Raw genomic sequence first — 110863 nt, forward strand, 5'->3', positions numbered from 1 at the left:
TGTACATTTCCTACTATATCTAGAGTATTTTAATTGTAATGTGAGTGTGGTGACCATACATGGATTCATAGAAGATGGAATAGTTCACCTGCTTTAAACATCATATAAGAGCTGGAACAAGCTCATACATTAGATACTAGCAGACAGTGATTATTTTTACCTAGTTTCACTACTATAAAAAAAGTTAATATTAAAAGGGTTAGACTGTCTAATAAACAAATAACTAAATATTTCCTTGGAAAATGTGTACAGTACAGGAAGAAGAGTCGTTTTGATTGTAATAGCAAACATTTAACAAGTTAACATTTGAATAAATAGAGAAGTAATCAATGGGCTGTTTTAATCTTAATTATTTATAACTGTTACAAATCAGCCCTTTAAAATGCTCAGGGTCTCAACCTGGTTTCCGGAAAACAAAGCTGTGTCGAAGCCCTTCAACCTTTCACCTCGACCCTGTGGTGTCCTCAACTCTGGTTACAGCTTTTTGACCATGTCAGCATCTTCTTTTCTCCTGATTCACTCTGGTTACATGCACAATTAACCTTAAGCCCCCTTTCACGGTCTCTTCTTTTCCCGTTAACATCTATTACATCTCCCTCAAATTGCAGTTCACTCACCTCCTGACCCAAATCTGATCAGATATCTTAAGTAGGATATAGATTTTTTTTCCAAATGAGATATTAATTATGGATTTTCTCTCACTAGCTGATAACAATCACAAAATGAGGAGTAGGATTTGGCAAATGATGATACCAATCTGAATTCTTAATAATGTAGAGATCTTATATGATAATCTCCAGGTATTACAATTATTTAAGATAATAAGATGGTTTTTTGAGCTTGCAGTAATATCCATAAATTGGTATTCATTCCACACACGCAACAGAGTGTATTTCAGGTTTGAGGCAATGATTAAACGCTTAATTATAGTACAGTATAGATATTTTACTAACCACTCCCAGAGAATGATATGTACACACTCTTTGTACCAGAGCTCTCCCCTATATAGTATCTCCACTCCAGGATCTACAAATCCTCATCCTGCAGTAGAGTTAAAACTTAAATCTGTAGATGTTTCAAATAATACACAAGTCTTGGAGTGTGTTAAAACAGACCATTTTCCCTGACTCTTCTGTGGAGAAATTGGATTCGATTTGTGTGGTTTACTGCTCTAGTGTTGCCTAACTTCGTCACTGCAGTCAATTTATTCACAGTGACATTTTCACTGTATGCCACTGCAGTGAGTTGGAACAACCTCACCAAGCTGATGCTCCATCATCTTCAACGTGCAAAGAGTAACCACTCTCAGCTTAGATCTTTGAAGAGGTTCCTGTTTTTAAATCTTCACTGAAGACACACTTCTTCTCTCCGGCCTTCTAGTCAGAGCTGATTACGACACCTGACATTTCCCTGTGTTTTGTTTTTTATATTTCTGTTGTAAATTATTGTCTTTTCTTGTTATTGTAATAAAGTGTTTTTATTACATGTACAGCACTTTGGCTCGACCAAAAATCGTTTTAAAATGTGCTCTATAAATAAAACTTGATTTGATTGGATTTGATTTGATGCATTTCATGTTTTGTAATAGAAGAATTCCAACGAGGTTAAACTTGATGTCTGTGTTTCTCTGCTCCTCTGCAGGTGATCGAGTGTATAACCCAGGGCAGGGTGCTGCAGCGCCCCAGGACCTGTCTGAAGGAAGTGTACGACCTGATGCTGGGCTGCTGGCAGAGAGAGCCGCACATGAGACTCAACATCAAAGAAATCCACTGTCTGCTCCTCAATCTGGCCAAAGCTTCACCTGTATACCTGGATATACTTGGCTGAACCCAGGAGGAGAGAGGGTGTGTGTGTGTGTGTGTGTGTGTGTGTGTGTGTGTGTGTGTGTGTGTGTGTGTGTGTGTGTGTGTGTGTGTGTGTGTGTGTGTGTGTGTGTGTGTGTGTGTGTGTGTGTGTGTGTGTGTGTGTGTGTGTGTGTGTGTGTGTGTGTGTGTGTGTGTGTGTGTGTGTGTGTGTGTGTGTGTGTGTGTGTGCTAGGGTGGACACAGTCGAACCTGTGAATGAAATGAAGTGTAAGATGCTCGTGCAACTGCGCGTGTGACGTACCGCTGTGCAGGATGTGAAGCTATTATCAAACTCTTTAAAAAGGCAATCAAAAAAATTCCTCAACTCATCCCGAACCGCGTCTTTCCTCCCTGCCAATTTCCTCTCCTTTTTCGCATCTCTTCCTCCCTTCTTCCTTTCCGGAGAGACATTTGCTAAGAGTAATTTAACTTTGGACGAAAAAAAAGCTTCTTATACTTCTTTTCAAATGCTTTAAACTGACTGGGGCTAAATTGATGAAAACCTGATGATTAACAGGAATTTAAAATGTTGTGACTCTTCCCTTGCTGTCTGTCGGACAACGGGACTCGTGTGTTCATCTGGAAATTCAACGAGGGATTTCTGGAAGCTTCGATCCTATTTCTTGTAAATATGAAACTGTACTGGAGGAAATGGCTCTTTGCGATGTGGAGCCATGAAGACACTGTGTTTTCCCCTCTCACCCCGTCTGTCTATCCCTCAGAACTGTTCATGAGTATTAATGTCAGCATTCATCCAACATGGCCGGAGGAGATGACTGCACAGCTGATGATTAGCACAGTGCTACACGTACAGCAGATTTAAATGTAACATATACAAATGAGTCGGAAAAGTAGCTGGTTTTCTGCCTGTCAGATAAAATTACCCGATGACATGAAAAAAGAGGATATCTGGTTGTACAATTTCACTGAAGAAAAATAATAATTTAGGAATACAGTGCCTACTGAAGCTAAACTAAACTGCTGTTGTGTAAAAGGCAGTGCTGTTCCACTATGTTGTAATTGTGAAATGTAAAAAATCTACTGATCTATAATACCCACCTCATGCAACAGTCTTATTATAAGGATATATGCACTCATCTCTGCATACTGTTTTCTGTTACATATTGGACTGTAACACAGCACAGGGTAACATGATAACTCCTTTTCCTTTCCCCTAAAGTGACAGATGCTTCACTTGTGATGTCAAGCACCCGTGTCGAAGGTCAATTGATTCATTTGTCCGCAGCTGCCCAACAATCGTGAGGTCTTGGGGGGGGGGGGGGCCTAAGGGAGGCCGGGTTGTGAGGGGGCAGATCTCGGTCAGAAGTGTGGGCGGCGGCGCTGTAGAAGGTGTGGTTCATTTGGTCAACCCATATTAAATCATCAAAGCTCTCAGCACTCAGACATCCTTGAAAACCACATATGTGTAAGAGGGGAGGCACACAAACACACACACACACACACACACACACAGTGAAACACACTCAAAACGGGACGAGAAGGAAATTGAATTGTGCATGTTTTATTATTTGAGCGGTGCAGTGCTTTAGCCAGGCCCTGTCCACTGTAATGGTGTAATGTATATTTCATTACAGCCTAATGGGCTCCATTAGCACAGTCTCCTCACAGACATTCAAGACTTATTGTTTTATGGCTGAGAATAAGGGATGGAGAGGTGAAAGAGAAGAAAACATGGAAGGAAGAGAAAGAGGGGAGGAGTGGAGATGGGAAATAAGAGGAGGAGAGGTAATAATGCATACTGGGAAAGAATTGGAGAGAGTTCAGAGCGGAAGCAATGGAGTAGAAAGGAGAAGGCAATGGGAGGGAAAAGGTTTGAATGGGTCATAATGAGAAAGATCAAAGAGAAGATAGTGGAGTGAGAAAGGAGTGAGAGGAGGTGTGAATGTCCTCAGGGAGAAAGTGAAAGTGATCATCCATCATTACTGTGGCCTGCAGATGTTCGTAAAGCCACAACTTCACGCTCCCATCACATTCCTAGGGCTGGCCACAACCACACAGCCCACCAACAGCTTACAGTGAAAATGAACTCAATAATGCACCGCACATCCCGATTATGGAGAACCACTTCACTCGCTTACAGTACTGTAAGCAAGTGAAGTGTTTCTCCTGCTAATAGTAGTGAGCTTACTCGCACTCTGTACAGTATACAACATGCAACCACATACATGCAAGGAAACACATTTATTGTTTCTTTTTGCATTTTACTGGGGCATATTTGACTCTTTGCGGACATATTTAGAAGTCATGATCACTGCGGTTTCACTGAAAGCTTTTGGGATTTGCTGTAAAACATCAATCGGGAATTATAAGTCTTATTTGTTTATTAACAACAGCACTTGATGGTATTGATGTTTGTGAACTTGAAATTGTTGATTGATTTATAGTATTATTTATAAATTAAGAAGCATTTTGTACATTTCTTTCTATATCTAATGTTGCCTTTTGCAAAAACCAACTGAACTGGTTTAATTAATTATGTTTTAGCTAATGTGTAAGATAATCTTGATTGTTTATGTATTTTTATGTCGGGCTCCCTCTAAACATCTGTGTCCTCGTGTACACCATACACTACAGCAGGGATGGATATTCCCCCAGTCTGCCACTTTTGTAGATTTAGTTTGACACATTGCAAAATGATTGTCACCTGTCGGAGCATGAGTGCCAGGGGCAGTGTTGACAAGGCCAGCTAACAAGGTCCTCAAAATCCATCCCTGCTGTAAAGTCGTAGTGGAGTTTGCACTGAGCGAGCACACTAAAAAAACACACACAGTTTCTCTGCGCAATAACAGAAGGCAGGGTGTGTGAGAAACAAACAATGCCTCCGATGTCAAGGGAGACAAGACGTGGAAGCAACATCTCAGCTGGCTGCACTGTGTGTGTACCGACCTGCTGGGTTTCCTTTCTTTTTTTAATAATGAACTGTGTCAAGTTGGACAGTGGTGATATTGTTGACAGTTATAGAAAGAGGCTGTGTGAGAGGGATGTTTGTTACCATACAGACTAGTCAGCACAAATGTAACTCCGGCTGAAGATGGTGCCTCTGATCAAAGTAATTGGTCAAATTGAGACAGAATAACAAAAAGGAGGAAAAACAACAACTGCTGTATGAAAGGACACCTCAGAAAAGGAGGGACTGACAATCACAGACTTCTCTCTCTGGCTCTTCTTCAAGTGACCTACTGTAATAGAGTCCCGTCCTCTATGCTGCCTATAGCCCACTGTACGTGATAGTCTTAAACTTCGGTCTCTAGAAGTGCTACTTTTTCTTTGTTTTTGTAATATGAAATAACAGTGAGAGGAATGAACAAAAAATACATGTACAAATGTGAATAAGCTGCTGAAAGAATTAAGCGTCGCTCACTACTGTGCCCAAGACTGTGTCAGTATTTAGATTGTATTGTTTTATGTCTTAGAAGTGGAGGGCAGAGAGATACATGGGACTCAAAAATAAACAAAATGACATCCAACCTCCCCCGGAATGAAGATTGGTTGCTCTTTCTCGTGGTTGTGTGTGACTGTCTGTGAGTGATTGTTGGCGGGGTGAGTCAGGAGGGGTCCGAGGGCCTGGCTCAGACTCCAGCCAGATCCTAGTTCAAATGCAATGAGATTCAAGGGAGGAATCAAGAATTGATTTGTTGTTGCTGTTCACCAATTCATGATAAATGACTCCACCCGGTCGAGTAGGACTGAGGCATTATGGCAGCTCAGATTTATGGAAGCGCTCAATTGCTTTATTTATGACTTAAAATTCTGCCTTCTTCTCTACACAGCTCACTAAAGCCTGGGTTTCACAGAAGTATATCAGCAATATTAATGTTTACTTTCGCCTCACTACAACATAAGTATCGTGCTGAGTTTGGGCTAAACTGTGACTCACAGATTTCTCATACAGATACACATCACAACTTTGAGAGTGTTATGATCCGTATCACATTTAATCCCCTTTCTCCGTCACCACCCTCACATCACAGTCTGAGCTACAGTAATAGAGCTGAAATATCGGAAAGGTCATCTTTTAGATTACCTTTGTGCTCGGATGCTTCTGGAGACATACGCCCTGAAGAATGTAATACCACAAAAACTGCTTAACTGCTGCAAAAAAAGAAAAATTCAACTGTGATTTCACAATTTCTGGATCTGTGCTATTTGTCTCTGTGTTTAGGGTTTCGCCGCAGGTAGAAGAAAAAGGAGGGTTTTGAATGTTTTGTGGATGTTTGGATTGTAAGAAGTTAAAATACGACCGACGGTAAAACACTGTAATGTTTCTGTATGGAAGAGATGTTGAAATGTTACGTCTATACTGAAGAATGCTCCTCAATGCTCCATCTGTATTGAAAAACAAACAAGGTAATTCAAAGCTATAGATATTCCGATTGATGCAGCTAATGTCTGTCTTTGCAAGCAGGTTGTTGATGTTTATGAGGCAAACATTTAGATGTCACACACACTCACACACAGAGAAACACCCACCGGTGGAGCTTGTACAGTCATACAGTTGCGTGGTAGAAATGATCACAGTGAGTCATGATGGTAATGATATGATTTTTCTTTGAACGTGGACCAGTCTGTCGTGATACAATAATTAATAAAAAGTGTTATGTCACATAAAATGTCCTGCTAGTGAATATACTGAAGAGTTGTATGTTTGTGTTTGTCTATTGGAAAGGGAGAGAGACACACACACTCAGCAGAAAGAGAAGGTGAGAGTGAAAAAGAAAAAGAAAATGCTAAATTGAATTGAGTTGGAGAGTTTGAGTGATGTCGCATCTCCCCATTCTATTAATCCCAACCCAGTGTCTTTCAAGAAAGAAAAACAGCACTTGCTTGGTTTGCAGATTAGCAGCAGGCTGAGGGCTTTTGCAGGGAATTGTAAGAGCAAATTGGACAAGAGAGTATGACTAAATCCCTGATGCAATTAAGCAACAGTTGAATGATTATGTTCCACTGAGCTCTGTCTACAATTTATCTTTTAATAAAAACAGCATTGGAAAGGAAATGGGAAATGCACAAGCCGGCACAAAATTCACCTTTGAGTTAGAGAGAGAGAGTGTGTGTGTGTGTGTGTGTGTGTGTGTGTGTGCTAGCATTACTATACTAGTGGGGACCTACATCTGTTTACATAGTCACGTGTGGGGACTCGCCGCCCTTATGTGGACAAATTGGAGGTCCCCATGAGGGGAATCATTAATTTTAGGGTGAAGACTTGGTTAGATTTAGGATTAGGGTTATGTTAAGGGTTAGGGTTAGGCATGTGTTGGTTATGGTTAAGGTTAGGATAAGTCTCCAGGAAATGCATGTAAGTCAATGTAATGTCCCCTGAAGTGATATACATGGTGTGTGTGTGTGTGTGTGTGTGTGTGTGTGTGTGTGTGTGTGTGTGTGTGTGTGTGTGTGTGTGTGTGTGTGTGTGTGTGTGTGTGTGTGTGTGTGTGTGTGTGTGTGTGTGTGTGTGTGTGTGTGTGTGTGTGTGTGTGTGTGTGTGTGTGTGTGTGTGTGTGTGTGTGTGTGTGTGTGTGTGTGTGTGTGTGTGTGTGTGTGTGTGTGTGTGGTCAGAAAGTGAGTGGGAGTAGTGCTCTCCGTGGTGTACAGTGGAGAATCCCTGTACTCAGCACTTCAACCTCATAAATAACACTTTTAATCAACCGTCTCACTCACTCACACACACACACACACACACACACACACACACACACACACACACACACACACACACACACACACACACACACACACACACACACACACACACACACACACACACACACACACACACACACACAGTAGTAAGGATGAGAGAGTTTGTAAAAGTGTATCTACTGTGTCGACAAACCTAAAAGAAGTGGCACAAAAAGAACAACGTGTAACTAAAATGTCCAGAGTTTTAATCCAGATAAACATCTTTGTCACAGCACCTCCCCTGCTTTCTGCCTGAAGATGGTATTACTACACCCTCAATTAATAAATGTTTAACCTCAATAAGTAAGGTCTAAAACGCTTCATTGAGAAAGAAAAAAAAGGTACTGTAGGCAAGCTCAGGGAACTCAACAAGCATACAAGTATTTCCCTTTGGCAATTTTAATTACTTAAAGCAAATTAGTTTTAAGATAGTATTAAGTAATACTAATTAGCTTTTTGGCAGATTGTTTTGGCAGCCTGTAAAAGCTGAGGTTTGGGATTCAGAGGCCAGAGCTTCTCTGTGTTACGGCTTGACCCACAGATCCTTAAAGACACGTTTTTAAGAATATAGAAATGTTCTGTTTTACTGAAAAGTTGGAGCTTTTTATAAAATAATTATCCATCTTCTCCCTCATCAACGTTCTAAATCTATAAATATGCTAAACAATTATTATTTTAAAATGTGCAGAACACATGTCTTAAAAGCCTAACCAGGGACACAGTCTGCAAAACAGCTATGGCTAGAAGTCCTGTATACTCTGCCTTCGTTGCACATCCTTCAAATATAACAATGCCTACATGTATTGTCCCTGTCAAATACATTAATAAAAAGGTTTTCATAATAGACTTGTATAAGTTGTATATTGAAAAGACTTCAACATTTCTCGCTACGAAGTACGCTGGGCTCGGTAGAATTCCAAGTGCTGGACATTGGAACAGTCCTTCGGCGGCACTCGATGATGTAGTATGCTTGAAATAGTGGCTCTGGAGCAGCATTCCTCGACATTGAGAAACACCCAGTGAGTGAGGCTGCCATGTTGAAAATGATGGTATGACATTTGAAGAAAGACATGGACGAGTTTATTTTGAAGAAGCAGATAGGGAGTATTTTGTTGAACACAACACATGTTAAGTTCTGATTGAGTGTAACATACAAAGAAAGTCAAATACAATTCAGGTTTTGTTGGCCTTCAAGTCACACTTATTACTTAAAGCACTTATTAAACTGCAACCAGTGGCAGCCATAGTATTCCAAGTAGTCCATGATAAACAGTGTATGGATACATTAATCATTAGAATAAAACACACCATTGCTTGACCTTTTTATGAAAAAAAAGACGGGGAGTGAAATTAAGGATATGCTTTTGTTACGGAAATGTAAAAGTGAAAGAAAGAAAAGCTCTCGCTATCTGAAAATGTTACCTACAAATAATTAAGATGGAGTTTAAAGCCTGAAAAAGCCGCTTAAATTATTGGTGAAACATCTGAAAAGCTGATATGTCACCTGACCCAAGTGACTGAAACCCTACAAAAAACACCGTTGGCACTTATTTCAGCTTTGAATAATGGCTGCCAAACCGGGGCTTAGTGTGTAAAGCATGTTGTACATCAAAGCCTCAGTAATGCATCCTCTGTCTTAATACTATACTATTAGCAGGAGCCTCATCCTAGAAGATCTAAAAAGCAGCAAGGATGAGCAACAGTTGCTCGGAGACAATGTGTCATTAAAACAAAAACATAGTCTTAGAGAAAACACACAAAAGAACAATGTTCAGCGGAGACAAAGCCAGGGCGAGCTCAGGCTGCCTCATAATCACGGGGACCAATTAGAGATGTTTAAAGGAATGACAGGCCGTCATTAGAAGTTCATCCCTCACCGCTGCACCTGCGCGGTGACATCATACACACAGGAGAAGTGTGTGTGTGTCCTGCCAAGGTGTGCATCTGTTTGTGAGCAGGAGATTTGTAGTTCCTCCATGCTGCAATTAGAAATGTGAAGCGTAATGATTGTGTTTCACATGAGGCTTTGTTCCGTCTGAATACTATTTGTTGTGTTTAATATTCAAAAGAAAAAATATCTTGATTGTTTTCTAGTTAAAGTACAAATTTCAGCCACACATTTACATTTTTGTCAACATCATGATGAAACATTTCTAATGAACATTATCCGTTGACTCCATATTTGGACATGGTACTTTACAGTACTGTCCCCGGGATGTATGATGGTTAAGGTTGTTGATTTGTCCAATTGAACATACATATTTGAAATAATAAATGGGGATCCTGTCTTCTCTAGCAGAGATAACACAGCTTTGGATTTTGCGAAGAAAACAGACGCTGATGTGAGTGATGAAACAGACCTGGAAGAATACTCAAGAAAAAAAGCTCCTCCACACACACAGACTCACAAGCTGAAAACAATATGCAGTTGTGGCTGATATTTATTATCTTTCAAATTGAGTTTCTCATCAATTAAGATCCATTAAATCCTGTTAATGTAACTTTAGTAATGTCTTTCTCAACAAACACTTTTACTGGTTGTGAGTTATAATTTATTTCCCAGCAAATATCGTATACATCTGTTTTGTAACATTAGTTGACAATTGATTCGTCTGAAGCCATTTTGAGAATGTGAGAAGGCAATGTTTACTTAATGAGTACTGTGAACTAGATTAGTATCTGTGAATAATATTAGCATTTTTGAAGAACAGTATACAAACATCATTTTGAGGGAACAGGTTGGATTTCTGTTTGATTTCTGTTCCTCTGCTACAAACGTAAACGCATGAGGTGGCTAGAAAAGTACAAGAAGTAATGGAAAACTAAAAACTCCACAGAAGTGATTAGAACCAGACCACAGTGTAAGGGTGGCTGAACAAACAGAGATATGATTACAAACAACACCTCTGCAGACCCCTCGAGTGAATTCGTCTGAAAAAGGCACTCTCAATACACAAGCATGCTCTCTCCCGGAGGACACCATCAAAATGGAAAGCACAGAAAAACTGCACAACCCCGCGAACGAGGGCCATTCCTCATCTTCTGTCTCCTCCTGCTCCTGCTAGAGTTTCCTGTTCCAGAGAACAGGAACAGCCAGTGGCTTTATCAAGATGTATGAGCTAAATCATCATTGGAAATATAAGACACTTGTTGGGGCACAGGGGGAGATGGGGAGGGGGGAGAGAGCGGGAGAGATTGTGCCGGCTGGAGAAAATGAGGAAAAAGGAAGAGAGATGAGACAAGAGTGAAAAACAACAGAGAGCAAGACACACAGAGGGAGATATGAGCATGTTGGTAAGAACAGATGTCTAGACTTGATCCAGAAACCCTCTTCAGTGCTATCTTTTGTGTTGCTGCTGTTTTCCTCTCTACATGTGCTGACATCCCATTTGAAAGCTGTTATCAAGTAAACACTAAAAACAAGCAGAAGTGCAGCAGAGATAAAGGGCTGACTCGACTCACAGAAAAATAAGGTGAGTCCATCAGCCACAGCTGTTACATTACACAACCCCACCTCATGATGCACTCATTCTCCTCTCTTTACAATGATTCCTCAGGAAAACAACAATAACATACACATATTAGACCTGAGGCGGAGACAGAAACACACATCACGCTGTTTCGTTCAGGAGCATAAAGAGTGAGGGAAAGGCAGCTTTGATGACATGGTGTAATAGATACAAAAATATGTTTTTTCTAGGGTGACATAAGAAGACCACTAATAATCACTTGTCTGTGTATTCAGAGAATACAGATGAACCAGGAAGATGATGAGTTTAGCGTAGTTTAGAGCCATTACGTTAAGACTGAGATAACATTTGACACATCTCACCTCAGGTCTAGACACAGGACATGCAGGATGTAGGAGTCATGAGGCAGGAAAGGGTCGAAACCAGGACGGCCAAACTCCAAAAACAGTTCGAAGTTCAGGCGGGTACAGGTTCCAGGTAATGGGATCACAGGAATCAGAAACTTGGGAGAACATGGAAGCTACAATGAATGTTTACAAACTGGCAGGCAGTGAATGGAAAATGGCTGCTTGAATATCTGCAGGGCTGGTGAGGAAGTAAGGGTAGGTGTGTAGATGGGTGAAGCAGTCAGGTGAGTGAAAAGGAGGGGAAAGTCCGAGGGCCTGGGTGGAGGGGAAATGACAGAAGGGGCCTGGGAAAAGTGAATGTGGCTGGAGAGGAAAACAGAGAGACAGACGCTGACAAGAACGTTTTTTTTTTTAGCTGATCTGGAGTTTTCAGACACATTATTAGTTTGCGAAGCTGCTGTTGGATTGCACATTTTCATTTTACTGTATTTATTCCCAAGCCATCAAAGTTGTTACAAAGTGATGTATTTTGACTGCCCGGATCCAGACCTCTATAATCTCAAATGGTTGCGTTTTAGATAGATAGATAGATGTAGACTTTATATGGGAAATTGTCAGGCCACTAACAGAATGTGAAGCTAGAGAGGAGTTAGTCATTTATGATTTATCATAATTATAAAACTGTAGGATGCATAAAGCTGATAAGTTGTGTTCTTGCTGAACTTATTATGATAGTTGTGTTGACGCTATGTGTTTTCTTTTGTACAATAAACATGCAAAACCTATCAACTCATGTATGTCATTAATTTAGCAAACAACAGTGCAAAAATAAGCAAAATGATCTGAAGATGATTAGTATGCACATCTAAATACAAAACATGTATTAGCACTTTAAGCATTTTATTTATTGACTAAACTCAACGCTTGCTTTTTTCAAGCAGCAGTCTGTGATGCAGGGTGTGGTCACATGTGCAACAGAGGAACAATTTATGTTGTTATAATATACATTTTTGTTTACAAACCCAACACCGTATCTTTTTGTAAGGGCAGTGTCATCTAATTTCTGATTTCCTAATTTCAACCTTTGTTCTAACCCATCTGTTCAGTAGAGCTAAATATTGAATGGTGCTGATGTGAAAAATAACAACATTAATCCAAATTCAAACAGTGAAGTGCTTGATAAATGCCAGCCCCTATTATTTTGCTGCCTGTGCCACCTTTAATGAGCTTAGTGACTGTCCACTTAACAACATGACTCTCTGTAATGGCTGCGCGGACACATTTTATTGCAAATGTAATCTGCAACTGCCTGATTCTTTATATGATTGACACATTAATTAATTTAAGTCGCGCAAATTTAAATAAATCAGCTTAATTTGGCATTTCTAGAAATGCAATTACAACTGCTTGTTTATTTCGGTGAGACTGAGATGTCTGAAGGAAACAGAGAAGTAATAATATTGTGAGAAGAGATAAATGGTATAAAGTGAAATAATGGGGAAAAAAACGTGGAAATCAATGTTTTGCTTGTGGGTTACAATCAATGCAAAGAAAGATGGGTGCGGCCAAAAGTAACAAAAAAAGAAAAGATACATTTTATATAAGACAAATAGCATGAGAGCAATAATAATTAGAAGAAAAAAAACAAGACGGATTTTAAAACAGGTGCAGACAGTGCAACCAAGCATCTGGAGCCAGCAACAGAAACACTAAGGGAGAGAGAGAGAGAGAGAGAGAGAGAGAGAGAGAGAGAGAGAGAGAGAGAGAGAGAGAGAGAGAGAGAGAGAGAGAGAGAGAGAGAGAGAGAGAGAGAGAGAGAGAGAGGGGACGAAGGATGGGCTTTTGATGGACTCTCATCTGGAGTGTTTATGACGAGGCAGCGCCAGCAGCGTAATGAGTTGACTGATCAATCTCTCCTCCTTGCGTGCCGGATCAATAGCACTGTTTTGACATCCTACATTAAGCTCTAACTAATTGCCAGATTGCTAAATGCTTTTAAGAAGGAAGAAAAAGAAAAAAAAACATATCCAGGCCAATCAATAATGCAATCACACCAGTGGCTCTCCGGCCCGGGGAGGAGGGGGGCTGTTTGTTTGTGGGAGTGTGGTGAGTGTTAAGGGCCAAACTGTTACCTGCTTCATGAATTGAGGGACTTAAGGATGCATCTTATTGGTGTGAGTGTGTGTACGTGGTGTTGGGGTAGCTGGGAGTTGTGGTCAGGGGTTTAAACCTCGCCGGCCTCGGAACACGGTTTGCTGATTAGGCTCTCGTGGCTTAACCACCAAAACTCTAAAACAGCGTCCACGGACAGTGGAAATGAGCCTTAACAGCTTTGTTTAATAAAAGCTTTGTGTGTGAATATTGGACAATCATAAAAACTATGTAACACTGCCAAACAGCAAAGGGACCGGCTGGTGAACATACATAGCATGTAGCAGCGCAGAGACAGACACTTCTCTCAGGATTTGGTGGAAAACAAACAAGAGTGAATTCACCAAATGTCCAGAAACACAACTCCAACAGAATGATAGTGTCGCTTTGTATCTATTGAACAAGACTGAAGAGCTGGTTGTGGACTTTATATCAATGGTTTTCGGTGGAGAGGGTCAGTGCCAGTGTCCGTATCAGAGAGGCAAGGCAGAGGCTGGTTCACCTCTTATTATTTTCCATCAACCTCCTCTTTAACATCATCTTTATGGTTACTTTGTACCTTGCTGATTTTATGTGAACAAAAGATTGATTGGTTGATTGAATGAAAGCATGGTCCATGAGGACCAGTGCTTTTCTAGTCTTTGTGACCACTCAGAGTGCTTTGACAGCTTCTCTTTTAAACCAGCAATTACTTATTAACACAACACTGACACACAGTATGACAATGTGAGATAGATATATATCAGTAATTGCTGGTTTAAAAGTATTTTTTACAAATCCTTCATGACCTTGACAACAGAAGCTGACAAAAACAAACGTTTTCCAAATGAAACAACAAAGTATGCATGTTTTGAACTGCAGACATGGAGATTTTCTGATCCGATCGTAATGGCTTTGTTCAACACAGTCTCACTCCCTGAACGTCCAGGAGCGACGCTTGGTCAGGGTCCTATGGCGTGCAGTTGTGAGGCGCCGAGTCTCCTTCAGCTTCATAAACGGACGCAAAGAGCTATCAACTGATTGCAATGTATTCCCATCGGCGGCGGTATTTGACGCTCAGGGAAGCACCGCATCGGTCCATGTCGGCGGCAGTTAGAGGCAATGTGAGCGTCCATTCCTATTGGATAATGGAGGATTTTACACCCGGAAGTAAGTATTCTCTACTGTCGATTGATTTTACAGTGATATCTACACTACTCATCAACTCAAAAGCACCAGATTATCCTTGTTAATTACACAACATTGGTTTAAATTGTGTACAATGCTTGTGTATTTTTTGGAGTTTAGGATGGCAGAAGACACTACACTACCCAGAATCCTCAGCTATCGTTTGGAACTACACCATGTGCTTTGCTTCACAAACCCCGTGATTAGTCCTCAAGCTCTGTGATTGGATGTTGGAGTGGCAGTGTGCAAAGTTTACACGGAGCGTCAAACAGCACTTTGAAATGGAATGAATCCCATCGACAGCACACTAACAAAAACAAGAATCGAACGTGTCCTACCCCCCTATATAAAGCAGAATTCTTTTCTCTCTTGCTTTCCTCTCTCTCTTTTAAAGATAAGCACGAAAGGGGGTTGACAACCTTAAGAACAGTGGGTGAATAAGCATACAGTTCCTTCAAGGTCTCTGCATGTTTTTAGAGTATGTCAGGGTTGGGGAAAAACAGGACCCAAATGCAGAATGAGGAGGGAAGCAGGTTTCAAAATGGAACAAAAGGCGAGCTTTATTCACAAAAGCTGAAAAAACAAGAATCCATGAACAGGTACAAGGCACGAGGTAGCATCCAAACAAAAAGGGACTGTGACCAACATGAAGGGAGACATGAACGACAAATAATGAACCAACACTGAACACAGGAAGAGACAAGACTAAATACAGGGAGGGGTAATCACGAGACGAGAAACAGCCGGGCAGGGGAGGAGAAACACAAGGGCAACAGGTGAACACAATCAGACAATTAGACAGATCAGGGAAACTAACGACAGGGAGGACAGAACAGCAAAATAACCCCAAAACTAGACACACAAGAACTCAAACCCTGACAGAGTGTCTGTAAGCTAAAGAGCCAACATACCAACTGGTGGACATCGGACCACAATCTCCTCTTCTTCTCCAACTCCACAAAACAAGTGGGGGATAAAACCCTTTTTCATGCATTTTTCAGACAGGCAGTGCTCCTTCGGACTGGAGAGCCTCTCCTGCACAGTTGGTTCATGCATTTTTAACAAGGAGAAACACACCGGACAAAATGCCACGGATTTAAAGTGCAGGTGTAAGGGTGGCTGACCTGCTTTCTTACTATTTTCAGAATTCACACAAAAACCTTTCCCGCAGTCCGACTCAGGAGGCAGAGAAGAATCAAAATAGACGCCTGAGAGATGAGCATAGAGGAAAAAACAGTGAGAGGAAGGATGCACATGCACAACATTCGTTATACATAATCTAAACAGCAGATACCGGTTGGTAAAATGACAAGAGTGCCTGCAAGGATTTCTCCCAGATTTCAACATGTTGATTTGAATTTCATGGTGCTTATTATAGGAGCAGCTAATTATTTTGTTATGAAAGTGTGATTAGGCTTTAATTGCCAAGCAAAGAAAAAATCACTTATTTTTAATATCCCAAATATCATGAAGCAAATCCAAATGGAGAGTGGGTGTATTAAGAGCTGTAATCAATTGCATGATTAGCTGACTGATGGACTTATTCAGAGTCATTTTCCAAACAAAAAGGAATTCATCTCCTCCAATACGATTATTTTCTCTGTTAAATAATAAACTGAATATATTTAGGTCATATGCTTTAGGTCTAATAAGGCATCACATTTGAATCTGTTATCTTGGACTTATTTATTGATTCCCTATTATCTGACATTACATTACATTACATGTTTAAGCAATAGCTCACGACAGGCCGTGGTATATGCTCATTATATCACAGCTAAGGGGCGTGGTTCGGCCCGACGCAAAGATGCACAAGTTTCGGTAGGCTAGTGGCGTGTGTAGGCCACTGGATACTTTGTGATTAGGCACGTTCTATTTGATCGTTGTTTGATCGTGGAATCAAACACGCCTATTGACCAATCAGAGAGCTTGCTTAAACCTATGTGTTATAGAATACAGATTTGAAAACATCGTTGCTTGCTTTAAAAGTAGCACAATTCATTATGTCAAACCTTGGAAAGTAGGCTATCTAGATATCCCTGCCCTAATGCCAAAGGAACTGCACACTGAATATGTTTTGCCGTTTGATGTCTATGTCTGGACCGCTGTGTAAAAAGGAGGGTTTCTGCCCCGTTACTTCTCCGCTGCTTTCTTGTTCCAGTTTGAAAGCTTTTCAGCCCAACTGTATACTGTTTTTCTCAGGCGCGGAGGGATACCGACTTGTTGTGAAAAGTAATTTACAATTCTACCCGTGATATACTGAGCGTATATCACGGGTAGAACCAATCAGATTGCTTGATTTGACTTGTCCGTTTTATAATACTTGTTAGACGCTTTAATCCGAAGCCACTTACATACTCAATACTGTGGGCAATCCCCACAGGACATCCCCACAGACATAAAACGTTCCCGTGGACATCAGTGAGAAAATATCCAAACAATATCTCCATTATACATGATGTATGTGCTTGATATATACGTTTTCTGTTGCAAAGACACATTTGTTTACATTTGATATACCGAACAATGTGACTAAACTGAATATTTGATCAAATAATAGAGAAAGATAATATGTATTAGTTGCAGCCCCATTACTGTATCCTTTGACCACACGTTTCCACGAAAGAAAACCACCATGAGTGGCAAAGAAACAAACAATTCCTCTACCGTCGGTTTCAGTCAGTGTCCTCACACTCATTAGCATTCGGCTCTTTTTGACCAACCCTCATATTTTCTCTGTTCTCCTGTATTTCTTCTTCTCCTTTTCCTTGAAGTTTTCTCCATTTGTCTCCGCTTCCTCCTCCTCCTCCGGCTCCACCTCCTGTCCCTGACTCTTCATCTTCCCACTGCTTCCATATCTCTGCTATTAAAACAACTAAATTATTAAACCTATAGTGATAATCAATCAATAACACTCTTTCTTAGAGGGGTAGACCGCTTAATAATTGACTAATCCTGAGGGAACCTCTGCCCCTTGTGAGAATATAATGTGTGTGTGTGTGTGTGTGTGTGTGTGTGTGTGTGTGTGTGTGTGTGTGTGTGTGTGTGTGTGTGTGTGTGTGTGTGTGTGTGTGTGTGTGTGTGTGTGTGTGTGTGTGTGTGTGTGTGTGTGTGTGTGTGTGTGTGTGTGTGTGTGTGTGTGTGTGTGTGCACCTGCATGTGCTCATTGTTCCCTTTGATTGAGATGAGTGTCATTGGTGTAGACTGGCTCTGATGAGGATCACGAGGGATAATTAAACTCTTAACTCACATTCCTAGAGATGCAGGAAAGAGAGACAACATTGGATGTAATTAGAAAGACTAAGCCACAGGTGCAAAAGGCTAAACGAACATGTTGTGTCACACAACTTGAGTAGGATATTACTCATTTATGGAGATAGTTTGGCACGCCTACCTTTAAATCCTTATTCCTTTTGCTTCTCGCTAGCTTCCATATCTCAACCTACTATAATGAGATTAAAGGTTAGATTGCAACCACTTAGGTGCCTTTCAAGATGCATTAATCTATATCTTCTTATGAAAATAAAATATCTTGATGTGATGTGTTACTCTCATAGAATTGTCACCAAACCCTGCTTCTCCTCTCTGTGTTTTGGTGTCTTTCAGCTCAATGTTTGGGAGTTACAATCCACGAAGCGAGGCCTTATGCTTTCTGGGTTTTTTCCCTTTCCTCTCGTGTGTTATAAAGGTTTTTGTAAATGGTTTGCAAAGCTCCCTTCCACACATTATTGGATTATTGCCAACTCTCTTGGCCCCACAACACTATAGTGTATCGCAACATCAATGATGTCAGAAATGGGATAAGCTTGTTTCCACTGCCCCAAAAGTGGCTCAAATAATTATTGAATATATGTTTAAAGTAATTGTTTGCTTTTGGCCCCAATAATGAGATTGTCAATATGCAGATTATACAGAGGAAAGGGAATCAACCACATTTCAGATTAACAATTTTAGTTAACTTTGTAAGTGCAACATTCCTCATTTGACAAATTAACAATATTGAATGTCTTATTTGGCTTGTGTTTTTTGTTGTTATGCACACAAAATGCTCTGGCCTGTGAATGAACCTGGACCCGCCCTGCTTGTGTTACCTTCAGGGGAATGTATTGCGTTACGTGTTCAGTGGAGCTTGTTGTATTGTACACACTATGAGCTACAGAGGCTCCTGTGAGTGTTTGCTCTTAACATACCAAAGTGCTTCGGAGCTCTTTCAGTCAGGAATCCACCCCTCATCCCAACTGCCTTCTGCATCGATAACAACTCCCCTGTCAATTGCAGCAGTCGAGTACTGGCTGCCTTCTTTAATCCTTAAATTGCCTCCTAAATCTTGGAGGAAGTTCACACAACTGCTTTTTTTTCTCTGATGGGATTGGAAGCCACCTATTACCCTGACAGTCACTCAGTCAACCCTCCCGGGGTCAAGCAAGAGGTCACATACTCTAGCCTTGGGTGGGTTACACAATGTTTTCCTGTGTTCCCATTGTAAAAATAAAAACACTGCAGGAAACCACAATTCATCACCCCATCTACATCCACATTAAATCTAAAACTAAGGTACGTGTTCAGACTGTCGAGAGGTGTTTTTGATTGATTGGGCAGGTCAGGGATGCTCAGCTCTTTAACAACCTGTCCGTTAGCTGTCACATACCTCAACTCCCAGAAGTCTCCGCTGTGCTGCTGGGTGACCGTCTGTTTAAGATTCCTGCATCGTCCTTCTCTCCTTTCACACTCACTTCTGTTAATATCAAAATAAAACGAGACACGCATGTGCACATATGTATAAGGTCAGGTCACTCTTTTTCGCCGTTTGGGCACTTTGATGACACAATCTGTCTCCACACATCTCTATATTCACTCTCGTGCTCTCCACCACCTCTTTCCCCCTACACCACTTAATGTCCGCCATTCTCCACTTGGCCTTCCTGCACCTCGTCTTCCCTGAACTGCACCGTGAGTGATGGTCAGGGAGCTGTTATTCTTATCTATGCTAACTATTGTAACTGTGTAGCTGCTTTCATGAGCAATTTAAGAAGCCCTGCCTACTGTGAATCGTTTTCAAATCATTAGATTTTCATCATCAATCATAATTTGTATAATGTCTCAACACCTTACATTACATATGTCACTAAGTTCTTAAGTAGCTGCTTATCATTGTTAGCCATGGATGTGTACTTATCTACTTATTTGTCTTTATTTTGATTCCGGTATAACAAATGTGTGCTTTTCATCTATATCATAACATGTTAGTTTATTGTGTATTATTACATGCCGCTGTAGTTCTAATAAAGGATTTCTGATTATGATTCTTATTTTACAGTGCATTTGCCATGTCAGCCCGAGGGTCATCCTGTAGCAACGCAGCTCAAAGGCATCTATTCTCTTTTCGATATATGTGTTTTATGTCCAGGTTTTGCACCTGAATAGAGAATATGGTAAAAGCTGACTTTCATGTGTGCACTTTTACATTAACGGTGAGATATAAAAAAGGAGGGTTGCCCTGAAGGCAAAACAGAGACAACACAACCAATTGCCAACGTTTACTGAATCAGACTGCTTGTCAATGGTTGTAAAGTTATTTTTCAAAGAGTTTGTTTCAGTTTAAACATCTCAAGTGCATGACTCAGATATGACTGCACATATCTGCTGCAGACATAATATCCAGTAAAGTGAATGTAGTGTACAGGCTCAGGAAAGAAATGCTGCTCTTTAACAAAGTCGGAACCTTAACCAGTTTTTTGCCAAACCAATAAATTAGCTACTCAAATATTGCAGCAACATTGTGGTGTCTGAATTTGTTAATATTTTCTATATTTACAGTATTCTTTGTAATACTTCATATGATTTGTGAAATTGGTGGGACGCTTTCTTATTTGCTGGTGTTTTGTCTTTTGTTTATCTTTGGCTGCAGTGCATTGAGCTGTCGAGAAAGGAAAAAGACAGTGGGTATATGGCTGCACTCATACATCTATAGCAGACATACTTTAACGTGCATATTAATTACACTCCTGAGACAGCCTGTGTGCCAGTCTGTCTGTGTCAGTCTCTCTCTGGATCCATCATCCCCTCTCACCGGTTCTAGCACGTTCATTAGGACCCTGTTTACTGTCTGTACCCCATCAACTTACAATGCTTTATGCTTTTTGCTAAGTGTGTCTGTGTGTTTTATGCAAACATGTGCACAATGTGGAGAGTGTGTATGTCGCTGTGTTAACATGAGGGTTGTGGCTGTTATCCTTCCTGGCGTCCCCAGGTCGCCTTGGTCTGCGCTCTGACTGGACGCTGACTCAGGACTATCAGAGCTGTCTCTTTGTCCGGATTTCCTTCAGCATCTCTCCCTCTCTTTGACAGAAAGCTGACACAAGATTATAGAGCTGTCCCTTCTTCTGTTCCCTCTTTCTCAGCATCTTTTTCTTCCTGTCTTCTTCTACCCTTACTTCAATCTTAACTTTCATTCTTTATATGATTTTAATGTTTCCTCTTATCATCTTTTACTCTTTCCTCCTTTGTGTGTAAATAAAAGTATATTTCCTCTGTGATGTTCAATTAAAATCACCAAGGTCAAATTAAATGTGGGTAAGGTCTCATCCTGCATATTTTGTAGCACTTGACCAGTCTGCATCCGGCCCTTCACCGCTATTGAGAAATATACATTATATCCTTTTGCCACAAGTCTCTTATTGAAAGCAAAACAATACTAGATGAAACTGAATATTTTGTATATATTTCCAAACTGCACAGAACAGTGTGTTTTGTCTTTTTTCCCTCTAACTCTTTCCTAAAATTATAACCTGCTCTGGAGTTGTGACATATTTTCCCCATTTTCTGCAGAAAGATGTGTGTGTGTGTGTGTGTGTGTGTGTGTGTGTGTGTGTGTGTGTGTGTGTGTGTGTGTGTGTGTGTGTGTGTGTGTGTGTGTGTGTGTGTGTGTGTGTGTGTGTGTGTGTGTGTGTGTGTGTGTGTGTCTAGTATCTCCAGAGTTCTGTCTATGGGGCAATATATGCTTCCTGTTTCCTGCTTTGTTAGCCAATGTTAACCTGATACACACTGGAGAGATCTGCGGGGGCGTTGAGGGGGGAAGTCGAGGACAAGATGCAAACGCTTAGTTAGAAAGGAACTGGAAAGGGATGGGAGGTAAAGTGATGCTACATTTGGGTTAAAAAAGAGGTCCACTAATGCAGATGAAGTGATCAAATCAGTCGAATTGTGCCGATGAAACAGGCAAGGGCTGTTCAAATTGATATTGCACAGACAGTGTAACTGCTCAGATGTTGTGTCAGTGGGTCTTAGCATCTATCTCTCAGGAAACAATGCTGTTCGTTATTCAATACCTTTTAATTGGTTTCAAGTCTGCTTCATTTGCATATGCATGCTAAGAGGGCATCTTATTGGAGAAGAGGAGGGAATGGAAATGGGTTGAAAAGTAGAGAGAGGGAGAGAGAGAGTTGTATAAAGAAATGCTAAAAGGAGAAATGAATGAACAAACAAGTGAGTAACAGACGGGATGTGAGTAAGTGCTTCTAGAAAAATCAGTCTCTCTGGTTGCCACGGAAACGAGAGGTGCAAGTTGGCTCTGCTCCCTACGTAACCAATTATGTCTGTGTGTGTGTGTGTGTGTGTGTGTGTGTGTGTGTGTGTGTGTGTGTGTGTGTGTGTGTGTGTGTGTGTGTGTGTGTGTGTGTGTGTGTCTACTATCTAGGGCTATTCATATGCAAAAGAGAAAAAGTGGGTCTGTGTGAATGTTTGCGAGGCATTTGATTTTTAACTCGATGTGTTTGCATCTGTCATCCGTGTCAAGCTGTCTTCTTTATCGCCAGCTGCAATGTCTTTCCACACACACACACACACACACCTCTCAGTGTGTGTGCTGTGACATGCAGCCTGTACACACACGTCTTTGTCCGGCCGCTCTTTGTGGACTTGTACCTTTTCATGGCAGCCTTTCTGCCCCTCAGTGGGACCACCAGTGAGGGAGAGAAACAGCGGAGTCGGACACTGGCACTAATTGGCTTCGCTCCTGGAGGCCCGCAAAGCCACACTTAGACTACAGAAATGATCCGGTCAGTGTGAGGATGGGGGGGGGGGCGTGGGCATGGTGCCTGTATGGATGCGTGGGACAGGGGGAGAGAGATTTGTGATGAGGGGTCTCTGATGAACATGAGAAACCTGCAGGAGTGGTTCAAACTCCTCCACCCTGACCAGAGCAGTTAATTGGTTGGTTGGGGTTGGTGTTTTTGGTGGTGGTTGGAGGATATAGGGGAGAGAAGGCTTTTGTATGGTGCACTTCAGCTGCTCTGATTGACAGCAGGGACAGGAAGTGAGGGCGTGGGGCTTAGAGAGGAAAAGAGCTTTTCTCTCCCCGCTGCCTTCCTCAGATTAACATTCTCCTCCACCTCTCCAAATTCCTCTCGTCCTCCTCTCTGCTTTTTTCTTCCGCTCCTGCTTTCACTCTCTCTCTTCTCTCTGCCATGCCTTTCTTTCCCCCTCCTCTCAATCCCTCTGTCCATTTATATCTATTCAGCATCATACAATCCTCTTTTAAAGACATGCTTGTGCTGGCTTTTTGTTTGCCCCTTCTCGCCTTGTTAATTTCCTCAGAAGCAAAAGATTAGGTTACTCGGGGGCACTTAAGCAGCGGAGGTACATTGCTAAACAAATGCATACACAACTGTGCCACTGACAAGAAATGATGGAGTATCTACTTATGCTCTATTAGCCCAGGAATACATCAACTCAAACCAAAAGCAGGCAGTGCTGTAGACTGACATGTTTCAGGGGTTAATTGTAAAGACCATGTCGTAGTAATAAGAACAGAGTGTTACCTCTCCTAATAGCTAGTGTTAAAAATTATATATATATATTTCAAAGCTCTGAATAATGAACTGGAAGCTGCTGCACACTAGGAGGTTGATTGAGGACAAAAACATCAGATAACATCAGATCTTTAAAGCATCTTCTTTTAGATTCAACAATTCAAAAACGTTATCACTTTATCACCTGTAAAAATGCATTTGCATTAACAAGAATCATTAATCTGCAGATAATAATAGATATGAATCTAGATAGACATATAGAGCCATTATTTCCCCTTATCTGTGCAGAAAAGAATAGGTGGATCAATGGATATGACATGTAGAGTGTATTCAATTACATCTGTCCACAAACAATGCTGCCATGGCCATACGTATGAGTTCACTGTTCCTCTTGTTCACACTGGCTGTGAATGAAATATTAAGTGAAGTTCAGCCGAATCAGGCCCGAGTTCCAGAACAAAATGACTCTGGGTGCATCTGAGATTAGAGAGGGTGCAGTGGTAAAGTGCTATTTTTATAAGTGGGGAGTGGACCTAACACCCTCTAGGGGGGTCCTCACCTCCAGGGGGGTCTGGGGGTATGCTATATTTTTTAAATATTAAAGTTAAAAACATCAATCTGGGGCACTTTGGGAGCAAAATGAAGAGATCTATGGATACACCTCAACACCCATATGAAACAGAACTGTAAGCAGATTTACTATTTCTTTATAGATATTTTACAAATCACTCCCCTTTCAAGACCGAAATGTCTACATGCATAGCAGAAGATGGCATCTTTTTTACAGGAATATTCCAGCCGATCTCTTTTTTGAAACCATGAGCTGCAAAATGAGCGCCTTACCCCAATGTACAGGCGAGTTGGGTACTTTTTTAAATATACCTGGGTAGGCTCTGTTTTGCCGAGGTCCTCTGGCACTTGCGGGCCGCCGAGGGGTGGCGGTGTTTGGGGCAACGAAGACTGCCGCTCCGCCTCCGTGGGCGAGGCGGGCAAAGCCGGCGAGTCGGGCGGTAGGACGTTAGTGTCCACGACAGTGGCCGCGGGTAACGTAATGTCCCCATGATCTGAACTGTTATTACCTGCAGTAGATGCAGTGTTACTGCTGGCGATAAGGGCTGGTTGTTTTAACAATGTAAGCACTTTGCAAATGACGAACGCGCAGGGGCACAAGTCACGCGCATCTGACATAAAAACGTTACTTACCGTTTAAATTGACCAAATAAATGCAAATGAGGGTGCATAACGACTCAACTGAGGGTGCAATGCACCCTTATGCACCCCCGTAGAACCGGGCCTGAGTTTAATACTTTTTACCACAACAAAAGTTATTCCCCACTTAAAGGTGGGGTAGGTAAGTTTGAGAAACCGGCTCGAGATACACTTTTTGTTATATTCCATGGAATACTCTTAACATCCCAATAGCAATGAATATCTTAAGTGCTTTGACAAAGAATCCATAAAAAAAATATCATCTGTGGAAGCCGTAGTAGGGTACTGTAAAAAGCATGACCGAGCCGGCCCGGCTAAAATAACTGGATGGCCTACCTTCCTGTCAGCCTTCCATCTGTGCACAAACTTATCTCGTGCCCTCATTGGTCAAACTCATAAACCCAATACACATAGCCATCAGATTGCTAATACTGTACCTAAATGAACAATTTCCCCTGATTATCTAAAATCTGAATCAGAATACCTTTATTCGTAATGTGAAAGTATTTCAATTTCACAATTTCAAAGGACGTTTATACCAGTGCTACTGACATTTTTCTCACCAGGTTACTTTGTGGAAAGGGAAATTGCTTTCAGCTTTCACGGAGTGTACAAGTTTTGAAAATATGAGGGATTGTTTAAAAAAGATCCAGTTTAAACTAATTATCTAAAACAACGTAGGAGGCTGAAACTAAAGGTGAAACCAAAACTTTGAAAATAAGACCCAGATTTTTTGAAAAACATTTTCCCTGTTTATGTTTCTGGTTTCTTCTGCCAATCAAAGCGCTGTCTCCCCATAACTCAGTTAGGATACATTACAGTTCCTCTTCCAAGTTTGAGAGGAAGTCTGCAAGAGGACAGTTTAAGAAAAATAAAATACAGCTGACAGTTTACCACATTCACATTTTATTTCCCATGGCTTCCCATTTTCTGCATTACAATCAACCTAAAATGAGTCGCTATCACAGCCTGTTTACCTCAAAACAAAAATAACCAGACATAACATTCTACAGACAAACATAAATAAGCACAGCACACATAATTCAGAGGGACATTTTTCAGATCATATATCCTTTATACACACAGATGCCAGGAACAATGACCTGCCTAGCTATTTCTGTTGTTCATGAGTAAAATCTGAAAGGAAAGTAAGCCGAGAGAAAGAGAAAAACAAGGAAATGAAAGAGGTTGAAGTGACGGAGAGAGAGAACGTGATTGGGTAGAGTGAAGGAGGGTGAGAGCGGATAATCAAATAAGGAGAAACACACTGTAAGAGCATTAGCTGAGCTTAATAATGGAATAACTTAAAACTCCTACACACACACTCACTTGCACTCATACTCACACAAAAAGCCTCATATACATACAGGTTTCCATCTCATAAATTACAAAATATAACCAAGAGAAAATAGCCATGCACTCGCTGTACAACAGAAACATACCTTCTCTCCAAGAACAAATAAAAGACATAATCAAACAAACAAACTACATTTTTACTCTCAATACAAAGCACCATCTGTTTATATGCATGGGTCTCTCCTCTGCAAATCCACAAATATACATTGGAGGAAAGGATAAGAGGGAAACTAAATTCCAGTATAACTTTTAAAACAACAAAGTATGCGCCAGCTTTGTGCCGGGCTCTGAGAACTTCACACTAGTGAGAGGACTGAAGTTGAAGTTAGCTAACTGTGACATGTAAAGTGTTTGTTTCTCTTTGTTTTGCGTCTAGTGTTTATCCAAAGTGCAAAAGGATTTTCTGCTCCCGGCAGCTCATGCGTCTTGTTCGCTACTGCTTTGCCTAACATTATAATACTGTCTATTATTAAAAAAAATTAAAACACCAACAGTGCGTGTGTGTATTTTACATTCCATCTTCATGTTTTATTAAGCTGTGCATGAACGAGGACCTCAAACCAGACCTGTGTTAGTTAGTTATTGTGTGTTTTTTATATCTGCATTTATTTTATACTACAAGGTTTGTCTCGAAGATGTGAACATTCTACATTTAGCAATATAATAGCTTCCATTTTGGATAAAGCAGAGCAAACAGCACATGGGTGATGGGACCACGTGCACTGCAGCCAAAGAGGGAGGAGTTAAAGAGAGGATGAGTGAGGTCACGACTCAAGGTAGATCTGAGGATGAAAGAGGATAACCTGCAGCTAAGCTAAGATTGAGCCGTTTGGTCTCCCCATTAAGACAACCACTACCTTGGTTTGTCAGAAAAAAAGGAAAGGAAGTAGGACGCAAGCAAGAAAGGACACAAGGGAGTGTCACCAAAAAGGAGTAAAAAGTTAAAGTGCAGACTGAAGAAAGGTAAAGGAAATAAGAAGGCAGGTTGGTTGGATCTCTTATCACCAAACACAGGGTGATGTGAGTGAGGGGTTTAAAAACCTACAGCAGCTCTGTTACAATAGTACAGCCTCGTCAGGCAGCTTTAGTGTAAGGTCAGCTGTGAGACATGAGCGAGTGGACGCGGGTTCAAGTTAAGGACCTGTGGTGCTGTTTGCTGCTCCGGCTAGATATACGTGAATCTCAGAGGCTATATGGTGTCTGAGGTCAGGGGTTACGCTTCATGGAGGTTATAGTATGATGGTGAGAGGTGTGAACATTAATTGAGCGACAGAGTTGTCTCCAGTGGGCCGGCAACACGGATCCGACTGGGAGGAGCACCTCAATGTCGCCTACATAATATCAGTAGGTGTCTATGTAACAGGGTCAGGTGGTGAGCTAAGGTATTTATCGACCAGGCAAAGGGAGGGTCCTGACTACTTCACCTGTAAAATATTTAAGATCAGCTTAAAATCCAAGCAGTGACATGTTTATGCTAGTATTGCCAGGTGTAAAGGAGATAAACAGCTCAGCATTATTCCCTGTGATTGGTCTCAGAGTCTGACAGCTGCTCCGGGTGATCGGGGTTTTCTGGGAGTTCGGTGACGTGCTCGGTTTCAGGCTCTCCGTCCTCATCGCCGCTCTCTGCGCTGTAGTCTATCGCCTCCAGAAAGGACGGCTCGTCCTCCTCCATCACGTAGGTGGTGGAGCTGCTGCTGGATAACAAAATAAAAGTGTCATTAACTCGTTCTCTGCAAGTTAATGATGTGAACAAGCCTGTCACGGTCAAAGCTCCTCACCTACATCATGTCAGGGCTTTAGGAAAGCTACGGATATTAAACTATGCTAAATGTAGTTTTGCATATAATATTACAGTATATCATTATTATAAATGACTACAAAGCTCTTTTTTCAAATAAATAACCCTTATTTTCACATATTGTACTGTATAGAATATAACTGTCCTGTCACTGTCCTTCACTCTGAGCTGAACTTACTGGAGGAAACTAAAAGCTCTCAGATTTCACGGAGTGAAAGACCAATCTGAAATGAGTTTCATGGTCCTTGCAAATGTACTTCTGAGAAACCCACTTCTTGAAATCACTTCTCAAACATAGCACGAGGTGGGCATTCAAAATGTGGCATTAACAATATGCAAATAATTTGAATAAACTGGCATTGTACAACCTTTGTTTTAAATCAATGATGTGTTTAGTTTAAATGATAGAATCTTTATAATTTTCTATAGTTTAGAATTATAGTCTTTAGTTTATAAAATTATGTTTTTTTATCATTTTTTTATTTCGATGAGCTGAAACTAGAGATTTGTTGTTATTTATTTCTAGATAAATTACTTAAAAATAAAATCAATTAATGTTCTGACTTTCCACTAATCGAGTATTTTACATAACAGACACTATGTACATCAACTACAATATTATACATATTAAGATACATATTTTTTAATAGAAGCTGGACACAAAGGGTGCTGTGACTTATGAGGTGGTTTCTCTCCTCCTGTGGGTCTTAATGGATAAATGGTTGCTGGTTGGTTGAGGTTTTAGTGGCTTTTTAATGGTGTTAATGGGCTGAAATGTGATCCCAAGGAGACAGGCGATCAGGGGGGCTCAGACAATGATCTCCCACCAAGCTGAGCTGTGAGAGTGCATCATCAGAGAAACTGTGCGTCAGTAAATCTACAGTAAATGTGTGTTTGAGTGTGTGTGTGTAATGATGTGGATGGACAGAATATTGTCCAAACAGATAATGAGAGTTGTGAGTTTACCATTACAGGCCATTATAGAAATACCAAACCCAATTTCTTCTTGCTTTGTGTTACACGTTCTGTCACCACCAACTTTAGCCATCTCTCCATACAATCCATCATAAACATTAAAACCAAAATGACCTTTATTCGCCTGAGGATAAACTTCGACACGTACGTATGTACTGTAAGCAAACACTTACAGTACATACGTACGTCTCTCAATGCCTTCCTTTAAGTCAAACAAAAACACACCCAAACCCGTAGCCATCCATTTACTCACTCCGAGACACCCAGTTTATTTGCAGACGTCTCCCAAAGGCCACAATATCATTGTTGAGCTGACCTATTAAATGCTAAGTGGTACCATACCAAGCTCCGTACATAAAACCATAAACCTGGGTTGAGAGCAACAAATCCCAAGGGATATTCATAAAAAAAACACACACAAACACACTTTTGGAGTCCCTTAATGATCAGACACATGAATGATGGATGAATGAATGTATCAATATTAGAGTAGAGTAGGTTAGCAGGAGAGGGAGGGAGACACAGAGGGATGTGAGCATTAAGTGGTTTGGAGCTTAAAGCCATTCTTTCAAACCGACTGCCTTAACAAATCTGTGGAGGAGACAACGCTGACGTTACAAAATAAATTAAGATAACCTTGGTGGTCACGGCTTGGGTTTGGCCGAGTTTAATAATTTATCTGTGTGGTGATGAACTCAAGTACAATTTAATCTGTATGGACCTCATGCTACTGAAGGGGGAATTGTAATAGAGTTGACGAACAGTTAAGCTTTGTGGTCATTTATGAGGATGTTTCAGGGAAATGTTGCTCATAGTTTTGAGCTATTTCTTAAATTATGGATGAAGACTCTAGAAACCTTATTGTAACTAATATCTTACAACGGTCTGTGATCCCATTTTGATCATTATTTAAGAGCAGAAACATAATGTTCCTAATGTGTCTTTCTCTTGTGTTCTGGGCCATCTTAGGCTCTCTCTGATGATGGCACCAAAATGGCAAGAGCAGTGTTTGGCTAAGGGGATGATTATGATGTTAATACTTTCTATTTTTGCAATTGTTATAAACTAAAACATATAGTTGATAAAGTGCCGCAAGCTAACTTAATCTATATACTAGGTTATAATATATATAATAAATCTCTTAATTGTACAGCTTAGAAATGTATAAAGTAGTGGATAACTTCAATGGCATGTTCTCAGAGCCCAAAAGTACAGATTTCTTCATGAACCACTGGATGACCAAGAATGAGAACATATTGTATTTGACTAATTAGCATTTGTCTATTAGTTAAACATATTTTAATGCTGCTGTCCCTGAAGGCATCGGCACATAAGTGATGAGGAGTTGCTCGGCCACTGTTCACTTTAATATATTGCTTTCCTACTTTGTGCTTATATATTCCAGCCATGAGCAACTATACAGGAAGGCAGTGTACTCGTTTGAATGTGCATTTAAGCCACATGGTACCACCCTGGGTACTGTGGCCTTGAATAGCCTCAGCGTGTAGGTGTTAATGGTTTGAAAAGACAGTGTGATGTTTTACGCTCTTTTAGAGAAAAAAAGACTTTGCTGACAATTATTCATACCCATTCCCCTCTCAATCCAGAGTTTTCATTATACTCCTCACACATGATCATTGATAGAATGTCAATGATGCTCACAGGAACTGTGCATAATGCGAGCCTTCATGTGTTTCTTGAGTAGTGCTTCAGAGGATTTGCGGAGTGACAGTCCCACCGCTGAGTATCAGCGCCAAGAGGGGGGACGTGTCTGGCAGTGAGGAGGGGGATTTGTGCAGATAAAAAGGAAAACAGTCTGGAGCCACTTTACTGTTTTCCAGGTGGAATTTATGGCAACAGAAGACACTTCCCAACTCAGATATCTTGGGGATGCTGAGAAACAATAAAAGTAACTAAATCATTGGTTTGTGATTTCTGTAGTGCTAGCTTCTTGTTTCCATGAGACCACAGACTATATTCCTAAATGGTGTGTGTGTGTGTGTGTGTGTGTGTGTGTGTGTGTGTGTGTGTGTGTGTGTGTGTGTGTGTGTGTGTGTGTGTGTGTGTGTGTGTGTGTGTGTGTGTGTGTGTGTGTGCGTGCGTGTGTGACTTTACTAACCTGACCACTTTAGTGTGCGGCCCGATGATATCGCTCTCTAAATCCAGCAGGTGTTGGTGATTGCGGAGCCCCGTAAGCCTCTTCAGCCTCAGCAGGGCCACGCAGAACTGAGCTCCCATCTCCTCCAGCTCCCTGGTGCCGATCTGAAGACCCTGAACACAACACGAGTACATGTACATCAGAGAAATATACAGACTAGGTGAATACTGATATGTTCACCAGGTCTAACTATGGCACAGAGAAAGCCACAATCCTCAAACTTGCAAGCAAAGTTCATGAACTTTTCCAACTTAGACCTAAAAAAATATATTTTAAAGGTCCAACAGGAATATAATTTAAATGGCTGCTGGGGTTTTTACAGCTGCTCGGGTGCCTGGGGATGGAGCCGTTGTCCATCTTCAAACGGCCCAATTCTCAATGCTGGAAAGCAGTTGCTGAGCAAACTTTTCATGTTGAAACATGATAGTATATTTCATTTGCAGGAAGCACACATTCAAAAGACTATGCACTCACACCTGCAACCCTAACAAAGTCTTCTCAGTGCTGTACAATCATTCAAGTAAATGAATACTCACTGAGGGACACACATACAGAGCTTAACCCCGACTCAACCAACAAAACGTTCGTGTTTCCATTTCCCCAGAGCGGAGCTAGGGACATCTAAACTTGGCCTGGCCACAGAGATATGCAGCCCCAAACCAGGAGACATTAGTTCCTGCACATCTGGACAAACACTTCTACACAAGTGGGGGGGCTAATCAGTGCCAAAATGGTTTCCCTATACTGCCTCTGAATATGAAAGATGTTGACATTGGCCAAATTCAGTGAAAAGGAAATCATCTGCGGTGAAGAGACAGTGAGAGAGAAGAAAGAGAAGTGAAGAGGTCAGCGGAAAGCTGGAGAAAAGACAGAGAGGAGGCAATACAAAGTGAGAAAACAGGACTGCAGCTCCACCTGCTGGACATTTGGAGACTTACAGAGGCACCTCCCTCTCACTTAAGCAGAGGTGGAAGAAGTACTAAGATTGAGTACTTAAGTAAACGTAGAAGCACCAGAGTCTAGTAATACTCTGTTACAAGTTGTGATGCCCCTGTGGGTCCATCAGTAGAGAGGGTGTGGCTGTTCCGTCTGTGCTGACATCCACACATCATACTTTACTGGTTTTGACTTGATTTGATTTGTTTGTCCTAAAGAAACACATTTTGTTAACCGTCAACATGGTGTGTCTCCTTTTTGTTGTGGCCTTTTGAGCCAGGTCATAACACAAGTAAAAGTCATGCAATCAAAATGTTATTCAAGTGAAAGTACACAAGTATTGTCATCAAAATATACTTAGTAATATAGTGTTATCAAAGCTAGTAAAGGTGCAGCTAATTGTTGCTAGTTTTGTATACTTCAGGGTAGCTTGTGAATGTTAATCCAGGGGTAACTAAAGTCTTATTTAAGTGTTGTTTATATTTTACATAATTAAAAATTGTAGTGCAGTAGAAGTACAAAGAAGCAAAATATTGAATTACTTAAGTGTCTTTCTGTATTTTAAAATAAAAGCTTACCTTATATTTTCCCTGATCACAGCCACAGAGCGTGCTCTCCATGGTGTAGCTGCGTTGCACTCCTATCTCTCTCCACACAACAACGCGGGCGGTTGACTCTTTGGATCGCTCCACAACAAAACTACAGCTCCCCATGCTGAAGGCCGGGGCGATCTGGGACAGGATCTTAGGAAGAGCCTGAAAAACACATCAAATTGTTGAGGTTTGTGGGCATAAGAGCATCAAGGGGCAGATGATAAAGTCATTTTATTGTAGGGACCCACAACAGTTTTTTAAGCAAAGAATGGCTTAAGTACAGAGCAGCGGCTTAAGAAAGCTTATGCTGCTGTTATCCAAAAACGCTTGCTGTGGCCGGTAGCCTAAAGCCACATTGTCCACCAGAAAAATCTGTAATGAAATGGCATTTCTATTAGCATTATGCTGAGCGAAAAACTTTTTTTTTGCTATCCAGCATAAAAAGACAAACTGATCTTGACCTGCCCAGCTGGTGAACAGAAATAACAAATAAGTTCTACCCCACTGCAGAGCAACATTCAAGGTGAACTACTGAAGTAAATCACATCTGGACATGTAAATCATATAAGAGCTGGCATCGAAACACAAAATAAATAGATAGAATTCAAAATGGTTCTACAATCTTTTGCTAATTGGGGGGAAAAAGATTTCAATGCAAACTTAACAGTAAGGGGTTTGACATGTGCTGATCCATCCATCCATCTTCTCCCGCTTATCCGTGGTCGGGTCGCGGGGGTAGCAGTTCCAGCAGAGAGCCCCAAACTTTCTTTTCCCTGGCGACATCAACCAGCTCTGACTGGGGGATCCCAAGGCGCTCCCAGGCCAGCAAAGAGATATAATCCCTCCACCTGGTCCTAGGTCTACCCCTTGGTCTCTTCCCAGCTGGACGTGCCTGGAACACCTCCCTAGGGAGGCGCCCAGGTGGCATCCTAACTAGGTGCCCGAACCACCTCAACTGGCTTCTTTCGACGCGAAGGAGGAGCGGCTCAACTCCGAGTCCCTCCCTGATGACCGAACTTCTCACCTTATCTCTAAGGGAGACACCAGCCACCCGGCGGAGGAAACCCATCTCGGCCGCTTGTATCCGCGATCTCGTTCTTTCGGTCATGACCCATCCTTCATGACCATAGGTGAGGGTAGGAACGAAAATGGCCCGGTAGACAGAGAGCTTTGCCTTCTGGCTCAGCTCCCTTTTCGTCACAACGGTGCGGTAAAGCGACTGCAGTACCGCTCCCGCTGCTCCGATTCTCCGGCCCATCTCACGCTCCATTGATCCCTCACTCGAGAACAAGACCCCGAGATACTTGAACGCCTTCACTTGGGGTAAGGACTCATTCCCTACTTGGAGTGGACAGTCCATCGGTTTCCTGCTGAGAACCATGGCCTCAGATTTGGAGGTGCTGATCCTCATCCCAGCCGCTTCACACTCGGTTGTGAACCGATCCAGTGAGTGCTGAAGGTCGCAGACCGATGAAGCCATCAGAACCACATCATCTGCAAAAAGCAGTGGTGCAATCCTTAGTCCACCGAACTGCAGACCCCCCCCCCCACGACTACGCCTCGAAATCCGATCCATGTATATTACAAACAGGATTGGTGACAAAGCGCAGCCCTGGCGGAGGCCAACCCTCACCGGAAATGGGTCCGACTTACTGCCGAGGACCCGGACACAGCTCTTGCTTTGGGAGTACAGAGATTGGATGGCCCTGAGTAGAGACCCCCTCACCCCATACTCCCGCAGCACCTCCCACAGTAACTCCCTGGGAACCCGGTCATACGCCTTCTCCAAGTCTACAAAACACATGTAGACCGGATAAGCGTACTCCCAGGCCCCCTCCAGGATCCTTGCGAGAGTAAAAAGCTGATCCGTCGTTTCACGACCAGGACGGAATCCGCATTGTTCCTCCTCAATCTGAGGTTCGACAATTGGCCTGACCCTCCTTTCGAGTACCTTGGAGTAAACTTTCCCGGGGAGGCTGAGTAGTGTGATGCCTCTGTAATTGGCACACACCCTCTGATCCCCCTTTTTGAAAAGGGGGACCACCACCCCGGTCTGCCACTCCTTCGGTACCGTTTCCGACTTCCACGCAACGTTGATGAGACGTGTCAACCATGACAGTCCCTCAACACCCAGAGCCTTCAGCATTTCCGGGCGGATCTCATCCACCCCCGGGGCTTTGCCACTGTGGAGTTGTTTGACGACCTCAGTGACCTCCCCCCGGGAGATTGGCGTTGATCCCCCGTCATACTCCAGCTCTGCCTCTAACATAGAGGGCGGAGTTGTCGGGTTCAGGAGTTCCTCAAAGTGTTCCTTCCAACGTCCCAACACTCCATCAGTTGAGGTCAACAACGTCCCATCCTTACTGTACACAGCTTGGATGGTCCCCTGCTTCCCCCTCCTGAGGTGTCGGACAGTTTTCCAGAACAACTTTGGTGCCGCCCGAAAGTCCTTCTCCATGTCTTCTCCGAACTTCTCCCACACCCGCTGCTTTGCCTCGGCCACGGATGAGGCTGCTGCCCTTCGGGCCTGTCGGTACCTTGCAACTGCTTCGGGAGTCCCCCGGGATAACAAATCCCTGAAGGCCTCCTTCTTCAGTCGGACGGCTTCCCTGACCACCGGTGTCCACCAGGAGGTTCGAGGGTTACCGCCCCTTGAGGCACCTAAGACCTTGAGACCACAGCTCCCCACCGCGGCTTCGGCAATAGAGGCTTTGAACACCGACCACTCTGGTTCAATGTCCCCAACCTCCACAGGAATGCCCGAAAAGCTCCATGTGCTGATGTAAATATCAAATACTCCAACAGCATCTCTTTTCTGTAAACTTAGTGTAGGTTATCTCTTTGTGCTGAGTTTGATTTAATTATTATTCAGTGATGTGAGAACAGTAATCTGAACAGGAGGTGTGTGTGTGTGTGTGTGTGTGTGTTTACCCTGTATCCAAGGTCCTCCTGTAAGTCACTGGACGTGGCGCTGATATTGGACTGCCAGACGGTCTCCTTCACACTGCAGCCGTACATGAACACATTCTTCTTCCTCGAATGGCCGTGGTAGTCGCAATAGACCTGTACACACACACGTACACACACACACACACACACACACACACACACACACACACACACACACACACACACACACACACACACACACACACACACACACACACACACACACACACACACACACACACACACACACACACACACACACACACACACACACACACACACACACACACACACACACACACACAGGAAAGGATTATGATCAAGATGTATATGGCAGTGATCCAAATGGGCTTCCTTTCCTCTTCCTCTATTTGTATTGTTTCAAATAAACTATACAAATAATGGGTTGAATACACATCCTTAGAGATAGTTACAATAGCGTAATTTAATTCACTGTATCTTCTTTAAATACACTGTGATATTGTGTTATACTGGCTGTAAATGTCAATAGTACTGCAGTGTTACTGCTCATACATCTCAAAATACATTTTTTCTCAGGTTTATTTCCAGAGGAAGGACAGCAACCTCACCTTGCTTTGTGTTATAAAGTCATCGCCCTTTTTACAGTAAACAAATCTCTCATAAAAGATATATATATATATATGTATATCTAACATTGCTGACACACAGCGTAGTGCAGAGGGCAATGAAGGCTGTTGTGTATGGTATATGCTTTAATGCCTGAATGTGTTGATTTGATCATGTGTAGCCTAGTGGAAATGCAGCAAAACGGAGTGTGCAGCTACAACAGGAGAAGTGGCACGCGCTTTAGGAAGACGTGGTTCTTTATTCCCGAGGAAAGATGATCCAGCAAAGCACAAATGCCCCCAAAGAGAAGAAAGCCAAGTTAATTGGACGTCATACCAGTGGTGCTCTTTGTATGTGTGCAAGGTACTGCAGCAGGCTCTTAGTGTGGTAGATGGTGGGGTGGAGCTCAAGGTTGGGATTCTGCCACTGGCGATTCAAATCCTCTCCACTCAGAGAACAACGATGACTACAGCAGAAGAGGGGAAGGATGAGAGTGAAGGAGAGCAGAGCCACAGCTGGAGAATCCTTCAGTACGAGGCTTTGTGTGTGTTAATGAAAATAAAGCTGTGGTCAATGTGCACCGTATCTTCAGTGTGTCTACTTGAAAGCTGTTAATGTGTGTGCATTTCTGTTTTTACTCACTTTCCATTCACTACTCCATCAGGGTTAAGCATGGGGACTATTTTAAAGATGTATGACTCTCTCAGACTGCCTGCTAGTGGGCTGCTGCCCATCAGGAACTCCAGTGTGCCCTTCATTACCCAGCTGGCGTTGGTCTCCCCAGGGTGCACTCTGGCCGACAGGAAGATCAACGGACGATTCCCTGAGGAGCAAGATAAAGGGAGAAAGAGGGGGAAAGATAGAGAACGAATGAGAGTGCAGTAATGAGAGAAAATAAACTGATTGTTCAATTCAAAGTTTTTACAGCTGAGGAACAGCATCAGTAAACTACAGGGGACAAAAAAGAGTTTGGTAAGCATTGGCATGCTCTGATACCCCAGGGCTTTTCTAATGTATTAATAAGAAGCCTTTGTTTTAAATAAATAAGCGTTAGAAAATAAAATGTGTGTAAATTATTAGAGAATATTTTAGAGGAAATCTTGGCAAAACTATCTATGAGCCAGGCATTATGCATCACCAAAACGACCAGATTATATTTGTCAGGCTGGCAATACAACAGCCATTTAATGTTAAGATACTTTGGCGTATTACAAAAGGTTTCAAGCTGCCAGCTGTTACCAGGACATCTGACAAAAATACATTTTAAACACCTATATCAGTTTCCATACTGATGTGATCAAAAAGATGCTGTATATAAATCCTTTCCCATGATAACTCAATGATTTTGAAGTTTTTTTTCGCCAGGATAATCCATTCAGTATTAATACTGAGAATGGAAGTCCTAGCACAAACAGTTTAAATATATCATACAGTAGTCATAGTCTGCACAGTCTGCTGATCAAGTTTACCGATTTATTAAAAATCCTGAAGCTGCAAATCTCCTGCTCGGGTATGGATGTGATGGTGAGCAAATAAAAACGACGCATTCAGTGATTAACTTACTGAATTGACAGATGTGATCATTAGAGTTGGACTCTGGCATGGCAGTGATGGTGAGAAGGGGGCAGCTGTTTCCTCCCAAAGTTTCACACAGGACGTCCTGTCTCAGGTAGATATGAGGGGTTCTATAAGCCTCCAGTTTGGACAGGTGCATCTGAGGACACAAGGACAAGTTATATTTTGCACACTAACATTATGTACAACTTTCATTTGAGCCCCCATCCCTCGTGGGTTCTTAACAAGTTAGTGTGTATTATTGTTGTTGCACTGGCTGTTTGATTAAGTGATTCAGATTGAGCTTTACTATTGTGTTTTGTATTATAAGTCACTCTGTATAAAAAGGCAGGGAAATGCAATAATCAAAACAAAACTATTCAAATAATGAGTTTTTTGTACTAGTTTGAGAGCACAGTAGTTATTTGAGCTGAGATTTTAATAAATTATAAGTGATACAGCAAGGGAAACACCACAGAGGACTCCTTTAAGAGGCGAGAGCATCTGTGGTCATACTGTGGTTTATGAAGTGATTGATTACATTTGACTTTTTTGTAGGGGTAAAACTACAAGCTAACTATGTGTTTAGGAGGGGAAGTACAGTTGTAAATGGTCTTGGATTTGTATAAATAATAATGCTCTCTAGTTTACAAACAGTGTTATCATAGAACTACCTTAAGAGTGGAGTATGTATAAGGGTAATGGTAGGCGAAGTAGCAGACGTCATCCTTATGGCTGAAGCTTGTGCTGAAGGTCATCGTATAATAAGACTTTCCTTTCTGACCACCAGCTGCAATGGAACTCCTGGCAAAGTGATTCCTGCAGAAGGAAGAACATTTTATGAGTAAAGGTTGCATAATATCACACTCAATCTTCTGCTCAGTTTAAAATGTTGGAGTTTTATCTCTGTACATTGCATACATTCTTTATACAGTATTCTTTATATTCTATGTTTATTGTTGCATCGTTATAAAGAGGACAAACGCACCTATGATAGTGTCTCAGAACTAAACCCCAAAAGCCCTAAAACTGAACATTATAGCCATCATTTAGAGAATGTTAATGTATAGCAGTACATTGTAATGACTTGCATAGTACAAGTGTATCTCATAAAATGGCTTCTAAGTGCATGTAGAATTATACATGCAGTACTTTCTAAATATGCGGTGCAATTTGTGAAAAAAGGGTGTAAAGCGTCTATCACAATTAATTTTCTACCTAAAGGATTCTTTTCAAAGATGTTGCAGTACTGAGTACACTAATAACTCATAATAACGGTGTCGGTGCAATAAACTAGTCGAGAGTGCTTTATAGCTGCTGTTTATAAAACATATACATATACAAGGTACTTCTAAACTGCAGCACAGCGGCCGCATTTTGGAAAATTGGTAAGTTGTATTAAACTACTAAAAAAGTGGTTTCTGCCTTTCCACTCTCCCCATAGAGTGCACCTACTTGTAGTAACAGATGTCTGTTCCTGTTCTGACCCAGCGAGGCTTGCCGCTGATCGCCTCCTGCACAGAGTACATCAGCACCTGCATGCCTGCACACACACACACACACAGTCAATCAGACACACACACACACACACAGTCAATCAGACACACACACACACACACACACACACACACACACACACACACACACACACACACACACACACACACACACACACACACACACACACACACACACACACACACACACACACACACACACACACACACACACACACACACACACACACAGTCAATCTCACACACACACACACACACACACACACACACACAACTTTTAGTTATAGGTGAACGTGTACTGTGTCCTTTTTAAGCATTGATATGGGTGCTAGGTCAATTCAATACAGTCTCATTTAATCTAATATTCAGAAAAGAAAATATTCTGCCAGTCAAATGGAGGATAACATACTAAAACAATGTTTTACATGTTGTTGTGTATCTCACCATAGTTGAACTGGCTGTTGGACTTCTCAGAGTTGATAATGTTGAAGCGGTAGGTGGCTCCGACACGCATGCCACTCACCTCAAAGTAGAACCACTGGTGGTAGTGATTACTGTTGATGTCTGAATTCAGCACAAGGTCATACTCATATCTGGAAAAACACACAGTAAAATATAGTCAACGTTGGTTGTCCAAAGCTTGATGATATTGAAAGGTGACTTAATTAAAACTGCATTGTGAACTTCTACTACTTCCTATTTAACTGATTCAATAAATAAATAAATACTTACTTCCTAACTTGAACTGCCTTCCTGAGGTTGCCAGACTCAAACTGAGAGTTGAACTTCAGTGATTCACCATCATCTTCAATCACAGGACAACTGAACACAACAAAATGTGGGTTATAGATTGAGATAATCTCCTTTGAAAATGTCACAGTATTCAACAGAATCAGACAAATGACAAAAGGGTAGCTTAGAAATATGTCTTGGTCGGTTTAGACTGCAAAGCATGCAATACTTTACGTTACCAGACTCTGTAAGAGGGACTCACCTGGGAATGTCTAGGTCATAAACTACTTTATCCACAATATCATTAGGATGGATTAACCTTTCGATGTCCTGGAATATTTTAGACCTGCAGGATTACACCAAAAAACAGATTCATGGTTGATACAATGGAACCACACATAGGTTATTCATAACAAAATACTGTTTATTAATAAGGATGAATGCAATAAGCTGTACAAAAATGCCTTTACCCACAACCATGGCCTTAAAGACAAAGCAAAGCTAGAAGTGTAAACTGTAGCTCACATTCAGTGTCTACTACAGTAAATATTATAAAGAGAAAATATTTGTTTTTTTTATTAATCTGTGTGGCACGGAAAACACAATAGTACACTGTAGTTTCAGTTTTCTACTGATTGCATGGTTTCTAATTTAACACTCAAGTTTTGTATTACCTGTATCCCCTTTTTAGTTTATTTGCTAAATCATTTCTGCATATCACATTTTTTAGAATAGGGCCTCACCTCTGAACACCATAAACTCTCTCCTGAAGGGGTTCCCTAAATGTTGGGGGTATATGTCCGAAGTAGTCTGGGTAAGCCACTTCTGCGTACTGGGGTACGGAGTGTGTTCCCTTCACCATCTCCACATAGAGGTCGGGGTCGTGCAGCGGGAGCAGCAGCGCAGTGTCTGGCACCTCCAAAACAGCTCCTTCCCCCCCCTCATCCTCGGCACCCTCTGAGCCACACTCTGAACCCAGGTTACTGCCGCTGCCTCCTCCCACACAACGGGTAGCAATACCTCCCAAAAGCAGAGGAGACTGAATGTGTCTCGTGGCATTGACTGGGGATCCATCTTGTTTGAGTCCCCTTCCTCCTTCTCCTGAGTTCAGGGCCCCCTCCTGTTCTAGAGAGACACACTCAAAAACATGTGCTAGGTCTTGTTCCATCATCTGCCCTTGAGATGGAGGCCTGGCGAGGGAGGGCAATGTTGTACGTGTGTGGGGGGAAGGAATGTGGGCCTCTTGGTCCTTGGTGAGGTGGATGGTGTCCAGTTCTAGAGGTGTGAGAGGGGGAGCAGGAGTGGGAGCTGATGGAGCCGGCAGGGGGGGCTGTCCTTTTGCTGGGTTGCAATCCTCCTGAGAGCTCAATGAGTGGGCGTGCTTTGGGGACAGGGCTTGAGCTGTGGGCACTATGATTGGCCGAGAGGATCGATTCGAGGCTGACGATGAGGAGAAAGATGATGTGGTAGAGGCACTCTTTGAGGATTCAAAGTTATAACCCTGCAGGAATAAGATGTGGCGATGAGTAATAAAATGTGGTAGAGACCTCACACTCAACCCGTAAAATTGAAGATCTACCAATAACAATACAAACAATGACCAATACTTAGCGTAAGGGTAAAATGGATTCATCTCATTGTAATAACATCAATCATAGTAACATAAAGGACAAAAAAAACATGAAAATAAAACAGTTTCTCAAGCTAACAATCATATGATTAAAAAAAGGAAAATAAAAACTAAATAAGGTCATATAAATTGATCTCGTGAACATATATTTCTATGTAAACTTAATGTATGTTTCATAATAATTCATTCTGACGCACAATAGTATGAGCAAATGAGATCAAACTTAAGAAAAAATATACAGACACAACCGAGAGTATTGTGAAACTCATTGTAGAATGTTGTCAAATACTTGCATATCAATACACCAATAATTCATGTGGTATAACTGGATGTTTTGGTCATATTTTCATAATAAAAACCTTTGTCAACATAGTCACAAAGGACTGACCTGGAAGTCTTCAGAAAGCTCCAAGAAGAACCTCTCATAGACCCTCAACTCCTCGAAGGGACGGCCAGGGTTCTTTTTGGGATGCAGCTTGTTGAGGTCCGTCTCTATGTCATCATTCTGATGACAAGACACAAAGGGAGAAAACACACACATCAATGTTATACTTTTGAATGTGTGTTGTCTGGATGACAGATGGGGGATACATTGAGTTTTATTCTGTATTTGGGCTAATGCTCAAGTCTGTTGTTATCTTATGAATATGAGAAGGATCAGAGAACACAGAACCTTGACACCTATGTTTAATTTTAGGGGGATGTTATAGTGCTCTGAAATGTTCAGTGCCTCGCTGGAATGCCAACTCACTCATAAAAGGACATGAACAATGTTTTCATTTCATCCATAGTTGTCAATACCACATATCAGATATGGGAGGCATGTGATATGAGAGTGTTAGGCACTGTCTGGATTATGACTGCCCCCTGCTGGAGGTGTGTCAGAAAAAACTGACAATCTGTTGAAGTTAAGTATTTTATCATTGATACAAACTCCCCCGATACACTTATAGATTCCCATTGTTTAGCCAATGAGGGCTAATAATACTTTTTAAAAAAAACAATAATTCTTACTAAAGTTAAATCATGCAAAAATGTTAAGGCTAAAACGTTAACGATGTATTTGACTTAGGCCTCATCTCTGCAGTGTCTCTTTAACACTCCTTGCATACAGAGAACATTCATTTAACAATTTGAACTCTAAGTGCTACACATAATGTAGGTATGTGAAATATTGTGTGTGCATGCGAGTGCTGAATATTACCGCAGTGTTTTGATCCTTCTCGTCTTCTTCATTCTCAGTATCGTTCTCTGTGTCTGCGTCTGTCTCCTCGTTATCACTTTCATCCACCACATCATCCACTGGCGCGCGCGCGCGCACACACACACACACACACACACACACACACACACACACACACACACACACACACACACACACACACACACACACACACACACACACACACACACACACACACACACACACACACACACACACACACACACACACACACACACACACACACACACACACACACACACACACACACACACACACACACACACACACACACACACACACACACACACACACACACACACACACACACACACACACACACACACACACACAATGAGGTAAACTAAGGTTTACATTTCTTTGCCAAAGTCAGGAGTTCATTATTTTACAGACAGGAAACTAAACGGATTTCGGGCACCGAGCTGGATTACTAGAACAGAGAAAATGTGAACTACAAAATGTGAGCAGCCATGATTCAGAGATGGGTGAGAGATTTAAAAGACAGAGGAATTTTGATAACATGAAAGGCAAGTAGCTTGTTCTGTGACACTGTTCTCCATAGTTGGACAACTGACATCATAGACATGTTTTTGACAATAGGAGTTAACACAACTATGTGGTATATGTTCCTGTTAGATTTTTACTGACATTTGTGGACATCATCAAGGAGATTCACCTAAGTATAGCGCTACATGAAAAGTTATATTTCGATTGAACATGTTTTAAGAATACATTAACGGGAAGAGACAATAGGCTAAAGTTTTTCATCAGACAACCTGTGGACGCAACACGGAAGCGTATTAGTTGAGGACAGTACAAGTAAGCAAGCAAGCAAAAAAGCAATGTGCACTAGGCATCTTTATTACATGTTTATTACTAACACATGTCATGTGTTAGTTTAATGAAGTTATGAGGGATGTAAATGAGTAAGCAGCAGTGAGTGAGTCTATGTTTTCTGAGGATGGAGATGTTTCTTACGCACGTCTTACCCTTCTTTAAGGGCCTGTCGCAGAGCTGAAGAATCTTTCTTCCTGTAAGGCATATTGTGTGCAGCAGTATTTCTCATTAACCAATCATGCGGTCGAGGGATGTAATCATTATTTCTGTGTGTGTATGTGTTTATTTATTATGTAGAACTGAATCTAGCAGAGCTAACCGCGCTAAATAAGTTTAAGTGTCTGTCTGTTTGGCATAAAAAAACAATGAAAGGCGTGCGCAAACACTATGCTGGGGTGCTCTCTAGTGAACTGTGTGTGTGTGTGTGTGTGTGTGTGTGTGTGTGTGTGTGTGTGTGTGTGTGTGTGTGTGTGTGTGTGTGTGTGTGTGTGTGTGTGTGTGTGTGTGTGTGTGTGTGTGTGTGTGTGTGTGTGTGTGTGTGTGTGTGTGTGTGTGTGTGTGTGTGTGTGTGTGTGTGTGTGTGTGTGTGTGTGTGTGTGTGTGTGTGTGTGTGTGTGTGTGTGAGAGAGATTCTCACCCCCAGGTGGCTGGCTGTAGAGCTGCGCCACAGGACCTGCAGCAGGTATATGTGGCAGCTGGTAGTGGAAGGCCGATTTGATGGTGGGCAGAGGCAGACGGTTCTTAGGAAAACACTTCCTCATGATGAGACTTGAAGTGTTGACGAGTGGATCCAGAGTCCGCACCGGGAGACACTCCTTTAAAATACAACCACACAGAAAGTAGAGCAGTGTAAGTGTGTGTATGCAGAACATATGTGCTGAATGCTGTTATTGTTTGCCATGCGTATGTCAGCCTTCTCACTCACAGTGGATGAATTGTAGAGGATCCGCATGCCATCAGCGTCTATGAATGCTTTCCTGCCGAGCTTGATGTTGGTAATGTTCCTGAGGCAGACCAGCAGCCCTTTGCGAATCAGCATGTGGCGATGGCGTGTGTCATTGCGATGCCAATCCTGGTACAGAGCGAGCAAGATATGCACATGTCCGCCATCCACTGCACGGCGAGCATTCGTTTCTGCAAGGAAACATGGAAGAGGGACATGAGAAAGCAGTGAGGATTTTAACTTTACGACTGTGGAATGGGATGAAGAGAAGCATGGGAGGTGTAAAACGTTTTGTTTTTTTGGTTACTTAAGATCCATATTGGATGATCACAAAGTGCGTTTGCGTCAGTGAGAAAAGAATATCGGTCAAGGACAGGCAAAGCATTCGTGAAAATTGTGTGTGAGTGTCGGAAGAAGAAAGCTCACTAAACTACTGTAGAGTCAAAAGACAATGTTACAAAGCAAATTACTCACTGGATTTGAGCAGCGCTCCCAGTGCGTCCAGAGCTACCCTGTTGGTTTAGAAACAAGACAAATGTGTTACATGGTATGCTTAAAAGCTCATTGAAGGGAGAAAAGTGGTTGTGACGGTTTGTTTTACACACAGCATTCATGATGGCTCATTAAAGCAATCGATGGCTTACTTAAGCAGGCTGGTGTTCTTCTTGCTGTATGGCGACACAATTTTGAACATGATTTCCACCACTCCATTCTTGCCCAAAGAAATAGCATTCACCGCTTTAAAAGAACAATACATTAATAAATATCAGACAAAATTAGAAATTGAGAGAGAGGACGCGGGGAAAATCTACAACTGTCGAGTTTAAAAGTACTTACAGTTGGTGGAGTAAACCCTGAGAACCTGCAGGCAGGGCAGAAGCAGTTTGGTATTCTGTAGGTTCTGTTTCGTTAAGTTGACCGTGACGTTCAGCGCGCCGCTCAGACGCGCCTTTACTCCGAATTTTCTGTCTGAAGACATGTTCATGCAGAGAATACATCAGTCATTTTCAATGTTTTTGGATGGTTCAACCACTATTTTATTGATCTACAGGTGGCAGTTACGTGCAAGAAAAGTATCAATGTTCCTGCAAAGAAGAACACGGCCGGTTCAGTAAGCAATGCATCTCAAATATTTTATGAGGAAGTAAATGCTCCTTAATACACAATGTGTTTCCTTTAGCAGGAACAGCGTAAACATTGCTTTCATTTGTTTAAAAGAATGTTAACAGGGCACCTTTAATAGCACAGACCAGACTGACATAAGGGACATATAACGCAGTTAAATGATGAGAACAGAGACAAAAGCAAACGTTGATGTGTTTGAAACTGTGACATTGATCCTACCTTTTGGTCCAACCTTGGCAAGCAGTGAGTGAAGCTGTAGCATGAGTTCTTCACTGGGAGGCAACTCTTTACTGGCACCGATCAGAATCTGGAACAATATTCCTGTTCCTCCTTTAGACACAAATACTCCTACCCTGCGACCTCTGCCTATAGACAGAAAACAGACAGCATTAGATGTGATAAAACATAATTCATCATGGAAATATGCAGTGGAAATCCTGGTAAGCACAAACCTTAAAACATTATGCATCCCAGCTGAAGTCACTATCACCATTTATAAGAGTGTTAAACTGAGTTGTTTATGCTTTTTAGAACAGATGTACTACTAGTCAGAGTCATAAAGGAATATTGGAAAGGACAGTTAAATTGCCCGCTAACTTATTATCCAGCAAGGAAGTTAATGTTGTTATTAGCTCTAAAAATCAGGGCATGAACTGCTCATCAATTTTGGGTTTGGAAAAAAAGGGAAAGCTCTACATACCCACAGTCAGCAGCTCACTGAGTATGTACAAGATGTTCAGAGTGGTTGGGACGTCCCTGGTGTTCTGCCAGAGCCACATACATTACACACGTTAAAAAAACATTCAGATCTATACATAGTGAATATTACTGTGGGCCTTTGATGTGTCATCTGTAGTGTAGTTTCCTAGAGCTGTTTATACAAAACCAGGGATGCTTCTTATGTCTGCCTGAAAACACTGAGCTAATTCTGGCCAATCTCATATTGGAGATGTCTAATAGGTTTAAGAAGGACATCTTCCTATTGCTGATTTGTTTTCTCACAAGAGTTGTATGATAAGATTGATATAATTCTCGTTTTATCTTACTGTACATTAAATATCAAGCTAATTTAGTTTAGTCAATTGATCAATCTATCAATCTGTGCAAACAGAAACAAAAACAACTGAGTAAGCTTAGTGTTGTCATATTCTGAGCAGCAATCTCCTGCTGTGTTGATGAGTGAGCTTACCTCCAGTGACGCCAGGATGACCTCCATGCCACTGGAGCCTTTGGACATCACCTCTTTTCCGCTCTTCTCTGCAACACACAACACAACAAAAAGGATCAGAGATGTGAAGATAAACAGCTGTGCTTGGTCCTGTACAAACAATGTGAGGGCTGTTTTTCGACCTACAGCAGCTTGTCCTGTAAATGTTGGCTGGGCCATAAAGGCAAGTCCCAACGTCACAGTGGATTATCCTGGAACGTGTGAAGACCTCTGCCCTGGTTTACTGCTTCATTGCACAATAAATAGATCATTTTTCTTTAACTGTTACCTTGTGTCAAATAGTTCCTTTTGCACACAAGCTTTACCTTTACCTTTACCTATCCCCCTGAAAAACATGGGGAAATAAATGATTGTGCTGTAATTCCTACTTCAACCCTTTCAATCACGCCGCACAGCTGCCCTGTCAGTCCTGTTTTGAAACAACTCTCCAAACAAAAACACATGACTGAGAGTCAACAACAGATTAAGGGCCACTTTTCCTTCAACCTGAAAGTGGCCCTTAGTTCCTTTTATAGGACTGTTTTGAAACCAGTATTAACGTATTAAAGAGGATTACATTTACATAAAATAACATACAATAAAGAATCTGTGTAATATTTAAATACTGGATTTTATTAACTAGAATACACAGGTATCTTGTTTATTTGACACACGCATTTTCCACCTTTTACAGTCTAATGCTATAACACGTGTTGAAGAGAATATACAATAAATCAAATCAACATGGGTATGGAATGAATAATTATTACTAATTAACATACACAAAATACAGTTAAATCTGAAAAATACTCAGCAAAGAAACAAAAAAACTCAACCGTCTTTCTTCACATTGTTCCAACAAACACCAACTGGGGTTGGGTCAAAATGAAGCCTGTTGATGATCCTACACACGTGAGGGTTTCATGTATCTGGAATTACCCACAGCATGATGTCAATCATGCAGCTTCTATGATCTCACACACACACACACACACACACACACACACACACACACACACACACACACACACACACACACACACACACACACACACACACACACACACACACACACACACACACACACACACACACACACACACACACACACACACACACACACACACACACACACACACACACACCTCTTAAAACATTTGTCATGCCAGACTTTTTAAAGCTCTCCAAAACCAACTGGCCTTTCAACACTAATCCTCAAAAATCTAAAACAAACATACACACAAGGGATTGCACATAGATCACTGAAAAATAATAAATAATTATAAATTATGATCGGTTACAATCTATTTACTGCAATCTATCTATTTTAATTCCGATGATCTGAGTAGAGCAGATTGACAGCTAACTGATCCGCACAAAAACCTACATATGATATTTTTCATTTCGAGTGATCGTGTATATATAAGTAATATATGACTGCTTGAAGTAGTGCACATTAACTGTACACATTCGATGGTTATTGTTATCTCACCTGGCCTGAAGAAGGTGAAATATTTGCAATGTAAAATGCCCAAAAAATATATACATTTTATCAAAAACACCAGAATTATATATTTCATTCTTAATCTTACCTGGTGGCTCTGGGGAAACTGCAGATTGATAATATCTCCTGCCGTAGCGGTACTCCATTTCAAAGCTCTTAAAATTGACTAAAGCTTTGGGTAAAAAGAAAAGTCCTTTTTCCAAAATCCCAGGTGAACAGGCTCAAAAGACTAAGGTTGCACAGGTCTACTGTGAATCTAACTGTCAATGTTTGATGGGCTATATGAAGTGAAAAAGCCCTTTGGAACATATTTTGTACTTCAATATCCCTGTAAGGCTAGAAGAAAACTGTTCTACTCTCAATCCTTCAGCTTTTTGCCAACCTATGGTGCCAAGACAAAGCAAAGGGTCAGGACACCATGAACTCAGTAAGCAGAAACCTCCCCTTGCAAGAACCAGAAACTAGACCTCCAGCTGCTCCTATAGAAATGCGACAGCTGTATAGGAAACCTCTCCTCACACGTCCTTTCCTCTTTCCTCCCCCCTTTCTCCTAATCAGCTCTGTGAGGAAAGAGAAAGCTGCCATGCTATCAAATAAAAACAAGCACTGAATTTCTGACAGCAAAAAATGGTTACCTTTTATACTAGACACATTTCCTTAGACACATACAAGATTTCCTATGGTCTGTGAAGCTTCTTGTTTAAAATAGTTATATTTCATTGATTTTTCATCCGATTCATACTTTCCTTCTCGCTATCATCCTTGTTTACTATCTTTGTATCTCTAGACTGTCTACTAAGCTCCAACAATTATGAATATGAGACAAGAGTACAGCAAAGCCGGTCTTGGGGTGTTTAGTTACAGTGAACCGGGCCAGACCCCGTCTTTCCCCCTCATCAACGTCTCGCTCATACACATTTCAAGTTGAGGCTGCAGGCGGGGTGTGACAGACAGCCAACAGTAGAAGGACAGCTGATATATCAGGAATAACAGGGTCACACACAGAAGCCTTTCCACTGAGCCCAGCCGTTGGGACGGATTAATGTTTAACTTTAAAGTGGGAGGACGGGACGAATTATGGTGAGAGGAGATGAAGAGTAAAGAAGTATGAAAATGTCAGCATGCTTAAAACTTCAAGGAGTTGATTCAGCACACATTTTCAGATTCACACCGAAGGTTCTACTTTACCTAAATTCTTATGACTAACTTGCCCTAGCTTAAGAAACTCGTAGTGGCAAGAAAGTGCCACTGATTAAAAACTAATACAAATTATAGAGTTTTTATTTAACTATTCAAATAAACATAATGTAAATAGTTCACATCTGTAGTACTGTGGTAAACAATTCTTAATATTTAATTAAAAACTGTATTTCAAGTTTTCATTATTGATTAATCGGTCAATAAAATTGGTGCTTTTTTCTATTAACTGATACAATGTTTGGTTAAAAATGTGTCCCAAAGTAGTACAAAATGCCTATCGAATTTCCAAAAGCCCAAGATAAACAACAGTATGAAGTACAAAGATATTAAATGTACCAAAATGTTTAGTTTATTTATTTTTTTCCGAGCGTGTAAAACCAAAGAAAATACAAATGAAACAAAAGATGATACAGACATGATACAGTACTATACAAGTGAATGCAATAACAAAACGAAATATTTAATTAATAATTGAATAATCTGTAGTATCATTGTCTGATATCAATAAACAACAAAGCTTTAGCTAATTACACATCCGAAAAAGGGTCGGAAGAAGTTTACACTTATTTAATCCGACCCCTTCTCCCTTTTTTTGTTTGTTTACATCTTAATATATGTTAACATACAATATAAATGTATACTTATAATCTTGAATAATTTATATAATCATTCATATAATATATACAGGCAAGTTAGGAGAATGGTCTCTATATATTTTTATATATATATATATCTATATATATACATACATATGTACATACACAAATGCATACAAACTCAAATTCATAAATTGAATACAAAACAAGAATATAAACAGTTATGGTTTAGCAGTTTCATCCCTGTACCTTGTGAGAATTGTGTCTTTATACCTCTTTTTGAATAGTTTGATGTTTGGACATCCCTTTAGCTCCTCACTCAAATTGTTCCAGATCTTCACCCCACCAACAGAAACACAAAAACTTCTCTTTGTTGTGCGCACCCTAACATTAGTGAATATAAATGGACCACGTAAATAATAATTCCCTTGTCTTTCATTGAACAATATCTGAATATTCCCAGGTAATTGAACGTTTTTTGCCTTAAACATGATTTGTGCAATTTGGAATTCAACAAGATCTGACAGTTTTAATAATTTTAACTCTAAGAATAATGGGTTTGTATGATCCCTATAGCCGACATTTTTAATAAGTCTTATTGCTCTTTCTTGTAGAATAAATAGGGATTGTGTTGTAGTTTTATAATTACTGCCCCAAACATCTGCACAGTCATTTAAATAAGGTAACACCAATGAACAGTAAAGAATGTAGAGGGATTTTTGATCAATAATCTGTTTTGCCTTGTTTAATATTGCAATACTTCTTGAGACTTTGGAATGAATATGTTTTATATGTGGTTTCCAGCTCAGTTTCTCATCAATTGTGATTCCAAGGAATTTATGTTCTTTAACTCTCTCAATGAAAATCCCATCTATCTTAATGGATGCTAGTGTATTGCTATTTCCAAATATGATTAATGTTGTTTTATTCAAGTTCAATGATAACTTATTACTGTAAAATCATAATCTAAAACTGAGGGATAAAAACAAATCCTTCTGACATTTTAAAAGTTGCCACAGAAAATGTTTGGCATCTTTGCTTGATAAATAACATATACAGTAGTTTACAAGTAACACAACTACTTTTGGCATTAATCAGCTAAGTGTTAAAGCACAGGAGCAATGATGCATGCATCAGAGATTTCTATTCTTCCTAGGCTTTGGACTGTCAGAGAGGCCCTGCTAACAGAGACAAACTCATGTTTCAGTCGTGTTCGACACAGCGGTGCGGCTCAATGCTTCTTCTGCTGTCAGATCTTCTTCTCTGCTCTCCTTTCAAGGAGTAATCAGAGAACCAGATCTGAAGACACTGTATCAATTGATCCACACTTTGACTACCCCCAACTCATCACAGCAGCTGCACTGAACACAGTTTAATTTTAGTTAAACTCAACCTGACTAGCTGAAGCTTAGCAGCAATTTAAAGAGAACCAAGGTAACACATCAAAGTTTACAGGTGGAAAGGAGTTCTACTGTATGAGCTTAAATCTGCATAAAGAAATGTGTGGCTCCACAGGTAAAATATGATAGATGGCCTCAAATGAGTACCATAAGTCAACATTAGCTCCTCGCATCATCCACCGGAACCTCTGACTCAAACTGCCGCCGTTAAAGTAACATTGTTGTAGTGTAGGCACCAGGTTGTGAAAAGGAGGAAGAGTGTGTGGAATAAATGTGACGGCCCCTCTGCTCTGTGTGCTGGGATGTTGCTTTGCTTTCTGTCGCCAGGGCTGCAGACCAGGTGGAGGGTAATCAGCGTCATGGGACACACCGAGCCAGTCCTCTGGGACTGATCTCATCTCACACACTTCTGTGTTGTGGTTTAGATATTTATTTTCCCTCTTTTTAACGGCACAACAGCCATGCAGCAAATTATTAGTAATCCACTCCCTACACTTTTACTCAATATTTGTTGGGCATGTTTTGAATATGTTGTGGTCAATAAATTACTTTATTTTTATTAGTTATTCTACCTATGTGTTCCCTGTTTTTGTCCCAATTTAAGAGCAGGGTGCTAATCTGGAGGGGAGATGCTCCTGTATGTGTAACCCTTCATTCTATTCAATATTGTATATTTGCTTATGTAATAGTTAACACAGTGGTTTATTTGATTACAATTAGAGTTATCGTTTTTGTAAAAACATATTACAATGCCGACATAAATTACTGCCAACAAAACGATTTATGTCTAATACATCGGCACAAACAAAGAGGTGGCAGCACTGTTCGTGTTATCACACTTAGCTTGAGATAAGACCAATACTCACATACCACATGTCTCTGAACAAACGCATAAATACAGGGAAATTACTAGATTTAGTCTTTCTTTTGTTACAATTTTAGAACAGTGCATTGCATGTTGTGTGTGTGTGTGTTTGCTCTCACCCTGTGTCTGTATGAGATGATATATCTTTGCAGTGACCTGTCTTGCTGTTTCGACATCTCTCACCATGGTCTCTCCATTCATCCTCTCCAGTTGGGCCAGGAGCATCAGGACCCTGGAGTTACTGGGAAAGCTGGAAACATGCACGCACACAAACAAACAGCTTTACTTTTTGGAGAAATATATGTAACAGGAACATGTTATACATTAATCCATTCCATTATAAGATTTTAATGAAAGGAAAATGAAGAAAAAAGTATGTATTTATTTATATATTGCATATTCAAGCCCATCTGGAAAGGTCTGAGGTCAGTATAAAAGCGTAGTGTGTCATATGGATGCATTTACAAAGTGGGTGCTTAATACATAAGCATTTGCTAAGAGAGAAATCTGTAACTATTTCCTGCTTCATGTCTGAGATTAAAAAGGGATTAGAATGATGGATCAGTTTTAGTTTATCCAGCATGGAGTTAACCCGGAGAACAGACATAGCAGCCCCTCATATGGGCACATGCCCTTTTATGCTTAAAGTGAGTGAAATATGTCTAAACCAGAATAATAACCAACATAAATAGCCTTCTCTGTACTAAAGGGCAGTGCTAAATAGAAAACACCCACATAGGCAATGTATGTTATTGTATATTATCTCTTTTTAATTCATTTCAAAGAAGTTGACCATTGAGGCAGTTTCTTAGCGCTTCACTATTTCTGGGAAAGTGACCATCCACTGGTTATAATCTTAGCTCAGTGGCGCTCAGATGGAAACACAAGGTTAGAGGTCAGTTGTTAGTACAGCAACGGCAAACATGGGAGAGAGAATCAAAACTCTGTGATTGAACCCTGTGGAGCGAAGTTTCTCATATCCTTATAAAGACAGAGAGAGAAACTGTGTGTGTGTGTGTGTGTGTGTGTGTGTGTGTGTGTGTGTGTGTGTGTGTGTGTGTGTGTGTGTGTGTGGTGTGTGTGTGTGTGTGTGTGTGTGTGTGTGTGTGTGTGTGTGTGTGTGTGTGTGTGTGTGTGTGTGTGTGTGTGTGTGTGTGTGTGTGTGTGTGTGTGTGTGTGTGTGTGTGTGTGTGTGTGTGTGTGTGTGTGTGTGTGTGTGTGTGTGTGTGTGTGTACAAACTGGATAACTAAGTCACATCAGTGAACACAATATAAAGCTAGCAAAGATCAGGAGAAACACTGAGAGGTTTATTGCAAGGTTTTTTTGCTGCATTAATGATGAGTGTTGTTATTTAAAGTCATCATGACAACTCAAATGGAAAGGCAATTAGTTAACTGCTGTCTTGCACAATAACAGTTTATTTTGGAGGCACACAGTGCAACAGGAAAATAAACAGCATCAACAAACACTTGTGGAGAGGGACAGTTACAAAGCAAAATAGTTCCAGAAAGAATAAATGTAAGCACTCAGTGAGTGACAGAGAGAGTGAGAAAGAGGTAGAGAAAGAGAATGTGTGAACAGATGGTTGCAGATTTCACCCAGAAACACTAACATACTACATTTCACAGCCTGCATTTGTTAAGGTGCACAATTAATTTGGTTGTCCTCAAATAGCCAAGCAACTCACCCTTTATCTGTGGACATTTTGGGTTTGTTCATTTTATCGACTTCAACATGTCATGTCGTCTGCAAGAAAAAAGAAAATTAAGACATGCTGTACAATTTAACACATTTGCATAATTAACCTGTGTGCCAGAACAGGTCCCACTTAACTCCTTTCTGTAACCCCAGGCTCTAGTCAGCCTCATCTAGCAAAGACAAGATAATGATCAACCTAAACTGCCCATAGCTGTGAATGTGTCTGTCCATATGTGTTAACCCTGGAACAAGCTACAGCTGCAGAGATGGCTATACCATGACAGACTTTACTATCTGATACACAGAAGGTCCTGGCTGATTTAATACAAAAACAAAGAGGCTGCCTTACATGCTGCAGATCTCAAATGTCTCGAGACAAAAGACCAGTAGTCGACAAGGTAATTTGAATAGGAGGTCTGAAAAAAAGCTATGCTACGCTTTTAGTTGCATTAAAAAAATTGGGGTTTTTTTCTGAATGAAAAAAATCAGCATGGTGCAACAGATGTTGAGATATCATTCAACATCACTAGTGTTAGAAAAATATACAGTTGTTTTACAGAGGTCAAACAAACCTATTTAAAAAGGTGCTAAGATGTATATTAATCAATACAATACATATAACTCTATAGGCCTAATCAGGTTTGTTTAAAATGTGCAGTCAGACAGCATAAGTCCACCACCCTTTCTTACAACGGGAACAACCAGTTGACGTCCCGATGATCTTATGGGCTGAGGAGCAGCAAGATCAGACCATAAAGAGACTAGGGATAATCAATTTGAAGCTTTCTCCAAAGCAATTGTAAAACTGATTTTTTTTTTTATGCCAGTTTATATAAGCCAGATGGTAACTCTCGTCACAAAATAGAATCAAATATCTCTTTAGAAAACATGATAAGCTATCGTTATACCACCAGCCCACAGGGACATTTTGGCATAGATGCTCTAATGGTCTCTGATTGGTCACTGTCATTAGGCTACTGTCAGCTAGTAAACAGATGGGCAAGGCTGTTTTACAAGATGCTAAATTAGATCGGCTAGATGAGGCTGCTAGTGTCCGCTGCACCTGCTGCACTAGTCAGTCATTAACGGCCGCCTGTCTACGACAGCAGGCTAGCTAACGGAGGAATATGCTAACAATAAAGCGTGCACAGGCGATATTAGCGAAAGCACTAGGCCTACATATAACTGTCAAGAAAGACGCGTTTACGAACCTGCATGTAAAGGAACTGCTGTCCCATTCAGGGTGAACCAATTCCAAGATAAGGGGGCCCGCTGCCGTGTGTTTGTGTTGCCTGAAACGCCCTGATGATGTTGTGATGAGACCATAGGGATGAGACCAGCCCACACCAGCGACGGCTCCAACTGCCAGGGCTGTCGGCTAACAACGCGAGAGTTCGTTTCTCTGCTTGGTTTTCAGATAAAGCGCATGTATAAGACAAACACATCACAACTTTCACAAAAATCTAACATTGATATTATATAGTTGTATATCTCTACTGGCAGTGTTTCAATCTATAAATTCTTAAGGGGGCTTGAATAGCATTATAACAGATAAGGACTACATTCCCCAGGTTGACAGCGGCTGATGACGTTTAATGTATGCGCCGCTCTGTACAGTCGCTGAAGAGATCTTTTTTAGCTACATGGTTAATACACAACAATAAGGTACGTTCTCGTTTACAATAACTGTCTATATAATATCAGTGCACTTGTTTTGTATACATAATACAACGGAATAACGTGCTAAACTGATGATATCCCAGCACCGTTCATAAGAAACATCCACTGTGGGGAACATTAGCTTGCTAGCACACGGTATTTCAAGATACTTTCCGTCGTTATTGTACTCATTAAAGTGTTGTATATAATGTTGACAAATAAGAGGACAGATCGTTACTCTCTTGTATATTTGTTGTAGCTAGCGTTATGTTGCTCTTAACCAGATGCCTCCAATGTAACAATAACGAAAATGAATCAATATCTTCTGTGACCTGTAATTACTCTACCTACAAATGATATAAGGTCAAACAATGTGCAGTGTCATAGTAGCCCCTACCCTAGCTCAGTTAGTACACCTTAATTAAAATGTTATTTTGCTTATATTTGATGGTGGTTGTAAAAACATTATTATGTAAATAAAAATCAGTCAGAGTAATGGGCGTTTTTGAACTCCCTACTTAGCCATCATAGTACTTCCTAACATGTTATTGGTTTAAATTGCTTATACTTTTCACTGCACTCAAGCGTACCATTTACACTTAATTAGGCTGTAATTTAAGATCGTCCTGTCAGTTCTCAGAGCCTAATGTTACTATAATATACTGCCTGTTCAGCTTTATAGGAGCAGAAGCATGAACATAAAGAGTCATTTAAGTCTGTTCTCATATTTATTTATGTCATTACAGGCGAAACATTTGATGTTGGGTTTAATATGTGAATATGTTTAAAGGGGGACCAGCCAAGTGTTTGCCATCTAACCTTTAAAATATCCAGTAGAGAACGTGAATGAATGTAGTAAACGACTATATAGATGCACATGTGTGTTTTTTAGATTATGTTGGAATGTATGGAAAGCAACAATGCTATGTTAAGGCTCTGAAATGGCTCTTCATTTCAGTGTGGCACTTGATTTGAGCCAATCATCCATTGAACTCTTTGTTCTATATCTCTTTTCTTCTCTTAAGTAGTCACCATGGTGATGAAGTCAGCAATTGAGGATGATGATGCCGGCTGGGGGCTCGGCATCCCAGAAAAGATGAAGAACAATGCCAACTGGGTGGATATTACACATGAATTCAAGGGCGCATGTAAAGGTACAAGTTCCGCTGGTAATTGTTTGTGTGTTTTGTATGCAGTTGTGAAAGGAACTGACTTGTCCACCCGTTTTATTTATGCAGAGTTGAACCTTGGAGAGTTGCTTCATGACAAACTGTGAGTAGGACCAATTGTTTTTTTGCCTGTCACAAAAAGTTGGCTCAGAAAACACTTTAGACATACCACTGCATGCTTGCCCTCCCAATTAAATGTAACAGATTTTTAGAAGGAGTTTTCATGTCCTGAAGTCTGAATACTGTTTCAGAGACTTCATAGCATTGACAAAATAAATGGCAATAGAGAGAGACGTGTCACACACAAACAGTGATAACAACAAAACATGGAATTCAGTACATTTCTTAAAAGGAAGAGTTTGAATTTCCCATTTTATTTATGCTCCAGCTATTGAATCTGTAGGATTTGTTGAACCTTTGTGCACATACAAAACAGACACTAAATGTATTGTCTATGGTGACAGGTTTGGCCTTTTTGAGGCCATGTCAGCCATAGAGATGATGGATCCTAAGATGGACGCAGGAATGATTGGAAACCAGGTCAACAGGAAAGTGCTCAACTTCGAACAAGCTATCAAGGTACGGTACCGCTGACCTCTCACGGCTGTGTAATTACAATAGGAATTAAGACATAAAGCGAGATTAAATGTACAACTCTGTTTGCATTTTCTACTTTTAATATTTATATTTGTTTTAAATAAACAATATCATTAACCACCTAGGTCAAAGTCATTTGTATTGCTCTCTTGTATGTGTTCTAGGAAGGAGCCATTAAGGTGAAAGACCTTAGTCTTCCTGAACTCATCGGGATCATAGACACATCTTTCTGCTGTTTGGTGAGTTTCTCTTTTTCTAAACATTGGGGGGTTTTCTGTGAATGTAAAAGCTTTTAATTGTTCTGACTCTTGAAGAACAAATGTTGTATTTAGAGTAACTCCCCTCCACAGACCCACAAACAAAAAGTGGGTTACGGGTTAATGTTTTATTCAATGGCACCGATGAAGTCATTCTTACTCGTAACATTTCTTTATGAAATGTTGTTGAATTTCGAGAGGTGTAGTGCACAAAAGAAATCTGTGGATTCGATATAATGTCAAATATATATTTGTCATTCTACATGAAAATACTCAAATGAAAATATAATGAATTAATGACCACCAAATCTCGTAGTTTATAGCAAACTTTTATCTTTTGAACTGATAAACAATGAACTGATTAAAAAGTCAGGAAAATGTTATGACATTATATCCATTTAAGCCCATTGTATTGTAGATCAGCACTACTGCAGGAAACCCTGTACTCATGTGTGCATGTTTGTGTGTATTCCTAGATCACATGGCTGGAGGGCCACTCACTGGCGCAGACTGTGTTCACCTGTCTGTACGTCCATAACCCCGACCTGATCGAGGAGCCCGCCCTCAAAGCCTTTGCCCTGGGCATCCTGAAGGTGTGTGACATCGCCCGAGAGAAGGTCAACAAGGCTGCTGTGTTCGAGGAAGTAAGCAACTTTCTGACTTCTTGCCATTTTACCAGAATGTGGAAATGTTTGAGTTATTGGCTTTTACAAGTTAATCTTTCTTTTAATACGTTTCTGCTTTGCCTTCTATTGTATATTTGTAATATATTGAACAGTGTTAAAGTTGCAATTGATTGATGAGTCAGTGTCGTATTAATAAGTAACAATACTAATTGACTTTGTATCTATTTTGTAGGAGGATTTCCAGGCCATGACCTATGGTTTCAAGATGGCCAATAATGTCACAGACCTGCGGGTGACCGGTAAGAGTAAAGTGTTGTAGTAGATCATTAAGTCCACAGCTCCACTTATAATGATCTCATTGCAACATTGAACTGTTGGTGAGTTAAAAAGTAATCCCTCTCTTGTTTGTTTTCTTCCCAGGTATGCTGAAAGATGTGGAGGATGAGTTACAGAGGAAAATTAAGGTATTTGTTTTCAGCCAGTTTAATCCAAACTCATTCCCATTTAAATATTGCTGAGAAGAATGCTAGAGTATTATAGTATTAAGAGTAATATATTGGTTTCTCTCTTTCTGCTTTAGAGCACACGCACCCGTCAGGGTGAGCAGCGGGACCCTGAGGTTGAGCGAGAGGTACGTTTTTTTTTAAATGTTACATTACATCATCTGAAAACTCAAAACGTGTTGTTTCAAACCCATGTGGTTGCAGTTTCCACATAAATTGCATATGACTACAAGTTGAAATTCAGAATATGTCTCTGCTCTTGATTAGTTTAGCCTAGTATTCCAACATTTCAGACACAAAGTAAACCTATAACCCTCCCTCTTAATCTATGCCTGTTATATTTCCTTTTCTTTATTCTGTCCATCAGAGTGTATCAGGGTGGGTACTAGATTTTTTCTGGGTGGTCAAAATATAACTAAATACCAGCCTTTGTCATTCGTTGTGCCTTGTAAAGCTTCAAAGACAAGCTAGAAATATGTTCATTAATAGTGTTGCATTATACGCCTGAGCCTGTTTGAATGTTCTCTCTTTTTTTTCCAGCATCAACAGTATTTGGCCCTTTTCAATAGAATCAAGTTTACACGCCTTCTACTGACTGCACTCATCACCTTTACCAAGAAAGAGGTAATACACACACACAATGTATAAGTTAATGCCTATCACGTGGTTTATAAAATGTTGTTCTGCGTAGTAGCATTGAAGAGGATTGTAATAACTTGTATGTTTAGTTGGTAATTTTCTTCTTTTGTAAAGTGAGTTTTTGCTTACCGTTGTGTCTTTATCAGACCAGTTCGGTAGGCGAGGCCCAGAAGCTTGTGGTCCAGGCAGCTGACCTCTTATCAGCCATTCATTCCAGTATTCAGCACGGCATCCAGTCCCAGAATGACACTACCAAAGGAGGTAACACACACACACACACACACACACACACACACACACACACACACACACACACACACACACACACACACACACACACACACACACACACACACACACACACACACACGTGTATCTTCTCTACCTTAACCCATCTCCACACAGAGCTACAACACATTTGTTAAACATTTCTACTTCTACTCAAAATAGCTGAGGCAGCCTCTAAGGGAAAATCTTTTCTTAATGTGTTTTCCCTTTGTTCTGTTTTGCTTGTGTCTACATCAGACCACCCCATCATGATGGGTTTTGAGCCCCTGGTCAACCAGAGACTGCTCCCGCCTACCTTTCCTCGCTACGCCAAGATCATCAAGAGGGAGGACATGGTGGCGTACTTCAGCAAACTCATAGACCGTATCAAGACCGTGTGTGACGTGATCAGCACCACCAACCTGCACGGCATACTGGTGAAGCCTTTTTTGTGTTTGTTTTATTGCTTATGTAGTTTGAAATTAAATGCTATCTGGTTTTTTCAGTGTTCATCATTCTATATATGTACATGCTTTGAAGGACAATATATTTGATCTAAGCATTCATTCAAAATGTACCAAAATATTGTTTGTCTTTTATTTTCAGGACTTCTTCTGTGAGTTCAGTGAGCAGTCTCCCTGTGTGCTCTCCAGGTCTCTACTCCAGGTGACTGAATAATTACTTTTTGTCTTTTTCCGACAGAGAGATGTATTGACACTTGCCCACAGTTTTTGTAGTTTGTATACTTGTACACAATTAATAGAACCTTAAGATACTAATATACAACCATAAAGTACAAACATATCAGTCTATGAGAACTAACATGATTGTTTTTCTAAATCCAGACAACGTTCCTGATTGATAATAAGAAAGTATTTGGGACGCACCTGATGCAGGATATGATTAAAGATGCTCTGAGATACTTCGTCAGCCCTCCTGTCCTCTCCTACAAGTAAGTCTGTCATTGGTAGAGTGATTAGACACTTGACATGCGAGTCGTTTAATGTCATTTATTTTCAAGCTTTATTTTGCCCCAGGATGATCTGTCTCAAGCTTATTTGTCTTATTGTCTCTCTCCAGGTGTTGTCTGTTTAACAACCACCAGGCAAAGGATTACATCGACTCCTTTGTAACGCACTGCTCCAGGGTATGTTACCTTTACTGTTCAAAGCAGTACTATAAGAGGCTTCTACTTCTGAATACATTTGTTTCAGTCGTCCAATCAAAGGGAATGATTTAGGAGGAGAGGTGTACAATTGTTCACAGTTTAATGGCCGCTGCTGTAAAGAAAAGGACACAGGTCATTTATGCTATGATATAACTTCTAGCTATTTTGGAAGTTGGTTGTAACACTGAAGGATAGGCTAATTTATCACCAGCCCCATGATATAAATAAGCAGGATGTGAAGCTGTGTGTTTATTCATTTGTTGTTGTTTTGTCAATTTTCCCTGCAGCCGTTCTGCAGTCTGATCCAGATCCACGGCCACAACCGCGCCCGACAGAGAGATAAGCTGGGCCACATTCTGGAGGAGTTCGCTACTCTGCAGGACGAGGTGAAGGGCCGCTGTTTTCTCTTTAGTATTCGCCTTCATTCCTTTATTTTAACGATACTTTAACAAGACACCGCCATAGAGTGCCACAGTGACACGTCCTAAAACCCGAAAGTAAGTTAGCATTTTACTACTTCCGGTTCCTTCGACTAAAAAGCAATGCAATCTCTCCATAGGATTTTGGAAAATAGCTGTAAATAAGAGACAGATCACGTTTTGTTCTACAACATTAAATACAACAGCAGTGACCCCACTGGTGATTTTTGAAGAGTTTACGTGTCTGAAAAACGATGGTTGTTAACAAGTGGCTGAATAGGACTATAGAAGTTGTCAAGGCCGTTGTACGTCATTACACGAACACGTAAACACTCCCGTTAAGTTTGTTTTTCCCAGTGTTCTGCTTGAAAGCAAGTACCTGCCTCCTGCAAACTGTTAAAACAAACGCTTCAACTTGTACACTTTTGAATCTGTAGTTTTGAATATGGATCTTAAGTTGGCGTGATGTTGAAGCAGCGACCCTGCTGTAGTTCGTTTATAGCATAACGTTAGCATTTTGCTTCTGGCGACTAGATTTATGATTAGAAAATTATAAAAGTTGGGTAGACATGTGGATATTATCCGGCTGAACAAAACGTGATCCGTCTCTTAAATGTGTGTCAACCACAGACCTTATTTTGAGCTATATTCCAAAATCCTATGGAGAAATTGCATTGCGTTTTTGACGAAGGAACCGGAAGGAGTTTACTTCTGGGTTTTAGGACGCGTCACTGTGGCACTCTATTGCATCTGTGCCACACAAGTCAGGCATTGACACTGTACCTACGCTGATGTTGTAAGTTATAACCCTACTAATCCATTCTTCTTTCTTCAGGCAGAGAAAGTGGATGCAGCGCTGCACGGCTTGCTGATGAAGCTGGAGCCCCAGCGGCAGCATCTAGCCTGTCTGGGTACCTGGATCCTCTACCACAATCTGAGAATCATGGTCCAATACCTGCTCAGCGGCTTTGAACTGGAGCTTTACAGCATGCATGAGTACTACTACATCTACTGGTGAGAGAATACTTTATTAGCTGTTACCTCTAGAATCTCTCTACAGCATGCACAGGTGCACTTTGAACCCCTGAGGTTTAATAAGTGTGTGTTTCCATCTGTAGGTACCTGTCGGAGTTCCTTTACGCGTGGCTGATGTCCACTCTGAGCAGAGCGGACTCCTCTCAGATGGCTGAGGAGAGGCTTTTGGAGGAGCAGGTGAAGGGACGCAGCAGCAAAAAGATCAAGAAGAAGAAAAAAGGTAAGCTCTACTGTCGCCTGAAGTTTGTTCTCAGAGTATGATTAAGATAGATAGATAAATACGCTATTGATCCAAATTTTGGAAATATTTTTTTGACAGAAGGAGCATCAGTGTGTTCATACATAAAATAAAAAATAATTAAATAGTGGAGCAGAGAATTTACAAATAAATAAATAAAATGAAAAATATTATATCAAATATAAACAGTATAACAATTCTTAAATATAACTATTAACTATATTAACCAAACATATTTGCACATTTTAAATGAACACGTGTGATTTTCCTGTAGTGAAGGTGCTTGTCTTATAATGAATTTAAGTCTTGTTTTCCTCTGCAGTTCGCCCTCTGAGCAAAGAGATCACCATGAGCCAAGCGTACCAGAACATGTGTGCTGGCATGTATAAGGTAGGACATCGGCACTGAATTTTGACCCCTCAACTCCTTTCTTCACACCCTGCAGTAACATCCAACCTCTGTGCCTCTCCTCAGACCATGGTAGCTCTGGATATGGACGGGAAGGTTCAAAAGCCTCAGTTCGAGCTGGACAGTGAGCAGGTTCGCTACGAGCATCGCTTCGCCCCCTTCAACAGCGTGGTCACCCCCCCACCTGTGCACTACATCCAGTTTAAGGTACTTGGTTGGTGTTGATGCACTTCATCCAGCAGGCTCTCATTTTCTGTCCCCCTTACTTCAAACACATTTGTATTGTTCTTTCTCCTTAACACTTCTTTTGGTGTGTGCCCTTTTCTTCTTAATATTCGCATAACCCTTCCTTTTTTTCCCCTTGATTTACTTTTGATTCCCTTTGTCGGTCTTGCACTTCCGTCTTTATCTGCGCACTCTCTCTGACTTTTCCCTTCTTGTGTTTTTCAGGAGATGTCTGATCTTAAGAAGTACAATCCTCCGCCTGGCTCCACGGACCTTTACATGGCCGCCAGCAAACACTTCCAGCAGGCCAAGCTCATCCTAGAAAATGTGCCCAGCCCAGACCCTGAGGTCAGTAAAACAATAAAACTTCTGAGAGGAAAACCAGTTGTTAGATTCCCCACATTCTTAAACATAAAAGTCATTCTTAAAATGTATACCTGAAAATATGTTCTACTCGAGATACATTTTGGTAAAACAGTTAGTATTACAGCCTTTAAACATTTATTTATAAACATAGCAGCCTCATTTTTAAGGGTCACAAAACTCCAGTTTTTTTTACTTTTCTCAACTATCAATAACCACTAATTGATTGACTACAGGTGATCCGAATACTGAAGGTGGCCAAACCCAACATTGTAGTTACGAAGCTCCTGGCTGGGGGGCACAAGAAGGACGCCAAGGTAACAAACTATTCACATTCCCTGGTGTTTAATTTTTGGTTCTTTGGATTTAAATTGTGTTTACTCTAGGTGCATTGTGATAGGTTGATCTTAATGGTGGTCAATGTTGTATATTGTGAAAACGTTGTTCCTTTTTGCTTCCCCAGGTGCTCCCAGAATTTGACTTCTCTGCCCACAAGTACTTTCCTGTGGTCAAGATCATCTGATTCCGCACTGCGGGATGAATATGAAGAGCGTCACCTTAAAGATCATCAGCCACAAAGACTGAACCCTCGTGTGTGTGTGTGTGTGTGTGTGTGTGTGTGTGTGTGTGTGTGTGTGTGTGTGTGTGTGTGTGTGTGTGTGTGTGTGTGTGTGTGTGTGTGTGTGTGTGTGTGTGTGTGTGTGTTGTGTGTGTGTGTGTGTGTGTGTGTGTGTGTGTGTGTGTGTGTGTGTGTGTGTGTGTGTGTGTGTGTGTGTGTGTGTGTGTGTGTGTGTGTGTGTGTGTGTGTGTGTGTGTGTGTGTGTGTGTGTGTGTGTGTGTGTGTGTGTGTGTGTGTGTGTGTGTGTGCGCGAGCGAGCAGAAAAAAAGAGCCCTGCTCCAGTCCATGTCTGAACAATGTGTGTGTGAGAGAGATACACCCTACTGTGATGGAGTGTTCGATACACCCGATTCTTTTTTTTCACACGAATGAGATGAAACCAGAACTGAGAGAAATCACAACTGGACTGAAATGACTGCATCATCTTTTTCTATGCTGCCTCCATAACAGTTTTGTGAAGTTCACTTCATTGGATCGCATGAACCCTTCCTATGTATTTATGTGCTTATCCGAATGAAATGGTTGAGTGTGAAAGGACTACAGTATCCTGTTTTCTTTCGTACCACGCTCGCTACATTCATCTTAGAAAATCCAACATAACTTTCTAATTCAGACATTACATTTATTATATTAATTTAAGGGAACATTAACAAACACAAACATTTGAAGACCCTGCCAAAAATATATGGTCCATAAATATCTGAAAATAGATTCCATGAATAAAAAAGTAATAATGATTTGCTTATCTCTCTTTGGCAACAGCTTTTTTTCTCTAGGAGAACCACTAGCCTCATCATTTAGTTGTGAAAACTGTAGTGTTCACTGATGCATTTTTGGTATTACTGCCATGTACACAGGTTAAGTATACATGTGATTGAACTTTTTTATGTTCATATTACAAATATGGTTACAATAAATCCCTCCTTAAAACCATGTCTCGGTAGTGGTTGATCGATCATCAATAAGTATTGGATGTAAAACAATGTTTTTGTATAGCAACCTCAAAAGACACTTCCACATAAATTAGATTTCACCAGTGGTCTGACCAGGAGTGCTGATGTGCGACAGGTTTGGACACTCCGTTACAAAGTGTTTCAAATAATCTGCCGCAGGGTAAAAACCAAAATAACAACTTCCCCACACTAAGCCTCGACGCCTCCTTAGCAAAAAACACAATATGTAAAATGAATGATATTTACGCACTAGCCCACGCATGAACTCTAACACAGTTATCAAGTTATTAAATGGCTTCAACCTTACTAAAAATACGTGTTACTTGGTTTGGGCGTTGCAAGGAAGACTTGTTTTAACAGCTTTTTAATTTAAAACATAACATAATAAAACTGATATTTACGTGTCTGCAAAGCTGCCCTTGGATTTAAATCATATTTGCAAAATGTGCCTCTGAACCTTGAAAAGTGCATGTTATCAATTAACAACAGGAGGGGTCACAAACATAAGACCAGCTGTTAAATAAAGCTCTTCTGACCTTAGCTGGCATGTGGGTATATAGTAATGCTGCCCATTATGGGCACAAGCAATTTTCACCCATTTATTAATTATATATTTTAAATTTGAGTGTTTCCTATCCCCTAAACCTCCAGGGATGTACACAGTTTAATACTGGCAACTTATTATTATGGGAAATACGAAAACGTCTTTTAAAACTACAACTTCTAGCGCGTAAAACAAGCTACTCACAAGCGGGAAATGTGCTTTTACACGCGCATAAAATGACCCTCGCGCCCAGATTAAACCCCCGCGAATATGGAAAGCCATTTGCGCCATTATTCACGCGTTTATTCGCGCGTAGTTTCGAGCGTAGTTTCACGCGAATTAACGGGGAGGTCCGTTTATTCGGGCGAAACTACGCGCGAATAAACGGGGATGTCCGTTTGAGTTCAAAGTTTCAGTAACCAATCAGTGAAGAGCAAAGCCAGACCAAAGCAATCTGTAGATGAAAAGTTCCTGACATTGTGAGGCTGTAAATTGTACGTTATTCCAGATTCAGGGGATTATGTATTAATTTGCCTTTCAATATAATAAATATATCAATCAATATAACCGAACCTCAGATTGAGGAGGAACAATGCGGATTTCGTCCTGGTCGTGGAACGACGGATCAGCTTTTTACTCTCGCAAGGATCCTGGAGGGGGCCTGGGAGTACGCTTATCCGGTCTACATGTGTTTTGTAGACTTGGAGAAGGCGTATGACCGGGTTCCCAGGGAGTTACTGTGGGAGGTGCTGCGGGAGTATGGGGTGAGGGGGTCTCTACTCAGGGCCATCCAATCTCTGTACTCCCAAAGCGAGAGCTGTGTCCGGGTCCTCAGCAGTAAGTCGGACCCATTTCCGGTGAGGGTTGGCCTCCGCCAGAGCTGCGCTTTGTCACCAATCCTGTTTGTAATATACATGGATCGGATTTCGAGGCGTAGTCGTGGGGGGGGGGGGGTCTGCAGTTCGGTGGACTAAGGATTGCACCACTGCTTTTGCAGATGATGTGGTTCTGATGGCTTCATCGGTCTGCGACCTTCAGCACTCACTGGATCGGTTCGCAACCGAGTGTGAAGCGGCTGGGATGAGGATCAGCACCTCCAAATCTGAGGCCATGGTTCTCAGCAGGAAACCGATGGACTGTCCACTCCAAGTAGGGAATGAGTCCTTACCCCAAGTGAAGGAGTTCAAGTATCTCGGGGTCTTGTTCTCGAGTGAGGGAACAATGGAGCGTGAGATGGGCCGGAGAATCGGAGCAGCGGGAGCGGTATTGCAGTCGCTTTACCGCACCGTTGTGACGAAAAGGGAGCTGAGCCAGAAGGCAAAGCTCTCTGTCTACCGGGCCATTTTCGTTCCTACCCTCACCTATGGTCATGAAGGATGGGTCATGACCGAAAGAACGAGATCGCGGATACAAGCGGCCGAGATGGGTTTCCTCTGCCGGGTGGCTGGTGTCTCCCTTAGAGATAAGGTGAGAAGTTCGGTCATCAGGGAGGGACTCGGAGTTGAGCCGCTCCTCCTTCGCGTCGAAAGAAGCCAGTTGAGGTGGTTCGGGCACCTAGTTAGGATGCCACCTGGGCGCCTCCCTAGGGAGGTGTTCCAGGCACGTCCAGCTGGGAAGAGACCAAGGGGTAGACCTAGGACCAGGTGGAGGGATTATATCTCTTCGCTGGCCTGGGAGCGCCTTGGGATCCCCCAGTCAGAGCTGGTTGATGTCGCCAGGGAAAAGAAAGTTTGGGGCTCTCTGCTGGAACTGCTACCCCCGCGACCCGACCACGGATAAGCGGGAGAAGATGGATGGATGGATCAATATAACCTGCCTTCATTGTCTTTTAAAATAAAATCGCCTTACCTTACCTTATCTTACTGAAGTGAAGGGTATTTATGTCTCCTTAAATCACCTTTTAAATATACTTCTTATAACATGGCATGGTGTAACATATCAAAATGTTCAGTCTCTGGTCTTGCTAGAAATGCAATGTCACTTAATATATTAACATATTACTTACTGAGTTACTGAGTGGAACGAGTGGTGTCATAAATGTTGTATTTAATATGTTAATATATTGTTTAATGTTACACTTCACACAAGTCACGATTGTTTGCAGTTAATGTCGTTGCCATGTGTAACGTTAATTTATATAATGTGCAGCTCTTCAAACAGTGTGCTGCCTTAACACTAGAACCGCCAGAGGTCGCTGTATACCTATATCCGCCAACGGGTAAAGTTTACCCGCTATTGATTTCCAAGGTACAATGTACCATACAGAACAGTGAGTTTTGATCGCACAGGGATGACATGTATACCAATAGAATCTGTGGACTCTCAGTTTTTCATATTATATGTGACCCGCTCTATCGAAATCAGTCGGAAGTCGCAACGGCTCATTTCAGAATAAACGTGGATTTACGTAAAAAACTATTTGTTCAGGGTTCGGGTGTTTTGTTTGATTTTAAACAAACAAAGTCTTGGCTTTCAGAATATGAAACTTTTATTTCCAAAATCACACGATAAATACATTTTTGAAGCTTGTAAAGGGACGAAGACAGGCACCTCTCACTCTCACTCTGCTCTTCCAGCAGCGCCGCCCCCCCTCCCTCCGGCTGAAATTATGAACGTAAGAGTATAGTAATCATAGATAACACGGCAGGGTCCGTTACAGTTTGTTTTCATCTGATTTAAATTAAACAAAGTCTTGGCTTTCAGAATATTAAACTTGTTTCGGCAAATTCAGATGATAAATATAACTTTGAAGCTTGTAACGGCATAATTACAAGTGGAGAACGGAGTAATTTAACATCACAGCAGGCATAACAACAGCCGGTGTTTCTCGTGAGGGTTTTCTCTGGGAAACAAACACAATAGGCCTACACACAAACGCAAAAATACACAAACACACACGTATACACACACACACTCGCAAGCTTCCCCTCCAAATGAAAATATCTTCCCTCCGTAGTATTTTGATCATTTTGATCGCGAAATCAATAGCGCGAGGAGCGCTGCATTTCTATGAGGTAAATATTACCCGCTGGCGGAAATAGGTATAAATATCCATTTTTTTGGCGATTTTTAACAACACAGGGTGTTACATAACACACTTTCAGGAAAAGTCGCGGACTGGGAGACGTTAATATTTTATTGAAAAAAAGTTACATACAATAAAAAAACTGCTGCGGGTAAAATTTACCCGTTGGCGGTTCTAGTGTTAAAAGCATTTTATAATGTTATAATTTGTTTGCAGTTCAAAAAGTCACTACTAGCAGTACTAATGGTATTGTTATTTTTAAGTTCGCCGTTCTTAGCCTCACTTCCGGTTTACGGTATCGCCACTTCCGGTTTAGCGTTAGAGAAACGGCATGGTCTGAGAGAAGAAGAAGAAGACCACAGACGACAGACACATGGCAGCAACGTTCCCTCTGCTTCATTCATTTCTCCTGTTCAACCGGTTAGTAGTGTGTACACAGATTGTCATATTTCGATCTAAGAAGTGTCTTTGAAACTGTTTTATGTGTAGTTTAATGTCATTCTGTGAGCTACGCGTGTGGCTAATGGCGTCCGCTAGCTTCTTTAACACAGGCTGTTGCTAGTGATGGTGAGATGAAGCCTTATGAAGCTTTCCAGCCAATTGGTTCGCAAAAGGGTTCATCTCATGAGGCTTCATCATGGGCTTCATTTGAACACAAACCCCCCTGTTGGTCAAAGTGTGTAAAACAGGCAGATTGGACATCTCAACTGTGTGCTCTATCTCATACCCAGTTCCCAATGAGTAAAGCCTTAGAATAACTCTAAACAACGAACATTAAATCATATCTTCATGTCAACAATATTGTTTTTATTACAGTTGAATGATTGTGATTGAAAAGCCTAAGGAAGCTGGTAAACATTGCAAAGAGGGATTTGTATTCCTTAATAATATTCATAAACTTAACCATGTTAATCCTGAGAAAGGCTAAACCATATCAAAGAATACATTTATTAACTACATTATCTCATTTAGCTGTAGCTTTTATAAACAACAAAAAATACATATTGTTCAGTCATTGAACCAGGGACCCTGCGGTCATGAGTCAACTGCTTTCCAGCTGAGCCACAGCACACACACTAAAGCTCCCTGAAAACACTGGAACATATTTATTCCTGTATTTATTTCTGTATTTATTCATGTTTATATTCCTACATTTATTTATGCTTGTATCTATTTATACGTTATGACATGTTCCGACCTCTATATAAGTGAGGGTCTGAGGCGCGGGTACAGGAGGGGTAATATGGTTCTTATTATACATCCATGGGTATTATGAGCGTTGTGGTTCAACGGTTCAACCGATCTGAATCGCTTCGTGAAGCAGTCACGTGGTATCGACAGGCAGCGAGGCTTTGTTTGTCACTGACCGTCACTAGCACAAAACGATACAAGCCTCGATACATGCTTCACAAAAATCTTCGGGGATTACTCGACACACGCTCCGAAGCCTCGGCGCAATACGTAACATCACTAGCTGTTGCTCCCTGAATAATGTAGCTCTACTATGTTACTATGTGTATGAGTCCCGTGCACTAGCCTGGCTTACATTTCAAGTTTATTCTGTTTGTATAAATTGTGAAATGCTGGTCTGAGGTCATAATTGTTCATATTATTTAAATGTTAAAGCGCTAATGCTATGCTAATATTGTGCCTGTACAACAGCCATGTTAAAGTGAGTACAGTCGGGTTGTGTGTGTTATCCGTTATCACTGTATTATATACTAGGCTTGTTTGAGACAAGCGAGACCTGTGCAGTTGCGATCAACGTCTTGCTAGTGCGTTGCATGATGGTTAGTCATTTTGTCCGACTTGCTCTGGGGGCTCGCCTACATGAGACGTTGAAATCTCGCGGGACAAAGACGCATGCAACCTTGAGAGCGAGGCGCGGCGAGGCGGCGCAGTTCCTCTCCACGGGCTGCGGAAGCGAAATGTTTGATGGGAAACGACTCGCTGGTATCTCGAGCTGAGCGCTCATTGGTGGTTTTTACCCCGTGCTGCTGATGAAACTCTCCAATTGGCTCGGCAAAAGTTTGTTGCTGTTGTTTTGTGTCAGTTTTACGTCGCCACATCCATTCCCATTTTTCATCATTGTTCCACAATGTTTATCACCATGAAATTTAATATCTATATATTTTATACTATACTTGCACTGCTTACCGTTTTCATACTTTATATATCTTAGCATATTCATACACACTGTTCATACTGCTCACAGGCTGATATCTAGTGTATTCATACCCCTCACTGTTTATTCATTCAATTCATTCTATATTTTATTCTGTCTATTGTGTACATTACTTTTCACTTTACTGCTTGTTGCACCTGGTTAGAAGCTAATTGCATTTCGTTGTCTCAGTACCTGTAATATGTGCAATAACAATAAAGTTGAATCTAATCTTGAGCAGGAACAAATGTATTTACTTAGTACATATCTGACTAACGATTAAACACGTGTGCATTCTTTATAAATGCAAACCGAGTCAAGCCGACTCCGGAGGTGGTGGTATGCACCTTAAAGTTGTTTGCAATCCGCCAAAAAACCGAGAGAAGACGAAGCCGACTCCGAGCTGTCCGACTTCAGGCGATCTTTTTGAGACCTCCCCCGGCTGCGATCGGCTATTCTCGTCTACTTTCGAGGCGAGCCGCAACGCGTCTCAAACAAGCCTACTGTAAATGAAAAAGGCTTTAATCCTTCATGAAAGTCATAATATGGCATGTGGATGTATGTCCATTTTTGATTATAAAACGAAATATGTCAGACAGTTATTTTGATTGGCTAAATGTATTTTTTAGGGCTGTCAAGTAAAAAAAATTAACGGCACGAATTATTTTAACGCGATTAACGCATGTGTATTTTTTGTCCTCGGCCGCCCCGTAGTTTCAGAGCGCATCGAGTTTAAAATACCATCTACAAGCTGATGCTGACAGCCCCGCTCCTGCCGTCCGCTTGCGGCAGACCACACTTCCACGCTCACCGGCACCAACTGGCCATCGGGAGGACCGGGAGGGTGTGTGTATGTGTGGCGCAAGCGAGTGAGAGAGAGACCTTACGTGTATTGTTGTTGTTAGCATCTGGTGCTAGCTAGCTGCGCTAACGGATATAAGGAGCTGTTTAAATGAAAACAGAGGAGCGACATTTCGCCGACAACTGCGCCGAGCACTTGACTTTATGCAGGAAGCCAGACAGTGGGACATTGTACGAAAAGTCAGCACACTCAGCACGGACAGTGCGCGCAACATGATCACAGCGTCCAGGCAGCTCCCGTTCGAGCATATGCCTTGAGTTGCACAACGAACACGAACACACACACACACACACTATTGTATGAGAGACAGAGAGGTTCCAGGTTGAATTGATGCGAATATTTTTAATGTTCAGAGGTTGTTGTGTTTAATATTCATGAGAATATTTGTCATTGTTCAAATGATAATAAACATTTGCATAAAGCATATTTGTCCACTCATATGTTGATAAGAGTATTACAAACTTGAAAAATATTCCTCTAAGGTACATTTAGAACAGATAAAAAAGCTGGTTGGCAAGAAGGAAGTCATATTCATTCAACCACACAACACAACGCAGAGAGACATGTGGCGTCAAACCAGAGAATGATTAGATAAATAGAGAAAACGGATATAATTTGTAAGTGAATTTATTAATAAATTCTGGCTAGGACAACCACACAAACGGCAGCAACTTTGCCTCTGCTTCATTCTTTTCTCCTGTTCAACAGGCTTATTATCTGATTACCAGCTCTGCACAGCGGACTTGTAACACTAGCAGCAGTGGAGATGGAGCATCAGAACCTGGAGAATACAGCAACAACAACAAGGATCCATTTGAAGATAGGTAAATGTAAATAATACAGTAATAGTGTACTTTCATTGTGTGGGTTTAGTTAAATAGGTTGTAAGAGAGAGAGACTCCTGTCCCACCTCCCCATTTTATTTTGAGTTGTGCATTGTTATTTGTGCTTGAGAAACATTCCACTTGAACTTTATATTTGAATGAACTTAGGCAACTTTCACAGCTGCCTGGGCCTAGCAGCAAGAACCTCCATCTGTGCCTGCACCCAGGTCAAGATCTACCGTGGCTCAAGGGCCTTCACCAAGGACCAGAGGTCCAGCATCACTACAGCAGCCTCCATCTCCACCTGTGCCTGCCACAAGATTAAGATACACCTCAGTACAAAAGGCCTCCACCACAGCCATCACGATCAACCCAGCCAGCAAAGAAGTCTCGCCTAGCACACCCAGAGTTCGTACGGGTGCTGGAAATCCTTGAAAATGCTTGACATTTTACGAGGTGTTTTCAAGGTTTGAAAAGTGCTTGAATTTTGGGAATGGTGCTTGAATTTGGGATAAAGTGCTTGAAATTGTAAATGCTTTACTTCGCTTTTTAGATTAAAAGAAAATAAAGAGGTCGGAGGGAGCTTAATTGCTTCGCTTTTACATAAAACAGCTCCGCTCCGGCCTTCCTGCGCTATGCGCGTGACCTGCAAGTGTTTGTGTTACGTGTGACCTGGGCATTCTGATGAGTGATAGATGACTGTATGCCAGGAGGTTGCAGTTTCAACGAGGGTTGGCTAGCAGAAGACAAATGGCTAAGACGAGGGTCAAGCCCACGAGTAGCTTCCTACCCTAAAAAACATAATTTCAGTTGTTCACGATGGGAGAGTCTGCGCTGACGAGCCACATGAAAGGTATGCCGTAGTAGAGCATTTTGGATTAGGCTAACGTTGCATGTTACATTTGTTTAAGCTAGCGTTAGCAAGCTGAATAGCGAACTTGATGAGGGATAATAATAATAATCGCAGGGGACAATCATTTCAGAGGAGCGTACCTATGTTAATATATGCGTTAGTCAACATCCTGTGGTGGATGAAGCACTCACTGTTGTAATTCAACCCAGTCTCACGGCATTTTGTGTTATAGTCACGAAATATAATCTATTGATTCGACACAGAACGATTTTGAAAGCAATGTATTTCTACTAGTAGTATGTTTCGTGCCTAAACCAAATGTGACTTGCTCTATCAAAATCAGTCACATTGACCCGAAGACACATTTTCGTTTGTATTACTGGTCTGGGAGGTCTCGCGAGTGTGTTTGTGTGTATTGTGTTTGTGTACCGGGGAAACACTCACAAGAAACACCGGCTGTTGTTATGCTTCTAGCATTTACATGTAGAAAACCTAAAGCTTTACGAGAGCAGAAGTCAGGGAAACTCAGATCATTGTGACAAAGATTGACATCAGGACACAGGTCAGAACTAGGGCTACAATAGAAGGTCCAGGATGAACATGCACATTGCCCGATATCATCAGTAGTAATACAATCAGAGCAAGGCCAAGAGCTAGCAGTGAGTCACAATGCCTAGTTTGTTTTGTGCGCACATTGACAGTGGAATGTAGCGTAATTATCTTGTGTAGAGACCTCATAATCACACATGATAGTAGTGGCGGTTCGCATTTGTTATGTGCAGGAGGGGGTAGGGAGGCGGCGAATAATGCAAGGAAAAAGCAGTACAGTTTGGGATTAGCCATTGTTAGTCCAGTGAAGGTAGGAAGCAGCACTCACCCAGAGGTCAACAGTCCTTGGTTGTTTATAGCATAAAGAACATCTGATTTAATGTGAGGTAGGGAACTAATCATTTGAGTATAAGTATGTGTATATAAATATGTAATTTACAACAGCTGTAAGATGCTTGAAAATGCACCTTGAAAATGCTTGAATTTGACTTTGGAAAAGGTGTAAGAACCCTGACACCTCCCTCCCTCCCGCCGACACAGCCACCAGCAGCCACCAGCAGCCCATGCACCATCACCCCCACCTACACAGCAGCCAGACCCACTGTCTTGGAAGATAGACAAAGACCATGGCACTGCTCCCCCTGTCTTTACATTTATAATGAATAGTTGGTTGAGAAAGTTCTGATATTGTCAGGGTTCGTACGGTCATTAAAAACCTGGAAAAGTCATGAAATGCAATATTTTTCCCAAAATTTTGGAAAAGTCATGGAAATATAACTAAAGTTGCATCAAATATAATTTATATGTTATCTAATCGCCAAAATAGTAATACTATAATGATAATAAATACTGTATCGTATAATGAAACGTAAAATGGCAACTGTGGCAATATTTCGCTGGTGAGTGTCAAGCCCTTGGGTATATTTGCAGTTTCCCCGCTTGAAAGGGATGGTACAGTCCATAGGAGGTTTTAACTGGGTTTCACTCGTACAATGACCACAACTTTGTTTCTTTTGAGTTCTTCTTTACTTTCGTTTTTGTTGTTGCAGTACAGCTTATGTAGTAAGGTTGTAAGCTAAAAAACCTTAAAAAATAATTACTGTAAATACAATGCACATCAAATAATAAATGCAAAAATACATGCTTTACATATACTTAACACTTGTGAATATTGTTTTTACTTTCTTAGTGTATTTTTATGAATTATGTTTTTAAACAGTTTTTAACTTATGCAGTCTCATTAAAAATGCAAATATAATGGACTGAATTTTTAGCAGCATGCAAACCGTTTTTATCAATCTACATCTCTCAATAAACAAATGACATTCGTTTTTAAATCAACAATCATGTTGCTTTAGCTTGAGGACATCAAACAAACAAATGACACTGAACTAGAACGCACGTTCTAACGTGCGCCACGAACGGCAAGTATGACTCTTAACTAAACACACAGTTAGTCTCTCACCGGCCGCTTCTCCAGCTTTTTATGGCTGCACTAGTGCTGCTTCTTTGACGTTTCTTCTGCTGGTTCGTTGCTGCTGCTGGACGCACACTTTTTAGTTTGTCCCTCTCCAGCTTTGATTACTGCCCCCCATTGCTTTTAAAAGGTGCAGCGAAGCTGATTAGCAATTAGGTAATGATTTCAGACAGCTGTCACTCTGTCAATCAGCCCAACTTTTGAACACCTTGATATCCTGTGAGGATTTTCCAAGTTGACTTCACACCTCCCACTCAACTTTCCAGTGGAGACACCTGGGAGGTCGCATTTTACAAAGGTAAACTTGGGTCAGACGCTTTGTTCTGCTCTTCAGCGGGAAGCAAGACGACCAGTCGCCTGACGTCTCTGTGAAGAACTGTCGCTGGGATCTCCTCTTTGAGTTTTTTCGATCTTTGGTGATTTGCTTTTGCTGTGGTAGGCCTTGTGACAGGAACAGGGTAGCTTGAGAAGGTTCTGACATTGACATCCCTCACAATTCCTTTGCTGTCCGAATTGACACTGACCACTATTGCAATCCTGAACTGACCCATCAGGGCGTTTTGGTCTGCAATCCAGACGATGTTTCTGACTGAGACATTTCTCTTGGCTGTATGCCACTTGTTCCTTACGAATAGGTTAGGGCCAGCGAGTTGACTCCAATGCCTCCAGAACTTGTTCACTTGCACTTGCATTTTAAATAAAAAATGCTTATTTGTGCTTGCATTTCTTTAAGCCTTTTGTAGGGATAGTCACTGAAGTCAAATGTTCTGACATCTCCACTCTGCGATGCTCGTCCAAGCAGGAGACAGTTAGGAGTGATGAACTGAACGCTGTCTTCTCGGCTCTGTGTTCTGGCGTCAATTGGTCTTTCATTCGTAAGATTGGCTGCCATGTAGAGAGTTGTTTGGAATTCACTCCAACTTAGCCCCGACTCTCCTCCCAGACTCTGCAGTGCTCTCTTGATGATGCGCACAGCAGCTTCTGCAGCACCGTTCCGGTGTGGAGAATCGGCTGGATGAATTATCCATGTCCATTCTGTGCCATTCTTGGCAGCTCCCTCTTCTAGTATAGCTTTGTCAAGATTGGCAAGGAATCTGTACTGTTCTTCTAGGACTGGCTTAGCCACTACGAAGTTAGTACCTGGATCTGACCAGATCTTCTTTGGATGACCTCGTAGTGCTGTAAACCTCTGGTAGGCGAACAGGAAACTTTCAGTGGATTGAGAGTTCACCAGCACTGTGTGAATAGCTCTGGAAGCCATGCAACAAAACACAACTCCCCAAACCTTCAGTGACACTCTTTTCTTGACATCATCCTTGACTTGGAACGGTCCGAAGAGGTCTACTGTTGTGTATTCAAAGGGGGCAGCTGGTTCTGTCCTCTCTGGAGGTAGATCACCCATTATTTGCTGGCATCCGTTTGCTTTAGTTTTTCTGCAGGGCATGCAGTTTTTGACCACTTTCTGAGCAATCCTCCGACCCTTCAAGACCCATGCTCTCCTCCTCATCTTGAGCAAGGTTCCGGCCACTCCATCGTGGTTCTCCTCGTGGGCTTCTCGTGCTAACAGCGTTGATACCCAGGCTTCATACGACAAGATAGGGACAGCAACTTTATCTTCATTGAAGATCTGCACGCGACCCCCACAGACCAACAACCCAGTCTCTTGGTCTCTGTACACCACCAGCCTGTCTGTGGTTGTACTTGGGAAGGATGCACCTTGCTGTGCCGCAAGAAAAATTTCTCTTAGGGCGTCTTCTCTCTCTTTCACTTAGATGACTTGCGAAGACAACACTGCCTCCCACTTTGGACTGTTTGCAGTTTCCCTCTAATGAACTTCTTCGCTGTTCTCCAAATCCAAGCTGTCTTGACGAGTCGACTTAGGTTGCTGAACCGCTTGACGTTCACAAGGTTTTGGACAGCTGATCCTGCTGGTGGTCTTTTTGGGTGTGTTTGGGTTTGTTGCTGATCTAGCTTTAGCTCTGATGGGTTTTGTGTGTTGGCATCCTTTGGATCTGATGGCACTTGTGCCTTGGCTCTGGTTAGTGCTACAACACTTTTGCAATCTGTTGACACTGTCTCTGGCAGCGGTCACCAAATCTTTGGCAGATTTCATTGGCCATTCATCCACTGGTAACTTCAAGAACATTGGTCCTTTCTGCCATTCTGAACTTTCATCCAGGTCTTGAGGGCTGGCCCCTCTGGTTATGATGTCAGCAATATTAAGAGGACCAGGAACCCACCACCAATCTTGGATCGCTGTTGTGTTCTGGATCTCTCCGATTCTGTTTGCGAAGAAGGTCTGATAACCATAGCTCTCTCTCTGGATTGCACCGAGGACTGTTTGGCTATCAATCACATGGAACCACTTTCCAACTTGGATCTTGCTGTGCTGCTCGAAGTATTTTTTGAGACGTGACGCAAACACTGCTCCGCACATTTCTGCCTTGACAGCATCACCTTTGTGGTCTAAAGGAGTTAGTTTTGCCTTGGACTCCTCCAGAGTGACAAATGAGCCTTGGTCGGTGTTCCACCGGAGGTACATCACAGCACCGTAGGCATGCTCGCTTCCATCGGAGAATGTTATTGCCCAAGGTTTTCCAATGAAGCTTGGAGGCGTTATGGCACTGGTGAATGTAACCTTGTCACCAATATTGACTCTGGTGATTGCGTACTCCTCCAACTCTTTGTCCTCAGAATCCCGCCAGAGGAACCTGTGGAGGTGCATCTCTCTATCTTCCAACCATACAGAATTGTACATTTTCCTGATGTCCCCTAAGGCAGCGTTGGTTCCCCCTCTGAACCTCAGGAGGGCAGCACGTATCTGGTTAAGGACGTCTGGCCCTTTCATCAGCAAGTCGTTCATGCTGGTGCCTCTGAACCTTTGACTGCTGTTCCAGATGAGTCTTACTGGGGTTGTTGTAGAGTGTGGGTTTGGTGCAATAAGGTGACTCACGAACCATACTGGTCCTTTCCAGGTCATGATCTGCTCTCTAGTCAACTTGATTGCAGCTCCTCTGTCGATCATGTCATGCACTTGAGCTTTGTAGGCAGACTGCCACTCTGGTGCTTTGGCTAGCTGCTTCTCTGTTCTTAGGAATGTTGCTTCAACTGCACCTCCGTTGTTCAGCAGTGAGGCTGGATCCTCTAGCCAGGGATACTTTGCATGCCAATGTGGTTCTCTGCTGTGATGGTCGCTCATGACATAGGTGAGTCCATCCTTTACCACCTCAAGCTCCCTTTCCTCGGCAAGGGTCATTTCTTTACCACCGGGCTGGCCGTTTCCGCACCGGCAGCCTCCACATCTGGGCTTGTATGCTGCGCCAATGCTGTCCCATTGCCACCATTTCAGGAAACTCTCTTTGCTGGTCCAAACAGTTGATCCCTGTATTTCAGCTGCTTCTTTGCTTGAGGGGTTTTGTTCTGGAATGGGGTTAGTGAGCTCTTCATATTTCACAGCTGCTGCTCTCATTGATCTCGCAAAGTGCGTCTTTGACATGTGGGCTGACACTTCAACCTCCTCAAACAGTCTGGGGTGGGTTCCTCCAACTGTTTTCCCGAGTGGTCCGTCCCACAGTACGAGGTCTCCCACGACTCTGATCCTCTGAGGAGCTAACTGGCCTTCTCTGTGGCTAATGAGAAGCTCGACTTCTTTGGGCCTCACAAGCTCATCAAGAGGTACGTCTGGGAAGAATGGCTGCAGTTGCTTAGGTGTCACACTTTTGTGGACGTCTGCAATGTTGTCAAGCCCATAGCAAACCAATTGATGTGCCATCAGTGTGCCCTTGGGGGTGGATACACGGATTTTGAGGAGATAGCGCTTTGTAGGGCTGAACGCTATACCGTGTCATGGCGATAACCGCGGTATGCGCATGCGCGGTATTCACACCGCAGGGACGTGCGGTTTTATTCATTTAAAAAAAAAAATGCTAACGCTTTTTAGCACAGAATTCAAAATAAAGATACCCTTATTACTTATCGAAACTGCACATACAATATATCCGATTAAAGCTGAGACTCCACAGATTATTTAAGTATAGTATCTAAGCGATCCGATCTCGCAACAGGGGAAGTAAACACAGACATCACAACACGTACCTTTTACGGAGCTTCTAGGGGAGATCGTCTCACCGTAGCTGTCAATCTGATCAAAAGACGTGTTCAATGGCATTAAAACGAGAAAGAAAAAACGCGGCTGAATCGGTTGATCCATAGGTTGATAATGTATCTGTGGCTTTGAAGCAATTGTTTATAATCCATAATTCCATTTTTATGTAAAAATCAGAGCACAACAGTTAGCTGCTAATGGTAGCCACCAGAGTATATGCAGCTTCCGGTTTTGGCTACGCGTCACTCACTCCTTATTTGGTCATGTGTGTGTATGTTAGACTGCCGCATAGCCAAGACCGGAAGCAGCAGCCACTCTGGTGGCTACCATTAGCAGCTAACTTTTGCTCTGCGATATTTACATAAAAATGGAATTATGGATTATAAATTAAATCATTTTTTTTAATACAAGACGTTAAAAACCTATGGATTAACCGATTCAGCCGCGTTTTTTCTTTCTCGTTTTAATGCCATTGAACACGTCTTTTGATCAGATTGACAGCTACGTTGAGACATCTCCCCTAGAAGCTACGTAAAGGTACGTGTTGTGATGTCTGTGTTTGCTTCCCCTGTCCGAGTTCAGATCACTCAGTGATGATACTATATACCTAAATAATCTGTGGAACCTCAGCTTTAATCGGATATCTTGTAAGTGCAGCTACGATAAGTAATAATAAGGGTACTTTTATCTTGAGTTCTGTGCCAAAGTGCGTTAGCATTTTTCACTCAGGGGTCATTTAGATGCTTCTTATGAGACTTGTGTTTTGTTTTGGTAAAAATGGTTTGTATCGTCAGTTAGCTGAGATTATTCCCGTTAATCATCAATAGGTTCTTAAATATTACGATCCCCTGAGACACTGTCGTGAAAAAAAAAGTAAAGTACCCGCCGGGACTTTGGGGTTTAACAGGTTAAAAAAAACGCAATATATACCGCAGGGGGGGGGGGGGGGGGGTTTCAATACCGTTTTTTTCAATACCGTGCAGCCCTAGCGCTTTGTCCTTACTTGAATCTTCATTCCGCTAACTCCATGTACAACGAGCATGATATCTTCACTCTTGAGATCCAGGCGGCTCGCCGCTCTGTGAGTGATGTAATTTGTGTCAGATGCTAAGTCGATGTGTGTTCCGACTTTCTGTCCGGCGTTAGCTGTGACGACGAGTAGCATCATGATCACTGGAAGCTCTTGCATTCCACTCTTTTCAAGTAGACTTTGTTGGTCATTTGAGGTTTTGAAGACTCTGGAGGCAACATTTGAGAAAACCTCCCTACACTGCTTTGCTAGGTCTGGTGGGAGATTTTTGATGAAATCTTCTTGACCCTCTGTGTACTTCTTTTTGCCTTTATCCTTTTCAGATTTGTCACCAGACCTCTTTGACACAGATTTGGGACAGAGGTAGTAGTGATGCTCAGCCTCTCCATCTCTGCAGTCCTCGTTTCTGCATAGAAAGCCAGGTTTGCAGGATGACTGGTCGTCGTGAACCTCAAAGCATCTTATACACGCACCCAACTTCTTTACTGAAGCCTTCCTTTCTGCTGCACTCAGAGCCCTGAACTGCTTGCAGAAGTAGAGCTTCCTCTTGTGTTTGACATCGCCGCAGACTACACAGCCTGGGTCATCAGCTGAATTTGTAGACTTGGTTCTGGCACTTTTCTGCTCAATTCTGGTGTTTTTCCAACTCGGCTTACTTGGTTTACTTGGCTCCTCATCTCGTAGCTGCTCGAGCTCCGCGTAGATAGTCTCTTGCTGCTTGAGAAACTCCAAGAGATAATCAAACCTTTTATCTGGCCTCACACCATTTTTTGGATCGGCTACATATACAAGCCACTCTTTTTTGAGGGACTCAGGGAGTTTACTCTATCGATTTTGTTATGAGAGGATTCTTTATGGCGCCTGTGTCTCCGAGGTCACTCAGGTCCCAGAGTGCTTTCTCCACGGCTTGAATCAACTCGACAATTTTCCTTGGTTGGCTACTTCTGACAGATGGCATCTTCTGAAGGTCTTCCACTATTTCAATGGCAATAGCCGTTCGATTGCCATAGCGGTTCTCCAAGACACGGAGAATGTCATCTGCGGTGTTAAGTAGTGAGGTGAAAGTCTTTCTTGATCCTGTCATCGAGACTGTCTAGCAACTGTATCTTTTTCACTTCTTTGGAGCCTGTTGGTTCTCCCTGTTTTTGGAGCGACTCCCAGTCTCTTCTCCACCTGTGAAAATCACGCTTGTAGCCAGAGAATCTGGGGAGAGCTGTAGGTTTTAGCCTAACGGTTGGGGTAAAGATTGGATGACTGGCAGTACTTGTTGATCCTGACCTTGTGTCTTCCTGTCATCTCGCCATGATGAACTCAGCCTTTCTGGAAACCAGACTGGTTGCTTCCCGTTCGATGTCTCTCAACCGATTGCGGAACTCCTAATGGTTTTCCACTGGAACCCACACCTAAAGAATATATCTAGGATTAAAAGACTAATGTCACAGCAGGATTTGGAAAAACTTGTCCATGCCTTTATCTTCAGTAGACTCGACTACTGCAATGGTGTCTTCACAGGTCTCACTAAAAAATCTATTAGAAAGCTGCAGCTGATTCAGAACGCCGCTGCTCGAGTCCTCACTAACACTAAGAAAGTGGATCATATCACTCTAGTTCTGAAGTCTTTACACTGGCTTCCTGTGTGTCAAAGAATAGATTTAAAAATATTGATGCTGGTTTATAAAGCACTGAATGGTTTAGGCCCAAAATACATTACTGACCTCCTGCTAAATTATGAACCATCCAGATCTCTCAGGTCTTCAGGGACTGGTCAGCTTTCTGTCCCCAGAGTCAGAACTAAACATGGTAAAGCAGCGTTCAGTTATTATGCTCCAAATATCTGGAACAAACTCCCAGAAACCTGCAGGTCCGCTGCAACTCTTACTACTTTTAAATCCAGGCTGAAGACTTTTCTTTTTGTCACTGCTTTGAATTGAACTATTCATATCTTAAACTGCACTGTAACTTTTATCCATGTATTTTTTCTTTTAATGTTTATTTTATTAGCTTTTCTTTTTTAATGACTTTCATTTTTTGTAAAGCACTTTGAATTGCCTTGTGTTGAAAAGTGCTATATAAATAAACTTGCCTTGCTGCCACTTGCAATGAGCTTCCTTTGCGATCCCCACCAGTGATTTCAGATGGCTGAGCATGAATTCGTAGGCCTCATGGTTGCCATCAGGACGCACTTGAGCGACACGCTCACACTCAGCTTCTGTTAGTTCTCCAGCTGTGCACAGTTCATCTCCAAACTTTTGCCAAAGCATGTCTCTAAATAGCTCTCCAACCTCCTTCAGCTTCAAGTCACATTCATTTGTGCTCCTTGCTATGTCGGCTTCTTGCTGTTCGGTTAGTTCGACTGACTCCTCCTCTTTCAGCTCTGCCTCCTTTACTGCAATGAACTCTGCCATGACTTTGTCGGCTCCCATGGAGAGTTTATTGAAGCTATATTGGAGCTGGTCTTCTGACATGCCGTTGTGAGTTCTGATGATACTGATAGCTAGTCGTGTGAAGGACCGTTTTGCTGCAGTCCGCTCATTTTTGAGCTGCTCAACTGTTTTCCTGACTGTTTGATCAGCCATGTTGGATTTGGGTCCACTGACTGTTTGCAGGGTGGTATTTTATCTTTTTCCAGTTCACTGTTTTCACTGTTCCAGCTTACAGCCCAGGTTTTTTACTGTCAAGCCCTTGGGTATATTTGCAGTTTCCCCGCTTGAAAGGGAAGGTACAGTCCATAGGAGGTTTTAACTGGGTTTCACTCGTACAATGACCACAACTTTGTTTCTTTTGAGTTCTTCTTTACTTTCGTTTTTGTTGTTGCAGTACAGCTTATGTAGTAAGGTTGTAAGCTAAAAAACCTTAAATAAAAAATAATTACTGTAAATACAATGCACATCAAATAATAAATGCAAAAATACATGCTTTACATATACTTTTTAACACTTGTGAATATTGTTTTTACTTTTAGTGTATTTTTATGAATTATGTTTTTAAACAGTTTTTAACTTATGCAGTCTCATTAAAAATGCAAATATAATTTTTAGCAGCATGCAAACCGTTTTTATCAATCTACATCTCTCAATAAACAAATCACATTCGTTTTTAAATCAGCAATGTTGCTTTAGCTTGAGGACATCCAACAAACAAATGACACTGAACTAGAACGCACGTTCTAACGTGCGCCACGAACGGCAAGTTGTATGACTCTTAACTAAACACACAGTTCGTCTCTCACCGGCCGCTTCTCCAGCTTTTTATGGCTGCACTAGTGCTGCTTCTTTGACGTTTCTTCTGCTGGTTCGTTGCTGCTGCTGGACGCACGCTTTTTAGTTTGTCCCTCTCCAGCTTTGATTACTGCCCTTCTTTCAGGTGCATTGCTTTTAAAAGGTGCAGCGAAGCTGATTAGCAATTAGGTAATGATTTCAGACAGCTGTCACTCTGTCAATCAGCCCGACTGTTTAACCCCTTGATCTCCTGTGAGGATTTTCCAAGTTGACTTCACATGTTTACAATCACGCCCTCTAGTCTACAGGAGCTACTATTTGATATAAAGATGCCAGGGAAGTGCAGTTTCAACAAGGTATGGCTTCTAAAGGTTAAGTACCAATTGTGGTTATCAAAAGACATTGACCCAAGACGTGCTAAATGCAAACTGTGTTGTAACATATTCGATATTTCGAAGGCAGCGCATGCTAGCCACATGAAAGAGTCATTTTTTTTGGTCATGGGAAAAGTCATTTAAAATCATTGGTGAAAAAGTGTATGAACCCTGTATTGTAAATATTGAGATTTTACAGTTTCTTATGTTAACATAAATAGTTGGTTGAAAGTTGTAATGCTCAATTTGTATTTGTACACATCACATGAACCTCAGTATGGAATATGAAGTCATGACTCATGAATCAGTCCTGATGTAACTTTTCTGTGGTGAAAGTAGAGTGATAGAACTATTTTACTCCAAATTCTAATTTACACATTTTCATTTTAGACATGAACAACACATTTATATAGGCCTATAGTGTAATTCATATATCTCACTACTTTTGTGAACCAAAAACGTTGGTAAACCAAATCTGAAACACCAGAAACATCTGTGTTTTCACAAGAGTTTTTAAGTTTTCCAAAAATCTGATTTCTAAGCTAAGTATCTCATAAGACAGTGTTCTAAGGTGAGTGACATTGCATTTCTAGCAAGACCAGAGACTGAACATTTTTGATATGTTACACCATGCCATGTTATAAGAAGTACATTTAAAAGGTGATTTAAGGAGACATAAATACCCTTCACTTCAGTAAGATAAGGTAAGGTAAGGCGATTTTATTTGAAAAAACAATGAAGGCAGGTTATATTGATTGATATATTTATTATATTGAAAGGCAAATTAATACATAGTCCCCTGAATCTGGAATAATGTACAATTTACAGCCTCACAATGTCAGGAACTTTTCATCTACAGATTGCTTTGCTCTGGCTTTGCTCTTCACTTATTGGTTACTGAAACTTTGAACTCAAACGGACCTCCCCGTTAATTTGCGCGAATAATGGCGCAAATGGCTTTCCATACTTGCGGGGGTTTAATCTGCGCGCGAGGGTCATTTCATGAGCGTGTAAAAGCACATTTTCCACTCGTGAGTAGCTTGTTTTGCGCGCTAGAATATTGACCCAAATCTGACTCCATATGTACAAACAATCAATAAGGCATGAGACAATAATGTACAGATGTTTCAAATAACTCGCTTCATTATAATCTGTTTTTTTCCTAAATGATCCCAAATTCAATCAAGCGACAATCTAGACATCATTTCTCATAGATCGAAAATGTCCTGTTACACATTACTTGAAAAGCCGCTGCCTCATAATGACACAGATGTACTCAGCAGTCCAACTAGAATCTCAGCACTCTCCTTCATTTGCTACAGTTCTGGAAAACCTCATTTGCGTTCTCTGACAGACCTTTTGTTAAATAACATATTCCAGCCATTGACCCGTAGTCAGCACATTACAGTAATACACACCATGGCCCTTTAAGGGTCTGCACACCATCATCACATTTGTGTCATCATTCAAGTTACAGTCATTATGGAGTGAACATAATAAACACATTTAATCACATGGTCAAAGCCTAGTAATTCCCAGCGATGTTGAGATGTTCAATCTTTCCAAGTCAACTCTTGAAATGTCTTAAATAACGCTTAACCAACACCAGGAGTGGGGCGCCGGCAGGGATTTTGGGCCCCATGAAAATATATCACATTGGGCCCCACCACCAGACCCAGGCCACGCCAACCAAGCACAATGCTGTAACCATACCTACAGAACCCAACCGACTCATTTATGCTTTAAATAACTACCTGTAAAGGTAATGGATTTTTTGTCAAAGCACTTAAGATATTCATTGCTATCGGGATGTTAAGAGCATTCCATGCAATATAACAAAAAGTGTATCTTGAGCCGGTTTCTCAAACTTACCTATACTCCACCTTTAATGTCGGCAAAACATTACAATTATTATTTACAATGGACTACGCTTAGCTAACAGACTAATTTCCACCACTCATGGACCACACCCACCTTTTGTTTTGAAAAACTGGGTGACATACTGTGGCCCTTTAGTCCCTCTCTCTTGTCTTTCTCTCCTTTCTTTTCTTTCTTGAAAGCCTGACTTTGTTAGTCGTTGAGACATCGTACACACGCAAGTACTAGCATCCCTCCTCACCTGCTCTCACTAGTCTCTTTGCTAGAAAGGTCCGGTGCTGCACAGCGTTTGGAGGCAGGACCAAACCATTACATGTAAATAGAGGGGGGTGTTCGATGCTTTGGATAATTAACTTTTGGAAGAAAATGAGTTAAATGAATCAAAAGTTTAGTGAGTACATCATCAATATGACGTTATATTAATGTTAATTATTGATGATTGATGAAAGGTTACTTAAACATTTTTTCTTAATGTTCTAAAATGTTTTGGGGCCCCTGTCAGTCACGGGCCCTTAGACTCATCCTAACTTTTCACCCCCTTACGGCGCCCCTGAGCGGTAGTACTTAGGTACTTTCATATTACTTTTTCATACTGAAATCAATGTGAGCACAATCATCACAATAAAAACACCATGGGGTTACATGTATACAATGAATGATAGCAATTAGAAACCATAATTGTACATGTTTGGCTGACATTTGCATATTTCAGATTTGAACATGAAGTCTTAAATATGCTTACTCTGATACAGAAAACTTGCAAGCTATAACATGACAATTATAATTAAATAAATTGTACATAATCGTTTTAGAGATGAACAATTAAAAAAACATTCCAAAAAGCAAATGATTCTTTAAATCAATCAAAACTAAAGTCCAAGGTCTTTCCTATAAAGATGTTCCTCTGGTTTTGTTTGTGCTCACTGTGTTCGGAGAACCTGTCTGCTGCTGTGTTGCTGAGGTGTTTGATGTGCAAGCTCCTTCTCCAACTCTGGCCCTGTGGGGAAAAAAATATTTGTAAAAATAACAAATACTGTGTTAGTGTGTTTATAGTTTAATGATATACAGTGGGGCAAAAAAGTATTTAGTCAGCCACCAATTGTGCAAGTTCTCCCACTTAAAAAGATGAGAGGCCTGCAATTTTCATCCTAGGTACACTTCAACTATGAGAGACAGAATGGGGGGAAAGAATCCGGGAAATCACATTGTAGGATTTTTAATGAATTAATTGGTAAATTCCTCGGTAAAATAAGTATTTGGTCACCGACAAACAAACAAGATTTCTGGCTCTCACAGACCTGTAACTTCTTCTTTAAGAGCCTCCTCTGTCCTCCACTTGTTAACTGTATTAATGGCACCTATTTTAACTCGTTATCAGTATAAAAGACACCTGTCCACAACCTCAAACAGTCACACTCCAAACTCCACTATGGCCAAGACCAAAGAGCTGTCAAAGGACACCAGAAACAAAAATGTAGACCTGCACCAGGCTGGGAAGACTGAATCTGCAATAGGTAAGCAGCTTGGTGTGAAGAAATCAACTGTGGGAGCAATTATTAGACAATGGAAGACATACAAGACCACTGATAATCTCCCTCGATCTGGGGCTCCATGCAAAATCTCACCCCGTAGGGTCAAAATGATCACAAGAACGGTGAGCAAAAATCCCAGAACCACACGGGGGGACCTAGTCAATTACCTACAGAGAGCTCGGACCAAAGTAACAAAGGCTACCATCAGTAACACACTACACCGCCAGGGACTCAAATCCTGCAGTGCCAGACGTGTCCCCCTGCTTAAGCCAGTACATGTCCAGGCTTGTCTGAAGTTTGCTAGAGAGAATTTAGATGATCCAGAAAAGGATTGGGAGAATGACATATGGTCAGATGAAACCAAAATAGAACTTTTTGGTAAAAACTCAACTAGACGTGTTTGGAGGAGAAAGAATGCTGAGTTGTATCCAAAGAACACCATACTTACTGTAAAACATGGGGGTGGAAAAATCATGCTTTGGGGCTGTTTTTCTGCAAAGAGACCAGGACGACTGATCCGTAAAAAGGAAAGAATGAATGGTGCCATGTATCGTGAGATTTTGAGTGACAACCTCCTTCCATCAGCAAGGGCATTGAAGATGAAACGTGGCTGGGTCTTTCAGCATGACAATGATCCCAAACACACCGCCCGGGCAACGAAGGAGTGGCTTCGTAAGAAGCATTTCAAGGTCCTGGAGTGGCCTAGCCAGTCTCCAGATCTCAACCCCATAGAAAATCTTTGGAGGGAGTTGAAAGTCCGTGTTGCCCAGCAACAGCCCCAAAACATCACTGCTCTAGAGGAGATCTGCATGGAGGAATGGGCCAAAATACCAGCTCAGTGTGAAAACCTTGTGAAGACTTACAGAAAACGTTTGACCTCTGTCATTGCCAACAAAGGGTATATAACAAAGTATTGAGATGAACTTTTGTTATTGACCAAATACTTATTTTCCACCATAATTTGCAAATAAATTCTTTAAAAATCAGACAATGTGATTTTCTGGATTTTTTTTTTCTTTTCTCATTTTGTCTCTCATAGTTGAGGTATACCTAGGATGAAAATTACAGGCCTCTCTCATCTTTTTAAGTGGAAGAATTTGCACAATTGGTGGCTGACAAAATACTTTTTTGCCCCACTGTAGCTGTATATTTGGCAGGCCTATCAAAAGTAAATGCAACAGAGTACACAAAGCATTATGAATGTCCAACAGTAAACTCTGTATTAAAAATACAGACAGCTGAACTGGAAAGCAGAAACCAGATTTGTTTCATGAAACTGGAATATTCTCGGCAGGGAAAATAAACATACAGCATTAATATGTAGTGTTCCCATCAATCATCTGTTAGTTAAATCTCTGAAAATAAAGTTAGAACTCAACTAACCCTCTCACTAGTTTTAAAACATAACTATGTCACTCAGAAGTGAAAGTGACACGACCATGATGATCAGTTTCTCAATCTGCTCTTAGAGATCACTGAACTAATGTCTGAGCTAAAACTTCATATAAAGTCTGATATTGTCACTATGAGTCTGTGTTATTAATAATAATCTAGTGACTTTCATGAAGCAAGCCACCGTGTATGCCTCAGTTCATACCTTAGGTCTGGGCGAGCTCAGCCTGTTTGTCTGCTTCAAACTCGCCTTCGTTCTCATCGTCTCCGTTATAGTCAGCCAGCTCCTCCTCCATGTCTTTGTCTATCAGAAAGTACAATGTGCTTAGCAACATGAAACGTTGTATTTCTGCTCTCTCTTTACACACACAAACACAACTTTATGTCACATACCTATATTTTCAGCTAGTTTACTCCGCCGTTGTTTCTCCAAATCGACTCCGCCCACCACCTGCTCGTCTGCGTCATAATCTTCTGGCTCCTCAGGTTTCTGACTGAGAGGAGCGTCCTCTACCTTCACCCGGTTCATCAGCATGCCGTCCATCACAGGGTCTGCCTCTGGAGACGTGAGCAAATTGTTGGTTAATTTCCTTAAATGTCACCATCTCTCCACTGAGAATGCCGGGATAGAAATAAAAAAAACTAGTGCTTTTAGTGACCAAGGCCTTGTACCTTCAGTCTGAGTGTCCTCTCTATGGACGTCCATCACCTCCATCTCTTTGTCCTCTGTCAGGTTGTTCTTTACAGGCTCACTGGTCTCTGCCTCCGCCTCCTGAGGTAGGACAACTCCCTCTGGTGGTAGCAAAGTTTCCTGCTTGACTGCAGCCGCCGAGGGGATGGACTGGGAATATATTTTGGAGAGATCTTTTCCTGTAGGCAGGTCTACTGGGGTATTAGGACCTAGGAAATAAGCAAATAGTATGTGAGGATGTAGACTTGTAATCGAAAATCTACATCAGTCTATGTAAACAGATACAAAATGCATTGAATGTACAACATACACTTTCAGTACGTATTAGTGTCATTGCATGCTTTTGAGTTCCATTTCAGTTAACTTCACTGAAGTGTCATGACATCCATGTTTGTTACCTTTGTCCACGACGATCTCATTGGTCAGTAGTTCGGATGGGTCCTCTTCGTTGGGCTGAGAGAGAGTCGTGTTGCCCTCTAGAGTTTCTGTTTTAACGGCATCAGCCCCAGTCGTGACTCCTCCGTCTTCTTTTGAGGCTTCAGCCACTGCATGTTCCGACTGAGGAGTAAACACCATCATAAACCACATTCCTTTACGTAAACAGCTGCATGTCAAGTAATTAACAAATGTAGGAAGTGTCGAAATCAGTCAATGCTATTAGATGGGTTTTTTTTTTAAATAAAAAACTAGAGTTAGAAACCCTGGGAAACTTATTCCTTTTTGATTGTGTTACTAAACAAGGTGCAACATTAACTTAATGTCCACTCTTGCATGTAAAAGGAGTACAGAGTATGCTTTTTAACAGATATAGAAAAATAATATGCATGGGAGAATATGATATTTTAGCAGATCACGATAAAATAATTTGAGTTTACGCAGAGCGACCTTTTTATTAAGAGGATAAAAATCAAGCCTCACGCATTTATGACGATTGGTGTTCAAAGATTAGAATTAATGCAGAATCAGAAGTGGATTAGGTTTGATCCCAATCCCCAAACCTACAGTAAGAATTGTTGAAATTATTTCCAATGGTTAGTTTTAAACAGAAAAGCAAAGTACCTTTGAGGAAACACCTGAGGGGGTGATGAGCTTTTCCATTTTCTTCTGAACTTCAAGTTTAGCAGCAGCCACTCTCTCATCACACAGCTCCTTCTGGGACAGAACCTGAGACTGGCAATGGGTCCTGTACATGTGTACAAACACACACAAACAGACACCTTAAGCATGAATAACAGAAAGCTATTCACTCAACTGCAAGTCCTCCATAAAGCTAGGCTAATGATGAAATGTGGTTATTGTCAAGTATTAACATAAACAAAGATAATATTCGATCTAATATCAAACAGAACTGTATAACTATGAGGGATTAAAGTCATATGCGTCTCACATGTCATAAGTGAGTCTGTTGTTGAGGTTTTTGATGTTGCCTTGGCAACTTTGCAGCTCCTTCTGAACCTTCCCCAGGTCGTCGTTCAGCTGATTCACCTGACCTACAGTCCAAACACACAAGACATTAAGAGTCACGCAATAACTAAGTTGGATACATTTCCTATAGCGCTCATCTGGCAGCTAACACAATGTATTTTTTGAGAAGTTGAGGTTGGGAGGTTACCCTTGTGTTCCTGTATGCTTTTGGTACTGGAGGAAATGTTCTGCAGCAGTGTGCCCTAGAAGCAGAAACACAAACACCATTAATACTCACAGTTGCTTAACAGGAAATCCCTCTGACGCAATAGTTCATAGACACTAGTTTAATATGCAATTTCTCCCACTTGTATTGTACAGACATCATTTAAACATCAATTGGTGTTTGTGTGCACCTTCTCTTGGCTGCAGGTGTTCTGAGATCCTTCCAGTTGTCTCTTGTAGAGGCTTTCTATGTGGCTAATCTGCTCCGTCTGTCTCTGGATTTCCACCTGGAACTCAGTCTTCTTCAGCTCCACTACTCCTCTCTCTGCTGCCCCACGCTGCACCTGGCCCTCCAACTCATACAGCTTAGTCTGTACCGAACAGGCAAAGAGAGAGTTTAATGACAAAGGTAATGATTACTGTGTAAGAAAAGGACAGCAACATGTATCTTCAACACCGGAGAAATGTTGGGAATGTATAGTCTTGTTCCACAATGCACATGAGAAAGGAAAGTAAAGTGTGTTGCTTATGGTGAATTTGTTTAGGTAAAGGTTATGGCTTAAACGTTGAAAAAGGTAATTGCATAACAGAAGATTCTTCCACAACCCAAACTATGATATAGGGAAGACCAGACAAATGCTGTCTATCTAGCTTTCGCTGATGGAATTCATGATTGTGTTACAGACCTGCACCAATAAAGTCAGTTAATAATAACCACGTTTAATCATTATACAACATGTGAACTGTGTAAACACATTAAGTTCAGGGAAACGCCACAGGCTGACATTGCAAGATCTATTCTGAGAAAAAAAGGGTTTGTAATAATTTTCAACAAGAGACGCTTCAAATGATGTACAACTGATAATTGAATTTAGAGGTGATGTTTGCACTGTTCACTCTGGTAGTAAACCACAGACACACAGAGGATCTTACCTCTAGCTCCACGTTGCGGGAGCTTGACACCCAGTAGTTAAATCCCAGAACCAGGATACAGGCAATTAGAGCGCCGATCATTAGAGGGGGTGATCTTCCTCCACGACGTACATTTCCCAGCCCACCCATAGCTGTCTACACACTGGACACCGAAAAACACAACCAGGGTCAGCATACTTTCTGTTGATTCTAAAATGCATGTTTTTAGACTGTGGGTATAGTTTATGAGGATATCATGGCTAGGATCATTGAAGGACTCTTTTGGTTTTGCAGGTTGCTCAAGGACATGTTGTATAAAGCTCACTGTAGCATTGAGCTACTTCTGCTTGTGTCAGACCAAACTCGTATCCATCTGTGATATGAGCAAACACAGGAAGGAAGATGTTATCTGATCGTAAACCTCATAGTGTTTTTAGAAATTACACTAAAGACACTCTACACATGCATCTTGGTTCATTGTGGGCAAGTATAGACTACGTTTTAAAAAACCCATTAAGGAAACACCCACATGTACATTGTATTGCTTAAGTTCCTAACAATGCTGACTAAATCTAATTGACTGCAAAAAGCTGAGACAAAAGCATACATTGTATACTGTAACCTCATCTGCATTTTATCTACTCTTTGGCCTTTCTGGTTGGATACTAAATGCAACTCGTTGTGCAATGTGCAATGACATTACAATCAAATCTAATTAAAAAAGGACATTTCCAAGGACCCAAAGGTGCTGAAATACAACAGATTTTCAGCTTACCATTTTCCATGTTTGAAATATGTGTTACCTTACTAGTATACTATTGTCATGTCAATGCATAATGAAAACTAATATGCTCAATCATGCCCATTCATGTTTTTGTCCATCCCATAGACTGTGTATATATATTCTCCCATCATGCAAAGGCTCAAATTACAGTTGAGGGTTGAACAAATGTATGTTCCTAATGCACACTTCTCATATACTACAATACAAACAAACGCCATAATACAATAATAAAACAGTGGCTGTAGATCAAAACACCACAGAGAAATAACGTAAGAGTACACATTTTGATTTGCTTTATAAGAGGATTAAAGGGGATGACTTGTTAACCTAGAGAGCTAATGTTGTCGATATTAATGTCGAAGCATGACTTGCTATGTGGTCATACAGCAGCAGTTATGTTACATTACAGGGAGTCAACCCCAGCTGAAGAGGACAAACAGGCACTGGATTAAGATGATAACATCTGTTGTTTGCTATCAAATCAAAGCACAGGCCTGAAGGCAGGTTATGCATTAAATGCGTTATTCAGAAACCGGACAGAGCAGACTTGTGCAATATATTTAGATGCTAACGTTAGCCACACAGGTCCCTCGAATACTCGACCAGATAAATGCAGGTCAAGAATGGGCTAACGTTAAAGATGATAACAGCCACCGCACCGACGTGAAGATCCGTTCCGTGATGCCGTATACATTATAAGATGATAAATGACAACACTTTCGAAAAATAAGGTTAAGGAACAAACATAATTTGGCCAGTTTAACTAATCAAGTTTACTGTTTTGTTGCACAAAAAATGCTAGCGTCGATAGCAACGTAGCATTTCCCAGTTAGCTTAGTCGAAGCTAGCTAACTAAAGCTAACAGACAGAACATGCACTTAACTTACCCGGTAGACTCAAGAGGAAAACCAGGATGTAATGTTGAACCCAGTAAATGGAGTGTTATTAAGTGATAATTTGCTTAAAAATATATATGTCGGCGTTTCATCAGCTCAACCTACTAGCACTTGTATTTCCTATCCATTAGTGCCATGAAACAGCATAGTGTGTGTTGGCTGGGTCTGTGTGGGACAGTCGGGTGCTGCTTGTCGTAAGAAAAAAAACGGCGTTTCGGGTAGATCATAATGTTACTGTTAAAATAATAACTTTAACTCCATACATTTATTTATCATACACATTTACAAATGTAAACATGTTTTGTATTTATTTAAATAACAGTAGCCCATGGCATTTTTGATGCAGTATTTCCAGTGATTGTTCAATTTATAAACACTGTATTACAAAATGATATAATTTACAAGGAGGTTTAGAAGCCACCACGGGCACTCTTCATCACAGGTTGAGTGTTAATGCTTAACATTTCAGACGGAAATACAATCAACTAAAACAGAGAAAATCTTGAGGTGGTGAATCAAGTTAAAAGTCATTCAAAATCATGATGAAGATTGCATAAATGGGTACAATTATCACATTTTAATGCATTTTTGTAGTAAACACCCAATTATACAAAACATACATACCTTAACGGAAAATAATTGGCTGTTGACTACATTGTATACAACAATTAACGTTTTTCCATACACAAAATACTCAACAGAAAATAAATTAGGCTGTTGATATGATACTGTCCTCCCTTTAAATGCTTAAACCAGTTTTGAATTCATTGTGTTTTCACAGTTTTCTCAGTGGGCTATTTAATTCAGATATAACATGTATCCACTCTTATGGTGAAATATCCAGACATCAACAAATGTCCACATGTATCACATTTGATTATCCTTGGATACAGTAAGTGTGTAAATGTGGAATTTTTTTCTTTCATTCATCAATCTGAAATTATAAAATACGACTGCAGGAAAGACAATAGCACAATAATACATTCAAAAGGGTTTGGCTGAACAGGTGGTTAATCACAAACTTTTTCTTTATGTATACAATGATTCTAACCGAGTGTATGTCTATATCTCAGAAGCGACGACTTCCTCTTTACTTCCTGAGACAATCCTTTTTGTTTAGACTTCCCTTAAGAAGTCTTTAGTCCTTTTTTTCATGTCAAGCATATGAGCTTTTTTTGCTCTCCCGAGATGTCTTATTTCTTTCAAACATCGTCAAAGATGCCTGCCCGCGAAGGAGACAGAGACAAATAACGTCCTCCTGTGGATCTACAGTGACACAGAGAGACAGATTGAGTTAAAGAAGTCTGTTTGATTGTTAAAAGCTCAAATTAAACACTTCAATTTATTTTGCAAAAAGAACAAACCTTCTGTTTGGTGAACCTTCATCACTGTAATGACCTCGCAGTAAGCTTCTGTGCTGCTCATCCTCCTCCTCACCATCTCTTCTGAATGTGATAACTAAGAAAGACAGACCACTGTAAGCGTACTGTAAGCAGGCAGACCTATTGATGTAAGTGAGACTCCAGTGTTAAACTATTTATAATAAAAACAATAATACAAACAAGCATAACAAATTAGAACCAAGCCATCAGCAAGACGCTGTTGGAAAGTTGTATCTTCTTAGGTGGAGTAGCTGTGAGTAACACAGACACATTTTCTATTCCATTGTAATGCAATTTTTTTTGAATCCTTACCACTATTCTTGGTCTCTGTGACAGGACTGCTCTGGTCGTCATTTATCTCAGTGTAACCAGCTCTGCTCCGCCCAGCCCCCTCCTGGGCTCCATACCGATCCCTCCAGGCCTGAAGCAGGAAACAAAAACATAAATACCTCGACACAATTAGCACAAATCACTAGGACCAATAAGCCAACTGATTCGGAGGATTTTCTTTCGCTACTCGTAATGAAAAAAGTTTGTATAGAATAAACATTTCTTACCCATCTTCGATTTTCTCCATCCTCAGCTTTCTGTCTTTTTCTTCTTTCTTAAAAAACAAACAAATTGTCCATATCATAAAAACCATGTGCACTTGGTTTAATTATTATAACTCCAGAGTGATCAAATAATGTCTTTAGGATATACAACAACTTAATATGAATTGAGGTATAAGAAATTCAAAGTAAAACTAACAATTAAGTTGACTTGAAACACAGAAAGGAAGAAATTATAGATAGAGGCTTCACTAATGTGGCTCATTTGTATAACATAATGAAGTTAAACACAAAAGCCAAACAAACACTGCACCTTTGAGCAGATGTATCATAAATAGCGAGAGTTGTGATAAAAATACCTCTTCTGATGTGTTCCCTGCCTTCATCCACCAGGTCAGAGGTCAAGTTGTCGTCAGTGATGTACTGATGAAAGCCCAGGAGGTTCAAACAGCGAGAGCCCAGGCTACAAACACAGACACACAATTAAAAAAGACACTGTTCGTTGCGTTTGAACAACTGTTTTTAGTTGTAAGTGGTTAATGGCTTACCTGTAATAAGTAGCAAAGCAGAGCAGCAATACCAACATGGGATAGTAGATGTAGAACCCATCAGATATAAAATATAAAACACTCATAGAGCCCATGATCTGCCAGAGGGACAAAGAAAGAGGGACATTGCATCACTCCATTTATTTCAACCCAAAGAAATGTTGTTAGTCCTACAAATGTTTTCTATAAAGACACTTAAATGAGTCTGCATTATATGTCTTCGATACTATGAATCTGTTGGTATGAGCTTGTTTGTGTGAAACCCACAGAGGTGTAGGATGTCTGTATTCTGTCCTGGTGTGAGATAGCAGAGTCCATGTGAATCAGGCCCAAAAAGTTGAGGCACAAAGGTGGGGTCAGACGACAAAACAACCTGAGAAGAAACAAACAAAGAGAAGCAAGCCGATATCATAAAACAGTAGTTTAACAAATGGAGGTACTGACTGTGATCCTCTATTGAGATTGTGCTCTATACGTTTCAGTATGCCTCCTATAAAAGTGAAAGAAATGACTAATTATCTTATATTATGACGGGAACATACATGCCGCTGAACTGCAGGCTGTAAGCGTCAGTCTGGTGATGTGGCACCAGGTAATAGTAGTTGAAGACTCGTATCCTGAACACTGTTGAGTAGACACAGAAACACAGGAAGAGGATGCTGACAAAGCACGCCATCTGGTGGAGAGAAACAAAAAAAGGAGAGAGGCAAGGGTGTTACTTCAATATAATGTTCGATACATGAGATCATAAATATCCATATTGGAACTATGAACCACAAAATGACCTCCACAGGATATAAGGTAGCTTAATAAAGCTTATGTTTTACTGAATACATGCCTACCTCGATACAGATGTAGTTGTGATGTTTTTCAGCCATCTGAACAAAGACAGCGAAGAGGGAGAGGACAGGGTGCGTGCTGAAGAAGGTGCACTCAGACCAAACCACTGCTGCTGAGAGGAGGCACAGCAGCACTGCCAGCAGCCTGTAGAAACCCTGCCTGCACACACACTCCCAGTACCACTCTGAGAGGGACACACACATACACACGCTGGTGCATGAGTACATGCTGCAGGTATGGAAACAGTATTTCATACTTAATGTCTTTTCATGCATCATGCTTTTTAAGTATTAAGCAGACATGTAATGCAGAGTATGCCAAAGAGAGTTAAACAGCATTTATCAAGCAGTGAAACCCACCCACTAATTTAATCAAATTAGGAAAATTCTGGGATATATAAGGTCGTTATAAAGCCATTATTGAATTATTGAAGAAAACAAAATGTGCAAAAAAAGTAAAACTTCTGCACCGGTCTTACAGAATAAGGGCCATACAATATAAGAAAACAATTTTCTTAAAAAAAGACTTTGTGTTCGTATAACCAATAAAAAAGCCTTGAACCTTGATATGTTGTATCTTGTTGAAAAAGTAATACATTTTAACCTTTGATCATTGGAAAATAGAGTACACCTTTCTATTCAAGCAGGTAGTTAAGGGAATTTATCCGGCAGGCTGTGTCTACAATCATAAAAATTAGAAGGCCAGATTGACTGGAATGAAATAATAGTAGCATTCAGAATCCAAATGATCTATCCAATTTGATCAGTTGTAGAATTTTTTTTAAATTAAAACCCAAGACACTAGCAAGCTATTTACAGTCCCGTAGAGGACTTGGAATGTAGGGGCATAAATAAGGTCCCAAAAAATGCAAATTATCAATCTGAAGTACCTACATAATTCATCTAAATGAAGTGTTAAGAGTACTTTCGTTATGTATCTGAGGTTTAGGCGCTGACTGGACTCACCCACAGTAGGAGTGTAAATGAACCGTCGGACCCAGCCGTGGTTCTGTTCTGAGGGGAAGCTGTGGGTGAAGTGTCGGAGCGGGCTGCTCTGGCTTTTGGCTACATCTTCTAGATGGAAGGCCTGCTCTAACAAGATGGACCACTTAACCAGGGTCTGACCCTGTCTCTGCACTGCAGAGATTACCTGAAACACAAGAACACACAAGTAACAATATCATGTAATTGTTTGCATTGTTCGTTCAAAACCAAACTGAAATATTACAAATAATATTTACCTTTTTATGAAGCTTAAACAGGCCTCCTTTGGTGGGAAGTACATTCTGCTCACCCCGGGAACTTTCTGCATTTCTCACCAACTCTTCTTGGTACTCAGCCGGACACTGAAATGAGATCACACTTACAGTTTCATCCTACAAGACTATTTAACACCTGAACTTGCACTATTTTTGTTTTTATTGTTGTTTCTTATCTTTTTATGTATTTTGATGTCTTGTTATCACACCGTAGTAGTGTATATGTTATGCCAATAAACCTTTGAATCTTGAATAAAAACACAGCCCGGATGTAAAAACTGTAAATACAGCATTAAACTTTGGACTTACACATAAAAAGAAAACAAATTGGTATTTTACCTTTCCAATAATGGTGTCCACACACTTCCTGAGACCGTGGTTGAACCTGATAGCTTCATGGACACCTGCCACCTCCTGATAATAGTAAATGTTTTTGTTCATGATAAAGTTAAAGTATGAAAAAAAGTTCTGAGAAATTCCCTAAACACTTTCAGTTTCAGCACCTAGTGGAATACTCTAACAGATCAGCTTTGGAGATTAAATCTCACCTCCATTACATCTGCTAGGTTCTCCTCCGCCGAGGCTTTCTCAGTGGCCACCTTTGCTGCCTTGAAATAGGTTTTGGCCAGCAGGTAATCGTAAGAGGATAAGAGCCAATAAGAGCGCGGGATCTCCACGAGGCCGTAGCCCAGCAACAGCACCAGGAGGAAGAGGCCCCAAGTGTTGGCGGCTGTGATGCCGATGGTCTGGAGCTGTCTCCTGCACACAAAAAAAGGATCAAAGAACTAAACCACAGAACATCATCGGAATCAGGTTTATTACCAAGTAGGTTTACACATACAATGAATTTGTTTTGGTGAATAATACATAAACAAAGTGAGAGGAATTAAGTTGTAAAATGAAGGCAAATATAGAACTAACATACAAATAATTGTAACAACTATTTTATTATTATGAAATGTAAAACATTGTTTTAATATACAAAGAAATGTAATACAATAAGATAAGAACAAAATACTGGGAACAAATGATGCACATGAGCAGAATTAAAAAATGCTACCTGAATTGACACACGTTTAACTTACCATGAGAGTTGCCACTGTGGGTGAGCAGCGACGTAGATGAGCAGAGAGATGAAGATGAGGAGGTAGGTGCCATAATAGATAGCATTTTCAATGAGAGCTGTTTTAATCCTTCCAACTCTGGAGAAAGCTCCCGACCGCGCGTACGACTGCATGAAGGGCAACAGCAGCCTACACACACACACACACACACACACACACACACACACACACACACACACACACACACACACACACACACACACACACACACACACACACACACACACACACACACACACACACACACACACACACACACACACACACACACACACACACACACACACACACACACACACACACACACAATGTCAGTGTTTGAGTGTGTGTGTGTGTGCGTGCGTGCGTGCGTGTGTGTGTGTGTGTGTGTGTGTGTGTGTGTGTGTGTGCGTGTGTGCATGTATGCGTGTGTGTTTGTGTCTTACCAAGTAAGAAACTGGGATGTCCAGTATACAACTCTCCAGAACACTGGCAGGATGCCATCTGGGATATAACTCCACGGCTCCTCACAAACCTTTGGTATACTGTGAGAAAAATGTAAGAATACATGTGTACATACAGTGGCATTTCTTTACGAGAACACACTTTGAGCATAGCTGTCTACCACAGTCTCTTTTTTGAAAATGTTAAAATGTCCAGAATTTATTTAGCAAGTTACTGAAAAATCTAACTATTGTATGTACTGTTAATGAAAGATATATTGCTGCTGAATATTATAAGTGTACTTTCTGTAATGCTTTAGTATATACATACAAGAATTTCATTCAACTTCATTGTATTGGGGTGGAGGCAGACTTCTCAGACAAAAGGTCATAAAACTCAGACAAACGACACCAATACTATCTGCATGATACCATGGAGATAAGTGAGATGAAGGAAACAGCCCTTATCTACTAGTTGTTGATGCATTAAACTTGTTATCAACCCAGTTTGTTCATCCAGCTAGAAGCTTTTAAATCTAAAAAGACACTTTTATCACCAGACAGTCTAGTGCAGAGGGCATGACAACTGTATTATTACAAATAAATTGATGAATTAAGGTTACAAAAAGAATCAAACAGGAAACCCTTTTGAATGAAGCACTCACAATAAAACAAATACTAGCGGAGTATAGAAAACCCCACTGCCAGCTTTTCAGGTTACAAATGTCCAAAATCATGTGAAGCTTGGATATCGGTATCAAATGTAGTTGAAATGACTAAAACATAGTGGTTTTCATCTTACTTTTATGTATCTTATTATGTGTATCATGTTGGATAGCATTGGAGGAAAACATGACCTTGAAATGGTCTAAAACAGGGGTGTCAAACTCAATTTCATCGCGGGCCACATTAACATTATGGTTGCACTCAAAGGGCGAGTTGTAACTATATAAATATACAAATATAAATATATAATATATATAATGTATTATGTTACATTATTGTCTCTGAATTGGATTATTATCGGATAGGATAATAACTTAGTAATGAACTAGATCTGAAAGCAGAAGTCCGGGCAAATAATTGCAAGTCTCTTCAGTGCGCATGTCACAAAACGAGATGCATTGTGGGACATGTGCATGGGCAACCTGCTTCTGTAAAGTGGCATGTAACCGTATAATAAACATATTATATTCTTTGCAAGCTCTTGCGGGCCACATAAAATGAAGTCGCGGGCCGGATTGAGTTTGACACCCCTGGTCTAAAACATCAAACATTATCTTATTTACCTGACAGTTGGATTAACTGAGGATTTGTTTTTCGTCTGATTGCTTTGTCTTGCTTGAGTTACAGGAAAAGGTCGATTTCCATTGTCGAGTATACATTGCTTGTAGATGGTCTAAAAGAGGAGCAGAGATTACAGTCAGGCAAACACACTCCATGATGAAGTCTATTTATCGCTTTGAAATGGTGCAGGTAGGATGCTGGAGGCAAGACAAATATGCACACAGAGCTCAACAACTCAGACACAGATTATTCTAAAAACACAAACAGACTGACATCCCGTTTATCCTTTCTTTACTCTGAGAAGATCCAAAAAACGATCCAAAAATACCTTATGTTGCATTTAAACAGCTGAAATGGTTTCATACCGTGCTGACGTCCAGCGGCAGGATGAAGACGATGAGGAAGCAGAGGTACCAGGACAGCAGCGTGCCCAAAAGCACCATCCGCTGCTGCCTCCGCAGGTCTCCATAGCGCTGGAGGAGGTAGAGAGCCAAGAAGAAAACCACTACGACCACTACAGCCAGTGCAGCAGCACTCATGGTGAGGAATGAACACACAGCCGTCAAGGAGTCATGGTGACGCACTGTGGGGGGGACACACTGAGAGACAAATGGACAAAGAAAGACGGATGTACAAATATATAAAATACGTTTGGGTGTTAAAGTACCATACCAGTGGTTTTGCATGTGTATGTGCTACAAGATTCAAGGCTTTTATTTTCATTTGTACTTAGCTACAGTGTAGATATGTCAGTGAAAATCTTAGGTCACAGGCTCCTCCCACAGTGCAACACAATAAAACAGATAAAATAGTGGAAGTACACATCACAGGTACATCACATTAATGCTACTCATCTGCAAATAATGCTGTTGTGTTTTAGAAAAGTGGAAATGTTTTGTTACATGCTTTTCATTATCTGTATAATGTCAACATGCGTTACCAGGCTGTAATGTTATAAGAAAATAAAGTACAAGCTTTTCACTACAGCATTAAAAGAGTCAAGTGCAAAATAACAACAATGTCACTGTGACAGCAAGTGATGCAGACTTGATGTTCACTTTGATGAATTAAAAAGTGTTATTCATTTGAAAGAGTATCTGGCATAATCAGAAACATAAACCAAACTATAGTTTCTTTGAAATTGAAACATACAAATATTAATTCATCTATTATATTTAGGTAGACAACTTATAAATATGTAAACCTTGCAAATACACTTTAATTATTAATTACAATTAATTACTGGTTTGTATAAAACCAATAATTAGATGTTCAAACAAAGAAAGTAATCGTACAATATGGGCTATTTTGTAGTTTAAATAAAGGTGTGGTTAGAAATGTTCCTATACAAATATGTTCTTTATTATAGTCTATTTCGGGTACCAGTCGAACAGTACATCAATATCTTCCGTTTCTTTTTCCTGACAGCTCGCTGAAATGTAATATCATTTATTTTTACTACCATCACTTTTATGTATACCACCAACGCTGTGGATGGTTTCTATTCTGTCATGAGGGCACTGTGGTCATACTGATGGGACAACAAAGCAGTGCCTTGGTCTCGGTAGTGGTCTCGGATCGTCGGTTAATAATCTTTCTGTGGACAAACAGTCTGTGAATAAATGAACTACAAAAAGTGATCCATCTTACCTCTGTGTTTCTCTGCTCAGGCTGAAGCTTGTAACGCGGTTAACTGTCTGAATCTCCTGTCACATCGTGTTCCTTAGACGTGGAGTCCGAAATATGTACACAACCTTTGAAACTACATTACGTAAAAGCCACATGACGTGCGCGCATGCGCTCTCTCTCTGATGCTACAAGGAGTTCTGGGTAATGTAGGCGAGTCAACTCAACTTTATTTAAATAGCACCTTTCATACAATCGGGCAGCCCTAAGTAAATACATAGAAAATGTAGGTCCATGAAGAAAGACTCCACATACAGACATGTTTTGTATATGGTATACATTGTTATATTAATAGTCTGTTAAAAGAAATATGAAAAGTTGTACAAAAGCAACTGATTTATTTGTTTCGTATACATATTATGTCATACAGAAAAATCATTAATCAGCATTACAGTATATGCACTCTAAAACTTTAGTCATGACAAAAGGGTATTGAAGAAAATCTGATATTGAAAAATTATAATGGTGTGAAGATTGATAAAAGATAGTTAAAAACCCTGGTGATGAAGTGATCATCAAAAGCTGTGACATTAGGATGAATACTTTTGAGGACAAAATAACTTTTTTTGGCCTAGTTTTATTATGTTGTGATATTTTATTGCACACTACAAACTATTATTTCAGATTCTCATCTCATTGAGATATACACACATTGAAATATGACATTACACACACATGTATAAACATTACATTCTATGATGCACTCCCCACTGGCTTTTAGTTAAGATAATAACATCTGAATTGATATGCTTCCAGATGTAATTAGCAGCAAAAAGTGCATGAATCTTGATTATAAGTCTTGATAAATGTCTAGTCAAAAATGGAAATATGTTCCCAGACACTTCTTATCCAATACATGACTTATCTTAGCAGTTCTTCTTTTTCAGTTCTGCTTTTGTTGGATGCAGATGTAAATGTAAAAAAGTATTCAAAAAGTCTCAATGAATTGATACCAGTGTTTTCAACCTTCTAGCTTGTTTTAATTGTCCAAAATAGAGGCAACTTCAAAAGGCCAAACGTTGTTTCTGTTGTGGTGAAGAGCTTTACATTTTCCTCGTGGTCCAAATGTTCCAAATGAGAAAGAAAATCCTCTTCAGTCCATTTCAGTTATGGGAGAACATCCACACATATGGGTCGTCAGCATACAGTGGGCCCAGCAGGTTGAAGCACACAGCCCGGTGCTCCAGTAAAATGTCCATCTGGCTCATCAGGTCCAGGCAAAGATGCTCTATAATATTCAGACAAACAGACCAGCCTCCAACTGCTGTGGACACACCGAGCGCATCCATCCAAACGGACCCAAAAATGTTCATAGATTCTGGCAAGTCATCAAGGAGATTGTCCAACAGCTCCATTTGGTTCATTAATCGGTTTAAGTAAGCTCCATCGATCAGCAGTCCATTCGCAGTGTTGCTCTTTTACACTGGTCTGGTTCTGGTATCTGTTTCTCTGGCGCTGTCTTGTTCCTGCTGTACGAGGCTTATTGCCCGGATTCAAACAGTTACAAAGCAGATAAAACCTGGCTGCATTGGCAGGTGCTTAGTGAGGCCATCTGTCAGCCTACAAGCCTACACGCTCACCTTAACCCATTAACCCCTTCTCTTTCTCTCTCTCTTTCTCTCAGATTAAGTAGTGTGACTAATCATAGCCTATAATGGCCTTATTACATCCTTAGTTGTAGCATTGTGAACCAGGGGGAACAACATTTAGTCTCCATTTATTGAACTGTCTTTGTCAGTTTGAGCGCTGTTATTAATCTTTTTGGATCACACAGACAACAAGATACTTATGTTCACACATACTCGGAAAAATCTGTTTAACTCTCTGATCATCTCTCTCTGATCCAGCACTTTTTGTTATTGCCAGTGGCATTTCTACTGTTGAATTGCATTGAATATAATGGGTTTGTAAATGGTATGTTACAGTTTTCACCACTAGATGGAGGTAATAAATGAGTCCTTAAACTAATTCAGCATCCCACAGCGAACTACCTTTTAACAATCATTGAAAACTGGGTTTTCTTCGGAAGTTTTTCCTTGTACGATGTGAGGGTCTAAGGACAGAGGGTGTCGTATTGTCATACTGATATTCTGTACACACTGTGAAGACCACTGAGACAAATGTAACATTTGTGATATTGGGCTATATAAATAAACATTGATTGATTGATTGATTGATTGATTGATTGATTGATTGATTGATTGATTGATTGATTGAGAAAAGCAACACATTCTTGACAATATTTAATATTCAAGTTTCAAATGTTTTCATTGTCTTCCAAATTTTACAAAAATAGTTATAATAATACATCAGAATTGTAATTCATGCTATAAAGGAAAGTCAGGGGAGAACAATGATCATAGTTTTAGAGTTCAGACATTCAGAGCTCAGAAGACTGAAACATAATATGAGACTACCTCTTTCATAATACTTTCTTCTCTTTTTGCATTCTATTGTCATTAATTACTTTAATCTCTCATTATTTAAAGAAAGATGGGCTTCTTTGACCTTTTGTTTATAATACAACAAAGAAAGGTGTCATATTTAAATCTTTGAGAGCACCAAACACATCTTCAACAAAGACTGAGGTTTCTGTTCACTCCCCTTGGCACAACATGGCAAAGATTATTTGGAAACTCAAACCTTGTATCAAGAGCCTTGTGATCTCAGATTCAATGTTATTAGGACAGAGTAAAGTTAAATGGTGATAGCAATACAACAGAAAAGAACGTATTTGTATTAACCAGAGACATAGAGATCTAATACCTAATACTTTGCACATGTGAAAAATGAAAAACAGCTATATTACATTACCAACAGATTGGACTCCTAGCTTAGCTTTATTAGTCACATGATAACCAGGAATGTTAGATGGCTGATGTCACACTGGTGCATGCATTTTGTAGATGTCCCAACATGCAACAGTGCTGCTCTTTAAGCTAATTTGTGACTTTGTATACAGAAGTGTGGGTTTTCAGATTTTTTTTTTGGGGTAATAATTTTACGAGATGGTGACACACTATAACATGAAACATGTCTACAAAGTCTGCAAAGTCTACTATACCTTCTTATCCACAAAAACACTTGATGTGTTTGAACCCTTGAGATGATAAACCCTACGTTTTTGCCTTTTTAAACATGTTTAATTTGTCTCTGTTACATCAGAGGTGTTGAACATAGGGCATTCCTTGTTAGGGAGCAGGAAAAAAGTGTCTACCTGTGTGGTCAAAGCTTTGAGTGTCTAGACATCCTCTGTCCCTGAAACTGCCTTTACTCACTCTATTTCTCCTCAGAGTTCAGCACCTCAAGGTATTCTTCACCATGTGTTCAACCCCACCACCATAACTCCCCTCATGTTGTGGACGAGCAGCCACTGGGACAGCGTCCAGTTTGGCCTCATTCAACCAGTGAGAAACGGTGTGTGAACAGCCTCATCTCCCATCGTGCTCATTGAAAAACAGCTATGAGTGCGCTGAGACCCCTGGGTTTGAAGTCTGTAACATTTGATCCATGGGAAACCCTTGTGCACAAAGATGCCGGTGAACAATGTGGCCCCAGTTCTGTGTGTCCCTAGAGGGCCACTGTAGCCTGCGGATCTGATAACCTGTCCTGGATACATCACTCCCCTGAGAGGGGACCACTCCCATCTGAAACGACTGGCCTGGTACAGCAGCCCGGCAGCTACAGTTTCTCAATGGCGCTGAGATTGAGGGATTGATTGGCCTGTGTGTATTTGTGTATAAAACATGCATGTGTGTATGTGTGTGTGTATGAGAGAGGGAAAGCTTGTGTCGGCAAAAGTAAGCCTATAGGTTGCCAATGACATAATCTACAGTACAAAAGCAGTTTAGATGCTGAAATTAAAAAACTGTCAGACCCAATTTCCTCATCTTCTACCAAAATAAGAGTGCCTAAACATCTTCTCCAAATCTTTACATAAAATAGATGAAGGATGGCAGCAACATGCAAGGAGTATTTCCTCTTTTATCAAGGCTGAAACGTAAAACACATCAAATTAGTATAGTTTTCTTGCAGGTATGTTATTGGATCCCTTAAACATCAATCCCAACAGCACATGTGATACCATTGCAGGCTCATGGATCCTATGGTCAATAATGAGTGAACAGGTAATTGCATTTGGATGGAAAAACCGAAACCCATTTTGTTCCACATTCGTCCTGTAATATATTTAACAGAACTTAGACCAACCATCTAACTAAAGTACTCGAGGCGGTGCAGGCTTTTAAGCTGACAGAAATAAAGCAAGTACAAATCTAAAGAAACTTTAAAAACATGCTTTATTTTGTAACAGAAGCAAAAAAACCTTTGTATATTCTCTATGACCCTTGATTTACATATTTCTGTCCCCACACAAGTAGACAAGTATATTTATTAGGGCTGTCAGTCGATTAAAATATTTAATCGCGATTAATCGCATGATTGTCCATAGTTAATCGCAAATTAATCGCACATTTTTTATCTGTTCTAAATGTTCATTAGAGGGATATTTTTCAAGTTTTTAATACTCTTATCAACATATGAGTGGACAAATATGCTTTATGCAAATATTTGTGTATTATCATTTGATCAATGACAAATATTCTCATGAATATTAAACATAACAACCTCTGAACATTAAAAATATCCGCCTCAATTCAACCTGGGGGGTATACTACGAAGCAGGATTTTCGCTTAGCCGGTGTCAGCATAGATATATATAAACACTAGATGGCTCATGGGAGATTTTCCAGCGTAGCTGACCGGCCGCCATCTTGCTACAGTTAACAGTTACTCTGATTCGCGTTATGGTAGCTGTTGTAAGGTGAGTGATCTGCACAAAAATACTCTTAACTCACTGAAATCTTGACTGATTTACAAACGGTTTGGTTTATTATAAACATGATTAGCATGGCTATGATACAGGATGCTTGGACATGTTGAAATTGCAGCTTTTCTTTGTGTATGTGGTTGTATTGATTAGCTGGCGAATAACAAGAGGCTGTCAGTGAGACCTAGTATTACAAAGTTGACCCAGCAACTTTACACCAGTGGGAGAGGCAGAACTGCTCTTTCTTTTCAACACAACTTAAGTTACACATGATTTCTTCCAAGTGGTTTGGCTTGTTAAAAACATCTTGCATTATGATACAGGAATTTGCTGGCTTTGTGTTTACAGAAGTACCTGACTATGCCGGACTTTTGTGCAGCCTACGGATGCTCCAATCGCCGCTGTCTGCAAACAAGAACCCGTGGGATCACCACATATGTTTATGTTTGCTCAGTCTAATAAACCCATAACATGGTTGTGAAAGAATACCAAAGCTGAGGCTGGACGATGATTGATTGTTGGTGTGCCATGTGTCACCGTGTGTCTTATTGGTTTTGTGTTATACTGTATTTTATTGTGTGCAGCTGGTCCTTATCTCCAAGACACATTTAAAACAAATAACCTTGAAGTCCCATCTCTCCCCACCTGCTCCTGCTTCCTACATCCCCTCCACACCACACCAAGTTGTTCTTCTTAATAATAATAATACATTTATTTTGGGGGGCCGCCTTTCATAACACCCAAGGACACATAGGATAGTTTATGTTTAAATTGTTCCCTATATTGCATAGGGGCAATATAGGGAACAATTTAAACAGTGGATTTTGTGATATATCAGCCGGGGTGAGACAAGACAAACCACAAATGGACTACAGAAGGACACAAAAGGACACATGGTACAGTTTATATTATTATTGGTCTTTTTTCAATAACATATTTCAAAGGTTCTGGATTTGTTTACAAATCTAGAAACTAAATACAAAACTAGGATGATATGAAGATCTCATGTCAAAAATAATTGTGATAAATTAGACAGAACTGGCCTGTCTGTGAGCACATTTTATGTTTGTTTGGTTCTTCTGATAAAGGTGTGAATATCTAAATAATATACCAACATATGCTATTGTCATTAGTTGTGTCCCTGTTCTTAAAGCTAAGGCATTGCTAAATTAACAACTCTTGGCGTACAGAGTGGTAACATGAGACCGATTTTTATATATAAAATATAAATGTATTTTAATTTTATAATTTATTTTAAATATTAACAATATAATAAAATAAATGGAAATATATACACCGGCAAATATTTAATATAAATACCTTGTGTGTGTGTGTGTGTGTGTGTGTGTGTGTGTGTGTGTGTGTGTGTGTGTGTGTGTGTGTGTGTGTGTGTGTGTGTGTGTGTGTGTGTGTGTGTGTGTGTGTGTGTGTGTATAGCTATTGCTTTATCTGATTAATGTTATTTTCATATGAAAGTCCATGATTATAAGTATGCAGTATCATAACTACATATTTGATGTTTATAAAAAACCAAACCGTTTGAAAATTGGTTGAAAATAGAGCAAGCTATGGTTATTTAAATAGTAAACCATAATGTTATGAATGAGAGAACTCCCTGTAGCAAGATGGCGGCCAAGTGGCAACGTCGGTCTCCATTGGCCAGCAGCGCGGGTGAGTCATCTAGTGTTTATATATATCTATGGGTGTCAGTACCAGGGCTGAAGTCGAATAGTCCATTTAGCTTAGGAACCTTCCTAAAGGAGTGAAATGACCCGGAAGTCCCTCAGTGGCAGCCATGATAAGTGCCGTTCGAATTCTCTAGAATGATGAGAATGATAGGAAAGGAGGTTTCAAACTTCCTTTATAACCTCCTTTAGCTTAGAAACCACTGGACCTCCCTAACCGACAGGAGAAGCGAAAATGCTGCCCCACAATGCTTTGCAGCCGCAGCATTTGCCGTCACTCAACAGTCGGCCGTTCACGGAAACAACCGATTATGACCGCGAAATTATATCATGAACGTTACGGTGCTTATTAAGCATTTTAAAACGTAGGTGGTAAGTTGACAAAGTGCTTTGTTCTGAACGTTCATTAGTATTATAATCAAAAAGAGAAATATGAACGTTAGTTTTCACTGAAATTATCAAATAAAGTCAACATTTCAGTCTTTACTGAGCTGTTTGTTCAACTTTTAAAAGATGTTTGAATGGTGATATACACAGTGATAGATGTTAAGGACTAACGTTTATAATAAATACATCTGTATTGATTTTAAGATCTTTAGTTCATACAATCATACGTATTGGGATCATTTGTATTAATGTGGACCGGAGGGAGAGGGTGACGAGCATAAGTTTCACTTTCCTTTTTTATTTCAATTCCAACTTTGGTCATGAAGAATATGTTTCTCTGTTGTCCACGATCATAAAGCAAAGCAGCAGCATCAGCGCACGGTGCAGAGTCTCTAGATGAGTTTACAGTAGTCCCTCGTTCTTATTAAACATCCATGTTGTAGTCCGCTGTATAGAAAACTGTGGTTTCCATAGTTTCCCCACAGCAGCAGACTAGGGTGACCAGATCCCAACAAACCAAATGTGGGACAAGGAGTATGGTTGTGTGGGACAATGTGGGACACCCTCTCAACAGCACCCCCCAACCCCCGGAAAAAAAAACGTAACAAATATATAACAACAGAGCAGAAAGTGAAGTCAAAATGCAGTTTTTTAATAAAGAAAAGTAAACTAAGGCTAACCAAGGCAGCAGGCATTATTCACTTCAAGTGTTTAAAAATGCATCTTCTTAATTCAACTAGTGTATTACCTGTACAAGTAGGCACAACATAAATTAATAGATAAAATAAAACCAACACTGGCCAGGAGGGAACAGAAACATAATAATACATAAAATAAAATAGCTTTCAGTTTTGTCCATCACAGCAACAGAAGGTGGGCCC

At 40.8% G+C, this 110863-nt stretch overlaps 5 protein-coding genes across 12 annotated transcripts in view; 2 read left to right on the plus strand and 3 right to left on the minus strand.

Annotated features, from left to right (window-relative positions):
- The window catches only part of ntrk2a (neurotrophic tyrosine kinase, receptor, type 2a), a 113347-nt gene extending 111429 nt beyond the window's left edge, over positions 1-1918 (plus strand). Inside the window, exon 18 of the mRNA XM_071204375.1 lies at positions 1642-1918. Coding sequence (XP_071060476.1) covers positions 1642-1827 — 186 coding nt within the window. The 3' untranslated portion in view covers positions 1828-1918. The remainder of the gene's footprint in view (positions 1-1641) is intronic.
- A 23663-nt stretch (positions 1919-25581) lies between these two features.
- agtpbp1 (ATP/GTP binding carboxypeptidase 1) lies at positions 25582-55530 on the minus strand. 5 transcript variants are annotated; one of them, XM_034090494.1, is made up of 27 exons: positions 55312-55530; positions 54090-54148; positions 52521-52651; positions 46819-46886; positions 46330-46393; positions 45849-45995; positions 45342-45473; positions 45149-45242; positions 44979-45016; positions 44487-44695; positions 44199-44376; positions 43714-43755; positions 42686-42783; positions 41870-41986; positions 40595-41352; positions 40114-40197; positions 39852-39941; positions 39564-39712; positions 39058-39145; positions 38277-38421; positions 37612-37762; positions 36691-36871; positions 36385-36514; positions 35443-35574; positions 32497-32673; positions 30944-31095; positions 25582-27742 (listed from the first exon to the last, which is right to left on the minus strand). In XM_034090494.1, exons 2-27 carry the CDS (start codon positions 54119-54121, stop codon positions 27565-27567), a joined length of 3765 nt encoding a protein of 1254 aa, XP_033946385.1. In that variant the 5' UTR covers positions 54122-54148; positions 55312-55530; the 3' UTR covers positions 25582-27564. The 5 variants fall into 5 exon arrangements, with proteins under 5 accessions (XP_033946385.1, XP_033946384.1, XP_033946386.1 ...); XM_034090493.1 differs by having other exon boundaries at positions 25582-27745; XM_034090495.1 differs by lacking the exon at positions 43714-43755 and having other exon boundaries at positions 25582-27745.
- A 147-nt stretch (positions 55531-55677) lies between these two features.
- Positions 55678-64348, plus strand: naa35 (N-alpha-acetyltransferase 35, NatC auxiliary subunit). Of its 3 annotated transcripts, none has more exons than XM_034090499.2 (23): positions 55678-55765; positions 56788-56913; positions 56998-57031; positions 57393-57507; positions 57690-57764; positions 58259-58426; positions 58641-58707; positions 58829-58872; positions 58989-59039; positions 59452-59535; positions 59697-59811; positions 60076-60254; positions 60424-60483; positions 60663-60769; positions 60898-60964; positions 61273-61371; positions 62240-62418; positions 62523-62659; positions 62982-63067; positions 63152-63292; positions 63536-63658; positions 63910-63990; positions 64137-64348. In XM_034090499.2, exons 2-23 carry the CDS (start codon positions 56793-56795, stop codon positions 64194-64196), a joined length of 2193 nt encoding a protein of 730 aa, XP_033946390.1. In that variant the 5' UTR covers positions 55678-55765; positions 56788-56792; the 3' UTR covers positions 64197-64348. The 3 variants fall into 3 exon arrangements, with proteins under 3 accessions (XP_033946390.1, XP_033946389.1, XP_033946391.1); XM_034090498.2 differs by having other exon boundaries at positions 55686-55765; positions 56785-56913; XM_034090500.2 differs by having other exon boundaries at positions 55686-55765; positions 56785-56913; positions 63000-63067.
- Positions 64349-85016: 20668 nt separating this feature from the next.
- Positions 85017-94216, minus strand: golm1 (golgi membrane protein 1). 2 transcript variants are annotated; one of them, XM_034091021.2, is made up of 11 exons: positions 94090-94216; positions 92326-92467; positions 91584-91763; positions 91376-91430; positions 91151-91253; positions 90823-90946; positions 90162-90321; positions 89745-89972; positions 89466-89630; positions 89278-89376; positions 85017-87145 (listed from the first exon to the last, which is right to left on the minus strand). In XM_034091021.2, the coding sequence occupies exons 2-10, from the start codon at positions 92452-92454 to the stop codon at positions 89279-89281; spliced, it is 1242 nt and encodes a 413-aa protein (XP_033946912.1). In that variant the 5' UTR covers positions 92455-92467; positions 94090-94216; the 3' UTR covers positions 85017-87145; position 89278. The 2 variants fall into 2 exon arrangements, with proteins under 2 accessions (XP_033946912.1, XP_033946911.1); XM_034091020.2 differs by having other exon boundaries at positions 93976-94216.
- Positions 94217-94546: 330 nt separating this feature from the next.
- Positions 94547-103155, minus strand: lmbrd2a (LMBR1 domain containing 2a). The gene is made up of 18 exons (XM_034091019.1): positions 103047-103155; positions 101762-101995; positions 101399-101508; positions 100113-100211; positions 99649-99816; positions 99112-99322; positions 98903-98977; positions 98546-98650; positions 98271-98454; positions 97308-97489; positions 97008-97141; positions 96733-96838; positions 96466-96563; positions 96277-96380; positions 95924-95970; positions 95679-95787; positions 95349-95442; positions 94547-95250 (listed from the first exon to the last, which is right to left on the minus strand). The coding sequence occupies exons 2-18, from the start codon at positions 101933-101935 to the stop codon at positions 95187-95189; spliced, it is 2064 nt and encodes a 687-aa protein (XP_033946910.1). The 5' UTR covers positions 101936-101995; positions 103047-103155; the 3' UTR covers positions 94547-95186.
- Positions 103156-110863: the final 7708 nt, after the last annotated feature.

The sequence above is a fragment of the Pseudochaenichthys georgianus genome, chromosome 9 (assembly GCF_902827115.2).
Source record: "Pseudochaenichthys georgianus chromosome 9, fPseGeo1.2, whole genome shotgun sequence".
In the NCBI taxonomy this organism is placed as follows: domain Eukaryota; kingdom Metazoa; phylum Chordata; class Actinopteri; order Perciformes; family Channichthyidae; genus Pseudochaenichthys; species Pseudochaenichthys georgianus.

What these genes read in the sequence shown, in the direction of transcription:
- lmbrd2a (XM_034091019.1), bottom strand. Translation starts at nt 101,935, where the DNA reads ATGAGTGCTGCTGCACTGGCTGTAGTGGTCGTAGTGGTTTTCTTCTTG. An exon ending in TGCCGCTGGACGTCAGCACG is followed by an intron (nt 101,509 to 101,761) that starts GTATGAAACCAT and finishes CTCCTCTTTTAG; the next exon opens with ACCATCTACAAGCAATGTAT. An exon ending in TGGACACCATTATTGGAAAG is followed by an intron (nt 98,651 to 98,902) that starts GTAAAATACCAA and finishes ATCTCATTTCAG; the next exon opens with TGTCCGGCTGAGTACCAAGA.
- golm1 (XM_034091021.2), bottom strand. Translation starts at nt 92,454, where the DNA reads ATGGGTGGGCTGGGAAATGTACGTCGTGGAGGAAGATCACCCCCTCTA. An exon ending in CCTCAGGTGTTTCCTCAAAG is followed by an intron (nt 90,322 to 90,822) that starts GTACTTTGCTTT and finishes TTTACTCCTCAG; the next exon opens with TCGGAACATGCAGTGGCTGA. An exon ending in TAAACTAGCTGAAAATATAG is followed by an intron (nt 89,377 to 89,465) that starts GTATGTGACATA and finishes ACTTTCTGATAG; the next exon opens with ACAAAGACATGGAGGAGGAG.
- naa35 (XM_034090499.2), top strand. Translation starts at nt 56,793, where the DNA reads ATGGTGATGAAGTCAGCAATTGAGGATGATGATGCCGGCTGGGGGCTC. An exon ending in AGGCTGCTGTGTTCGAGGAA is followed by an intron (nt 58,427 to 58,640) that starts GTAAGCAACTTT and finishes TCTATTTTGTAG; the next exon opens with GAGGATTTCCAGGCCATGAC. An exon ending in CCTCCTGTCCTCTCCTACAA is followed by an intron (nt 60,770 to 60,897) that starts GTAAGTCTGTCA and finishes GTCTCTCTCCAG; the next exon opens with GTGTTGTCTGTTTAACAACC.
- agtpbp1 (XM_034090493.1), bottom strand. Translation starts at nt 54,121, where the DNA reads ATGAACAAACCCAAAATGTCCACAGATAAAGG. An exon ending in AAAATGTCCACAGATAAAGG is followed by an intron (nt 52,652 to 54,089) that starts GTGAGTTGCTTG and finishes GCATGTTTCCAG; the next exon opens with CTTTCCCAGTAACTCCAGGG. An exon ending in CAGGGTTTACTCCACCAACT is followed by an intron (nt 45,243 to 45,341) that starts GTAAGTACTTTT and finishes GTTCTTTTAAAG; the next exon opens with CGGTGAATGCTATTTCTTTG.